The following is a 144,179-nucleotide window of genomic DNA, read 5'->3' on the forward strand; positions in this document are numbered from 1 at the left end:
TATAAGTTATATAGTTTTCAAACACCCATTAAAAGCATTGAGGTGGCGCAGTGGATAGAGCGTCGGACTGGGATGCGGAAGGACCCAGGTTCGAGACCCCGAGGTTGCCAGCTTGAGTGCAGACTCATGTGGTTTGAGCAAAGCTCACCATCTTGGACCCAAGGTCCCTGGCTCAAGCAAGGGGTTACTCGGTCTGCTGAAGGCCCACAGTCAAGGCACATATGAGAAAGCAATCAATGAACAACTAAGGTGTTGCAACGTGCAATGAAAAACTAATGATTGATGCTTCTCATCTCTCTCCATTTCTGTCTGTCTGTCCCTGTCTATCCCTCTCTCTGACTCACTGTCTGTAATAAATAAATAAATAAATAAATAAAATTTAAAAAAAGCATTAATGTGTTTTCCAACTTAGATTCAAAGTGGTCTAAATTGAGAAATACAATGTGATGTATACTGTGTGTGTGTAAATATATATTTTTCATACTTTCTTTTTTTATTATGAAAATTTTCAAACATGTTAAAGATTAGAATATAATGAACTTCCATGTATCTATCATGAATTCTAAAGTTTTCAACTCAGTATTTCATCTGCTCTCCTCCCTCCCCTTACTCCCTGTCCTCACTGTATTATTTTAGAGCGAATATAAAACATTATTTTTCCATCTGTAAATATTTCAGTATGGAGCTCCATGCTGAAATATGACTTTAAAAATAGAATAGCATCCTTAACAATTGAAAATACCTTCTGAGCATCAAATATCTAGTCCGTGTTCAAGTTTTTCCCTGGTTGTGTCACATTTTTTCCTTTTTTGGGGAGGGGCAGTTTGCTTGTTGGCATCAGGATTCAAATAAAGTTTATACATTGCAATTTGTTGCTATATTTTTGGTTTGTTTTAATCTGTAGGTTTCTTCTTCTTCTTCTTCTTTGTAACATTTTTGTTGAAGAAACTAGATCCTTTGCCTTGGGGGCGGGTTATATAGTCTAGATCAGGCATGGCCAACATACGGCCCGTATCTGGCCATGATTAAATTTTTAATATTCTCCGCTACTTTAAAATCTCAGCTACTCAGAAGTGGAAGCATCTTTGATTATTGGACATTGAGATATTTAAGAAGATAGTGATATGTGGAAAAGAGTTTCGCGTGAGACTAATCTACGGTTAACTTCCAATAATTGGTTGAATGGATTCGCGATACTTCTTTTTTTTAAAAAAAAAAAATTCCATTATAAAGATTTACAACTTTTGTACTCGATATGAACTGTTTGACGTTTAATGGTGATGTGAAACCCACATTCTTTTAGGTGGAGTTTGCCAAGGTCAAACAATTCGTTATTTTTGTGGTCAAGTGTGCTGAATCAAGTGGCACTGTAGCATAGACAATAGCTGCAGTTGATAACTGAAAACGTGTCCAGGCTGTTTGTAAAACAAAATAATTGTTTTATTTGCTATATAACCTCTTCAAGCTCATCCTATTAATTAAATATTGTTTTGATTGATTGCGATAGTTTGGATATTTATATAGTATGTAATTATATTTTTATTAAAATATATTTTTATTAAAATAATATTGTATATTAAAATTTTTTTCACTCACATTTATTCATCAACAAATTACATAATAAAATTTTGTTTACTTAAATGAATTGTTTTTGTATTTAACATTTTTTAATTTTAATATTTCGTCTGGCCCGTGAAAAAAGTTTTCTTTCTAATCTGGCCCAGGGACAAAAACTATTGGCCACGCCTGGTTTAGATTGTCCTAAGCTTGTGGTTGTCATGCTCCTTTTCCCCCTGTATTTCCTATGAACAGATCTAAAACTTAATTTGATTCAAATTTACATTAAAAATTTTTTTTTTCAAAACTACCTACTAGATAGGTTAGCTCCTTTCAAAGGAAGGTACAAGGTCCTTAGTTGTGTCTTGAAAATTATACTAGGTGCTCATGACTGTCTAGATCCATTACATCATTAGAAGTTGCAAAATGGGGATATTTTATCATTCTGTCTTCATTTACTAGCTAGAACCTAATTTTCTATAAAAAGAAATTTTCTCTCATTAGCTATTTGCTGTTGCCTTTGCTTTGAGATTTTTAAAAGAAAATTTTTTTTGCAAAAATGGAGAGGTGATTAAATTCAAAGCTTGCTTTTTGAACAGTTTCCAAGATTTCCAAATTCTGTTTCAATCTTATCTTTTTTTTGTTTGTACTTTAGTAATACAGTACAGCAATTCTCTTCAATTCCTATATCCCAAAAGCTCTGAAAAACCTTATTTTCAATAAAAAATTTTTTTTGAAAACTGAAGGGTTTTTGGGTAACATTTGATGGGCAAACTTGCCCTAAAGTAAACCAATTTGGCAGACAAACCTGACTGGGATTGATGTGAGGCTATTTTTATCTGAATTTATCCCCCTTGGAACAAATATTCATATATTTTACTGAAAAATATTTATCTATTGGATTACAGGGTGCTGTCCTAGATTCTGTTGAGAGTGTTATGCAATGTATATTTACCTTTCTAAATCCAAAATACCCTGAAGTTTTGTTAGCATAGGTAGCTAGATATTAATAAAAGGGAAAGGAGCAAAACTGGCTAGGCTGATTTAGGTCTGAAGCTCGACACATTCAAGGGAAGAGCCACATTGCCCTGCCAAGGGGGTTAACATCTCTCAGGACCGGGTTTCCAATGTCCCTAGGAAACCACTGTCCATCCAGCAGATTCCCTGGGGAAGGGATAGAACAATAAAGCGGAAGTTCCTCTCCTGGGTACATGGACTCTAGTCTGGAAAAGGACCATATTGCTTAGGGGGAGGCCCCAGCACAAGCCTCGAAGGACTCAGAAATTAATTGGCTAGTTTGAAAAGGAGCCAGCTCTTTCCCATGCCTGAGATAATATAATTAAAGCTGAACAAAGTCCTCTCTCTCTTGCAAATGCCCCTTAGTTCTGTGTTCCCTCTCCATAGCAGCCACGTGGGCCTAGGAGCTGAGCAGGCCCCAGCACGGGCTCAAAGTATAGGTCCGTGTGCAGGCCCAAGCGCGGGCCTGAGTATGGCAACGTGGCCCCTGCAGGAGTGCAGCTGGCAGCAGGGATTAAGCTAGCTGGATGGGGACAGAGACTGAAATGGACTAAGCTGTGGCATGCACTGAGCCAATGGCACAGAATTCCTGGACCCTGGCCCTTCTTCTGGGATTGACGGAGACAAGGCTGGACTTATTCCGCGGTGGGACAGAGCTAAACCACCTGCCGTGGATGAGAGAGTCTCTGGGCACCTGGGGACAATCCCTTGTATTTGCTCCAGCTTTAATAAATCTGACCACTATACTTCATCGTCCCAGGTGTGGTCCCTGAAATGCTTTTCTCATGACACCACAAGAACCCCAGTTCTACAAGCAACAGTTTGAATGTTCTTTATCTGCATTCTTAGTCCCAAGTATTTCAGATAAAGAACTGTGATGAACTGTAATGATAAGTAGTTAACATTCATTGAGTACTTGTACTTTACAATATACTATTCTAAATGTTTTACATTTAATTGACTTACTCAATGTGCACAACCCATCTATGAAGTAGGTTCAATTGCAATGCCCATTTCAGGAAACTGGGGCATGGCATGGCTAGATGGCTTGCTGAAGAATTGTGCCCAAGGGACAATAGAGTGGCCAAAGAGATTTTATTTGAAGCAAGAAGTCTGGGCTGCACTGTGACCTTGTTTCTGCTGCTTGTATTCTCATCTCACTGAATGGCACACGATTCTTCCAGTTTTCCATGCTCTGACTCAACTCTAACCTCTTTCTTCTATCATGATATCCTCCAAGAACCTCATGTTTCAGCTGAAGCAGATAACCCCTTATTTCTCCAAAACACAATTTCAAACATGTCTTTTTTGTTCATAGTTTTAAATGATATTTTTAAATTTTAGTTATTGATATTAGTGAGAGAGGAGAGGAGAGAGAGAGACAGAAACATCTGTCTGTTTCTGTATGTGCCCTGACTAGGGATCAAATGCACAATCTTTGCATATTGGGATGATGCTCTAACCAACTGAGCTATCTGGACAGGGCTAATGATATTTTAAAGGTAAAATTATGTATGGCCCTTGTATAAATATGAAGTGTACAGCTGTTAAAATTTATTTGTTTATTAATAAATGGGGGATGTTAGAACTAGTTAAAGAAAAATCCAAACAGAAAAGATAAATATGCAATAAGAAATGCTGTAATAAATTTGTTTAAAAGATGATGAAAACTGGTCAATACATACAAGGCAATAATCTCTTGCTTCTCCATTATACAGAATTTGCATTTCTATATACAAGAATCACCTGCAGCCTGACCAGGTGGTGGCACCATGGATAGAGCATTGACTGGGGATGCTGAGGACCTAGGTGCAAAACCCTGAGGTCACCAGCTTGAGCGTGGTCTCATCCGGCTTGAGTGTGGAGTTGCCAGTTTGGGCATGGGATCATAGACATGACCCCATGGTCGCTGGCTTGAGCCCAAAGGTTGCTGGCATGAAGCCCAAGGTCGCTGGCTTGAGCCCAAGGTCACTGGCTTGAGCCCCCTGGTCAAGGCAATCAATGAACAACTAAAGTGCCACAACTATGAGTTGATGCTTCTCATCTCTCTCACCTCACTTTCCTGTCTGTCTGTCTCTCTCAGTAGAAAAAAAAGAATCACCTGCATTGTTAACAGTTTTCTACAACTTAAAAAAGCTGTAAATAGTTTCAATTCAATGAAAAAGAATTCATTCAACAGGATGTCCTATAGCTTTTTGCAATTTTCCTTAACAATACTAATTCCTTTTCCTGGAGTGCAATTGATTGAAATTGTCTTCATTATACCAGTACTTACTGAATATCTACTATGTGCTAAGCACTCTGCTTAAGTGCTAGTGGTTCAATGGTGAGAAAAACAGACACCATTCCAGCTGTCATTGTCTTTTATAGATCAGCTCACCCACCCAATCACAGTTCTTTCCTTTAAACTCTCATGTCATATCAATTACATCTCTTAACATTTGCTAAATCTTTCCTTATACTATACTGAGCGATTTCTGTCCACACTGAGTTTTACAGTTGGGGGAGTGGGATACAAATCCCAAATTCTGAGTATCTTGTGAAAGATGATAAACTATCTATTCTTGAGGAGGTTAAAAACAACTTCAGTTCAACTAAAGAAATGTGTTTTTGACTCTGCCACATGTAAAATGCTATGCTATGTGTTACAGGAGATGATTAATTTAATAAAGTTTTTTCAAGCACCAATTGTGAATCATAGGGTACACACAGTCAAAACATGATGTTGTTGCCAGTGGAAATGGAGGTCTTTTATGGAGTTGCTGATAAGCATTCTACAGCAGTGGTCCCCAACTCCTGGTCCACGGACCGGTACCAGTCCACAGAGAAAGAATAAATAACTTATATTATTTCCGTTTTACTTATATTTAAGTCTGAACGATGTTTTATTTTTTAAAAAATGACCAGATTCCCTCTGTTACATCCGTCTAAGACTCACTCTTGATGCTTGTCTCGGTTACGTGATATATTTATTCGTCCCACCCTAAAGGTCGGTTCGTGAAAATATTTTTTGACATTAAACCAATCTGTGGCCCAAAAAAGGTTGGGGCCCACTGTTCTACAGAACTCACATACGGATGAAATGCAGCTTTCGTGGTAAGATTTGTGGTTAAAATAGAAGGCTGTCCACAGGTTCCCAGTGTCTTATCTCCACCTGCCCCTCCAAGGAAAAGTCCAATCTTGTCTTCATTAAGCCCAATATAAAGACCAAAGTCCAGATATTCTGTGCCATGGTTCAATTCAGTTTGTCACTGTCCTCATCTGAGCCTGTTTGGAGCCAGTGCTGCTGCCGGGCTCCAGGTGGCCATTAGAACTACATGGCTGCTTGGAGAACTCACAAGTGAAGGGGGTAAGCTGGCTTTCCCAAACAAGAAGAGAGAAGGGAAGGCCCACTTACGTGTTAGGCCTGTATATTTTTTGACTGGGAAGGACTAGCTTTTCTTTAATCAGTTTCTCAATCTTTCGTGGGTTTATATTGGTTTACCCTACTAACCAATCCGATCCTTATTCTAGGTTAGGCTGACAGGCCTCTATTGCTGCCATCTTGGTTTCCACTGTGAATGCTTCAAAGCGGAAGCACCGAGTCACCTCCCCCATAAGGAGATGAAGAAACTGGTTCTTCCTCCCTACACAGGGAAAGGAGGGCTGTGTTAATCCCCTAAACTGGGAGAGGCTTTGACCCCCTGCGGTGTCCAGAACTGCAACTTCCCAGTGAAGCAAACAGGATCCTCAATGTCTAATTCTCTTCCCTTATTAATATTTAGCTACCCACCCACATTAACAATGTTATCCAGGGTAACTTCATTCTAATGGAAAAAATGGACAAATAAGTTAACAACTTCAACATAGTATGATGAGTGCTACCTTAGAGGTGATTACTGAGTATTTTGAGAACATGGAAAAGGGGCAGCCACATCAGAGTAGCTAGCAGAGATGACATCAGGGAGAAGCTGATGCTTAATCTGAGTTTTGAAGGAAAAGTAGGAGTTAGCTAGGCACAAACAGGAATGGCATCACACCTGAGAATTTGGAAAATTATAAGCAGTGCAATCTTGCTGAGTGGTGGGACATGAAGCTATAAAGATAGGCGGGAACCAAATCATAAAGAGCTTCACATCCTTAGGTGAAGAGGCTCAGCTTTCTCCAGATAGCCATGGAAGGATTTTAAGTGATATGCTGTTAGGTTTTTATTTTACAAAGTTCATGTGCTAGATTGAAAAATGTCCCTCACCCCTCCAATGGTCCACATCTTAATCCCCGGATTCTGTGAATATGTTACCCTATATGGCAAAAAGGGACTTTGCAAATGTGACTAAGTATATTAAGATGAGGAGATTTTCCTGGTTTATCTGGGTGGGCCCAATGTAATCACAAGGGTCCTTATGAGAGAGAGGCAGTAGAGTTAGAGTCAGAGAGATGTGAGGAGAAGCAGAGGTCAGAGAAAAGATGCTATGCTGTGTTGACTTTGACATTGGAGGAAATGGCTAGGAGCCCAGGAATGGAGGCAGCCTTGAGAAGCTGGAAAAAGCAAGGAAAAAAATTCCTTCCCAGAGCCTCTAATGCAGTCCTGCAGACATGTTTCAGACTTCTGACCTCCAGAACTGTAAGATAATAAATCTGTGTTTTTTCAGGCCACTAAATTTGTGGCAATTTTTTACAATAGCATCAGGAAATTAATATGGATTCCCTTAGCAGCTGTACAGAAGATGAACTGATGAAGGCTGGTCAAGGACCCATGGACACTGATTAGTATTCTGCAGGAGGCAGGTTAGCATAGTGGTTAAATACGTGCGCTATGGTGAGATGGCTCTTCTTAGTTTTGTAATTTGGTGCAAAAATTTATTTTTAAAACTTCAGTTTTCATTTGTAAAAGGAGGATATGAATATTTTCCTCATAGAGTTTTCATGAAGATTAAATAAGAAATAGCACATTATGTATAGTGTCTGGTACAAGTGAGTGCTCAACAAGTTATTAAATCATTACAGTAAGTAAAAAGAAAAGAGAGAATAAAGGAGAGAGGAATAAAGTCTCCAGAGAAGGTAGAAATGTATTCCCCCTAAGCATATATAGGATTTAATTGAAGGCAACGTTTCTGCTGAGGGACAGAAAGAAGAAAAATGATGGGTACAGATGAGTGCTCAAAAGATGTGGGTTGAATGAGTGAATAGATAAAGAGAAAGTGGTATGACCCCCAAACTGGCAAGTTAGCTCCAGTTGAAGAATAGGTGTGTTGAGAATAGATGAGTTAGTGAGATAGCCCAGATCCCCTGCATCTTGAAGAGTGAATGGCACTTAGTAAGGGATCAAATTTTTTTTTGAAAGTTAGGAGATTGCCATTATAACAAAAGAATCTGATTGAAGTCATTACTGTCAGAAATTACAGATGTATGTAGCACAACCCAATGAGAGAGAGCAGCAGCTCTGGGCTTTATGCAGGAGGCAAGATGCTGGTGCCTCAGAGCATGCCAAGGAGACTTCTCTCAATGTGACTCTGACAAGCCACCAATTCCATATGCTGGGATCTCATCCTCAATAACAGGTTATGGCAGCTCTGCTGTAAGAAGTTTCCTTGGAATTAAAAAACAATAGTGGCAAATTTAATTTACAGATAATTAGAAAAATAAGATAGTACAATGCTAGAATTTATGATTTAAGAGGTGGATCAGATCTTCTTGACTCAAAATTTGGCCATGGGAGTAGGTAACTCAAATAGAGTAGAAGGTGAAGGTCTTTTGAGATAAAACCCAGAAACTGTAAGACTAAGGATATAAAAAAAATTGTCTTTTAAAGCAGTTTAGGTTCACAGAAAAACTAAGTGAAAGGTGCAGAGATTTCCCATAGGAAACACCACTGCTACCACATAAGCACAGCCTTTCCCTGCCACCAGAACATTATGTTATATCTGATGAACCCCCACTGACATATCATTATCACCCAAAGTCCATAGGTTACATTAGGGTTCACTCTTGGGGGTATATGCCCTCTAAGTTTGGAAAAATGTATAGTGATGTCTACCTATTATTATAGTATCATACAACATAGTTTCACTGCCCTAAAAATCCTCTGTGATCTGCCTAGTCACTCTCCCTCCCTTTATCCTCTGGCAATCACTAGCCTTTTTACTGTCTCCATAGTTTGTCTTTTCTAGAATGTTATATAATTGGAATCATTAAGTATTTAGCCTTTTCAGATTGGCTTCTTTCACTTAGTGACAGACATTTAAGATTCTTTCATGTCTTTTCATGGCTTGACAGCTCATTTGTTTTTAGTGTTGAATAATATCCCGTGGTCTGAATATGCCACAGTTTATTTATCCAAGGCTAGGGTTTTGAACCAGCCACACAGGTACTGGAATCATAGTAGATAGATACTAGGATACTAGGTATGAAGTTGAAAGGACGATGTGGAGAGTATAGCTGTGTTAGGCTTGCTCACTGGTTTACTGGCTGCAAGCACTTTGCATAATTCGTGTGTGAGCACGCAGCAGAAAGCCACGTGTGTGTCTCTATGAGAAGCTATGGGTGCTTTCTCTCAGGGTGATTCTCCCAGATCGCTCTTCCACCACTATGAGGTGTGGTTTCCTGATTCCCTCAGCCACCACAGTGAGGGGTGGTTTTCCTGATCCCTTAGTCTCTACTGTGAAAAGAAGGGTTTCCTTTGTTTATTTGCTGGCCTGCCTCTGCGAGCCTCCAATAAATGGGTATGGCCCAACGCTTTCTGACTCCTCTACCGTCTGCCTGAATCCAATGAGAAACTGCATGGTCTCAACCACCAGCATTATAGATGACTACTGTCACTTGGCAAATGAACAAATGAAGGATAGTGACCAAGAGGAAAAAGGAGAAGAAAGTGATAGAGCTGGTGGGTATAGACTTAAAATAAATTTCCTTTTCCTTCAAGTGATATATTATGATTTGGAGGGAGGAGTGGGATGAGGAAAAAGTGCTGATTCTCCCCCCACCATCTCCTATGGTATGTGAGAAGAGGAAGATGCAAAATGAGAGATGCTGTCCTTGGTAAGGCTTGGGTCTCAACTAAGGCAAAGAGGCAGAGATTGCTCAGCGTAGGGGTTGCGGATAAAGCTGAGTGGAAAAGTGTGGTATAGTGAACGACAATAGGGGGTGAATTCAGAGAGAAAGCAGAGACAAACACAAGAATACAACAGAAGTGTGATGACCAGAGAGGCGCAAATCTGACAATGGTTTTGAGAGAACTCTTGTATAAAGATGTTTCTGTGCTGACCCAGAGACTTTAAATGGTGCCAATTCTTGACCACACTCACTATTTGTGGTCCTGTTGGCATTGTGGCTTTTTGCCCAGGGTTCCAAATTGAATCTTGGTGATGAAGGTTTTTTGTTTGTTTTTATGCCTTATTATCTAACTTCAACTTCAAGAGGAATGATGGCATGTTTAAGCCTGGGTTAGCATGAAATGCCCTGAAGCGGTGGTTCTCAGAGCTGGTTGCTCATTATAATCATCTGGGAAGATTTTTTAAAGCCTGATCTCCACACCCTACTTAAATCAGAATTTATGGAGGTGGGACTCAGGCATTTGTGGTTTTTAAGCTCCTTAGGTGATACCAAAGTGCAGCCAACACTGAGAAGCACTACTTTTGAACAACTTATAAGTTATGAAACACAAAAAAGAGTAGATAAAAGACAGAAAATAAGGACACAGTGCTATGTAAATTCATAGAATAAAGATCAGATCTACTGGGAAGGCTTGGAAAAATTTTTATGAAAGTCATGCCATTTCAGAGAAAGGATTTTAAAATATTAAGATTAGGGTAAGGGGAAGGCAATCTATGACAAAACTATCAGGTTGAGCAAAAGTATGGAGTTTAGAAAGTCCTGGACCTGATATAGTCACTGGTTCCACTGCTACAGAAGGTGACTATTTGTAGAAGTAAAATAAAAGAAAAATTTGAGAATAGACTGAATTCTAGACAAAGGGGCCACTGAAAGTTTTGAGATACTAAGAAACCCACTTAGAGTTTTGGATAGAAAAGACACATCTAGAAGAAATGTACAAAGTGTAGTGGAGAGGAGAGAGCCTGAAAATAGAGGGGTGAATTATGAGATTTGAAGTGTTTTCAATATTTAGTTTTAAGGTGGAGTGGGAATGGGAAGCATTGAAAGAAAGGGAGAAAAGTGATAGTTTTAGAATCTAAAAGACTAGGCAACTTGGATATGGGGAATAAGAAAGAAGAGTCAAAGCTGATCAGAAAATTTTAACAACAGTGGTGTCATTAACAAAAATAGAGAAGTCAAGACTTAGACTGGTTTAATGGGTAGATAAATTTGATTTTTACTGTCGAAGTACAAAGTGCTTTTAAGACATCTAGATGTAGATATTTAATAAACAAGTAGGAATTGAAGGCTAGGAAATCAAAAGAGGGGTTGAAACTGGAGACAGATTTTAAATCTGCTTGGTGTTGATGAAAACTACCAAAACTGGAGAAATGATTAATTCTGCTTTGCTGATGGGTAGCAGTGCTCATTGAACATGTTTTATTGCTATTGTTGAAAAAAAAAAGCAGAATTGTCTAGGAAACCAACATTTAGGAGGAGATGAAGGATTGATAGAGAATTCAGAGAATGAGACAGAAAAAGAGACAGGAGGAAAACCAGGAATCTTCAGGGTCTTGATTACCTAAGGCTTCAAGTTAAGAAGGACAGGGCGGTCCACTGTGAGAAATGTTACAGGAAGGTTAAGAAACTGTGGACTCAAAAAACCTTTGGCTTTGGCCACTAGGCAATCCTGAACATGTAAGCTTCATGAGGGAAATACTTTTGTTTATTAAAAGATTGCCTGAAAAAAAAAGGAAGAAAAACAAAATGACTGTCACATCAGATTCAATAATTAAGTACTGAACCAATGAACTGGTGATATTTCAGAGAATATTTTCAGAAGATTGCTGGAAACAGAGGACAAAAAGGGGCAAATAGAGTTGCCATCTTCCTATTTATTTCTAGGTCATTTTCCATAGGTAGTCAGAGTGATCTTTTAAAAAATAAATCAGATCATGTTACTTTCCACTTAAAATGCTCCAATGGCTTCCCACTGAACATAGGATAAACTGCAACCAAACCACATTGCCTGAGATGATCAACCCTGCACAGCCTGGCCCACAGCTTCATCTGACCTGTGTAATACTTTCCCCCTTGGGCCGGAAGTTCCTTCCTGTTCCTTGTACGCCTTGACCATGCCAATCTTGTTCCTGCATTAGGGCATTTATTTGTATGTGACTCACATTGGCTAGAATATGCTATCCAGGCTTTTTATCTTGTTAATTCCCTTCTCATCCTTTAGGTCTCTGTTCATGTTACCAGAGATTATTCCTGAGTACCTGGTTGAACGTAATCTTTTCCTCAATCCCAGCTGTCCTCAGATGGCCTTGTTTTTTTTTTTTATTTTTTATTTATTTACTTTTTTAGATTTTATTTATTCATTTTTATTAGAGAGAGAGGGAGAGATAGAGAGAGAACAGGGGGAGGAGCAGGAAGCATCAACTCCCATATGTGCCTTGACCAGGCAAGCCCAGGGTTTTGAACCGGTGACCTCAGCATTCCAGGTCGATGCTTTATCCACTGCGCCACCACAGGTCAGGTCAGATGGCCTTGTTTTATTTCTTTTCTAGGACTTCTCATGGTCCAGAATTACCTTGTTTATTTATGTGTTTATTGTCTATCTCCTCCCATTAGAAAATAAGATACATAAAGAGAGAGAAAATGCGAAGGGAGATGGGAATGACTGCTGAATTAACAGTTCAAGCAAAGCAAAAGGAGATGGGATCAAGAGTTCTAAGGGAAGAATGAAGTGCTCTTTCTCTGTCTGAAACAAGAGCAGGGAAGGTAGAAGAGAACAGAAACATTAGGGAATCTGAGATGTAATGCATTATGCAATCTGAGGAGTTCTTTTCCAATCAGCTTTTTAGTTACATGGTTAAATTGGCTATGGGAATAGCAGCAAACAACTTGATTTCACCCTGTCATTTGGTTTTGTAAGATATGTTGTGTTCATGGGTTGAACATCCTTTTCTAGATTTGTTTCTCCTCAGCTCTACTAGGTTTAGCAAGAGATTCACTGGCCCATAACATGTATGTAAAAAGTACTTTGGAAACTGTTTAGGTCTTAACAGATGTTGTTGTTATTCTACTGTGCACCTGGTTTTTAGGGAGGCATACTCTGCCTGAAGTACCTGGAAGGAACATCTGGGTGAAGGCCCACTATGCCACCAATGGGGCTTCAGCCTTCTTCTTGAGAGACAGCAAGTTCAGATTTACAATGCATTTGTTTTTAACTATGGGCTTAGAAATGACTCGGCATTATATTCACATAACCCTGCTGTGAGAGATTACAATAATGTTATTATAACCGTATTTGCTGTTGAAAGGTGGAAATAAGATTTGCTCCAGACTAAACAGGAAGTGAGTAATAAAATTACAGCTACTGACTAATCCAGGCTTTCTGACTTGCATGCATGACATCTTTTATGTATTCTCAGGTTCAGGCTAAAAACTACTAGCAACAATATTGGCTTTCTCTTCAGTTACTCACCTCTCCTCTCACCCCTGTTCTAGTGTAAACAACCACAGCATGCATGTATTGTGTATCATGGTGTGTGAAAGACATGAGGAAAATATTAAATACTAGTACTCATAACTTCCTTTTTCTTGGTGTTTGGGATTGCAGGTTCCCTTCGTACTGCTGGGAAACTCGGGGACGGTCGTGGGAAGGGGGAGAGGTCGCAGTGGGGGAAGCTGCAAAGTGCAAATGAAGGACAGGCACATGATGCCCGATTCAGGGGTGGGGACGGCGACGGTGAAGTTCTGGCAGCTCCCACACAGTTACTGATTTGTAATAAGTGAGACTGGACAAGGCCCACAGAATACTGTCATAAGAGATAAACATTACCTGTCTCCAAATTTACATTGGCATTATGTCTTTTTCCTCTCTTGTATTTCACTTTCATTTTTCAATTTGTCATTTTGAAATCGAACTTGAGGTGAGGCAGAGTGGCTTGAGCTGGCTGAAGTATATTTCAGAAAAAGTCTATATTCTGTGAAAATCAAGGGATGGCCTGACTGGAGCACGGGAACTTCCACTTTCCCCACAATTAACCCTTTATTCTTGAGGCTTTAGATAAATTGGGAGCTAAAGAACTTTTCAAGAAAGGTAATGCTAGAGTGAGCAAACAATGGGTAGAAAGTATGAAGTGGTTACGTATGAGCTGCTGTAAGCAGGCACTTCTCTGCCCCACTCAGTTGTCTGGGCCAGTGTTTATTAGCTGCCGGTCTGTGACCAGTTCTTCAGAAATTTTGTGCTGGTTCAGAAAAGAGGTAACCACCCTGATGTTGTATGAAGATTATAGATCCAATGATCTTAGTTGAATTTGCTTATGCTCATGGTGATTTCTGCCTTAGCAGTCCCCGAAATAATTCTCCTATTTTCAGTGGTCACCAAGTGTAAAAAGTTTTAAAACTGCTGGTCTAGACTACCACTAGTTCAGGTACAAAACAGCCAAGTTTCCCATGGCGCCTTCTTTCTCCACTTCCTTCTTTCACAGCTTGGAGAGCCTAGTTTCTGACCAGAACACAGAGGCCCTTCTGGACTTCTCCCTGCCTCCCTCACCTTTTCTTTCTTTCTTTCTTTCTTTCTTTCTTTCTTTCTTTCTTTCTTTCTTTCTTTCTTTCTTTCTTTCTTTCTTTCTTTCTTTCTTTCTTTCTTTCTTTCTTTTAGAGGGAGACAGAGAGAGACAGGAAGGAAGAGAGAGGGAGGAGAGAGATGAGAAGCATCAACTCATAGTTGCTTCACTTTAGCTGTTCATTGATTGCTTCTCATACATGCCTTGACCAGGGGGCTAGAGCTGAACCAGTGACCCCTTGCTCAAGCCAGTGACCTTTGGCTTCAAGCTAGTGACCTTTGGGTTCAAGTGAGTGATGTGGGATCACATTGATGATCCTGCACTCAAGCCAGCGACGTTGGGGTTTCGAACTGGGGAGGGTCCTCAGCATCCCAGGTTGCCACTCTAGCCACTGTGCCATCACTGGTCAGGTCAGACTTTCCCCTTAAAAATTTTTTTTAAAATTATTTTTAGTGAGAGAAGAAGGGAGAGAAAGAGAGAGAGAAAGAGAGAGAGAGAGAGAGAGAGAGAGAGAGAGAAACACCCTTGCTCCACAACCAATGCATTCATTAGTTAATTGTTGTATGTGTCCTGACCAAGGATTGAACCTGCTACATTGGTGTATCAGGACGATACTCTAACCACCTGAGCAATTTGGCCAGGGATGGACCCAGCCCCTTTTTTAAAAATTGAATTTATTAGGGTGACACTGGTTAATATAATTATATTGGTTTCAGGTGTATAATTCTATAACATATCATCAGTATATTGTATTGTGTGTTCACCACCCCAAGTCAAGCTTTGCTTCATCACCAATTATCCCTCCTCTACCCTCCACCACCTGCCCACTCCCTTTCCCTCCTGCAATCTCCACACTGTTGTCTGTCTGTAAGTTTTTTCTTTGCTTAATCCCTTCACCTTTTGCACCAGTCCCCCAACCCCCACTGCCTCTGACAGCTCTCAATCTATTCTCTGTGAGTCTGTTTCTATTTTGTTCATTAGATTCCACATATAAATCAAATCATATGGTACTTGTCTTTCTCTGACTAGCTTATTTCAGTTACCATAATAATCTCCAGGTTCATCCATGCTGTTGCAAAAGGTAAAATTTCCTTCTTTTTTTTCTTTTTTTATGGCCAAGTAGTATTTTATTGTGTAAATGTACCACAGCTTTCTTATTCACTTACCTAATAGGCACTTGGGTTGCTTCCATATCTTGGCTATTGTAATAATGCTGCAATGAACATAGGGGTGCATATATTCTTTTGAATTAGTGCTTTGGGTTTCTTTGGATATATTCCCAGAAGTGGAATTGCTGTGTCATAAGGCAGTTCTATTTATAATTTTTTCAGGTAGCTCCATACAATATTGCTTTCCACAGTGACTGCTCCAGCCTGCATTCCCACCAACAGTGCATGAGGGTTACCTTTTCTCTACATCCTGGCTAACACTTGTTTGTTGATTTATTGATGATAGCCTTTCTGACAGTTGTGAGGTGATAACTCATTGTGGGTTTCATCTGCATTTCTCTGATGATTAGTGACATTGAGCATCTTTTCGTATATCTATTGGCCATCTGAATGTCTTTGGAGAAGTATCTATTCAGGTCCTTTGACAATTTAATTGCATTGCTTGTGTGTCTGGTGTTGAGTTTTATAAGTTCCTTATAAGTTTTGGATAGTAAGCCCTTATCAGTTGTATTGGTAAATATGTTCTCCCATTCAGTGGGTTGTCTTTTCATTTTTTTTTTTTTTTTGTATCTTTTGTATTTTTCTGAAGTGAGAAGAGGGGAGGCAGAGAGATATATTCCTGCATGTACCGACTAGGATCCATCTGGCATTCCCACTAGGGGGCGATGCTCTGCCCACCTGGGGTGTTGCTCTATTGCAACTGGAGCCATTCTAGCATCTGAGGTGGAGGCCATGGAGCCATCCTCAGCGCCCAGGCCAACTTTGCTCCAATGGAGCCTTGGCAGTGGGAGGGGAAGAGAGAGACAGAGAGGAAGGAGAGGGGGAAAGGTGGAGAAGCAGATGGGTACTTCTCCTGTGTACCCTGACCGGGAATCGTACCTGGGACTTCCACACGCTGGGCTGACATTCTTCCACTGAGTCAACCAGCCAGGGCGGTTGTCTTTTCATTTTGTTGAGAGTTTCTTTTGCTGTGCAAAAACATTTTAGCTTGATGTAGTCCCATTTATTTATTTTTTCTTTTGTTTCCCTTGCCCAAGGTGACATATCAGAAAACATATTGCTATAAGACATGTCCAAGATTTTACTGCATGTTTTCTTCTAGAATTGTTATGGTTTTGAGTCTGACATTTAAGTTTTTAATTCATTTTGAGTTTACTCTTGTGTATGGTGTAAGAGGTGGTCCAGTTTCATTTTTTTCCATGTGTCTGTCCAGTTATCCCAACACTATTTATTGAATAGATTATCTTTACCCCATTGTATGTTATTGTTTCCTTTGTCAAATGAAAACTGACTATAAATGAATGAGTTTATTTCTGGGTTCTCTATTGTGTTTTATTGATCTATATATCTATGTATTTTTATTCCAGTAACATGTTGTTTTTGATTACTATGGCCTTATAGTATAGTTTGTTATTAGGTAGTGTTATTCCTCTTAACTTTGTACTTCTTTCTCAAGATCTCTGTTGCTATTCAGGGTTTTTTGTGGTTCCTTATAAATTTTTGGAATATCTGTTCTAGTTCTGTGAAATACGCCATTGGTATCTTTTTATTTATTTATTTATTTTATTTTTTATTTTTTGTATTTTTCTGAAGCTGGAAATGGGGAGAGACAGTCAGACAGACTCCCGCATGCGCCCGACCGGGATCCGCCCGGCATGCCCACCAGGGGTGACGCTCTGCTCACCAGGGGGCGATGCTCTGCCCCTCCGGGGCATGGCTCTGCCGTGACCAGAGCCACTCTAGCGCCTGGGGCAGAGGCCAAGGAGCCATTCCCAGCGCCGGGCCATCTTTGCTCCAATGGAGCCTTGGCTACAGGAGGGGAAGAGAGAGACAGAGAGGAAGGAGGGGGGGTGGGGGGTGGAGAAGCAAATGGGCGCTTCTCCTGTGTGCCCTGGCCGGGAATTGAACCCGGGTCCCCCGCACGCCAGGCCAATGCTCTACCGCTGAGCCAACCGGCCAGGGCCTGCCATTGGTATCTTGATAGGAGTTGTGTTGAATCTATAGAATGCTTTGGATAGTATAAACATTTTAATGTTATTAATTCCTCCTATCCATGAATATGGTATATGCTTCCACTTATCTTTGTCTTCTTCAGTTTCTTTCTTCATTGTCTTATAATTTTCTAAGTAAATGTACCTACCCCTTTTTAGTAACAGTCCCTTCCCTATTTTAAAAGATTCCTGTGATACCTTCTCTCATCTCAAATTGAGGCTAGAGGGGAAAATAATCAAATAAGATGCAACCCCGGTCTCATTACAGCCCATTTAATGCAATTATGCATCAATTGCCTTGTAGTCTCACAAACATGCACAAATGAATGTCTGGAACATGTATAAATACGTTTATGTACTTAAATTTACATATCCCTTAATATTAAACCTACATTGTATATATAGTTGTTTTTGTCAACAATGCATACCCATATCTCTCTAGACTTGCACATGTTCTGTCACTATTCTACTTTTTTCTGCTTTGTTTTGGGATATGCTACCTGTTACGTATGGTAGAAAGTGTCCAAGAGTTGTAAATTCCTGGGTTTGAATCTTGTTTCTTTCATTATTATATGTTTTGTATAAAGGGGAACCACCTGAGGAGAAAACGTAGATAGACTTGGAGAATCAGTGGCCCCATAAAAACACCATAATTCTCACTGACAATATTAGGTGTTCTAAACTGCTTAGACTACTCTTCTTCTGGGACACTTCAAAGGTGCTTTCACATCAGCTCATGTCAAGCCTTGTCCAATGGCCTCACTTACCTTTTGAATATGTTGTTGGTCTGCGCAAGTTTGTTCTATGTTAAGAGTTCGGGCACAGTTTTAAGATGTGTAGAGAGAAATTCAAAGGTCTGACTCGTATATAACTAATATTACCTTGGGCCAAGAGACTGACAATTAGAGCACAACAAAAGCGACTTATGTACGGATGCACTGCGTGAGCCCCACCGAGGCTGAAGTTCGGCGACAGAAGCGACCACCTGGCCGCTCCTTCTCGCAACACTAACCTCTCCGCCTCCACAGCTCCCCGCAGTCCGTCACCGCGGGGCACCCCGCGCATGCGCACGTCGCCCCGCGAAGGGGGCCGGGCCCTGCCTGCCATCTTGCAGCGGGCGGGAGCCACCGCCGCCGTTCGCCCCATAGCCAGGGCTGGAGCAGAGGGTGTTTTACTCTCACAGCGCTCCTGTTCCATTGCCTGCCCCGCGCGAAGGCCCTGCCGCGGCTCCGCGCCCTCCAGCTCTAGGCCGATGAGCTGACCCATCGTCCGCACCCGGCAGCGCTTCGTCCCAGTGCCCATCACCTTGGGAGAGAGCGCCCAGGCGCCCAACCTCCCCGCCCGCAGCGATGCCCAGCGTGCAGCTGCCGCCGAAGGAGAGCAACCTCTTCAAACGCATCTTGGTGAGTGGCAGGAGGCCGCGCCTTCGCCCCCAGGAGCCCCGGCCCGGCGCGGGCGAGCGGGCCGGCCGGCCCCGGCTCGGTTCTTTGTTTACCGTTTACCTCCGAGTCCGCCAGTCGGCCCCCTCTCGGCCGCCCCCGACCCCGGCCGGCCGGCCCGCCGCGGCCCCCGGGCCTCCTCCTTCAGCCGCGGCTCGCCCGGGCCTCGCAGCGCTCCTTCCGGAAACTTCACGGCGCTCTCCGCTTGTCACTCCGGGCAAGGGCGCGGCGGCCAGGTAGTGGCACCCGTGCCCTCTGCGGAGCCTGCGGCGGACTCGCCACCCCGTCCTCCGGTCCTGCCAGGTGGCTTCTTTGGCAGCCTCGCTCGGCGGTGCCCGTTCCCTGCTCCGTGTTTAGTCTGGCGCCCGGCGCACCCGCACCTCACGGAACCCGAGCGCCCCTGTGCCGGGGTGGGGCTCGGATGTGCACCGCAGCCGGGAGACTCGGGGGGCGCTGGGGGGCCAGCTCTGTGGGCGAGACTTGCCTGTTGTAACGTCTTGACCCTCTTGGGGAAGTGAGAAGGTGACATGACCTGCGTTTTTAAATAGTGAAGTCGAACACGACTCTGCTTGCGTTTAACTCACGCAGAGCCTGCCTCGAGAAAGTGATGAAAGCCTTGCGGACTGGCAGGCTTTGCACTTGAGGGGAGCATTTACTCTGTTTCTGAGCAGAAACGGGAATCTTGGCCGCGTGGTGATGCCCGCGTAGTGCTGCGGGCTGGTGGGCCGAGGAGCGTGTTCCCTGTAGGGTGTGCCGGCGTTGGCGCCTGCACGCACGGCGTGCCCGGTGCCCGGTCTCCCGGAGGAGAGGCGGCGCAGCCTGCCGCTGCCTCTCTCCTGTGCGCTGGGCAGCGTGAGTTTTAAACTAACACTGTAAATAGCTGGGGTTTTTGTTTCCTAGTTTGTCTTTTTATTTAAATATAAGCGTTTAGATTTTGAGGATGATTTCTTTTTATTTAGAGATTGTGTTAGCTAATGCTCTAAATACCTGTACTCAGTCTATAATGTTTTAAATATAATCAGCGGCAGATAAAAACTCATAGTAGCTGTTCTGTTTCCAGCCAGTGGAAACTTCACACTTAGTCCTCAGAACGTTAAAAAGATAAGTGGTAGATGGGATAAAAATTTTGTCTTAATTTTAAATGGTCCTTAGTGTTGAGCAAATAATGAGCTTTTACAAGTGTAAAAAAAAATTGTAGTTAAAGCCTTGTGGCAAATTGCTTCACTTGGTTTTGTAGTATATATTAAAATTTTTTTTTTAAAATTTACTTTTGTTTTTCTCACGTTTATGTTTTTCACAGTGTGGAATTGGAGAAGTGAACTTTTTTTGTCCCTTTAGGTGGATTTATTTATTTATTTGTTTTTGGTCTAGGGAATCTGAAATATGTTAGTGAAAAAAAATCATCTCAAATTGTTAGATTTTACGAAATTCGACAGTATGCCTAAAACATGACAGAACACTTACTTTCTCTGTATATGGATACTTGTAGTTCAAATCATGTTATCAGCAGAATAGTGAAAAACAACTCCATGATTTATTATACTCTAATTACAAATATATCATATTAAAGCTGTTGCCGAGTGATCTTTGTCCCCAAATAAATTGGGAAATGCTGAACACTTTCTTACCTGCGTATGTAATGTTTATTATAAGGTTACATGGATTTAGGAGAGTGCTGCAAAAATGAATGACTTCATCACCTCACAACTGCAATAAATGTGGTTAAAATTTTGTTACAACAAATTCCATAGCAAATTGAAGTCTTAAAAATAAAATTTTTTTTAAGTTTGGTTGGTGGACCAAAGTGTTTGTGGCCAACAGTAAATTTTTATTAATTATCTGTGTACATAAACATCTCCATACAATTGCACCAGCCAGCTTAATGTGTGTACTACATGCCTGCCTGTCCTATTCCCCAAACTGGCTCTTAAATTACATTTTGTTGAATTTTGGAGCTCTACTCCATGCCTCTTTGACAGATGAGACAGTTAAGCCCAGGAATGGTAAATGGCTAAAGTGTCTAAGGTCTTCCGTCTGGTAAAGCAGCAGAGTTGAATGTAAAGTCTATACTACTAAGCATGTATTTCTTACTGAACTTAAGAGTGGAGATAGACTATCTTGAGTTGAATTGTGGCTCTGGCACTAGCTGTGAAAATTCAATGTACTGTGTGCCTCAGTTGCTTCATCTAAAATGAACTTAACTGACATGCATCTCATAGGCTTTCCTGGAACTGAAATAAAGATTAAATGAGAACAGTCCTAGTACATAGGAAATGATTCCAATAAGTGTTACCTATTTTTGTTACTGTTCATTCGGTAGTATGGTTATTATTAGTTTCAGATCACTTGGTAAGTCAGAAAAAAACAGTATTTCTCTTCCTCTTCCTAAGTAGTTTCTTCTGCTTCTTTTTGCTTCTTGTCATCTGTTAGGTGAACTCCTATAGTCAAACTCAGATTATTTTAAAAGTTTTACTGTAAAATATTTTTGGAATAGGTAATGTATTTGTGTCATTGAAAATCCAGGTTCTGTTTTTTGTTTTATTTTATTTCTCCCTATATTTTTCTGAAGTTGGAAACGGGGAGGCAGTCAGACAGACTCCTGCATGCGCCTGACCGGGATCCACCCGGCACGCCCACGATGCTCTACCCATCTGGGGCGTTGCTCTGTTGCAACCAGAGCCATTCTAGCACCTGAGGTAGAGGCCATAGAGCCATCCTCAGCACCTGGGCCAACTTTGCTCCAATGGAGCCTTGGCTGCAGGAGGGGAAGAGAGAGACAAAGAGGAAGGAGAGGGGGAGGGGCGGAGAAGCAGATGGGCGCTTCTCCTGTGTGCCCTGGCCGGGAATCGAACCCGGGACTCCTGCACGCCAGGCTGACGCTCTACCACTGAGCCAACCGACCAGGGCCCAGGTTCTGTTTTTTATTTCTACATTTTTTACAGAGACAGAGAGAGTCAGTGAGAGGGATAGATAGGGACAGACAGACAGGAACAGAGAGATGAGAAGCATCAATCATCAGATTTTTGTTGTGACACCTTAGTTGTTTATTGATTGCTTTCTCATAAGTGCCTTGACCGCGGGCCTTCAGCATACTGAGTAACCCCTTGCTCGAGCCAGCGACCTTGGGTCCAAGCTGGTGAGCTTTGCTCAAACTAGATGAGCCCGTGCTCAAGTTGGCGACCTCAGGGTCTCGAACCTGGGTCCTTTGCATCCCAGTCCGACGCTCTATTCACTGCGCCACCTCCTGGTCAGGCTCAGGTTCTGTTTTATCTTTGTCTCCCATCCACTAAGTTTCCTTACCCAGAGGCAATCAAGAAGCCTCAATATAAACATTTTCTTCTGAGGACACTTTCCTAATTTTCCCTTCTACATCACACTTCTGCTGCACAGCAATCACTTTCTCCTTCTTTGCTGGTACTGTTTTTCTTTAAACTTAATTGACTGTATTTATTGAGCAGTGCTTATTTATCTAGAACCTGAGGATGCAGAAGTGTTTAAAATAGGCGAAATTCCTGTTCTCAAGGAGCTTACATTATGGTGGGAAAGATACTATGTAAATAAGTAATCACATAAATAGGGATTTTAAAAAATGACAGTGCTGTGTAGAAAATAGAGTAATATGGTAAGGGAGTTATTTTGAGGTGTGGGTAGGAGTCTGGCAATATTAGATAGAGTGGTCAGGTAAGTGCTGTGTGACATTCAGGTCATAAGGAATTAGCCATAAGAAGACCTGGGTAAGGAACATCAAGTGCAGAGGTCCTTACTTGGGGATAAGCTGGGCATAACTACTAGAAAGAATAGCTATAACAACATCAGTGAGAATGTGAGTGAAAGGAGTTGAGCCTGACCAGGTGGTGGCGCAGTGGATAGAGCGTCGGACTGGGATGTGGAGGACTCAGGTTTGAGACCCTGAGGTCACCAGCTTGAGTGCGGGCTCATCGGGTTTGAGCAAAGCTCACTGGCTTGAGCCCAAGGTCGCTGGCTCTAGCAAGGGGTCACTTGGTCTGCTCGTAGCCCCCCCCCCCCAAGGCATATATGAGAAAACAATTAATGGACAACGAAGGAACCGCAATGAAGAATTGATATTTCTCATCTCTCTCCTTTCCTATTTGTCCCTATCTCTGTTCCTCTCTCTGACTCTCTCTGTCTCTGCCACAAAAAAAATAAAATTAAATAAAATAAAAGGAGTTGAGATGTTCTCATGATCAGTGGCTGTGGAGGACAGTCAGTGATTACTTAGCCAGGCTGGAGGCATTTAGGAGTCAAGAGGTTGCTTACACTTGTATTAGACTAAGATGGAAAGGCCATGATCTTTGGAGGCACAGCAGAGTTCACAACTAAGCTGAGTCACTTATGAACACGTTTTATGAACATTTTCCACATCAGTAAGGTGGAGGTAATGACACCTACATTAAGGGATTAATATGAGTTGTAACAAGTTCTGTAGAGACACATAATAGGTTGCTCAATAAATGGCAGAATTTTGTATGTGTATTCCTTTGTTCCATTCTTGAAGTAGCAAAGGCTTTTAATGCAGTTTCTAGTATTTTTCTGGGTTGTTGTTATCACATATATTGTTGCTTTTGAATTTTCAATTTAAAAAAGCACTAAGAGTATTGATTGACAATTCCCTGTTAATTGTTTTTTTTTCATGTTCTATAAAAGTGAAAATACTTAGACATTAGAACAATTTAGGAAGTAGATAACAGCTGTACACTTCATGTTATAAGTGATATAAATTAACATACAACCATTACATCACGTGTGTTTTTAGCTCTCATTGTGGATCTTGAATTTGGAATGTATATAATGCAATGAAAAATGATTCCATATATATTCATTTTATAAGATAATTTTTGTTCATGCTTTTTTACAGAAATGTTATGAACAGAAGCAATACAAAAATGGCCTCAAGTTTTGCAAGATGATTCTTTCAAATCCAAAATTTGCTGAACATGGAGGTATTATTTTACCTGTGAGAGATTGCTTTAGGGAAATCTAATTCGAAAATCAGTTAGGATTCCTAACAGTGAAAGAACACTTCCCAGATTTCACGGTCTTGTAGATCTCTAGTAGAATGTATAACTATTTAACAGTTTTAGTTATGTCTCCTATTAGTCTTATGCTAGGTTACTTTGCTTATATTATGTTTAAGTATATGTACAGTCTTTACTGTTAGATGAGAAGTGGTTGGTTGATCAATTGGGGAACAGTTGGAATATACACCAATATTTTTATAGACCTGATCTAATCTATTACTTTGACTAGAACTTAAGTTTAATTTTTGATTTTTCAGGTATAAAATTAGAACAATATTTGCAATACTGACTAATATGAAAATATAGTCAAATGCATTTTGTTCTTTGATGGGTGCCTTCTATATGTTTGTCAACCTATATAAATATGACACTTTATCATTAGATTGTTTATCTTGAGTTGTTTTTCTAGCACAGGTATTGTTTGTATTTACTTGTCTCATCCTTTTTCACTGGTAAACAGTATTTGTGAAAAGAATTGATCAGGTCAGATATGCAAGTTATAATCCTATTGCAAAACAAAACTGGGGTTTCAATATTAGATCTGGGTAATTCTTGAGACTATCTTATTGGAAAAACAGGCTGACCCAGCTCAGCTTTCTAATAATGCTTAAAATATTCTTCGAAGGAAATGGAAAGACTTCATTTCATAGAATTTTAGAAATTTAAAACTTGTTTTCAAGGTTTTTCACTATGGAACCACTATTTAAATGGAAGCCTGTGGGGAAGATCTTTATGTATAAACAGATGAAAGATGATGTTTTGTTATAGGGGCTTGGACTGCTGTATCACCATGTTCTGAAAACCAGAACCAAAAGAGATCAATTTGAACACAAGTGTTCCTGTCTAATTTCCTTGTGCATTATTTTTTGTGGATTATTCAGTTATTTTATTCTCAATCATCTTTCATTAACTACCTAAAACATATTTTTGGGTTGCCACTCTTATAGTCCTGTGCTATACCCTTGAAATGCAAACTGATGTTCTTTAGCCTAACTAGATTGGTTGGAATAAACTTGCCAAAAATGTAGTTTGTTTCAATATTGAGTAAGGTGATTTTAAAATTGTATTTGACTCTTTGTTAAGATAGATTGCTTTGTGGGGTGTAAATCAGATTTTTTTTTTAGGTGAGAGGAGGGGAGACAGTGAGGCAGACTCCTGCATGCACCCCGACCAGGATCCACCCTGGCAACCCCATCCTGGGCCAGTGCTCCAGTACCAAGCTATTTATAGTGCCTGAGGCTGATATGCTCCAACAGAGCTATCCTCAGTGCTTGGGGCCTGGCTCGAACCAATCAACTCACTGGCTGTGGGAGGCAAAGAGGGAGAGAAGAAGGAGAGGGATGGGTGGGGTGGGGTGGGCGAGGCGGAGGCGGGGTGGTGGGGTGGGGGAAGAGAAGCAGATGGCCACTTCTCCTGTGTGCCCTGACCAGGAATTAAACCTGGGGCATCCGTATACCAGGTTGATGCTCTATCCACTGAGTCACTGGCCAGGGCTGTCAGATTTGCTTCTTGATTAGAATTGATCTCAGGTGAAAGGTGTGGATTGCTGTAGTAGATTTAATTCAGCAGGATTCAGGTGCCTGCTGTGTTACCTTTTCTTAGGAGAATAATCTCTAAGGAATTTCAGAAGAGGACTGGGGCTAAATGTTAAGCAAATATATGTAGTTTTTTGAGAGAAGTTCTTCTAACTTTGGGATTAAAAGTAAATAATATATAAGCATGACAGATCTCAAAAGTTAAATAGTGCTAAATAATTTGAATCTTTCATGTGTACATAGAGGTTAAAATATTTTACAGAGACTTTGGCTATGAAAGGCTTAACGTTGAACTGTTTAGGAAAAAAAGAAGAAGCATATGAATTTGTTCGTAAAGGACTTCGTAATGATGTCAAGAGTCATGTCTGTATCCTTTTGCAGTGGATGAGTAGTTTAATTTCATGTATGAATTTTCCATTTACTTGTTTTTTTTCTAATCCAAATTTTAAAAACTTTACTATGAAATGATTCAGACCTATATAGAAGAGAACTTAATGAATTCTATGTACTGATTACTCAGCTTCAATAATTATTAACATTTTGTAGTAGTAGTTTAATCTGTTACCTGTACTTCATTTTTTATTTATTGGAGTATTTGAAAGAGAACTCCTACAGTCCCTGTTTACTTCAGCTGTGCTTAGTGTGAGAGAAGAGTAGCTTTGATAATTATATGTGACTTATAACCCATTGTTTTTCCTATATATCATCAAACTGAGTGATACTTTACCATCCTTCCAAATAGCTTATCTGCATAGTAAACCAAATAGTAAAATTTGTGTTCTTTAAACTTTTGTTTAGAAATTATAGAAGAAATGTTCAGAAGAAATATGTTTTAAAACATTTTATTTAGTATTAAGTATGATATTTGTTCTTCAGCTTGTTGCAGTTGCACAGGGACATAGCTATTTTCACTGATGCATAATTATATTTTTTGTCTTTAGTATCTGTTTATAAAAAAACAAAAATGCTTTTTAAGGCTGGATCATTAAAATTGACTTTCCTTTGTTTTGCTTATTGATAATAAGTTTATTCACAACCTTTACACATATTGCCCTGTTTCTTAATTTTTTTGCATTTAATTTATCTCTCTCTGGGCCAGTATTGAACATCAATAGTTTTAGTAGTGTTTTCACATATTTAGCTTAGGGTTCTCTCAAAATACTAAATACGTATTTCTTTATCCCAGTGCTTACTCCTGAGTGAAGAGAGGGCATGTAAGTATAGTTTTTTTGGTTCCAAGCTAAGAATTTAATTTATAATAAATAAAAACTTAATTTTTGTGGTTTGTAATATCACTTGTGAATTAACTGACAGTTACATGTTGTTTTAGGATTGATTGAATATGAACTTGTTTTAAAAGGTAATTCGGTTTCCTGTTTCAATACATAGTAGTAAGTGAACATTGAGATGCTGAGGTTGGAGAGTGAAGGAGAGTAGGGGGAGAGAAGGTAGGGAACATGAAGAATTTTACCAATAATTATCTGAGGTTACTTAAAAAATATGGAAAGTTTCAAACATGTCCACAGAATAGAATAGAATAATGAACCCTCAGATGCTCAGCACCCGGCTTCAATAATTAGCAGTTGTCAGTTATGGCTGACCTCATCTTTTACCTCTCGCTCACGATTCCCTTCCCTCTGACTCCAGGTCAGGAAAACCTCAGACAAAATACCATTTCATTAAAGTAAACTTTATATTAGATAGTTATGTAGCATAATATTTTCTAGAACCTGTGAATGTCTGTATTTCCTTAACTTAATAGGTTGGCATGTATATGGACTCTTGCAGCGTTCTGATAAGAAATATGATGAAGCTATTAAGTGTTACCGAAATGCCCTCAAATTAGATAAAGATAATCTGCAAATTTTGAGGGATCTCTCTCTGTTGCAGATCCAAATGAGAGACCTGGAAGGTTACCGAGTAAGTACTTTAGTCTTAAATATACACGTTATTACAATAGATATAACTTAAAAGCATGTTAATTCAGAATTAGGTGAGCATAAACCAGGATCATGTAGATTTGATTGTTCATTATAGTCTTAAAAAGGGAAAGTCACTTGAGACCTTCCTCCAGTAATAGTTGTATAACTGCATACTTTATCATCAAAAAAGGATAACTATTCATTTAAAAAACTTTTTAAAAAACTAGATAATTTTCTGTGTGCAAATACTGTACTAGATTCTTTGTGGGTTTGACATTTACAAATTTGGTAAACAGAATGTTTATAATTGAAATCTAAATGTAGAAGTTAATTAGCTTTCTTTATTATGGGTTAGTAAATATAAAATAATGTGAGAAGGATTGCCAAACATCAGTCTTTCTGTAGTCCAGACCTCTTCATACTGGCCTCTTCAGCTCTGCTGGGCATGTCCATGTGTATCCTAAATTCATTATGTCCTAAATGGAATTCTTTTGGCCCTGGCTGGGTAGCTCAGTTGGTTAGAGCATCGTCCCAATATACTAAGGTTGTGAGTACGACCCCTTGTCAGGGATATATAAGAATCAACCAATGAATGCATAAATAAGTGGAACAACAGCCCTGGCCAGATAGCCTGGATGGTTGAGCATCATTTCGAAGTGCAGAGGTTGCTGATTTGATCACTGGTTGGGGCACATAATCTGTTCCTGTCTCTCTCTCCTCCCTCCCTCTCTTCATCTCTCCCTTTCTCCTACTCTTGCTAAAATTAATTTTAAAAAAATTTAAAAAAAAGTGGAACAAACCGATGTTTCTTTCTCTCTCCTCTCTCTGTCTCTCCCTCTTTCTCTGTCCCTTTCTCTCTCCCCTCTTCCCTTCCCATCTCTCTCCCTCTCTCTCCTCCCCTCTATCCATCTTTCTCTCCTTTTCTCTCTCTCTCTCTCCTCCCCATCTCTTCCCTCTCTCCCTTTCTCCCTCCCCTTCTCTCTTTCCCTCCCATTTCCTCTCTCTTTAAAATCAATAAATAAAAATTAAAAACAAAAAAACAAAAATGTATTAATAACTGGCTGAGTTGGTCAGTTGATTAGAGTATAGCACTGTCTTGATACGCCAAGGTTGTGGGTTTGGTCCCTGGTTAGGGCACCTGTATAATTTGGTTAACCAAACAAACCACCCCATTAAATTCAATTAAAAAATAAAATGTGGCCCTGGCCGGTCAGCTTGGCGTGTGATTTCCGGTTGGGGCACACGAGAGAAGCGCCCATCTATTTCTCCACCCTTCCCCCTCTCATTTCTCTCTGTCTCTCTCTTCTCCCATGGCCAAGGCTCCATTGGAGCAGAGTTGGCCCGGGCGCTGAGGATGGCTCCATGGCTTCCACCTCAGGTGCTGGAATGGCTCCCATTGCAGCGTAGCAACACCCCAAAAGGGCCGAGCATCGCCCCCTGGGGGGCATACCGGGTGGACACCTGTCGGGTGCGTGTGGGAGTCTGTCTGCCTCCCCTTTGCTTCTCACTTCGGAAAAATACAAATATAAATAAATAAATAAATAAATAAATGTCTTAATCAGAAAGAAATTCTATTATCTAAAGGTCATTTTATAAGTCAGCCTAAACCATGGGCCTGAAGGACAGTTTTCAGTGACAGCCTTACAATGAGCATTGTGGGATATATTATAATTAAGTAATTTAGATAAGGAGCACAAAAAGTATTTCTGTTTTATTGTGGAACTTATGTTTGTTAATTGAATTCATAGTTAATTGAATTAAAGGTATTAAATTATTTTCTTAAAACTATGATCAAGTATAAGTTAAAAAGATAATTTTATTTATTTATAAGGAGACACGGTATCAGCTTCTTCAGTTGCGCCCAACACAGCGGGCTTCCTGGATTGGATATGCCATTGCATACCATTTGCTGAAAGATTATGACATGGCACTAAAACTATTGGAAGAATTTAGACAAACTCAGCAAGTAAGAAGTTCATTTTAACATTTTTTTCCTACCTTCACAAATGAAATAATTGACTTCTATATTGTCTCCACCCCTAAAGGTGAATTAAAGTGTGTATTTGAGACCTATGGAAAAACTTGAGAAGAATTTGATGAGTAAAAACAGAAATCCTTGGTGCAGCCACTGTCAAAGACAGGAGATTCCTCGAAGTATTAAAAATGGAGTGGCCTTATGACCCAGTGATTCCACTTCTGGGAATGTGTCTGAAGAAACCTGAAACACTAATTAAAAATAAAAAATTTGCACCCAGTGGTGAGATTCAGCTGGTTTGCACCTGTTCAGCAGAACCAATACATAATTTTTTGTTGAGTTCAGCAAACTGGTTGTTAAAATGCACTTGTAATCAGGGTTCTCTCTAAGGTGAGAACCAGGGAAGCTGCTCAATGTGGAAATCACAAATTGATATTCTTTACTCTTTTTTAACGTTCATCTGGACAATAGTGTATACTGAGCATGCATAGTAATGTTCATTCCATCCGTAGGTGAAAAAAATTGCAAGTGAGGATACCGATGAAGAAGCAATATGGAAATATCTTAAATAACAGTTTTATTGTTTTTGGTCAGGTATTATTTAATATTTTTAATTAATATTTTAAAACTCTAATAATCTAGTTTTGTGTACCTCTTTTATTGTTCTTAAGTATTAAATGCATGAAACAATAAACTGGCTTGAGCAAGGGGTCACTGGCTTGGCTTGAGCCCCCCCACCCCCATCAAGGCATGTATGAGAAGCAGTCAGTGAACAACTAAAGTGATACAACTATAAGTTGATGCTTCTTATCTCTTTCCCTTCCACTTTCTCTCTCTCTCTTTCTAAGAAACAGAAAGAAAAAGAAAAAAAATCTTTAATGTATTGTTGGCCTAGACTTACTTATCACTTCATCACTTCAGGCACTGTAAAAGTCAACACTTGTCTATAATTGTTTTTGACAAACACCTTTGGCCTTCTCCTTCTAAGGCAGGGGTAGTCAAACTTTTTATAAAAACCACCCACTTTGCCCTGGCCGATTGGCTCAGTGGTAGAGCGTCGGCCTGGCGTGCAGGAGTCCCGGGTTTGATTCTCGTCCAGGGCACACAGGAGAGGCGCCCATCTGCTTCTCCACCCCTCTCCTTCCTCTCTGCCTCTCTTCCCCTCCCACAGCCGAGGCTCCATTGGAGCAAAGTTGGCCCTGGTGCTGAGGATGGCTCCTTGGCCTCTGCCTCAGGTGCTAGAATGGCCCTGGTCGCAACAGAGCGAGGCCCCGGATGGGCAGAGTATCGCCCCCTGGTGGGCGTGCCAGGTGGATCCTGGTCGGGTGCATGCGGGAGTCTGTCTGACTGCCTCCCCGTTTCTGGCTTCGGAAAAATACAAAAAAAAAAAAAAACCCCAACCAACAAACAAAAACAACAACTGCCCACTTTTGCAGTTCTGGTCAACCTGGTCCCTACCACCCACTAGTGGGTGTTCTAGTTTCATGGTGTGCCAATTGCGGCACCATTTGGTTGCTCTACCCACCATGAAACCTGAAACGCCCACTAGTGGGCGGTAGGGACTAGGTTGACCAGCACTGCAAAAGTGGGCGGTTTTTATAAAAAGTTTGACGACCCCTGCTCTAAGGCTTTATGCTCTTGGCAAGCTCTGAGCTTTTGAGAAGGAGGCTTTGAAAGAGCTTCAGCTTTATCCTATTCTCTCTGGTGGTTGCTCTGGGAATACAAGCTTATTTTTCAAGTCTACTACTTAGCTAGCAAGCATGGGATAGGACCAGGGCAAGTTAAAACACCACAGAACTCACTGGTTTTACCAAGATCTAGCCATTTTTCTTTAATAAATGCTCCCCAGGTTGATGCAAGCCTTTGAGTAATTTCCAGAGTTCTGAAAAAGGTGATTCAGAGAGTCTTTTTTTGCTAACTTCTTTATTGCTTTTAAGAAGAGATGAGTTTTTGGAGGCCTTTATCATTGTTGCTGTCATCATCCTTTTCATATTTTCTTGGCACAAACTTTTTCTTTGACAGTTACTCTAAAAGCAGTGTATTGTTTTTTGGAATGGTAGCCGAACTGATTTTACTTGGTAGAGTGATAGATTTTTTTCTATTTATCAAGTAAGTCTCAATACAGAGTTTGTATGGTAAGTCCTCTGTTCTAGCTTTTACCCAGAGCCTAGTTCAGAGAAGACTTATAGAATAGCATAGTTCTCCATATGTATAAATAGTGCACGTGCAATAGTATAAAGGCGGTCATAATGTAGTGTAGTCTCTAGATTCTGTTATTTAGCGTGTTTTTGAGATTCATCTGTAGTAGAGCATATGTTAGTACTGTATTTTGTTCCTTTTTAAATACTGAAAACTTTCATTATGAATATAGTACACTTTGCTTATCCATTCATTAACCTGGTGCACATAAGATTGTTTTTAGTTTGCTATTACGAACAATGCTATGAACATTTGTTTACAAATTTTTGTGTGTGCATATGTTTTTGTTTTTCTCTAATATATGTCTAAGAATGAAATTACTTGATTTTTTGGTAAGTATATATTTAAACTTTTAATAAACTTTCTAGTTGTTTTCCTAAGTGGCTGAACCATTTTACATTCCCTCCAGCAATGTATGAGGGTTCCAATTTCCACCCATCTCTAGTACCAGTTACTGTCTTAATTTTTTGATGATAGTCATCTTAGTGAGTATCTGTTTTAATGATGTCGCTGCATTTTCCTAACTAATGATATTGACCATTTTATTATGTTCTTATTAGCCATTTATATTCATCTTTGATGAAATGTCTATTCAGATCTTGAGATCATTTTTTAATTGGGTTACTTGTCTTCTAGCTGACTTGTAAGAGTTTCTTATATAGTCTTAACACAAGTTCTTTATATGCACATATTTGTTCCCAGTCTGTAACTTGTATTTTCATGTTCTTAATGGTGTCTTTTATTGTGTGTGTGTGACAGAGACAGAGAGAGGGACAGATAGGGACAGACAGGCAGGAAGGGAGAGAGATGAGAAGCATCAGTTCTTCATTGTGTTGCTCATTGATTGCTTTTTCACATGTGCCTTGACCAGGGGGTGGAAGGGTAGGGGGGACTCCAGCAGAGCGATGGACCCCTTTCTCAAACCAGTGACCTTGGATTCAAGCCAGCAACCCTGTGCTCAAGCCGGTGAGCCTGCGCTCAGATGGTGACCTCCGGGTTTTGAACCTGGGTTCTCTCTGTCCCAGTCTGATGTTCCGTCCACTGCTCCACCGCCTGGTCAGGCTAGGGTCATTTTTTATATATGGATATTTAATTGTCTCCCCGTTATTTGTTGAGAAAACCAGCCTTTCCCCATTGAATTGCCTTGGCACCTTTGTAGAAAATCACTGACTAGAATACAGAAGCTTAGTTTTAGACTTTGTATTCTGTTCCATTGAACTATATGCTTGTCTTTATAACAGTGCCACAGTGTATTGATTACTGTAGCTTCATAGTAAGTTTGACATTTGAAACGCATGTCCTACTTTGTTCTTTTTCGGATTCTTTTGGCTACATAGGGTTTTTTTTTATTTCCATTTGAATTTTAGGATTAGCTTACAAATTTCTGCAAAAAGGCTTGCTGAGAGTTTGAAAGGGATTGCATTGAATTTGTAGGTCAATTTGGGGAGAATTGCCATCCAAGCAGTATTGCCTGTTCTGATCCATGAACATGGAATGCACTATCTCATCATTTATTTAGGTCTGTAATATCTCTCAGCATATTTTGTAGTCTTCAGTATGTAGATCTTGTTTCTTAAATTTGTTCCTAAATAATATGTTCTTTTTGAAGCTATTGTGAATAAAATTATTTTTATTTAATTTTCATATTGTTTGTTGCTATTATATAGAAATATAATTGATTTTGTGTTCTTTTACCTTGCCTAACTCCTTGATAAATTCTAGAAGGTTTTTTTTATAGTATATTCATGATTTTAAGCATTTTTGTACTTTTTGGGGGGAATAGGAATTGCTCACTGTGCTGTATTTTGAAGTGTCACCCCTTTATTTATTTTGAAGAATGTTTTAACCTTTGCTGTTAATCACTCGTCTACTTGTAATTGTTTGTGGGTTGCTTTTTTTTTTTTTTTTTTTTTTTTTTTTTTTTTTTTTTTATTGAGGCAGAGATAGACAGGGACAGACAGACAGGAACGGAGAGAGATGAGAAGCATCAATCATCAGTTTCTCGTTGCGCGTTGCGACTTCTTAGTTGTTCATTGATTGCTTTCTCACATGTGCCTTGACCGTGGGCCTTCAGCAGACCGAGTAACCCCCTGCTGGAGCCAGCGACCTTGGGTCCAAGCTGGTGAGCTCTTTACTCAAGCCAGATGAGCCCACGCTCAAGCTGGCGACCTCGGGGACCGAACCTGGGTCCTTCCGCATCCCAGTCCGACGCTCTATCCACTGTGCCACCACCTGGTCAGGCTGTGGGTTGCTTTTTTTAAGTCTGTGAATTACTTTCCCTAGAAAGCAATGAAATTAAAGATCTGAAACTGCTTTATATAATTATATAAATAAGATAATTTGGTTCTTTCTGTTCTTAGGTTCCCCTCAACAAAATAGACTATGAATACAGTGAACTGATACTATACCAGAATCAAGTGATGCGAGAAGCAGATCTGTTTCAGGAATCTTTGGAACATATAGAAACATATGAGAAACAAATATGTGATAAACTTTTGGTGGAAGAAATTAAAGGTTAGTTGACCTCCTTTTTCTTTATCATGGCCTTAATTAAAGAAAAGAACAAAAACTATATACTTATTCTGTCCTAACACTTAAATAAGACTTATTCTGTATCAGGTAATGTTCTAAACCCTTATTTTTTAAGCTATTAATTAATTTAATCCTCCTCATAACAACCTTATTATGTAGTTATTATATGCACTTTGGAGTCAGGGGACTGAGGAACAGAGAGGTTAAGTGTCTTGCCCAAAGTCACATAGCTAAGTAAGCTGGGTAGTGCTGGATTTGAATCCAGGAATTTTGACTCCAGATTCCATTTTCTTAAGCAGAATGTTATACTGCCTTTATACTCCACCCTCCATATATGTATATATCTATAGCACTGTGTATAGTAATATAATGAGAATAGTAAATGATACTGGGATCATCAAGAAAGCAAGATTCATTATGGGCTCATTGTGAAGGCAGAATCCTGATTAATAGTTTGTTAAAAACGTTCATCAGCAAAGGGTCAAGTACATTTTTTCTTAACAAAGCCTTTTTTCCTCAATTACCCATTTCATAAGCAATACTGTATTAAATGTCAAAATAAAATTATTAGTTTAAAACTAAAGTTGGTATAGTTGCAGGACTTCTAAAGCTTAATAAAAATAATAGCTAAAATTGCCCTGGCTGGGAGCTCACTTGCTTAGAGCATAGTCGCATCGTGTCAAGGTTGCAGGTTCGATCCCCAGTCAAGGTGCATACCAGAATCAACCAAGGACTGCATACATAAGTGGAACAACAAATTGATGTTTCTCTCTCCCTTTCTCCCTTCCTCTCTCTCTAGGTCAATTAAACAAAAATAGCTAACATTTAATTACTCTTCCTGTGTTTCACAGTATGGTAATTTTTTTAAACTGCTCTATTTAGTTTAAAATTTTACCACTTTTAACATGGGTACTATTTACTATCTCCATTTTATAGCTGAGGAAACTAAGGCTTAGAGATATTAAAAAATTGCCCAAAGTCATCCCACCATTTAGGTGGTAGAGTTAGTTTCTAAACACATCTTTCTGTCTTCAGAGCCTTCACTTAAAAAAAGAATTTTGAATAGACTTTTACAGTAGTTTTAGTTCCACAGCAAAATTAAGTTGAAGGTACAGAGATTTCCCATACACTGTGTGTCTCTACTCATACGGAGCCTCCTCCACTATCACCATCCCCCACCAGAGTGGTGCATTCATGACAGTCAGTGAACCTGCACTGACACAGCATTACCGCCCGAAGTCTATAGTTTACATTCCTGTTAGATCTTGGTGTTGTACACTCTCTCAGTTCTGACAAATAGATAACAACACGACACACATCTACCATTATAGTAAAATGCAGAGTACTATATAGTTTCACTCCCCTAAAAATCCTCTGTGACCTGCCCCAACCCTGGCAACCACTGATCCTTTTACTGTCTCCGTAGCTGTGCCTTTTTCAGAAGGTCGTGTATTTGGAATTATGTAGTATGTAGCCCTTTGAGATTGGCTTCTTTCACTTAGTAATGTGTATTTCAGTTTTCCCCATGTCTTTTCTTGAATACTTTTAACTACTATACTTCTACTTGTTAATGTATAGCAGCTGACTGACTTAGTTTTTTTTTTTTATTAAGTGGAAGTGAGGAGGCCGAGAGACACTCCCGCATGTGCCCCGACTGGGATCTATCCCACAAGCCCTCTACCAGGGTGATGCTCTACCCATCTGGGGCCAGTGCTCTGTTGCTCAGCAACTGAACTATTTTAGCACCTGAGGTGGAGGCCATGGAGCCGTCCTCAGCACCTGGGACCAACTGCCAACTTGCTGGAAGCATTACGAGCCATGGCTGCAGGAGGAGAGAGAGAGAGAGAAAAAAAAGGGGACGGGACGGGGTGGAGAAGCAGATGATCGGTTCTCCTGTGTGCCCTGACCGCAGAGTCGAACCTGGGACTTCCACACTCTGGGCTGATGCTCTATCACTGAAATGGCCAGGGCCGACTGGCTTAGTTTTTATTGTGAGCAGTATTTTTTTATACTTTTTTTTCTTTTTTCTTTTTTACAGGGACAGAGAGAGAGTCAGAGAGAGGGATAGATATGGACAGACAGACAGGAACAGAGAGACATGAGAAGCATCAATCATCAGTTTTTTGTTGCGACACCTTAGTTGTTCATTGATTGCTTTCTCATATGTGCCTTGACTGCGGGCCTTCAGCAGACTGAGTAACCCCTTGCTCGAACCAGCGACCTTGGGGCCAAGCTGGTGAGCTTTTTGTTCAAGCCAGATGAGCCCGTGCTCTCGAACCTGGGTCCTCCGCATCCCAGTCCGACGCTCTATCCATTGCGCCACCGCCTGGTCAGGCTGTGAGCAGTATTAATAACAATATTGACTACAACACTTTTTCAAACTATTGGCAAAATGTTGATAAATAATATTCTGGTTTCTTTTTTGTCCTATTATCTGTAATTGATGGAAGTAAAAAAAAGGCTAGTTAAATTTCAGGTTGCTTTTTCTGTTTGTCTTTGTCTCACAACATCAATAGAACGTGCAATGATTAAAAAGAAGATATGAGAACAGGACCAGGCTGGGGAAGTAGAGGAGCTGGTAAAATAAATAATAAATGAATAAAAAGTAGATACGATATAGTATGGTCAATTCTTGTTTACAGATTCTACAAGTTGCAGCATATAATGGTAATGAGGGTCATCAGTTTGAATATAAAGCCAATATTCCATATTGCACAGAGACAGGTTATGGTATTTTATTTTTTTAGTGAACTTTACAGATCCAGACTTTTATGTTTATATACATTTATGTCTTTTGTTGCCTTTAGCAAATTAAGATCCTTTTTATTTTTTCAGGTTAGAGAATAGGAGATAGACTCCCACATGAGCCCCAACCAGATCTATCTAGCAACCCTGTTTAGGGCTGATGTTCGAATCAACTGAGCTATTTTTAGCACTGGGGCTGGTGCTCTCAGACCAACTGGGTGCTGGGTGCTGACGCTTGAACGAATTGAGCCACTGGCTGAGAGAGGGGAAGAGAGAGAGAAGGGGAAGAGGGAGGGGAAGAGAAGCAGATGGTCACTTCTGTTGTGTGCCCTGACTGGGAAATGAACCTGGGACATCTATATACTGGGCCAATGCTCTATCCATTGAGCCAACTGGGCAGACCCTTAAGATACTTTTAAAAACTGTTAAAAATAAAGTTAGAGATTTTTACTTTATAAGTATGCAAGTATATTGCTTTGTCTTGTATATTCCCCTACTAATAACCCTTCCCTTGTGGTAGTTGCAGGACAAAATTTTTGGAATTAATAGGTTGTTGTCTATTATATCCAGTGTGAGCAGGCTAAAAACAAGAGAGCCTAGAAGGTAATCCTGGAGGAATGGGGTGTGTTTATAGTTTTAAGTAGTAAATATTTACGTGTATTCACTTGTGCCAAGCATTGTGCTAACCACTTTAATTATTTGATTATCACAGAAGTTGATTGAGGTAGTTGATATTTTAGAGGTAAAGAAATGGACATTGGAAGTTTGTAACTTGTTCAAGCTCACAAAGCTAGAAAGTAGTAAAATTAGTAATTACATTTAGTTAGTTTTACTCTAGAGTTTGAGTAATATATAAATTGTAAAACAATGACATATAATAACTCCTGTCATATGCTGTCTCCGCCATGGTGATGAAAGCTGAAATAGTATGACGAGGACATTTCAGAGGATTATTAGCTTGAAATACATTCTTTGGGGAATGGGAAGTTTTAGGGATAGGAAGTTGAGATATGTTCTTCTTGAGAATCTCTTTATCTTGGGTTAGATGTGTTTCCCACTATTTTTGAGAAATTTAGATCTTCATTTCCCGTATCTACTTTCCATTTGCGTGGCTTTGTAAGAACCACATAAAAATTGAACTTTGGAGGTGTCTCACATGTGAACATAGTTTGTGTGGTTTCTTGCTGTGAAGTGGTGTTTAGTGTTATTGTTTTACTGAGTTAACTCCAATTTTAGTGACCTGGAAAGGAAACTAAGAGGATTGAATGGAGAATTGTTGAATAAATGATTTTTTTTCTAATTTAATGAGAGGAGAGGAGGCAGAGACAGACTCCCTTATGCTCTCCAAATGGGATCCACCTGGCATGCCCACTAGGGGGTGATGCTCTGCTCATCTGTGGCCCTTACTCTGTTGCAACTGGAGCCAATTTTAAGTGCCTGAGGTGGAGGCCATGGAGCCATCCTCAGCGCCTGCGGCCAACTTGCTCCAATCGAGCCATGACTGCAGGAGGGGAAAAGAGAGAGAGAAAGAGAAGCAAGAGGAAGAGGGGTGGAGAAGCAGATGGGCACTTCTCCTGTGTGCCCTGACCAGGAATTGAACCTAGGACATCCACACGTTGGGCCAATGCTCTACCACTGAGCCAACCAGCCAGGGCCTGTTATTTTTAAAAAAGATTTTACTTACCGATTTTATATAGAGAGGAGGGATGGAGGCAGGACTTAGAAGTATTAACTTATAGTTGTTTCACTTCAGTTGTTCATTCGTTGCTTGTTGTATGTGGCTTGACTAGGCAAGCCCAGGGTTTCGAACCAGCTACCTCATCATTCCAGGGGGACGCTTTATCCACTGCACCATCACAGGTCAGGCTACGGTTTTGTCTTTCATAACATCTATTATACAAATAATGTTTAGTGAACTCTCTGAGATCAGAAAGATATTTAATCTTTAAGTTAAATAAATGTGACTTTATACTTCATTTTAGGAGAAATGCTGTTGAAATTGGGAAGATTAAAAGAAGCCAGTGAAGTATTCAAAAACTTGATTGATCGGAATGCAGAAAATTGGTGTTACTATGAAGGCTTGGAAAAAGCACTACAACTTAGTATGTAATGATTTTTCTCCTCTGCGTTCTTTTAACTAGCATTTGAAGTATAAAAAATGTAATGTAATAATATTTGAAGACAGATATTTTTAGCACTAGAATTCATTTTCCATGTAGGAAAATTATAGGTTAAATATCAGAGTGGAAATAAATTAAAATATTTATACATAGTGATAAATGTGTACAGATAATACTAGGTTCCTTGACCCATTATGATGTTACCAATTTAGAGTAGAGAGAGAGGAAGAAAATGAGTATTCTCTGTCTGGGAAATGTCATAATTATTTAATATTTTTAAAGAGTAGAGGTTTGTTATCCTCAATCTCTAAATATAAGAATTGGGCCAAAGAAATTTTGCCTAGAGTATATGGTGTATCTCATTGGCATAAAAACTATTCTCTTAATTTCAAACTAGGATAATTTGTGTGGAGTATAATGTTATACATCTTTTGAATATATAACCTTGATCCTTTTCAGAAATCTAGGGTAGCAGTCCAAGTTTTTCCCAATATTTTCATAATTAAATGTTAGCAGTTAATTTTGTAAAGTCATGTTACTTATGGATAAATATATGGCTGAAATAATTATGAAACTATGGTTCTGCTGTTTAAATTTAAACAGCATGTTAAATAGGTAGCTATAAATAGTATTCATTTATAGAAGTATGAAGCAGGAGAAAAGTGTATTTTTTCTATCCTAATCACTGTCATAAATTAATCCAGGTTTTCTGTTTGTATTTAAAATTTAATGTCATAATTATTGAAGTTTTCTTCTTAAATATGATGACAGTGTAAATGTTGGTTAGATCAATTTTTTTTAAATAAAAATAGGATAAAAGCCACACACCTAAGGTTGGAAATGGGAGATACCTATGATTTTTCTCTAAAATACCAGTTACTGACCTGTAGTTAATAATACAGATTGTTTACATGTTTTAGTAAAAAGAATAGCATTGCATATGTCAGGATCCATATTGAATCTAGAATGTATTGATTATGAAACTAATTGTATTACTTTATCTTTTTAGGTTCCTTAGGACCTCTTCTCCCCCCAGGGTAAGTTCTGGAGCTCCAACTTGTGACTTGAAATAGGGCATTGAAATGGTTTGGTTTTGTCTTACTGCTAATTTAACTACATTTATAAGATTTGTTATACGTGGGATAGTAGAAAAATTGTTTTATACTTGCAGCTTATAATTTTCTAACATCAGGCCTAACTATGAGAACTGCATTTTAAAATAATCCACAATAGCCTTCATGTGAATTTTAGTTGAAGGGTCCTTAATATTTGACAAAGTCTCTAAATTGTTTTCAGAATGTGAAAATTATTTTTCACATATCCTAGTTCTAAAAATCCAACCACAGTGGAGCTCCAAAACATATTATTGGGGGAAGAAAGGAGTCTTAAACCAAATCCAACAAGTACAGTGTTTTTATAATCATGATACTCAACACTACATTTAATATGGAAATACTTTGATTGCTAACACCAGGGGTTAATCTTAAAATAATTGTATTTTTGTTGTCTGAATTAAAATCCCTTAGATCTTATAGTTTAAAAACAAATTTGTTTGCCTTTTTTTTGCTGTAACTTGGCTTATTGCTTATGTGAAATAATTCGTACAGTTTATTTTTATAAATTATGCAGAATGTTGTTTTAGAATAATCAACCAGATCCAGATTATAATCTGCAAATTATTGTAGGGTATCATATAGTTAATGTAGAGCCTCTATTTAATACTATAAAATTAGGTCGGTTTTGGGAGGGAAGATAAAAGTTTCTGTTAGAAGTATATTTTATATCATTGTATTTGGGAGAAATGATTTCTACTTGAAACATAATCTGTACTAATGAGGTTCTTTATAATGGAGTTTCCTTGAAGATTTTAAGTGTCAAGACTACCTTAGGAAGTTAGTTCATCTTTTCACATAAAGCATTTGCATTCAAGATCTTAAAATTGCTGTTTCTTCTAACCTAATCAATGGGTGTTATAGACTAGGTTTATGTAAGATGTTATAAAGCAGCAATTTTCAACTTTTTTCATCTCATGGCACACATAAACCAATTACTAATATCTGCAGCATGCCAAAAAATATATATTTTGCTGATCTGACCAAAAAATAGGTATAAGTTTCATTCACACCAGATGGGTATTGTGTAGGCTGTTGTCATTTAAAAAATTTAAAAAAATTGTGTTAACATGGTTTCAAGTTTTCTGTTCAATACAACCCCCTCACTCCCCCCCCCCCCCCATAGTGCCTGCCATGTCCCTGCAGTCTCTTTCCATTCCCATTTCACTCCGTCTCCCCTTCCCTCTGGGACTTGCTGCCCTGTTTTCTCTATCTGTGTGTTAAGTATATATTATATAATTTTGCTAGTAGTTCCTTCACCTTCTTTGATCCTGTCTTCTCATCCCCCTTTCCTCTGACAACTGTGACTGTTGTCACTTTTTAAATGACTAACTAGTCAGGTATCCCATGGTTTAAAAGTTCTTGTGGCATCCCAGTGTGCCTTGCCTTTTGCACCACGCTGGTTGAAAATCGCTGTTATATAGTAACATTTTCTTTCTCATGGGTTGTGCACTAAGGATGTAAGACAAACGCAGTGTGTTTTGTGTTTTTGTGTCTTGTGTGTATGTAATTTGAGTTGGTTATAGAATCTGTTGTAATAAAAGAAGCTTTGGATTTCTTTAGAGGTTATGTTTAAATGGTTATTTACTAATTATATTATTTCACTACCACAGACTTTTTAATGTTATTCTTAAAAAACCGAGAACAGCTTAATATTGTTAATATTATTTTTCTTATGATTGTTAAAGTTTATTATATATAAAAATTTTGATGCTTTGAATCTCCATATTTACTGATAATAGGCACGTTAGAAGAGAGGCTTCAGATTTATGAAGAAATTAGTAAGCAGCACCCCAGAGCAATTTCACCTAGAAGATTACCTTTGAATCTTGTCCCAGGTAATATTAGGATTTCTTTTGTAATACTAATGATTATTTGTCAGAATTACTCAATACCATTTACATTTTAAAAACTTGTTCCTGGTATAGGGTTTACTTTACAGCTATACCATTCTTGGGGGTAGGGGTGGTCAGTTATGAATTTATTATGCATATGTTAAGAGTATTCAATGTAGCACTATATGTTGGCTTTATGTATCAGAAATTATATAAAATTGTTTTTCTTAAGTGACTTTAAAAATTAAATGCCATATTTAGAAGGTAAATTAAATTTCCTAGAGTTAATGACATATTTTATATGAGGTATTATGATTTAAGTGGTAGAAATTTTGAAATTTTAGATCTTTTAGAGTAAATTCAAAGAAAGAGTTGTGAGCTCCTTCTGCCCATAGTTTTCAAGATAAGGTCACCGTTTCTATTAAAGGCCCTCTCTCCTCAGTTGACCACTTTCCTGAAATTTACTTTTTATTATACCATTGTTTTAATAGAGCTCCTTATATTTTATTTATATCCCTAGAAACAAAAACCAAAAAATCTCTACTTTTGTACTTTTCTCAATTGTAGTACAATACTATGGTTTATTTTCTGTGATTGACTTTTATTGGATAATAGTATATTAATGACCTTTATCCACGTTGTTGCATATATAGCTGAACTTGTTCACTTTTGGGTGTATAGGAGGTAGAGAGTATATTACCTCTTCAGATAGTTGATAGCTTTGTTGATGATTTATAGAAAATTTTGCTTTTTTTAAAAGTCATCTTTATTTTTAGTTGGATGTGTTATATAGGTTATGAATTATTTATTAGGACTTCTGGCATGTCTTTTGATATAAGTCAGACCCTAGAAAGCTAATACAACTTAAAAAAAATCTCTGTTCTATGTAGGCATGGGGTAAAGAGGGAGTATATTTTCTAATGAATTTTCCTTTACAGTGGAAATATTTGTTTAAATAATTGGGCTATTATTTTCTTTTTATCAAAAGATTAAAGGAAATTAAAAGCATTTTAGTTGACTGACTTACAAAATATATGAAATACTTTTTTAGGATATATTTGTTTAGACAGTAGATATGAGTTTATAAAAAACATTTCTACTAGTACATTTCAGTTCCACAGATGATAAATAATTTTCCTCTGGTCCTCTTTTTTGTTTTGTGTTTGTGAAACACTGAGAGCAGATTTTCCTAATGTTGTCTGGGAAATATTAAGTCCAAGAGAATATTAATAGGCTTCATAGGGAGGGTGCCGGTATACTGAGATGTTCTTTTGGTCAAGTGAGTTTGGGAAACTATGGGTTAAACACAGCAATCAGGTTTCTGTACAACGTCCTAGAATTTTTAATATACAAGGTAGGGCAAAAGTAGGTTCACAGTAGTGAGTATGTGAAACAGAGTTTATTCTTGTTATACTATGTATTAATTATTGTATTATTTTCCATATGAACAACTCTAAACCTACTTTTGCCCCACCTGTATGCATTGTGAATCTCCAAGATGGAGTATACTGTGCAGGGGAGCATTTCCTAATAGAGGTGTTTTATGAAAGATGCTTGAGCTCACATTTCTGTATGTCCTTGAAAAAACCTCCAGCTTTTTGAAATACAATTCACATATCATAAAATTCACTTTTTAAAGTGTGTAATTCAGTGTTTTAGCATATTCATGAAATTGTGCAACCATCGCCACTATCCGGTTTAATAAAATTGTCTTCACTCCAGAAAGAAACACATGAACAGTCATTCTCCCCCACCCACCCCAAACCTAACCTTCAACTCTCCTCCATTCCCCCCCAGCACCAAGAAATCATACTTTCTCTATTTATGTGTTCACCTGTTTTGGCCATTTCATTTAAATGGAACTGTACCATAGGTGGCCAATTTTGTCTGCCTTTTTATTTTTAAATTACTTTCAGGGTGTCCCTTATATTTCACAATACACTGGTACATTTTCTTAGTTTGGAAATTTCAGATGCATTCATGCCTCTTAGGAAAAGAAAGAAAACTTACATAATTTTAGGATTACAACAAGAGTTCTTACTTAGCTCTGTTATTTCTCTGTGAAACATGAGGCTTTGGATTAATACTGCCTAGATTTATTTTTTTTTTCAAGATTTTATTTATTGATTTGTAGAGAGAGGAGAGTGAGGGAGAAAGAGAGAGAAGCTGGAAGCCTCAACTCATATTAGTTGCTTCCTGTATGTGCCTTGACCGGGCCAGCCCAGGGTTCCAGCGACCTCTGCATTCCAGGTCAATGGTTTTTATCCACTGCGCCACCAAAGGTCAGGCTAGATTTATTTTCATAGTCAACAAAGTTTGCTAAAAGCTCTCAGTACATGATTGGAAATGTATTTTTATTGAAAAATAGCCTGAAACCAACTTTAATTATGAAGTGCTATTTAGGTTAAAGTGGAATCATCCTGTATCCCCTGAGACATTCTGTCTTTGAAAAGCTAAAAGATCTGTTTTCAAGAGAGGTCTGAGTTGAGGGGTCTGATGGCATGGGCTTCAAAGATCATCATTACTATAAGGTTATAACATATGTATTTAGAAAGCTCCAGTGAACATATATAGAATTGTTCAAATACTTAGTTGTACCTGTGCAAAAGCTAAATACTTGATTATTTTTTTGCCTCTCTAGAAAAAATTTTATGTGTGATAAGAAAGGCATCTCACCTATCAAAAGCAAATAAGAGCTTTTCAAAAAAACATGATGGGCCCTGGCCGGTTGGCTCAGCGGTAGAGCATTGGCCTGGCGTGCGGGGGACCCGGGTTTGATTCCCGGCCAGGGCACATAGGAGAAGCGCCCATTTGCTTCTCCACCCCCCCTCCCCTCCCTCCTCTCTGTCTCTCTCTTGTCCTCCCGCAGCCAAGGCTCCATTGGAGCAAAGATGGCCCTGGCGCTGGGGATGGCTCCTTGGCCTCTGCCCCAGGCGCTAGAGTGGCTCTAGTCGCGGCAGAGCTACGCCCCTGGTGGGCGTGCCAGGTGGATCCCAGTGGGGCGCATGCGGGAGTCTGTCTGACTGTCTCTCCCCGTTTCTAGCTTCAGAAAAATACAAAAAAAAACCCCCAAAAAACCAAAAAAACATGATGGGACTTAAGAATGCAAGGAAGAACTTTTGAAAAAGGCTTTCCAGTTTTTAATATAAAGATTTAGTTAGTATAGAGTAGGGAACACAACAGAATTCCTGGGGCGATCCTCTAGTAACCTGAAATTTTGAGTGCTATGAAAATAATGCAAGGATATACATAGCTTCTTTTCAACATAATTTGTTTAGTTCATCATTTTCTATTAGCCTTCACTGACCAAGGGGGAGAGAGAGGGAAGGAGAAAACAGAGTATTAAACTTAGAATGTTAATCAAATTTTGCTTTATTAGCCCTGGCCAGTTGGCTCAGCAGTAGAATGTTGGCCTGGTGTGTGGAAGTCCCAGGTTTGATTCTCAGTCAGGGCACACAGGAGAAGTGACCATCTGCTTCTCCACCCCTCTCCCTTCTCTCTCTCTCTCTCTCTCTCTCTCTCTCTCTCTCTCTCCCCCTCTCCTGCAACCATGGCTTCAATGGCTTGATCAAGTTTGCTCTGGGTGCTGATGATGGCTCCATGGCTTCGCCTCAGGTGCTGAAATAACTTGGGTTGCTAATCAACAGAGGAGTGGTCCCAGATGGGCAGAGCATTGCCTTTTATAGGGGGCTTGCCAGGTGGATCCTGGTTGGGGCGTATGCGAGAATCGATCTCAGTTTCCCTGCCTGTCACTTAATAAAAAACATTTTTTTGCTTTATTATATATTTTTCTGATATTTATTTATTTATTTAAAGATATAATTGACATATAATATTGTGGAAGTTTAAAATGTAAAATTATTGATTTGATACATTTGTATATTACAGTGTTACCACCGTACTGTTAGCTAACACCATCTGGTCACATAATTATCACTTCTGTTTTGTAGTGAGAAATAGAATAAATTTTCAGTGAATCAGATACAATCTGATCTTAATGCTTATGTTTATTTTAGCAGCGGTTTTGGATACATAAATTTTTATGTGAATCAGTGTTGCACATCTAGAGAGAATTAGCATAGTGTCTAGGTAGTCAGATAACCTGTTTGTAGGCTGTGATGCTAAATAGACACATAATAATTGATGGGTTTTCCCCCCATCTGGGGGTTCTAAAAAGTTTACAATAACTAGGAAGAAAGGAGATTATTTGTTGTTTTTTTTTAAGGGTTTTACTTACACCTAAAGAAAAAAATTGTGAGATGGGTAAATAGTCATTTTTGGATGTAGTGTGTGATTGAGTAGTTGAATAGCTGTATGTAGGCTTCTTGTTTAGATAATACATTCATACAATTTCAAGTACAAAGGAACAGAACTTTTTCTTTTTTCTTTTTTTTAATTTTTTAAAAATTTATTCATTTTTAGAGAGGAGAGAGAGAGACAGAGAGGGAGAGAGAGGAGAGAGAGACAGAGAGAGAGAAGGGGGGAGGAGCTGGAAGCATCAACTCCCATATGTGCCTTGACCAGGCAAGCCCAGGGTTTTGAACCTCAGCATTTCCAGGTCAATGTTTTATCCACTGTGCCACCACAAGTCAGGCAGAACAGAACTTTTTCAAGTGAAAAGTCTTCTATGTGTCTCTGACCCGGGCCACCAAGCTGACTTCCCTAGAGACAGCCATTGTTACCAGTAAATGATGTGTGTTCTTCCAGAAGTACAATGTGCATAATGAGTGGCGAATTTGTTTATAGCTTTCTTTTTTTTTCTCCCCCTTTCTACCAAAATGGTAGCAAACATAGATTGCTCTGTACCTGCCCTCCCCCCCTTAACTCTGAATCTGGAGTTTATAGTTCTATTTGAGCACAGAAGAGCTTCCTCATTTTTTTCTCATAGCTGCATAGGTAAATAATAGTTTAAGGGGAAAAAAGGCTTTCAATATTGTGGATAATTGAAAGTTGAGTACAGATAGTTTTTTAAATCAAATCTGCCAGTATGATCTGCATAGACTGAGAAATTGGACCAAGAAGTGGAGGTTAAGAATGGCCTCTGATATGTAGGTTAAATACTTGTTTTTTCAGTGGATGATAGCAAATAAAGAAGTTTTTTATTTTTTATTTATTTTTTTATGTTTTTTTAGAAAGAAAGGGAGAGGGCTACACAGTCAGGAGGGGAGAGAGATGAGAAACATCAACTCATAGTTGTGGCACCTTAGTTGTTCATTGATTGCTTTCTCATATGTTCCTTGTCTGGGGGACTCCAGCCAAGCCAGTGACCCCTTCCTCAAGCCTGTGACCTTTGGGCTCAAGACAGTGACCATGGTGTCATGTCTATGATCCTACGCTCAAGCTGGTGACCCTGTGCTCAAACTGGATGAGCCTGTGTCCAGGCTGACGCTCTATCAACTGCGCCACTGCTTAGTCAGGCTAGAAGATTCTTAACCATAGAAATATAGTAGTTGTCAGATATTAAGGCATACAGTGATAGACAACATTTATTGTGTGATTATTGTGTGCCATACACACTGCTTACTGCTATACAGTTATCTTTGTTTGAACCACTCAAGAGTACTCTTCAGGCTAGTGGTGGTGTTACCCTCATCTTATAGTGGAGAAAGTGAGGTTTTTAGTAGACAAGTTATTTGCGCAGGTCATACAAAGTAAGGAAAGGTTTTTGCTTTCCTGTAAGCAACAACATCTCTTACTGTCTACCATAATGTTAACATTTGCTTTATATCAGAGGAAGTGCTGGAAACATTTGATCTCTGAAATTACTTTTGATTTTTAAGGAAATAAGGTTGTATGTTTAAGCCAGAGAAAAATTTTGTGTTGTCTTGGTAATCTGTAATTTTCAAAAGACCTATACTTTGTATATGATCTAATAAAAGATTAGTAGGAGGCCCTGGTTTGCTCAGTGGATAGACATTGGCCCAGCGTGTGAATGTCCCGGGTTCAATCCCTGGTCAGAGCACATGAGAAACCACCATATGCTTCTCTTCCCTTCCCTCTCCTGCTTCTCATACCCTCTCACAGCCAGTGGCTTGATTGGTTCAAGCCTTAGCCCTGGGCGCTGAGGATAGGTCAGTTGATTCGAGCATCAGCCCCAGATGGAGGTTGCTGGGTGAATCCCAGTCGGGGCTCATGCAGAAATCTGTCTCTTTATCTGTCCTCCTGTCACTTAAAAAATAAATAAATAAAATATTAGTGGTAATCTGAAAACAGTCTTCATAGTAAATTGAATTAACAAATGTTGTAGCTGTTTTTGTTGTTACTTTTTTAGGAAGAGAGAGGGAGACAGAGACAGACCGGTAGGGAGAGAGATGAGAACCATCAGTTGTAGTTGTGTCACTTTAATTGTTCATTGATTGCTTTCTCATCTATGCCTTGACCAGGGGGCTACAGCTGAGCCAGTGACCCCTGGGCTCAAGCCAGCAACCTTGTGCTTCAGGGATCATGTTTATGATCCCTCGCTCAAGCCAGATGAGCCCACGCTCATGCTGGTGACCTCGGGGTTTCAACCTGGGTCCTCCTCAGCACCCCAGGTCGATGCTCTATTCACTGTGCCACCGCCTGGTCAGGCTTGTGGCTGTTTTTATATTTTATAAATTTTCCACTCAATAAAATTTAAATTTCTCTTTTAAATTTTATATCTAATTGTATTGAGTATACATATTTTGTTTAGCACGATTGGTCAAAACAAATATATATAAGGTCTACTGGAAAGTTCTGTCCGTTTTTGGAATAAAACAAAATACAAATTTTTCTTACCATCAATAAACTTTATTAAATAATATAATTTCCATTATTATTAATGATTTCTTGCCAGCATGAGGGCAATTTGTATTCATTTTAGAGAGGAGAGAGAGTGAGAGAAGTGTGGGGAGGAGCAGGAAGCGTCAACTCCCATATGTGCCTTGACCAGGCAAGCCCAGGGTTTTGAACTGGCAACCTCAGCATTCCAGGTCGACGTTTTATCCACTGCACCACCACAGGTCAAGCCAACATGAGGGCAATTTGTATATCCCATTTTTGAAAAATGTTTTATCTTTTGATGTGAAAAATTGAACCAGTGCTTGTTTGATATCTTCTTCATTTTTGAATTTTTTGCCCTTCAAAAAATTTTGTAAGGACAAAAACAAATGATAGTCAGAGGGTGCTAAGCCTGGGGAATATGGTGGATGCAACAGACATGCTTCTGTAGCATTTCTTCCTTGTTGAAATTCGTAAAAATTACAGTGGCATAAATGAACTTTATCAGTAGCCCTGGGTACACTATCGCTTCACACATAAGACTAACGTGAATCAACTTTGTTTTAGTTAATTTGCTATATCAGTATGTATACATTAAGTGATAAAAATAGAGAGGTACACATGCGCCAAATAAACATGTGCTTACGTGTCGAAACTTGTTGTGATAGAAACGGACAGAACTTTCCGGTAGACCTTATATAACCTCTTTGGGCAGATGGGTTTTTTAATATAGTGCTGTGATTCATAAACCTTAAGAGTTCATTTTCTTAATCTTACTTTAGGTTAATCCAGTGGTAGTCAACCTGGTCTCTACCACCCACTAGTGGGCGTTCCAGCTTTCATGGTGGGTGGTAGCGGAGCAACCAAAGTATAAATAAAAAGATAGATTTAACTATAGTAAGTTGTTTTATAAAGATTTATTCTGCCAAACTTAGCGAAAATCTGACATAAAGTACTTGGTAAGTAATTATTATATGCTTTAACTTGCTGTAACTCTGCTTTATAAATTTTATAAAGTAAAGTTACTTCCCTACTTTATAAATCACCATTACTGTGGAACTGGTGGGCAGTTAGAAAATTTTACTACTAACAGAGATACAAAAGTAGATGGTAGGTATAAAAAGGTTGACTACCCCTGGGTTAAACCATTCATGGCATACATGTATCTTTTTCTTTTTAAAAAGTGGACAAATCCATGTCCTTATAACCCTTGTCCCTTATAATGTCCTTTAACTCTTACTGTTACAAAAGTTCTATATCTGAGTTAGAGCCTTTTTTATTAAAAGTTTTTCTTTTTTTTTTCTGCTTTGAAAAAGTGGTGCCAAAATTTTTTGATAAGGGTTTAACAATAATAGAATGATTTACTTGATGTTGCAAATAAGATATTTATTTTAATTCTAGTGTTAGAATGCCCCAAGGCTCAGTCTAATGTCTAACATATGTTCTTTTACTTATTGTTTTTCTTACTTCTGAAATGTTAAGTTCCATATTTAAAAATTTTTAATTACTATATATCCCCAGTACTGGGAACAGTGCCTGACACATAGTAGGTGCTTGGTAGATGTTTATGGAAATGATTGAATGTTGAAGTAAAGCACTTAGTTGATTTGGAAAACATTTGCAAATGCTACTTTAGTTTTAAAATATATTTTGGCTTCTACTTGAATATAGTGCTGGTTAAAGTAGAATTTGTAGTCTTCAGAGAGCTTTGTAAGTTTTTTGCTGATAGTAGGACTGAGTCTGTGCTGGTCATTGAGATTAGAAAAGATATTTGCAATGGGGACTACATTTAGAATGCATAGAGTGGCTTACTTTTACTCAGAGTTGCACAGTTGTTTTGTTTATCTATCTTAGGAAGTATTTCTTGAAGATATTTTGGACCTAGATCTAGGGAAAACTACAGCTGCCAGCTGAGATATTTCGTGTTAGGCTTTTTGGTGGTAGGTAACAAATAAGAAATCAAACTGATTGACTTGATGTTTAAAAATTGGAGAGGGGGATAATTGTTTCTTAATTGATTTTTATTTTAAAATCATTTTGAGAACTGTTTGCATTAATCAGAGTATAACAAAGTACACTTTTGTTTCTAGGTGAAAAATTTAGAGAACTAATGGATAAGTTCCTGAGGGTTAACTTCAGTAAAGGCTGCCCACCCTTGTTTACTACTTTGAAATCTTTATATTACAATACAGAAAAGGTAAAATTTGGTCTTCATTCAGTTTTGCTATGGTCTTTTCACTAAATTATTTTAGAAACATTTACATGTAAATAATATGCTATGATTTAATCCTTTTTCTGTTCTGATAATGTTATTCACTTAAGCTGAAATGATATGCATGTAGTGTAAGTACTATCAAGGGGATGTCGATCTGTGAAATTTACAGAGTAAAGAGTTAAGAATGACACTGAGATGATTCAAAGTTATTGTTTTTAATGGGTATACTTTTCTATAAATGTGATATATTGTCATCAGAAGTCTATATTTAACTATTTCATGATTATTTCATAGTATGATTATTTCATAGTATGACTTTTTGTTATTCATACTTTTAAAGTTAGTGCATGGATAATTGTGTTAGTCCAACAGTAAGATGTCATTTGGTACTATTAGTTTTAACTCAAAAGGCTACATTTTAATAAATATAATTTAGCTAGTTCTTGAATAAAGAGAATAATACTTTTCTGTTTTTTAAATTTAGAAAAGAGGTACTTGGTCTTCAATTAGAAAGATAATTAGAAAATTAAAGGTAATAGAAGACAAGTTATAATTCTGTTTTCAAGCATTGCTTTTTAATTAGTAAGTTCTAAAATTTTCTTTTCTATAGTCAGAGTTTTAGAAAGTTACTAGTGAAAAAAGAAAAGAGTATATGAGAAATTTCAAAATATTTTTAGTTAAACCTGTATCTCTTTGTTTATTTTGTTTTGACCCATAATTATTTATGCATAGTAAACTTGAAAACAAGGTCAATAATAGGTATAACTGATTGACACTTTCTTCCTTGTGGCAGCAAGTTTCATAAACTAAAAAGGACAACTGATTGTATCTAGAACCTGGTTAGTAGAAACTGTTATTTACATTTTAAAAAATTAAGCCCTAACCGGTTGGTTCAGTGGTAGAGCGTCGGCCCAGGGTGTAAATGTCCTGAGTTCGATTCCCAGTCAGGGCACACAGGAGAAGCAGCCATTAGCTTCTCCACCCCTCCCTCTTCTCTTTCTGCTCCCCAAGCCATGGCTCAATTGGCATTAGCGACTTGGCCTTGGGCACTGAGGATGGTTCCATGGTCTCCGCCTACGGTGCTAAAAAAAAAGTGGCTCTAGTTGCAGTGGAGCAAGGGCCCAAGATGGCTAGAGCATCATGCCCTAGTGGGCTTGCCAGATGGATCTTGGCCAGAGTGCATAAGGGAGTCTGTTTCTCTGCCTCCCTTCCTCTCACTAAAATAAATTAAAAAAAATTAATTTCTTTAATCTTTGTAGTATGAGTTACTTGACTGTAATGGTATTGCTCTCAATTTTTTTAAAAGTGATTGATTCTTATGAAAATGTAGCAGCGCCTACCAAAAATTTTGATGGGTTATTTAAATTGACATTTGCCAAAATTTTTTTGGGGGGGGCAAAGGTTCCAGAAGAAAGGTGAAATGGAAAGTCAGAAACAATAAAGAACTTACCTATGTGAATTAGAATACTGCTTTTGTAACGAACACACTCTTGCAGCAACTATTGAATACAGGGGTCATTAAATAATCCGTTCCCTAATCTTAGGCTTTCATTGACTTCCTCAGTTGTTACAAGGGGCATAGGCTTTTTTCCCCAAAATACCTCCAATATTGATCCAAAGTTACTATTATGAGGGTGTTAAGCATTTATTGGTATTTTATAAAGCATGAAATTTGCATTTTAAAGGAGGCACTGAGAATGCATTAATTTGTATAGGAACCTTTGATATTTCTTCAGTGTTAATTTTTAAGCACGTAACATTATTAATTTTATTAAGTGCTTTTGAGAATTGAATGAAGCTGCTAAAAATCGAGTTCAAGTTATCAGAACAGTATAGTGAGGAAAAGTTTAAAAGTATGGAAATGCTTCTCAAATAATTTTTGCTACATATATTGTCATTACTTATAAAGGCATTTTAAAATTTGCATATTTTAACCTGCAGTGAGTCCTGTTTTTAGCAAAGGGCTGCATTTTATCTCTTGGGGAAGGATTTCAAAGAGATTAACTTTGATAAACAATTATGGTTTTGTATCCTTCCAAGTCTAAAGAATAATCCATGTAGGTAGTGTGAAAATAAAAGTCTTTTAAAGTTAGTTCAGAATACAGTACAATTTTAAAGAAAGAAAAAGTATTTTAAAAATGCCTCCAGCATTTTAAATTGTGACAATTTAAGAATATTGAGAGCATTTTTTTTCTTTCTTTTTTTATTCAGTGAGAGGAGGGGAGGCAGAGAGAGACAGATTCCCACATGTGCCCCAACCAGGATCCACCTGGCAAGCCCACTAGGGGGTGATGCTCTGCCCATCTTGTTACTCATTGTTCGGCACTTTTTAGTGCCTGAGGTGGAGGCCATGGAGCCATCCTCAGCACCTGGGGTCAACTCGCTCCATTCGAGCCATGGATGCAGGAGGGGAAGAGAGAGAGAGAGAGAGAGAGAAGTGAGAAGGGGAGGAGTGGAGCAGATGGGCACTTTCCTGTGTGCCCTGACCAAGAATTGAACCAGAACACTGACCAACACTCTACCACTGAGACTGGCCAGGGCTGAGAACATTTTTCATGTAATTTCTTTTAAGGTTTTTTCCTCTGCATTTATTTGTGGTGTATGGATGTAGCTAGTATTTTGACCATAAAATATATTTTTTCTTTTCCCCCTGGCAATTTTGTAAGCATTTAATATGTTATAGTAGAGTCTTCATTGTTTTTCTTCTTATGACTGCTTAGTCTTTTATCAAAATTATACCTCTATTGCTGAACTTTGGTTTTCTAAGTTATCACTGTAAAAAAATGTTGCAGCCCTGGCCAGTTGGCTCAGTGGTAGAGCATCTGCCCAGCATGTGGACATCCCAGGTTTGATTCCTGGTCAGAGCACACAGGAGAAGCAACCATCTGCTTCTCCACCCCTCCCCCTCTCCTTCCTCTCTGTCTCTCTCTTCCCCTCCCACAGCCAAGGCTCCATTGGAGCAAGTTGGCCCAGGGTGCTGAGGATGGTTCCATGGCCTCGCCTCAGGTGCTCAGTTGTCAAGCAGTGGAGCAATGGCCCCAGATGGGCAGAGCATTGCCCCCCTAGTGGGCTTGCCAGGTGGATCCTGGTTGGGATGCATGCAGGGGTCTGTCACTTTGCATCACCACTTCTCACTTAAGAAAAAAAAAAGTTAAAAAAAAATGTTGCAAGTGTCTTTTTACATATACCTTTATTTAGGATTGTCTCATAATTCTCAATAAATTTATGGGTAAAAAGTATGAATATTTTGTGGTTCTTGATAAATACTGATATATTGGTTTCTATAAGGTTGTAAACACCAGTTGGTGTTGCCACTAACAATGTGTGTAGAGAGGTTCACTGTACCCTTGTCAACATTAGGTACTGTTAACATTTTATGTGTGTGTTTGCTTTTCTATGGTAGTTTTTTTTTACATAAAGAAGTTAAAACAAGCTATGTTTGTTGATCTTTATTTCTATTATAGAAGTTCATCTACTGCTTTAGAAACAGTTTGGAAAGTCCTCTTCTAGAGAAGTGCTCCTTGAGATGGGATGAGGAGATTTTGTTCCCCAGGGGACATTTTGCACAATCTGGAGACATTTTTTGTCACTGTTGTGGGACTGTGCTACTGACATCTCATAGATGGTGGCCAGAGATGCTGCTGAACGTCTGCAATGCACAGCACATCCCCCACAACGGAGAACTCCATTATTGACATGTTGGGCCAGATAATTGTTATTGGGGGCTATCCTGTGCATTATGTGATATTTAGCACTGTACTTGGCATCCACTAACTGGATGTCAGTAGCTTCCCCCCAGTCACTTCTTTGTTAACAGCTTTATTGAGATATAATTCACACACCATAAAAATGACCTATTTGACATGTACAATTCAGTGATTTTTATTATATTCAGAGGTTTGCAACTCTCATTACAGTGTAATTTTAGAAAATTTCATCACTCCAACAAGAACAATCATCTCCTCAGCATTAAGCAACTACTAGTCTACCTTCTAACTGTGGATTTGCCTGTTCTCACATTTCATATGAATAGAATTGTACAATATGTGGCCTTGTTTTCTTTAGCGTCTTTTACTTAGCACAATATTTTCATCCATGTAGTAGCATGAGTGAGTACTTCATTTGTTTTGATAGCTGAACAATATCACATTGTATGGGTATACCACATTTTATCTGTCAATTGATGGACATTTTGGTTGTTTCTACCTTTTAGTTATTATCAATAATGCTACTATGAACATTTTTATATCAGTTTTTGCATGCACATATTTTCATTTCTTTTGGGTGTATATACTTAGGAGTATAATTTCTAGGTCAAATAATAACTTTTTTTACATTTTTAAAGGACTGGCAGGTTGTCTTCCAGAGTGCCTCTACCATTTTACATTTCCACAAGCAGTGTAGAGGATTTTGATTTCTACACATCCTTTCCATCACTCCATTGTTATTTTCTTTACTTGATTATAGCCATCCAAGTGTGTGCGAAGTGATAGCTCCCTGTGGTTTTGGTTTGCATTTCCTTGCTGACTGATGATGCTGAGCATCTTTTCTTTCTTCTTAAAAAATTTATTTACTGATTTGGGAGAGAGAACATCGATTTGTTGTTCCACTTATTTATGTATTCCTCGGTTGATTCTTGTATGTGCTCTGACAGTGGATCAAAACTGCAACCTTGGCGTATTGGGACTATGCCCTAACCGGCTGAGCTACCCAGCCAGGGCGAGCATCTTTTCATGTACTTATTTGTATATCCTCTTTGGAGAAATGTCAATTTGGATTCTTTTCCCAGTTTCAATTGAGTTATTTGTCTTTTTTATTATCTAGGTGTAAGAGTTCTTTATACAGGGGGTCCTCAGGTTGCAACACAGTTCCGTTCCTACGACAGTGATATAACCCAAATTTTGGTGTAAGTCGAAACACACCCTAGCTTAAGTCACTTACCTATCCTAACACAGTTGCAAAATCATAATCTAGAACATAAAAACACAACTAAGCCACAGAAAAAGAAAAAGGACATAAATAAATATACTGTACTGTATTAACAGACAAAATGGCAAAAAATATGAGTGTAAAAGAATTCCTTACCTTTATTTCTGTCGTTGGCTTGCACACTGGATGACATTGCAAGGTGGGAGAGAGCGACCTGTTGGGAGGAGGGAGCTGGAGAGGCAGGAGAACCTGCAGAAGGTGCTGGAGGTACTGGGTCAGGTGAGTCAGGATTGCCGAAGGAACGTGCAGGAGACGCTGGAGATGATTCTTCCTGTACTACAGGTGTTTCATCTCGAGAAGAGCTGATAAAGAGGGTACAGGATCTGTTGCAGCCTCTCTACCTTCTTAAAGAATTGTTTGAGGCTAGTCTGGAAGGTTGATGACTTCTCTTTCAAAATCTGCCTATAGCATTGCAAGGCATCCATAACAGCTCTGTAGACCTTACTGACTCCGTCATTGGTATGTGATGCTAATGGCGTAAGCTGAAACATTCATGTCTCAATTTTTTTAAGTTTTAATGGGAGTGAGCGTCATAAACTCAAAATGTCGTATATCGAGACTGTCATAACTCAAGGACCTTTGTATAATGTGAAAAATGGTGTATCAGATGTGGTGTTGTAGGACTTTGTCTTTAAGGTTAATAAAAAAAAATTCTCTTAACTTGTACATTAAAAAAGCTGATGAAGGGCCATAGTTTAGGAAATCATCTATGGTAGTCACAATATGTGCCCAGGTTAGATTTTGTTAGCAAAAACGAAGCTTCTTTAATCCTGATCAACTGTAACTATCATAAGAAAATATTTAAATCAAGAGAAGGTAGTTGAACTTGGAAATAATTTCAGTTCATGGAAAATTTTGGCCATAGAATTTTTTAAATTGAATTTCCTAGCGGTGACATTGATTAATAAAATTACATATGTGTCAGATATACAGTTTTATAATACATCATTTTGTTTTGCAAGAGAAAGAGACATACAGGAAAGGAGAGAGATGAGAAGCATTTATATTTATAGAAATTAAATTTTTTAGATTCAATAAATATATCTAATGAACTGGGGAGGCCAGTGTTCTTTGTAGTTTTTTTTAAATTTATTTTTATTTTTTACAGAGACAGAGAGAGAGAGTCAGAGAGAGGGATAGACAGGGACAGACAGACAGGAATGGAGAGATGAGAAGCATCAATCATTAGTTTTTTGTTGCGCATTACGACACCTTAATTGTTCATTGATCGCTTTCTCATATGTGCCTTGACCGTGGGCCTTCAGCAGACTGAGTAACCCCTTGCTGGAGCCAGTGACCTTGGGTCCAAGCTGGTGAATTTTTGCTCAAACCAGATGAGCCCGTGCTCAAGCTGGCGACCTCAGGGTCTCGAACCTGGGTCTTCCGCATCCCAGTCCAACGTTCTATCCACTGCGCCACCACCCGGTCAGGCTGTAGTTTTTTTTAAAGGAGATTTCATGTGAAACCATTATCATGATTTTTCTCAGTCATACCTTGCTTTGAAGTTCTGAAGCTAAAAATATGTTTATTCATTAGTGTTTATACTCCTTTGTTTTATTATTGAACTGACTTTAAAAATATTTTACCTTATAGTCAAAGGTATATATTGATATATCCTTATTTAAAACTTGCTGTAGCTGCAGTTTTTGCAACTGCCAGTAGATGGCATTGTAAGTTCATGAAAAAAAAATAATATTTGACTAAAATAAACAAATTTAGTACTGAATTTCTAAGCCTGGGAAGTTTTTTAAGTTACAGATATTTTAAATGAGACTGAAGGGTTGGTATTGGCCATAGTGGGTTAACATTGTCTATTATCTTTAATTTTCCTTTATGATAATAGTCTTTTTGCAATGTTTTTATCTCTTCTCAAACTCGAGTGTGTTTTAGAATAACCAGAGGGCTTCCTAAAAACTGATTGCTGCTGGATCCAGTTTCTGATTCTGTAAAGCTGGGGTCTAATCCCAAAGTTTGCATCCCTAACAGATTACCATGTGATGCCAATGTGGATGACATTAATGATCTGAAAATCACACTTTAAGAACCACTATCTTTTTAAGAAATGTAGTTAAAAACTGCATAAAATTTACTATTTTACTCATTTTTAAGTGTATGGTTCAGTGGTATTAAATATACTTATGTTTTTGTGCAGTCATCACCATCATCCATCCCTATAACTCTTCATCTTGTAGAACTGACATTCAGTCCTTATTAAATAGTAACTTTCTGTTTTCCCCTTCTTCCAGTCCCTGACAACCATCATTACACTTTCTGTCTTTATGATTTTGGCTAGTTTAGGTACTTCATATAAGTGGAATCATATAGTGACTGGCTTATTTCACTTAGTATAATGTTCTCAGGGTTCATTCATGTTTTAGCATTTTGCAATGTTTCTTTCCTTTATAAGGCTGAAAATATTCCATTTTATGTGTATAGCATATTTTGTTTATCTGTTCATTCATTGATAGACACTTGGGTTACTCTCACATTTTGGTTATTATAAATAATTCTGTTATGATGCCTGACCTGTGGTGGCGCAGTGGATAAAGTGTCGACCTGGAAATGCTGAGGTCGTCGGTTCGAAACCCTGGGCTTGCCTGGTCAAGGCACATATGGGAGTTGATGCTTCCAGCTCCTCCCTACCTTCTTTCTCTCTCTCTCTCCCTCTCTGTCTCTCTCTCTCCTCTCTAAAATGAATAAATAAAAAATAAATAAAAATAAAAAAGAGTGTAAAACCAGCTCTTTTATTAATTCTGTTATGAACATGGTTGTACAGATATATCTTTTTAAGACTCTGCTTCCAGTTTGGGGGCATATACACAGAAGTGGAATTGCTGGGTCATTTAATAATTCTCTTTTTAATATTGTGAGGAACTGCCATGTTTTCCACAGCAGTTTTACCATTTTATATTTCTACCGACAGTGCACAGGTTTACAGCCTCGTCAACAGTTTTCTTCTGTTTTTTTTTTCCCTTAGTCATCCTCTTAGGTGTAAGGTTGTATCTCATTATAGTTTTGATTTGCATTTCCTTAATGATCAGTGATTTGCATCTTTTCATGTGCTTATTGGTTACTATTCATATATCTTTTTTGGAAGAATGTCTATTTAAGTACTTGGCCCATTTTGAATTGTATTTTTTTTGTTTTTGTGTTTAAAAATTCTCTATATATTCTGAATATTAATCTCTGATTAATGATTTGCAAATATTTTCTTTCTCTGGGTTGCTTTTTTACTTTGTGGGTAGAGATTTAATGCACAATTTTTTAAAATTTTCATGAAGTTAATTTGTCTATTTTGTTGTTACTGGGGTCTTTGGTGTGATATACAAGAAAGCATTGCCAAATCCAGTATTGTAAAGCTTTAGTCCTATTTTTTTCTAAGAGTTTTATTGTTGTAGATTTTACAGTCTTATGTTTAGTTCCTTGATGCATTTTGAGTTCATTTTTATATATGGTATTAGGTAAGGGTCTAACTTCATTCTTCTTTTTCTTTTTTAGATTTTATTTATTGATTTTATTGGGGGGGTGGAGCGAGAAGTTTCAACACATAGTTAGTTCACTTCAGTAGTTCATTGAATGCTTCTTGTATGTGCCTTGACCAGGCAAACCTAGGGTTCTAAACTGGCAACCTGACCATTCTAGGTTGAAGCTTTAACCATTGCGCCACCACGGGCCAGGTGAATCTAGCTTCATTCTTTTGCATGTGAGTATCTAGTTTTCCCAGCACCTTTTGTTGAAAAGAATGTTCTTTCCCCATTGAATGGTCTTGGTGCCCTTGTCAAAAATCATTTGTCTATAAAGGCAAGAGTTTATTTCTGAGTGTAAGGGCAGGGACCACCGCAGTCGTGCCATTCACATCCAAGTTCCCATTAGATTCGGGCAGATGGTGAAGAAACAGTAGAGCCAAATAATGGTGGGCCATTCCTTTATTCTAGCCTTGCACCCAGCCAGCGAGTAAAACACACACAGAGGGAAAACAAACACTTCCCTTCCACGCATTCAGAGCTCACAAAGTTACTGACACATCCGGCTTTTCTTAGAATCAAAGGCCCCCCACCAGCTCAGTCACCTCTGGTTCCCCATCTGCACACCTTCTCCCTTCTCCTCTCTGCACCAACTGGCTTCTCCTTCAGCACCCTGCCATCTTGGTTTCCTTCTTCCTTCTCCTTCTCTCTCTTCTTCAGACTTTTTGGTGTGAAACCCCTCCTCCAGCAACATTAGCATAATAATTTCTCTTCCCAAGCAATAGTGAAGGGGATTGTTTTCTTAATTTCTCTTTCAGACAGTTCATTGTTGATGTATGAAAATGCCTCTGATTTCTGGATATTAATTTTATATCCTGCCACCTTGCTGAATGCATTTATCAGGTCCAGTAGTTTTTTGACTGAGACTTTAGGGTTTTCTATATATAGTATATCATCAGCAAATAATGATAGTTTTACATCTTTTCCAATTTGGATGCCTTTTATTTCTTCTTCTTGTCTGATTGCTGTGGCTAGGACTTCCAGAACTGTGTTGAATAAGAGTGGTGAAACGGGGCAACCCTGCCTTGTTCCTGATCTTAAGGGAATTGCTTTTAATTTTTGCCCATTGATTATGATGTTGGCTGTGGGTTTGTCATAGATGGCCTTTATCATGTTGACGTATGTTACCTATATTTCACTTTGCTGAGAGTTTTGATCATAAATGGGTACTGGATTTTATCAAATGCTTTTTGTACATCTATTGATATTATCATGTGATTTTTCTCCTTCCTTTTGTTTATATGATGAATCACATTGATTGATTTGCAATATTGTACCAGCCTTGCCTACCCAGAATAAATCTCACTTGATCATGATGTATGATTTTTTTCATGTATTGTTGGATCTGGTTTGCTAATATTTTGTTGAGAATTTTAGCATCTAAATTCATCAGGGATATTGGCCTATAGTTTTCTTTCTTTGTATTGTTTTTGCCTGGTTTTGGATTGAGGATTATGCTCGCCTCATAAAAGGAGCTAGGAAGGCTTCCCTCCTCTTGAATTTTTTGAAATAGCTTGAGAAGGATAGGAATTACTTCTTCTTTGAATATTTGGTAGAATTTGCCTATGAAGCCATCTGGCCCAGGGCTTTTGTGTTTTGGGAGTTTTTTGATAACTGTTTCAATCTCATTTGTTGTAATCGGTCTGTTTGGGTTTCCTGATTCTTCCAGATTGATTTTTGAAAGATATTTTTCAAGAAATTCGTCCATTTTGACTAGGTTATTTAATTTTTTGGCATACAGTTCTTCATAATATTTTCTTACAATCCTTTGTATTTCTACTGTGTTAGTTGTTACTTCTCCACTCTCATTTCTAATTGTATTTATTTGAGTCCTCTCTCTGTTTCTCTTGGTGAGTCTGGTTAAAGGTTCATCGATCTTATTTACCTTTTCAAAGAACCAGCTGTTGGTTTCATTGATTTTCTGTATTGTTTTTTTTAGCTTCTATATTATTTATTTCTTCTCTGAACTTTAATATTTCCTCCTTTCTACTTCCTCTGGGCTTTACTTGCTGTTCTTTTTCTAGTTCTTTTAGATGCAGGGTTAAATAGTTTATTTGAGCTTTTTCTTGCTTAAGGTATGCTTGTAATGCTATGAACTTTCCTCTCAGGACTGTTTTTGCTGTGTCCCATAAATTCTGAGTTGTTGTATGTTCATTTTCATTTGTTTCAGGAAATTTTTGATTTCTTCCTTGATCTCATTGTTAACCCATTCGTTATTTAATAACATGCTATTTAGTTTCCAAGTGTTTGAATGTTTTCACTTTTTCTATTGTAGTTGATTTCTAATATGCCATTGTGATCAGAGAAGATGCTTGATATGATTTCAATCTTTTTAAATTTATTGAGACTCATTTTGTGTCCTAGCATGTGTTCTATCCTAGAGGATGTACCATGAGCACTTGAAAGAATGTATATTCTGCTGCTTTAATGTGAATGGTTCTGAAGATGTCTATTAAATCCAGTTGATCTAGTGTGTCCTTTGAGGCTGCTGTTTCTTTGTTAATTTTCTTTCTTGAGGATCTATCCAGTGATGTTGGTGGGGTATTGAAATGCCCTACTATTTTAGTATTGTGGTTGATTTTGCCCTTTATGTCCATCAAAATCTGCTTTATATATTTAGATGCTCTCATATTAGGTGCATAGATATTTATAATGGTTGTATCTTCCTGTTTAATTGTTCTCTTTATCATTATGTAGTGACCTTCTTTATCCCTTACTATCGCCTTTGTTTTAAAGTTTATTTTGTCAGATATAAGTATTGCTATCCCAGCTTTTTATAAATTTCCATTTGCATGAAATATATTTTTTTTATATCTCTTTACTTTCAGTCTATGTGTATCTTTTGTTTTAAGGTGGGTCTCTTGTAGACAGCTTATGTACGGGTCCTGTTTTCTTATCTACGCAGCTCCCCTGGATCTTTTGATGGGAGCATTTAATCTATTTACACTTAAGGTTATTATTGATATGTAGTTGTTTATTGCCTTTTTATTCTTTAATTCTACATTCCTCTGTTACTAGATTTTTCCCCCTTTGCTCTGTTTACAGCAGGCCCCTTAACATTTCTTGCAGCATTGGTTTGGTTGTAAAGAATTCCTTTAGTTTTTTTTTTGTTTTTTTTTTAGTCTGGGAAGCCTTTTATTTCTTCTTCAGTTTTAAATAATAGGCTTGCTGGATAAAGAAGTCTTGGTTGTAGGCTCTTGTTTTGCATTACTTTGAATATTTTTGGCCATTCCCTTCTGGCCTCAAGTGTTTCTGTTGAAAAGTCTGATGTCATCCTTATGGGGGCTCCTTTGTAGGTGATTGACTGCTTTTCTTTTTCAGCTTTTAGTATTTTTTCTTTATATCTTAGCTGTGGTATTTTAATTATGATGTGTCTTGGTGTAAGTCTGTTTGGGTTGCTCTTCAATGGGATTCTCTGTGCTTCTTGAACTGTGTGACTTTTTCCTGCATCAATTTAGGGAAGTTTTCAGCTATGATTTCTTCATCAAGTTCTCTATCCCTTGTATTTTCTCTTCTCCTTCAGGAATTCCTATTATGCAGATGCTGTTTCTCTTCATGTTTTCACAGAGCTCTCTTACAGTTTGCTTAAAGTTTTTGATCCTCTTTTCATTTTGTTGTTCTGCTTTCATGCTTTCACTTACCTTGTCCTCTAAATCGCTGATTCGATCCTCTGCTTCATCCAGCCTGCTTTTAATTCCTTCTAGTGTAGTCTTCATTTATGATACTGTTTGTCATTTCTGTCTGACTCTTTTTTATGATTTCAGTGTCCTTTTTGATTCTTGCTATCTCTTTGTTTAGGTGTTCATTATGTCTATCTATTGTTGCTCTAAGATCCTTTAGCATCCTAACAATCATTAATCTAAACTCTGCATCCAGTATCTTGGTTATTTCCATCTCATTCAGTTCTTTTTCTGGGGATTTCTCTTGTTGATTCATTTGAATTGCATTTTTCTGTCTTCCCAATTTGTTTCTGTATAGACTGCTTCTTTGGATGTGCTGTTTGTGTAGCTAGCTGAGTATAGGGTTGCTGTTGTCTGCCTCCAGCTTTTGGTTTTGTTGTTTCTAAATCTTATTGGATTTGCCTCAGCTGTTGTTTGTAATCCGCTGTCTGGGCTACTTGTCTGCTGCTACTTCTCTTTTTGCTATTTGTGTCAGCATTTTCTATGTGTTAGCTGGGTCTTGTGTGAGGACCCTTTCCTTATGATACTACTCTTACTAGAGTTGTTAGATCCTGAGCTGATGCCACTGGATGTACCAGCCCTGGACCTCCCTGGCTGGAACCTGACACAGACCAGTGGGGGTCACTGCTTATGACTGGCCCTTAGCAATCTTCTTGGAGCTACAGGCAATCTAGAATTTGTGGCTGCCTCTGCTGAGCCCTGATGCCGTTGTAAATATCAATTGCACTCCTAGGCTGGCTTTTATCTACTCTTGGCCAGTGTGTGTGGGCTGTCTATTCCTGAGGTATTCCTGAGGTGTGGTCTTTCTGCTGCCCCCCCATCTCCTCGGATACTTGGGTACTGGCAATGCCGGGTGCGCTGGCTTACAGGCCGCAGCTCGGGCTGCCCAGCTGGTGTGCGGGATGCTTCGCCGGGCTCCACCCCCCAGCTGGCTCTGGGGACTCCTTGCCTTGCCGGGCTCCTTCCCTCACCGTTGCATGGGAGGCCTCTCCAGGCTCTGCCCCTCACTGCCGTGTGGGCCGCCAGGCTCCGCCCTCTGCAGGTACGCAAGACTCCTCTCCCTGATGGGCTCCTCCCCTAACTGGCATGCGAGAGGGCCCTCCAGGCTCTGCCCCTTTTTCTGCTGTGCTGGCTGCTGGGCTGCACACCTCACTGCCTCCTACGCCAAGCGTCATGGCTGCTGCAGCCTGTCCCTCCCGCCCTTCAGAGGGTACTCTGCAGTTTGAGGGGGCTATGTAGCCCAGACCTCATCACTCAAAACCTGTGTTCCTGATGCACCCCCTTCTTCTGAGCGTCTCTTTGCACTGACTGGAGCAAGAGAGCCTCTGATGGGCGAGGTAACTGCTTCCCTTTGCTGGCTTGGTTCTCCCAGGAAAAATGACCACTTTATTTAGGGGAGTGACTCAGTTTAGGGGTCATGATGGCTTTCCCCCATAGTCTCTTCCTGTGCTCCCGAGACTACACTCTCCTCTCACAACTCCAGCAACTCCAGTCCTCTTGGTGTTCCCTGCTCCTGGAGCCCCGGATAAGTGGCTGTAGAGTTGTGGATCCTCAGCCCCAGGATCAGGACCCTAGCCTGGAGACCCAGAGACTAGAGGAGGTGTATGGACAGTATTTAGCTGAAAGAAGAGCCAGGTTACTGTTTGCGAGAGGGGACAGAACTCTCAGACCCAGGCTTTGTATCTGGCCACTGGATGTACCAGCCTTGGACCGCCCTGGCTGGAACCTGACGCAGACCAGTGGGGGTCACTGCTCCTGGGAGCGGGGCAGCCTTTTCCATGTCACCGCCCTTCCTACCAGCTCAGTGTGGTTTCTTTGGTGATGCTTGGTTATAGATTCCTGTTAGTTTAGTCCAAAGTTGGTTTTTCAAGATGATTGTTCCTAAGTTAAGTTGTAATCCACTTTGGTTCTGGGAGGTGGGAGTTGTAACGTCCACCTACTCCATCGCCATTTTCTCTCTCCTATTTATTTTTGAAAAATTTGGTATTCTTTAAATGGTTGTTAGAACTCACCAGTGAAGCTACTAGTCCAGAGCATTTCTTTGTTCATAGATTTTCAATTACTGATCAATCTCCTTACTAGTTGTAGGTCTAATCAGGGTTTAGAAATCATTGTTTTTAAACAATCATTGTTTTAAAAGTCTTAATATTAAAACAATACAGCATTTCCTGGCCTGTGGTAAAGCGTCAGCCTGGAATGCTGACATTGCTGGTTCAAAACCCTGGGCTTGCCTGGTCATCAAAGCACATACAAAAAGCAACTACTATGAGTTGATGTTTCCCTCTCCTCCACCCCTCTCTCCTCTCTCTCTCTCTCTCCACCCTCTGAAACTCAATAAATAAAATCTAACCCCCCCAAAACAATACAGCATTATTATTCTAGTACCCTAATACATTTGGTTATATTTTCATTGAGAATATATCCATACATACATGTTTTAGTGAAGTCATAATATGTGTAAATTCTTTTCATTTTTTAAATATGTTACTCGCATATTTTTGCCACTGTTAATGTATAGTCCCTCCTATTTCCCTATTCCATTTGTATCATAGAAAACTATGCCATATTATACAACATTATATCAGAAAGATATCACGTAGGTCTGAGCAGTGTTTTAGTTTGGTCGTTTTTTGTTTTTTGTTTTTGACTGGTATCAATGGGATGGATGGTCAGTGGCTTTCTGGATACTGTATGTATACTATGAGACTTTGTGGGATGGAGTTCTAATTTGAATCCAAAATTAAGCTAATTAAATCATACCATTTTACATTCTATGGAAAGTGAAAAGGTTTCTTTTGTAGTCATATATATCTATTCATATATATGTGTATCAGAATCTGTTTAGGAATTTGTGATACATGGTCTGCTCTTCTGTGGCATAGAACTAGAATAAATTTTGGTTAGTTTGTAAAGAAGCCCAGGTAAAGAACAGAAACAATTGTTTCTCTGAAAATAAATGTGTTTGAATTTCAATTTTCACAAAATAGTAGGCAATGTGTCAGACCTTATTTTAGTTAATAGCTAGATCAGTGAATTTGGGTAGGAAAACCCGTAATTGAATAGTACAGATTTGTACTTTCTGTCTTTTACCAGGATTGGTGACAATAAAAAGACACTCAGAGTCATTTTACATTTTACTTATCAAAATTTTTTCCCTTTTTGTAGTCATGCTGTCAATGATTCATAAATGGGACAAGTCTTTGTTAACTTTACATTTTCTTACTTTTAGATTGTTGTAATGTTTATAAACTTAAAAAAGGATACAGTCTATATAATGATATAATTAATATTATATAATTAAATATAATAATGCATACTGAGCCCTGAGACATAGGTAGTTAGGACTTCCTGAAGAGAAACTGATTGATGGGCCAGTTTGTCCCTCTGAAACACAACTCAAATCACCTGTACCCCCAGATCAAACAGCACAGAGCAAAACTTTAAAATTTCAAGAACTCTTTAAGATTCTTTGGGTACTCAATTTGGAAATATGTATTTATAAATATGTTGCTCAATACCACATAAGGTTGTAATAAATCTGTCCCTCCTAAAACTTCCTTTACTTTTTCCTTTCTCACATACTTGCTTTCACTGGTGTCCCCCCAATACACGTGCATGTTTAATGCTTACCCTTTCCAAATTTTGGTGCACTTAGTATATTTTTAATGGTCTAGCTGATTTAATGTGTACCACTTGGAGTTCTGTGCATTAAAAATGATAGGGGAAAGGTTACTGTCCTGCTGTTTTTTTCTAGTGTTAATGTAAACCTATGAGTCAGTAAAAATTACCCCTCAGTAATAAGAATTGCCCTTTAGTTCTATATACTGATGACCAATGTAGCCGGAGTAGTTAAAAGCTAAACTCTGTGGAGCTTTGTTGTTTGGGTTACATTCTGATTCTGCCATTATGTACTTTCAGTATATTTTTATTTTCCCTTTGCATGCATAAAACACTTGTGAAACTTAAAGGCTTATTGCTGCTGTTGTTAACATGTCTGGTATATATACTTTTTCCTCTGGTGGTATTATTAGCATTCCAATTTATAAAAACTAGAAAACTTTTAAATTCTCACTATTAAGAAAATACCATATTGGTCAGACACTTTTAAAATTTTTAATAGTTTTCCTTCACTTTTGACATTTTTTTTTGAAGTTCACAAAAAAAACACACCAGTTATATTTTTTAACTTATTCTGAACAGTTAACATCAATAGGCATGTATTTAATACCAACAGTACTTATAAGCTGTTTCGTTTTCTGCCACTTCTAATTCAGGTCACTTTTCATTTGGTACTTGTAGAGCATTGCACATTTTATAGTGCATTTTATATTTTTGTTCTACTTGAATGTATAGTAGCATTGAAATTCAAATCTTTTTATCAAAGTGATCACTAAAAACAATGGTAGTTTAAACATTTACTTATTTCTTTTAATTAAGCTAGAGCAGGAGAGGCAGAGAGACAGACTCCTGCATGTGCCCCAATTAGGATCCACTGGGCAAGCTCCCTATGGGGCAATGCTCTGCCCATCTGGGGCATTGCTCTGTTGCTTGGCAACTGAGGGAGCCATCTTCAGAGTCCAGGGACAACTCGCTCGAACCAATCTAGCCATGGCTGCAAAAGGAGAGAGAGAAAGAGAGAGTGAGAGAGAGGAAGGGCGAGGGGTGGGGAAGCAGATGACTGCCTCTCCTGTGTGCCCTGACTGGGAATGGAACCTAGAACATCCACACGCCGGGCCGACGCTCTGCCACTGAGCCAATGGTCAGGGCCAGTTTAAACGTTTAGTTAGGAGTTTACTTAACCTATTCTTTCATCAACTCACTGTATAGTTTGGATCAATTTTATTTCATTTTATGATGAGTGACACTTTAGAGAATTTGAATATATAATGGTTTCCAACTTCACAGTATAACAGTGGGAACAAAAAGCAGATTAACTGTTAATAATAAATTGTACAGATATGTTTATTGGCAAAAAGAAAAAAGATTTAGTAGTATCTAGTGGTAATTTGTCCTTCAAAACCTGAAACTGCTTATTGGGATGAGAAATTAATGAAATTCTGTTTCATTATTAATAAAGAGATCAGTGTACTTTCTGTGTTTTTTCCCTTTACTTTTCTCCCACATAGGGAGGGGGGAAGAGCAGACACCCTAGTAGTTAATTTATAATTTTGAAATAAGCTGTTTATTGTTTACAAATCTAATTTAATCCTCAATAAATATACCTTTAGTAAAATATTTAAAATTGTGTGTGTTTTTTTAAAACAGATTTCTGTAATCCAGGAGCTTGTTACTAATTATGAAGCCTCTCTTAAAATGTGTGACTTTTATAGTCCTTATGGTAAGTTTAAATTAGATTCAGTTGGAATTTGATTACTCATTTTAATCTATTTTTAATTCAATTTCAGTACTGTAAAACTATCTTATTTTTATCACGTACATGCTACATGATAGCTATTTACTGAGTAGATTTGAATTAATGAATGAACTAAGAAGAGCCCTTTATTTAACTTAAATTTCCCATAATATTGTGAGGTGGCAGTTAACTCTATTTTAAAATGTGAGTAAGCAGACTTGAGAGACTGAGTAGCTTGCCAAAGATGATGCAGTTAGTTTATATTGAAATGTATTTTTACTGAATTCACTTTTTTTTTTTTTTTTTTAATTTAAGTACTGTATAATTTGGCCCTGGCTGGTGGCACAGTGGATAGAGTGTTATCCCAAAGTACCAAGATTGCTGGTTTGATCCCAGGGTCACTGGCTCAAGCCAAGGGTTGCCAGCTAGATCCCCAGATCGCTGATCTGGAGGTTTCCTACTTGATCCCGGAGTTGCTGGCTCAATTCTAAGGTTGCTAGTTCAAGTCTGGGCCAGGGCTTGACCCCAAGGGTGCTTGTTGACACCTGAGGTCACTGATTGGAGCCCTAGTCAGGGAACATAAGAGGTTATGACTGGCACAATTAAGTGGAACAATGAGTTCTCTCTCTCTCTCTCTCCTTTCTCTTCTTTCTCTCAAAAAAATAAAAATCCTTGCCTGACCAGGTGGTGGTGCAGTGGATAGAGTGTTGACCTGGGATGCTGAGGTTCCAAACCCCAAGGTTGCTGGCTTGAGTGTGGGATCGGAAATAGTCCCATGGTTGCTGGCTTGAAGCCCATGGTCACTGGTTTAAACCCAAAAGTTGCTGGCTTGAGCAAGGGGTCCCTGGCTCAGCATAGCCCCCTCTATCCTCCCTCGCCCTTCAAGGCACATAGAGAAGCAATCAATGAACAACTAAAGTGCTGCAATTTCAAGTTGATTCTTCTCCTCTCTCTCCCTTCCTGTCTGTCTGTCTCTCTCTCTCAAAAAACAAAAACAAACAAAAAGCTGTATAATTTGGTTCTTTGTTTCTCTGTTTGTAGGAGCATATGTAAATCAAGGCAACTTAGGAAACATTCTAGCCCTGGCCAGTTGGCTTAGTGGTAGAGCGTCAGCTTGATGTGTGGAAGTCCCAGGTTCGATTCTCTGTCAGGGCACACAGGAGAAGCGCCCATCTGCTTTTCCACCCTTCTCCCTCTCCTTTCTATCTCTCTCTTCCCCTCCTGCAGCCAAGACTCCATTGGAGCAAAATTGGCCCGCTGCTAAGGACAGCTCCATGGCCTCTGCCTCAGGCTCTAGAATGGCTCTGGCTGCAATGGAGCAGTGCCCCAGATGGGCAGAGCATCGCCCCTGGTGGGCATGCCAGGTGGATTCCAGTCAAGTGCATGCGGGAGTCTGTCTGACTACCTCCCTGCTTCTAACTTCGGAAAAAATACAAAAAAAAAAAAAAAAGCCTAGGGCATGCCGGGTGGATTCCAGTCAGACTCATGCAGGAGTCTGTCTGTCTGCCCCCCCCCCCCCCCCCCCCCGCTTCTAACTTCAGAAAACAAACAAAGAAAGCCTAAAAGAAAACATTCTAGGTTGCTTTCAGTCATGCAGATGGTAACTTTAGTCTGGTTTCTTCATGTGTCTTCTGCATGTCATTATTACTCTTATTTCTGTTAGTTTGAAACAGATTCCGTATTAACAGACACAGAAGTAAGTAGAATAACAAACCCTTGTGTCCCTATAACCCAGCTTCTGTTATAACCATTCTGCCAGTCTTATTTGAAGTACCTCTGTCTATTCTTTTTCTAGAATATTTTAATTCTTTTTTTTTTTTTTGTATTTTTCTGAAGCTGGAAACGGGGAGAGACAGTCAGACAGACTCCCGCATGCGCCTGACTGGGATCCACCCGGCACACCCACCAGGGGGCGATGCTCTGCCCCTCCGGGGCATCACTCTGTTGCGATCAGAGCCACTCTAGCGCCTGGGGCAGAGGCCAAGGAGCCATCCCCAGCGCCCGGGCCATCTTTGCTCCAATGGAGCCTCAGCTGCAGGAGGGGAAGAGAGAGACAGAGAGGAAGGAGAGGGGGAGGGGTGGAGAAGTAGATGGGCGCTTCTCCTGTGTGCCCTGGCCGGGAATCGAACCCGGGACTTCTGCATGCCAGGCCGACGCTCTACCACTGAGCCAACCGGCCAGGGCCTTTAATTCATTTTTTAAATTTATTTTTTCCATTGATTTGAGAGAGAGTGAGGTTGGGGAAGAGAGAGAGAGAGAAGCATCAACTCATTGTTTCACTTAGTTCCATTCAGTTGTGCACTCATTCATTGTCTCTTGTTCATGTCCTGATGGAAGATTGGATCTGGAACCTCTGTGTGCTGGGACGCTTTATTCACTGAGCCACCTAGCCAGGGCCTGGAGTATTTTTAAAGCAGACATGACTGTAGTATGCAGTTCTGTTTAAACACTTACAGATGATGTAACCATAATACTATCTCACACAAAATTAATTCTCATACCATGATATCTGACAACTACTGTGCATGCAAATTTCCCTGATTATCTTTAAAAATGTCTTTGTATAATTTTTTTATTTGAATCTGGATCCAGCTAAAGTTCACACTTGATTTTTATGTCTCTGATATTTTTAATCTTGTGTAGTGTCTTCCCGTCCCTTAAAAAAATGTTCTTTGCTGAAAGGTTTTTGTCTTATGAAATGTCCCATATTCTGGATTTGGCTGATTTGTTGTCTCATGGTATCATTTAATATATTAACCATATTTCTTGTAAACTTATAGTTTATTTAACATCCTGATTAGATTCAGATTCTATGTTAATGCTTCATACATGCTGCATAATACTTTCTGTTGTATCACAACTGGAGGCAAAAGACATTGTTTCTCTCTTTGTGATGTTAAGTTGAAGTGGTTCAACAGTAACAGCCTGATCCGCCTATTATAGTAGAGTTTCTTCTCATCAGCCTCTCACCTAAGGATTTTAGCAGCTACTGAAAATCATTGTTTCAATCTCTTATGTTATTCAAATCATCGTTTCTTTCATATTAGTTGGAAATCTTACAAAAAAGTTCCCTCATCAAATATTCAGTTCCCTTGAAGTTTATGGAAGAGGAGCAAAATAAATGCTGGGCTCCTTGCCTTTATTTATTACTTGTTTTTAAATTTATACAGATTTGTTTATTTGCATGTTGTCATTTTATTTGGTCAGCTAGCCTAGGAGACCTATGTTTTTCTGATGTACTATGAGTAAATTCTCTTTTTGATTCTTCCTCATTTTACACCTTTAGGTCTTTTTTCTGAAATCTATTTTGAGAGCTTGTATCTACTCTGTAGTAGCTTGAGGGCACAGAGTGGGGAGCAGTAGAGTTCAGCTGCTTATATGTGACTGCTTTGGTCACAAAGGGTACTTCTGTCTTGTCAGGAATGTGCCTTCTTCATAACCTTCAACTTTGGGTTTCCCTGAGTTAATGTCAATGCCTCGACACTGCTAAGCCCTGTCAGTTCTTGCTTTCGTAGAAATCCTGCAATGGTAGTTAGGTGCATCTTTTCTCCAAGCTATTTCCTTTGACTTTTTTCATGGGTCTGCTGCCCTACATTCGCAGCCTTGAGAATTCAGTTAGATTAATTTACCTTCTTTCCCAGCACTGTTTCTTTGGAGTGAGGGTAGGGGCTAGAAGCCTGTGAAACTATATTGTTTCTCTACTTGACTGCCACTTTTTGAACTTGATGGCATGAAGTTATTCTTCTTTCTGTTGAATTGGTCATTTTGGCTGGGTTTTTACTGTTTATTATTGTAACAATTATTATTAATTTCATTATGCTTTTGGGGGGAGTATGTGATATATCCTTTACTTTGCCTTCTTCCCAATGATTAATATTTGTTTGATTGCAGAGAATGGGGAGAAGGAACCCCCAACAACACTACTCTGGGTTCAGTATTTCCTGGCACAGCACTTTGATAAACTGGGGCAGTATTCTTTGGCTTTGGATTATATTAATGCTGCAATTGCTAGTACTCCAACTCTAATAGAATTATTCTATATGAAAGCAAAAATTTACAAGGTAAAATCCTATACATGGTTTTATGAATAATTGAAGAATTTAACCACTTAAGAGCCCTCAGAGTTATTTCTGTGTAGACATAACTTTTGTGGCATCCTGATAATCTTCTAATGCTCTAATAATCCTAAATAGTTTTAGGTTGCATAGTTGTGTATTTAGTATTAATCATTTGATTCAGCTCTTAGTACATGTGAATTTTCATTTATCTGAAGATTTCTAGATAAATTTTACAGAAGTGGTACCAGTTTTCTAATTTGTTTTTATAAACTGTTGCTATTTGTATTGCACCCATATTCTCTTCATCACAAACTATAAGTTCTTTAATACTTTTATCTCTTAAAGCATATAGGTAATCTCAAAGAAGCGGCAAAGTGGATGGATGAAGCACAGTCTTTAGACACGGCTGATAGATTCATCAATTCCAAGTGTGCAAAATATATGCTTCGAGCAAATATGATAAAAGAAGCAGAGGAAATGTGCTCCAAGTTCACAAGGGTAGGAAATAGCATGTAATTGTCTGAGTCCGTGAAATTAAACTTAAGTTCTATGGTGATTTCTGAAGTTTGCCACCAGTTCTTTAGAGTTCATCTTTGATTTTTCTTTAAAATCCCATTTAGCTCATATCCTAAGTATGGTTTCTTACTGAGGTTGAGTGTGTGTGTTTACAAATGCTTCTGGTAGGGGGTGGCTAAAAAGCAATAGCAGAAGCAAAATACCTTTATATAAAAATAAGCAGTATACCATACTTTAGTGAATGTATATAATATTTGATTTACAGTTCTTTGTCTCTAGGAATTTGTGACTGCTCTTCAATTTCTCTTTTACAGTGTCTTATTTCATACTTGCTCATAGAATTTTATGTAGGAGTAAGGTTCATGGACTACTAGTCTGTGTGTCATTTGAGAATTTAAGTTCTCTGAAATTGTTGGGCTAAATGTTTATTCCTTTCCTTTCTGTCCTTCACAATTCTTTCAATCCTTTTAACATAGACTTTCTGTTATAGCATGCTAATAATACATTTATGGTTAAAATTATAAGTAGACTAATGGAATAGAATAGAAAGTGGAAAAACACACTCAAATGTATTTGGAAACTTGGTATACAACCAGAGGTGCTTTAAAAACCAGAGATGAAATGATAGTGCTGGGACAATTAGTTATTTGGATTGGAAAAAATAAAATGACATCCTTATGCTGCACATAGATTAGTCCAAGATGGATTAAGGATCTAAGTATGGAAAGCAAATTTTTCAAACTTTTGTAAGAAAATGTAGAAGTTTATCTTTAAGGTTTGAGGTAGTAAACATTTCTTAAGACACCAGAAGCATAAAGTGCAAGAGTAATTGACACACTTGACAATATTAAAATTCAAGATAATGTATAACAGAATAACCATAAGCAAAATGAGAAGATTAAACCATGGAATTGGAGAAGGTATATCCAACCCATATAATGATAAAAGAATTTATAGTGAACTCTGAATAATTCACTGAAATAGTTATATAACATATATTGAATGTAACATTGAGGCATAATGAGGAAACCATTGTTGCAAATTTTGATTTCCAAGTTTTAATTAAGATTCTTTGAAATAAATGATTTACATTTTCAAGTACAGTACATACAGAGTAGATGGCTTTAGTGCTGGTATTTACAGGTAAGTTATTTAGGATGAACATAAGTTACCACTGAGTTCTGTAATGCTAATTCATTGCTACTGCAGCATCAGTGTGCCACCTTCCTTAAAAATTAATTAGAAGGATACCAAGATGGCAGCGGAGTAGGCAGACGCACAGACTTCCAGCTCACACCACCAAACTGGATTACAAATTAATTTAGGAACAATCAGTGTGAAAGCCAACTTTGGACTATGAAACAGGTCTCAAAAACCATGGAGCAAAGAAGAAGACACACCAAGACTGGTAGGGAATACGGGATATGGTGGGAGCTTCCCTGCTTCCAGGAACAAAAGGGGGGGGGAGGTGAGGCTGAGACCCAGAAGGCCTCTAATTACAAGGAGAAGAGCAGAAAATATTGCTCATAGCTACCTGCCTGGGGAACTGGGAACAAGCTGTGCTGAGAGGGCTGGCTTGTCTTCCAAAAGGAAAGTGGGGAGAGACAGATAGTTAGGGGCAGAAGAATACATGGGATGACCTGAGAAGCTGACTTATCCAGTGCAGAGGCGGCCATAACTGGGGAGGGGTTGGTCCCTCCACACAGCACAAGCCTAAAGTGGTTCCGGGTGACCCACCTCCAGAAAGCTCTCCAGCTCCAATCAGCGCAACACGACACAGCTGAAAACAGGAAGTGAGGAGGAGAGACAGTAACTCAAGTCTCCATGGATATCTGAGATACACTCCCCACTACTGAAGCAGAGAAAGCACCCTGCCCTGGGAGAGAAACTGGCAGATCAAGCCTTCAGAGTCTCAGGTTACACCCACCGTATTTCTGGATACAGTTTCAAATAAGCCCTTTGCTGAGACCGGTAAACAAGATTACCACCGAGTTAATAAAACTGAGAAGAAAACAAACAAATCAAGACTTCAAAGCAGCACTACTAGGTAAGGAGATCACAACTGGAAGAAGCCTATAAGTCATACAGAAAATAATGGGTAGGCAGAGAAGCATAAGTCATATGCTTCAATGAGATAAGTCCACAGGAACAGTCCTGGATGAATCAGATGTAATCAAATTACCAATGCAGAGTATAAAATGATGATTTTTAGGATGCTTAACGTTTTCAAAGCTACAATGGATGGACTTAATGAACACTTCAATAAAGAAATTGTAAGCATCAAAAAGGACATGGATATCATAAAGAAGAACCAGACAGAAATGACAAACACAATATCTGAAATGAAAACTACACTAGAAAGAATTAAAAGCAGGCTGGATGAAGCAGAGGATTGAATCAGCGACTTAGAGGACAAGATAAATGAAAACACAGAAGCAGAAAAGCAAAAAGAAAAGAGAATCAAAAAGTTCAAGGAATCCCTAAGAGAGCTCGGTGACAACATGAAGAGAAACCATATCCACATAATAGGGGTTCCTGAAGAAGAAGAGAAAGAACAAGGACTTGAGAAGCTCTTTGAAGAAATTATAGATGAAAATCTCCCAAAATTGATGCAGGAAAGAGTCACAAAAGTTCAAGAAGCAGTGAGAACCCCATTGAAAAAGAATCCAAAGACTCACACCAAGACATATCAATCAAAATACCAAAGCTAAGAGATAAAGAAAGAATATTAATAGCTGTAAGAGAAAATCAGTCAATCAACTACAAAGGAACACCCATAAGGATGACATCTGATTTCTCAACAGAAACACTTGAGGCCAGAAGGGATTGGCAAGAAATAGTCAAAGTAATGCAGAACAAGAACCTACAACTAAGACTTCTTTATCCAGCAAGACTAGTTTAAAATTGAAGGAGAAATAAAAAACTTCCCAGACAAAAAAAAAAAAAAAAACTCAAGGAGTTTATCACAACCAAACCAATGCTGCCAGAAATGTTAAGGGGCCTGCTGTGGACAGAACAAAGCAGGAAAAAATATATATACATAGTAAAAGAGAAATATAGATTTAAAGAAAAAAAATGGCAATAAACAACTACATATCAATAATAACCTTAAATGTAAATGGAATAAATGCTCCAATCAAAAGACATAGGGTAGCTGAATGGATAAGAAACAGGACCTGTACATATGATGTGTACAGGAGACCCACCTCAAAACAAAAGATACACATAGACTGAAAGTAAAGAGATGGAAAAAAATATTTCATGCAAATGGAAATGAAAAAAAAGGTGGAGTAGCAATACTTATATCTGACAAAATAGACTTTAAAACAAAGACTATAGTAAGAGATAAAGAAGATCATCACTACATAATGATAAAGAGAGCAATTAAACAGGAAGATATAACTGTTATAAATATCTATGTGCCTAATATAGGAGCACCTAAATATATAAATCAGATTTTGATGGACATAAAAGGTGAAATCAACCACAATACTAAAATAGGGCATTTTAATACCCCACTAACATCAATGGATACATCCTCAAGAAAGAAAATTAAGAAAAAAACAGCAGAATTAAGGGACACACTAGATCAACTGGATTTAATAGATATCTTCAGAACCTTTCACCCTAAAGCAGCAGAATATACATTCTTCTCAAGTATGCATGGTACATTCTCTAGGATAGACCACATATTAGGGCATAAAACGAGTCTCCACAAATTTAAGATTGAAACCATATCAAGTATCTTCTCTGACCATAATGGCATGAAACTAGAAATCAACTATAATAGGAAAACTGAAAAACACTCAAACACTTGGAAACTAAACAGCATGTTATTAAACAACAAATGGGTCAACAATGAGATCAAGGAAGAAATAAAAAATTTTCTTGAAACAAATGAAAGTGAGCATACAACTCAAAATCTGTGGGACACAGCAAAAGTAGTCCTGAGAGGGAAGTTCATAGCTCTACAGGCATACCTTAATAAGCTAGAAAAATCTCAAATAAACAACTTAATCCTGCAACTAAAAGAATTAGAAAAAGAACAGCAAGTAAAGCCTAGAGGAAGTAGAAGGAACGAAATAATAAAAATCAGAACAGAAATAAATGACATAGAAACTAAAAAAACAATACAGAGGGTCAATGAAACTAATAGCCGGTTCTTTGAAAAAGTAAACAAGATTGATGAACCCTTAGCCAGACTCACCAGGAAAAAAAGAGAAAGGACTCAAATAAATAAAATTAGAAACGAGGGTGGAGAAGTAACAACAGACATAGCAGAAATATAAAGGATTGTAAGAAAATACTATGAAGAACTGTATGCCAAAAAATTAGATAACCTAGGTGAAATGGAAAAATTCCTTGAAAAATACAATCTTTCAAAAATCAATCTGGGAGGTCGGACGCCAGTGAAATGGCGCCGTGAGGAGTGCAACCGACAAATCTTCCCAAAATTTCAACAAGTTCATCAACCAGAGACAGAAAAATCTATCCTTGGAGTGTCCGGGAGTTCCACACACTGAAGGCGAAGGTAGGGTCCAGCAAAAAATTGACTAAATATATAATCAACCCTGAAGGAAATAAGTCGGACAGAAAAACACTCTGCCTTCCTCACTAACCTGAGCAAAGGCTGCTTTCACTTGGAACTGAGAGTTGGGAGTGGCTAAGGGTGTGGAGGAGGCTAGGCTGCGGCACAGACATTCGTTCAAGCCGAGGAAAGAGTGTGCCTGTGGTGAATCAGCCCATGTGAGCAAACGTGCCCGCTGCGAGCAATCGCCCACTCACTGCGAGCAATCACCCGCTCACTGCGAGCATCCCAGCCACCCACACGCCACAAGCATCCCAGACGCCCGCACGCAACCGGCCGTGTGGAGCAGCCGCTGGTGCCATGGGCAGCAGCTGCTAGCGGCGTGCGGCGACTGTGCCAAAGTGAACTTCCCTACGCCCTAGCTTCTCCGGGCGGGTGAGGCACCTCACCCAGCCATTCAAGCTAACAATCAAGCATTGGGGGAGGGGTGCGTGGGCAGCTTGCAGTCCTTTCTGAAGCAGATGAGCGGATCCAATTGCTGAAATTAGCTTAACCCACAGTCTGCTCACCTCCCAACTGACCTACGCGGCTCTAACTGACAAGATCTCTCTCAGTTCAGCGATCTAAGACAAGAGGCATGATATTTTTTAGTGCCTCTTGCTAAAGGGGTGGGGGCAACTTCTGATTGGCAGAGCTTTCATACTCAGGGATATATGCTAAAAAGAGGGAGTTGGCAGATGTTAAGACCTCCTGTATTGCAGGCAGCGCCTAATGCATCTTCTTCCCAGCCAAAACAGGCTGCAAATGCAGAAAGCCTGGGGAGAGTGCTCCCACAGAGTGCTAGGCTGCTGAATAGGCCTGCAGGCTCATAGAAAGTCACCTTGAGAGCAATTGGCTCCCAGCCCCACCTGATTACGCTGGCGGCTCTGACTACCAGAGCCTTATCCAGAGCCCTGCGTTGAGTAGGGATAAAGTGGGGATTTGCCAGCTCTTTGAGCCTCTTACTCCCCAGGCAGAGGCAATGGCAGCCTCATAGCTGGATCATCAGGCTGCTAATTCAAAAAGGAGAGACTAGCAGAGAGTCTCCGGGAAAACAGACTCTCTCATTGTTGGAGCCTGCAAACGCTAACAAGCCTTGACTACCAGTGAGAGTGAAGCCTAATATATGACATCGCTATAGAGTCTAATCAACTGCTAATCTCTACCTAAGCATGCCACGGGGGCAGAGCCTGGGGTACAGAGTCACCAACCAGGAAGAGGGAGAGGAAAGAAAAAGGAAGAAGTTAACCTCTCAAAATCAAGAAAAATCCACAGACTTTATAACTTGTTCCACTATTTTTTTGTTTCTTTCATCTTCTTGCCTTTATTATTATTATTATTTCTATTTCCTCCACCTTGGTCCTTTTATTCTCTGCCCGTCTTATTCTGTCCTCTTCTTGAACTACACTACCGATAAGTGTTACATTTTATTTCTTTTCTTCTTCCTTAGGCTCCATGAGGGTTACACTCCAAAACCCTTAACTCTCTCTCTCTCTCTCTCTCCCTCTTTTTGTTTTTTTTTCTTTTATTTTTCCCCTTTTTCTTATTTCTCCCTCTCTCTTAGTTTCTTCTTTTCTCCTTTTACTTTTCCTCTCATTCAGTCCTCAATCACAAACAAAGTATTTAATTTGGGACTCAAGTTTTTTTCTTTTGTGGCATTTTGGGTGCTTTTTACCTCGCTTTTTAACTCATTAGCATTCCTCCCAACCCAGGATCTCCATTCTATTTAGTTTTTGCTCTACTTAATACAATAGTTTTTTTCCCCTTTTTCCTGTTTCCCTCTTATCCCTCTCATTATATCTCTTAGTCGAACATCACTTACAAGCAAATCATTTTATACTTGACCCAAATTTTTTCCTTTTTTGCATTTTGTGGGTCCCTACTTCCTTTTTTGCCCCTTGAACACTTCCCCCCAACTCAGGCCCTCCATTATAGGCAGTTTTTGTTCCATTTAGCATAATATAATTCACAGTTCATCACAATATTTTCCTAAGGAGGAGGGAAGAGGAGGGGAAGAGAAGAAAAAAAAAGGGGGGGGAATAATAAATTATTATTTTTGTGTGTGTGTGTGTGTTTTTTCTCCAAATTTTTTCCATTTTTTTACTTTTTTTTATAACTTTTTATTCTTTATTAATTTTTATTAGTGCTATTAACAAGACCACCCTCAGATGCCATTAAGACAAAGGAAATCGAATATCATGGATACAAAAGATAGACAAGTAGCAAAGATAGATGTGGAAAAATCTATGGAGAAAAAATTTAATATATTGGAAACCTTGGAGCTAAATGACAGAGAATTTAAAATAGAAATCCTAAAAATACTTAGAGATATACAAGAAAACACAGAAAGGCAATTTAGAGAGCTCAGAAAACAACTCAACGAACACAAAGAATATATTACCAAGAAAATTGAAACTATAAAAACAAATCAAACAGAGATGAAAAACTCAATTCATGAACTGAAAAACGAGGTAACAAGCTTAGCTAATAGAACAGGCCAGATAGAAGGTAGAATTAGTGACATAGAAGACAAGCAACTTCAGGCACAACAGAGTGAAGAAGAGAGAGACTCAAAAATGAAAAAAAATGAAAAAGCCCTATAGGAATTGTCTGACTCCATCAAAAAGAATAACATAAGAATAATAGGTATATCAGAGGGAGAAGAGATAGAAAATGGAATGGAGAATATATTCAAACAAATAATAGACGAGAACTTCCCAAGCCTGTGGAAAGAATTAAAGCCTCAAATTCAAGAAGCAAACAGAACACCGAGTTTTCTTAACCCCAACAAACCTACTCCAAGGCACATCATAATGAAAATGGCACAAACCAACGACAAAGAAAAAATTCTCAAGGCAGCCAGGGAAAAGACGAATACAACATATAAAGGAAAGCTTATTAGATTATCATCAGATTTCTCAGCAGAAACTCTACAAGCTAGAAGAGAGTGGACCCCAATATTTAAAGCCCTGAAAGAGAGGAACTTTCAGCCAAGCATACTATACCTATCAAAGCTATCCTTTAAGTATGAAGGAGAAATAAAAACATTCACAAATACAGAAAAGATGAGGGAATTTATCATTAGAAAACCCCCACTCCAGGAAATACTAAAGAGGATTTTCCAACCAGATTCAAATAACAAAACAAAACCACAAGTAAAAGCTCCACCAAGAACACAATAAAACCAAACTTAAACTGTGACAACAAAAGCAAAAAAAAAGGGGTAGAGGATGGAGATTAACAGTAGCAAAGGACGATGAAGTGCAGAAACACTCATAATACAGGGTACTACAATGAATATGGTAGGTACCCTTTTCATTACTTAATGGTAACAGACCTTGAAAAAACCACCACCAAAGCACATGGCTTAAAAAAGGTAGGAACAGAGGAAAGAAGTATGGAATACAAACAAACAAAAACAAATGATAGAAAAACAAAAGAGAAGAATCAAACAAGATACAAAACTAACAGAAAGCAATTTATAAAATGGCAATAGGGAACCGACAAGTGTCAATAATTACACTAAATGTAAATGGATTAAACTCACCAATAAAAAGACACAGAGTAGCAGAATGGATTAAAAAAGAAAATTCAACTGTATGCTGCCTACAAGAAACACATCTAAGCAACAAGGATAAAAAGAAATTCAAAGTGAAAGGCTGGAAAACAATACTCCAAGCAGATAACATCCAAAAATAAGCAGGTATAGCAATACTCATATCTAATAATGCTGAATACAAGACAGAAAAAGTACTCAGAGACAAAAATGATCATTTCATAATGATTAAGGGGATACTGAATCAAGAATACATAACAATTCTTAATATATATGCACCAAACCAAAGAGCACCAAAATATATAAGACAGCTACTTATTGACCTAAAAGAAAAACTGACAAAAATACAAACATAATTGGAGACCTCAATTCACCACTGATGGCTCTAGATCAGAGGTCTCAAACTCAACTCAGCATGTGGGCCGCAGAGCAAGATCACAGCCGTTTGGCGGGCCACACTAGGTCTACAAAAGGCAACTGTTACGCAACACTTTTCTCACTGCAGTTGAAAACAGTCTGCGGGCCACACAAAATTGTTTGGTGGGCCGCATGCGGCCCGTGGGCTGCGAGTTTGAGACCCCTGCTCTAGATCGTTCATCCAAACAGAAAATTAATAAAGATACTAAACGAAACACTAGAGCACCTGGATATGATAGACATCTACAGGACACTTCATCCCAAAGCGACAGAGTATACATTTTTTTCTAGTGTACATGGAACATTCTCAAGAATTGACCATATGTTGGGCCACAAAAATAACATCAGCAAATTCAGAAAAATTGAAGTTGTACCAAGCATATTTTCTGATCATAAAGCCTTGAAACTAGAATTCAACTGCAAAAAAGAGAAAAAAAATCCCACAAAAATGTGGAAACTAAACAACATACTTTTAAAAAATGAATGGGTCAAAGAAGAAATAAGAGCAGAGATCAAAAGATATATACAGACAAATGAAAATGATAGTACGACATATCAGAATCTCTTTGATGCAGCAAAAGCAGTAATAAGAGGGAAGTTCATATTACTTCAGGCCTATATGAACAAACAAGAGAGAGCCCAAGTGAACCACTTAACTTTACACCTTAAGGAACTATAAAAAGAAGAACAAAGACAATCCAAAACCAGCCGAAGAAAGGAAATAATAAAAATCAGAGCAGAAATAAATGAAATAGAGAACAGAAAAACTATAGAAAAAATTAATAAAACAAGGAGCTGGTTCTTTGAAAAGATCAACAAAATTGACAAACCTTGGCAAGATTCACCAAGGAAATAAGAGAAAGGACTCATATAAACAAAATCCAAAATGAAAGAGGAGAAATCCCCACAGACATCATAGATATACAAAGAATTATTGTAGAATACTATGAAAAACTATATGCCACCAAATTCAACAATCTAGAAGAAATGGATAAATTCCTACAACAATACAACCTTCCTAGACTGATTCATGAAGAAGCAGAAAGCCAAAACAGACCAATTAGCAGGAAGAAAATAGAAGAAACTATTAAAAACCTTTCCAAAATAAAAGTCCAGGCCCAGACGGTTATACTAGTGAATTCTATCAAACATTCAAAGAAGACTTGGTTTCTATTCTACTCAAAGTCTTCCAAAAAATAAAAGAAGAGGCCCTAGCCGGTTGGCTCAGCGGTAGAGCATCGGCCTGGCGTGCGGGGGACGCGGGTTCGATTCCCGGCCAGGGCACATAGGAGAAGTGCCCATTTGCTTCTCCACCCCCACCCCCTCCTTCCTTTCTGTCTCTCTTTTCCCCTCCCACAGCCAAGGCTCCATTGGAGCAAAGATGGCCCGGGCGCTGGGGATGGCTCCTTGGCCTCTGCCCCAGGCGCTAGAGTGGTTCTGGTTGCAGCAGAGTGACGCGCTGGAGGGGCAGAGCATCACCCCATGGTGGGCAGAGCGTCATCCCTGGTGGTCATGCCGGGTGGATCCTGGTCGGGCGCATGCGGGAGTCTGACTGTCTCTCCCTGTTTCCAGCTTTAGAAAAAAAAAAATTGAAGAAGAAGCAATACTTCCAAACATATTTTATGAGGCCACCATAACCCTCATACCGAAACCTGGCAAGGACGGCACAAAAAAAGAAAATTACAGACCAATATCTCTAATGAATACAGATGCTAAAATACTAAACAAAATACTGGCAAATTGAATACAACAACATATTAAAAAAAATACATCATGATCAAGTGGGATTCATCCCAGAATCTCAGGGATGGTTTAACATACATAAAACGGTAACATAATACACCATATCAACAAAACAAAGAACAAAAACCACATGATCTTATCAATAGATGCAGAAAAGGCATTCAATAAAATACAACACAACTTTATGTTTAAGACTCAACAAAATGGGTATAGAAGGAAAATATTTCAACATGATAAAGGCCATATATGATAAACCATCAGCCAACATCATATTAAATGGCATAAAACTGAGGACTTTCCACCTTAAATCAGGAACAAGACAGGGTTGTCCTCTCTCTCCACTTTTATTTAACATGGTGCTAGAAGTTCTGGCCAGAGCAATCAGATAAGAGAAAGAAATAAAAGGCATCCATATCGGAAAAGAAGAAGTAAAAGTATCACTTTTTGCAGATGATATGATCCTATACATTGAAAACCCCAAAGACTCCACAAAAAGATGACTAGAAACAATAAACCAATACAGTAAGGTCGCAGGATACAAAATTAACATACAAAAGTTCATAGCTTTTCTATATGCCAACAATGAAATATTAGAAAACAAACTCAAAAAAACAATCCCCTTCACGATTGCAACAACAACAAAAATACCTAGGAATAAACATAACAAAGAATGTAAAGGACCTATATAACGAAAATTACAAAGCATTGTTAAAGGAAATCGAAAAAGATACAATAAGATGGAAAAATATTCCTTGTTCTTGGATAGGAAGAATAAATATAATCAAAATGGCCATATTACCCAAAGCAATTTATAAATTTAATGCAATTCCCATCAAAATTCCTATGACATTTTTTAAAGAAATGGAACAAAAAATCATCAGATTTATATGGAATTATAAAAAACCCCGAGGAGCCAAAGCAATCCTAAGGAAAAAGAATGAAGCTGGAGGCATTACAATACCTGACTTCAAACTATATTATAGGGCCACGACAATCAAAACAGCATGGTATTGGCAGAAAAATAGACACTCAGACCAATGGAACAGAATAGAAGGTCCAGAAATAAAACCACATATAAATGGTCAAATAATTTTTGATAAAGGGGCTAACAACACACAATGGAGAAAAGAAGGCCTCTTCAACAAATGGTGCTGGGAAAACTGGAAAGCCACATGCAAAAGAATGAAACTCGACTACAACTTCTCTCCTTGTACGAATATTAATTCAAAATGGATCAAAGACCTACATATAAGACCTGAAACAATAAAGTACATAGAAGACATAGGTACTAAACTCATGGACCTGGGTTTTAAAGAGCATTTTATGAATTTGACTCCAAAGGCAAGAGAAGTGAAGGCAAAGATAAATGAATGGGACTACATCAGACTAAGAAGTTTTTGCTCAGCAAGAGAAACTGACAACAACATAAACAGACAGCCAACTAAATGGGAAATGATATTTTCAAACAACAGCTCAGATAAGGGCCTAATATCCAAAATATACAAAGAACTCATAAAACTCAACAACAAATAATCCAATAAAAAAAATGGGAAGAGGACATGAACAGATACTTTTCCCAGGAAGAAATAGAAATGGCCAACAGATATATGAAAAGATGCTCATCTTCATTAGTTATTAGAGAAATGCAAATCAAAACTACAATGAGATACCACCTCACCCCTGTTAGATTAGCTATTATCAACAAGACAGGTAATAGCAAATGTTGGAGAGGCTGTGGAGAAAAAGGAACCCTCATTCACTGTTGGTGGGAATGTAAAGTAGTACAGCCATTATGGAAGAAAGTATGGTGGTTCCTCACAAAACTGAAAATAGAACTACTTTATGACCCAGCAATCCCTCTACTGGGTATATACCCCCAAAACTCAGAAACATTGATATGTAAAGACACATGTAGCCCCATGTTCATTACAGCATTGTTCACAGTGGCCAAGACATGGAAACAACCAAAAGGTCCTTCAATAGAAGACTGGATAAAGAAGATGTGGCACATATACACTATGGAATACTACTCAGCCATAAGAAATGATGACATTGGATCATTTACAACAAAATGGTGGGATCTTGATAACATTATACGGAGTGAAATAAGTAAATCAGAAAAAACCAAGAACTTCATGATTTCATACATTGGTGGGACATGAAAACAAGACTAAGAGACATGGACAAGAGTGTGGTGGTTACCGGGGGTGGGGGGAGGGGGGCGCAGGAGGGGAGGAGGGAGAGGGGAAGGGGTAGGGGCACAAAGAAAACTAGATAGAGGGTGATGGAGGACAATCTGACTTTAGGTGATGGGTATGCAACATAATTGAATGACAAGATGACCGGACATGTTTTCTTTGAATATATGTACCCTGATTTATTGATGTCACCCCATTAACATTAATAAAAATTTATTTATAAAAAGAAACAACAACAAAACAACAAAAAATCCCAAAAATCAATCTGGAAGAATCAGAAAACCTAAATAGACCAATTACAACAAATGAGATTGAAACAGTTATCAAAAAACTCCCAACAAACAAAAGCCCTTGGCCAGATGGCTTCACAGATGAATTCTGCCAAACATTCAAAGAAGAACTAACGCCTATCCTTCTCAAGCTATTTCAAAAAATTCAAGAAGAGGGAAAACTTAAAACAAGCTCCTTTTATGAGGTGAGCATAATTCTGATTACAAAGCCAGGCAGACACTAGAAAGAAAGAAAACTATAGGCCAATATTCCTGATGAATTTAGATGTTAAAATTCTCAACAAAATATTAGCAAACTGGATCTGGCAATACATGAAAAAAATTATACATCATGATCAAGTGGGATTTATTTTGGGGAGGCAAGGCTGGTACAGTATTCTCAAATTAATCAATGTGATTCATCACATAAACAAAAGGAAGGAGAAAAACCACATGATAATATCAATAGATGCAGAAAAAGCATTTGATAAAATCCAGTACCCATTTATAATCAAAACTCTCAGCAAAGTGGGAATACAGGGAACATACCTCAACATGATAAAGGCCATCTATGACAGGCCCACAGCCAACATCATACTCAATGGGTAAGAGTTAAACGCCATCCTCTTAAGATCAGGAACAAGGCAGGAGTGCCCCTTTCACCACTCTTATTCAATATAGTTCTGGAAGTCCTAGCCACAGCAATCAGACAGGAAAAAGAAATAAAAGGCACCCAAATTGGAAAAGAAGTAAAACTATCATTATTTGCTGATTGTATAACAATGTACATAGAAAACCGTAATGTCTCAGTCAAAAAACTACTCAACCTGATAAAGGAATTCAGCAAGTTATCAGGATATAAAATTAATACTCAGAAATCAGAGGCATTTTTATACATCAACAATGATCTGTCTGAAAGAGAAATTAAGAAAACAATCCCTTTCACTATTGCAACAACAACAACAACAAAAAATACCTAGGAGTAAATTTAACCAAGGAGGTTAAAGATTTGTACTGGGAAAATGATAAAACATTGATAAAAGAAATCAAGGAAGATACAAACAAGTGGAAGCATATATGGTGTTCATGGCTAGGAAGAATACACATCATTAAAATGCCCATATTACCCAAAGCAATTTGTAAATTCAATGCAATTCCTATTAAAATACCAAGGACATACTTCAAAGATATAGAACACATATTCCTAAAATTCATATGGAACCAAAAAAGAACACGAATAGCCTCAGCAATCCTGAAAAAGAAGAATAAAGTGGGAGGTATCATACTTCCTGATATCAAGTTATACTACAAGACCATTGTACTCAAAACAACTTGGTACTGGCATAAGAACAGGTATATAGATCAATGGAACAGAACAGAGAACCCAGAAATAAACCTGCACATTTATGAACAATTGATATTTGACAAGGGTGCTAATAGCATACAATGTAGTAAATACAGCCTCTTTAACAAATGGTGTTGGGAAAATTGGACAGCAAAAAATGAAACTAGACCACCAGCATACACCATTCATAAAAATAACCTCAAAATGGATAAAAGACGTAAATGTAAGTCATGAAACCATAAGCATCCTAGAGGAAAACATAGGCAATAAGCTCTCCGACATCACTCACAGCAATATATTTGCTGATGTATCTCCACATGCAAGTGAAATAAAGGACAGGATAAATAAATGGGACCACATCAAACTAAAAAGCTTTTGCACAGGTAAAGACAATATGAACAAAATAAAAAGACAACCACACAATGGGAGAACATATTTGACAATATGTCTGATAAGGGGTTAATAACTAAAATTTATAAAGAACTTGTAAAACTCAACACCAGGAAGACAAACAATTCAATAAAAAAATGGGCAAAAGAAATGAATAGATTCTTCTCCAAAGAGGACATACAGATGGCCAATAGGCATATGAAAAAATGATCAACATCACTAATCATTAGAGAAATGCAAATTAAAACCACAATGAGATATCACCTCACACCAGTCAGAATGGCGCCCATCAACAAATCTACACATGATAGGTGCTGGCGAGGATGTGGAGAAAAGGGAACCCTCCTGCACTGCTGGTGGGAATGCAGACTGGTGCAGCCACTGTGGAAAACAGTATGGAGATTCCTCAAAAAATTAAAAATCAAACTGCCTTTTGACTCGGCCATCCCACTTTTGGGAATATATCCCAAGAACACCATATCACTGATTCAAAAGGAGAAATGCACCTCCATGTTTATGGCAGCATTGTTTACAATAGCGAAGATCTGGAAACAGCCCAAGTGTCTGTCAGTGGACGAGTGGATTAAAAAGCGGTGGGACGTATACATAATGGAATACTTTGGGGCCATGAAAAAGAAGGAAATCTTACCTTTTGCGACAACATGGATGGACATGGAAACTATTGAGTTAAGTGAAATAAGCCAGGCAGAGAAAGAAAAATATCATATGACCTCACTCATCTGAGAAATCTGACGAACAATATGAACTGAGGTGCAGAATAGAGACAGAGGCGGGATCAAAGGATTCAGAAGGAAAGCGGACAGAGGGAAAGGGGATGATAGGCTGATAGGATGGGATGAGAGCAGAAAAGCAAACCCTGGAGGGAGGGAGGGAGGGTGTTACAGGGGAGTGGATGGGGGGGAGAGGGAATGTACTGGGAACACGGAAGAGGGGAGGATGTATTTGGGGGGACACTAGAATCTATGTAGACACAATAATAATAATAATAATAATAATAAGTTAATTAGATTCTAGTTGTGACTGATTGTTAATGGAAACCCCTTGTAGTTTAGGAGCCACAGAGTAGCTGGAATTTTTATCATGAAAATTTAACTGCTTTTAAGAATGATGTCATAGAAACATAAATACATTCACCCACAACTGAATAAGACAAGACAATACAAGTATGAGCAAAGGATATGAGTAGCTCAGAGAAGTGGAAAATCGAATGGCTGATAAAGATGTCAATGAAGACATCTTTAATTACTAGGTATATGACAAATACAAATAATATATGTACATATATATGAGCTATATGACTATGAAATATATAGCATATGTATTTTTATTTTTTAATTTTTAATTTTTTAAGTGAGAAGCAAGGAGGCAGAGAGACAGACTCCTGCACGTGCCTGACCAAGATTCATGTGGCAAGCCCCCTACCGGGCGATGCTCTGTCTATCTGGGGCCACTGCTCCAATGCTCAGCAACCAAGCTATTTTAGTGCCTGATGCGAGGCCATGGAGCCATCCCCAGTGTCTGGGGCCAACTTTCTCCAACCAAGCCATGGCTGTGGTAGGGGAAGAGAAAGATAAAGAGAGAGAAAGAAAAGAGTGAGGAGCAGATGGTCGCTTCTCCTGTATACCCTGACTGGGAATTGAACCCGGGACATCCACACACAGAGTGGACTCTATCGCTGAGCCCACCGGCCAGGGCCACATGTATATTTTTATGATGAGAAATAACAGATGGTCTATAGGTAGTGGCCTTTAATGAAAATTAAATGTGTGTTATCTATTTATTTAATTTTTCACTAGGGACACTACTTATAGACTATTTTTTGTTTCTCATCATAGAAAGGATTTTTTCATCTGAATCTGTCTACTTTTACTTTCTGATATTTAGAAAACGCTAATCATTTGTATACTATTTGTAAAAAGAAACAGGAAAATGGCTTTAACAACTATTAAGCACTGAGCTAAGTACTTTATATATGTAAAATGTCATTTAGTTGTGACAGTATTATGACGTCATTGTCCTCATTATACTTACGAAAATGTTGAGGTCACATTCTTTCCATCTGGAGGTCACCAGTTAGTCATTTACTTGGAGCCAGGATTCCAGTTGAGTTGTCTCTGACTCTAAAAACTAGGTGTTAGTATTGGGTTGTAGGAGCAGAAACTACAGTGATTATTGTTTCTAAAACTCAGAAGCCATAGGATCAATGGCAGATGCAAAGTGGCAGATAAAAGTGTTAGGGAAAAGTATTAGCAAAAATAATGAGTATTAGGAGAAAAAAATTAGGAAAATAGTAATACTGTTTATGTTCATGCAGCACTTTATTATGTGTTTGACATTTTACAGCAATGTGATTGGGCCTCTGAATAGGTTACTTGAATCATCTTTGGTCACATAAGTAAATATTGCTGGGGCTCAAACTTTTTTTTTTTTTGTATTTTTCCGAAGCAGGGTGGGGGGAGGGGGCGGCAGACAGACTCCTGCATGTGCCCAACTGGGATCCACCTGTCATGCCCACCAGGGGGCGATGCTCCACTGCAACCGAGCCATTCTAGTGCCTGAGGCGGAGACCATGGAGCCATCCTCAGTGCCCAGGCCAACTTTGCTCCAATGGAGCCTTGGCTGAGGGAGGGGAAGAGAGAAGTAGAGAGGAAGGAGAGGAGGAAAGGTGGAGAAGCAGATGGGCGTTTCTCCTGTGTACCCTGCCTGGGAATCGAACTCGGGACTTCCACACACTGGGCCGATGCTGTACTGCTGAGCCAACTGGCCAGGGCTGGCTCAAACTTTTTAATATCCTTCCCACTGTATCACAGTTTTGAAGGTTAGAAGAGAGTACAAGTGTAAATATAAAAGCGGTGATGTTTGTACTACCTCGAAAGCTAAGGTAGAGATTAAAAATAAAGTGCAATTAAAAATGAATACACAAAACTTAAGCAAGTCAAATCTGACACACACACATATACACACCACAGACAACTAGGATGTGTCTGAAAAAGCACAGGGTAATGAGAAAGAAGGGAAAAGTTTGGCTGTTCGAGAGTAGTCACTAAAATCTAGCTTGCTTGTCATGCTTGCTTCATTAATCCACTCTTGACAAGTTCCCATGCTGTACGGAGAGCTTGTTCAGTTTATCCAAACTGGGTCGTTGGCCAGACATGTCTGTAACATGTGGTAGATAGTGAGCCAGAGGAGGGAAACTGCTGACAACCTTGAAGAGTCACGTTTGTATCTGCTTGCTGTTAAGTGAGGGAAGTGCTCATATTTCCTTCTTGCAGATTTTTCACAGTTCAGAATTTTTATAGAGAGCTGTTACTGCAAGCTGTGTAATTCTAGTTGGTAAAGTTTTGAAATGCGTAGATTTCTTATAAACATAGGTAGTCATCAAAAATTGGGAAATTTATGTAACCATAAAGATGAAAAAAATGCACTTATACTTTAATTTACCTAAAGTTAACCAGTTTTTTACACTTTTAATGGGAATTCTGAAAATTGAAATAACACAAAATAAGTGTGACAAAGAACTGCAGATTGAAATTACTTGTGTAAGTATATCATTGCTATTTTTCCTGAGGTCACCTAAAATATATTTGAAATAACTTCAAAAACATGACAATAGGCCCTGGCCGGTTGGCTCAGTGGTAGAGCGTCGGCCTGGCGTGCAAGGGGTCATGGGATCGATTCCCGGCCAGGGCACACAGGAGAAGAGCCCATCTGCTTCTCCACCCCTCTCCCCCTTTCCTTCCTCTCTGTCTCTCTCTTCCCCTCCCGCAGCGAGGCTCCATTGGAGCAAAGATGGCCCGGGCGCTGGGGATGGCTCCTTGGCCTCTGCCCCAGGCATTAGAGTGGCTCTGGTCGCAACAGAGCAACGCCCCGGAGGGGCAGAGCATCGCCCCCTGGTGGGCAGAGCGTCGCCCCCTGGTGGGCGTGCCAGGTGGATCCCGGTCAGGTGCATGCGGGAGTCTGTCTGACTGTCTCTCCCCGTTTCCAGCTTCAGAAAAATACAGGAAAAAACAAACAAACAAACAAAAAACATGACAATACTTCAGTGCCTCTGCACTGAAACTAGGTGCTTTTCTCAGAATTCACATTGAGCCTGACTTAACAAATATTTTTTAACAGATTCTGTTATTTGGTTTGTAACCTCAAAGGAAAAAATTGATATAGAACAGGAGATGCTGTTAGAAGCAGACACATGGGCACAAAGAAGTGACAACTGATGTTGTAAGCCTAACGTGGAGGGAGGAGATCGGGATACTGAAGAGCAGGCTTAGACCTTTTACTGATGGATTTGACAATCATGATGTACTAATGGTAACCCTGAGCCAGCAAAGAAAGGTTATGTAGCTTTTGCTTAAGAGGCGAAAGACAGGCAATGTTTCGTAGGATTGCTATCTAAAGTAGTTGTAATAAAAGCTTTAGTTCTTAAAAACTTAGCTTTAGTAATCTGGGGTCTTGTATGTAGAGTGTTGAATAACCCCAGCAGAGCTGGATAAATAAGATATTATTAATTTATTAATTTTAAATTGATAGGCTTTGGCAGTACATTGATATATTTGTTAATTATTGCCATATTTGTAGCTATAGGTACCAAAGAAAGTGAGATCATTTTTATTATTTGCTTCTTATATTGATGAATGCTTCCATTTCAGGAAGGAACATCTGCCATGGAAAATCTAAATGAGATGCAGTGTATGTGGTTTCAAACAGAGTGCATTTCCGCTTATCAGCGTTTGGGAAGATATGGGGATGCCCTAAAGAAATGCCATGAAATAGAAAGGGTAAGTTGGTAGGATATTGACTTGATTTTCCTCCCATAAGGTGAAAAAAAGCAGGTATTTTTCTACATGGGATCATCTACCTCTTTTATCTACTTTGGAAACTGGTAAAAAAATTCTTGATCTTTAGCCTTTCAAACATTCAGAGGTTGTGAATAAAGGATTGCTTTCATTTGGTCCTCAAATGGTTATGATTTCAACATGTCTTCGTATTTTTGTTTGAAGGAAGAAGTAAGAGATTAATTTAGTAAGCCATTATTGCTGTTAGTAACATACATTCAGAATTTCAGTTCCCTAGTCAGGCTACTATTTGATTTTTATCACCAGCCTAGAAGGATGCACAAGCTGACGGCCACCTCTTTCCCCTTTCTGTCAGGATCTGCTCAGTAGTCAGCCTCTCTCCAGTTTGTCTTCCCAGGATAAGTGCTCTCACGTTCGTACTTTGTACAGCAGTCTGTGACTGTGACTGGTCTGCAGGCTTGTTTTATTGCTGTTAGGATGATGTGTGATGTGCCTTAGTAAAAGGGCCTTTTCTTTTTCTTTGTGTGAATTTTTGTTTTCCTGTTCTTTGTCATCTCTGAAGCACTCTCCTTCCAAATGGACAACAGGAGGAAAAGAGCCACAATGCACCCCTGAGGCAGTCCTCAGCAGCCCTCAGTTGGGGTCAATCGGCACCACTGTTCCCATGCGGACGCAGTATAAACCCACAGGCATCGTAGTCAGGTGAGCCTGCTGTCTGCTCTCTGGCAGTCACTTTGGCCTTTTTCCCATGTGCAGCTTCAGAGGTTACCCAAGAGAAAGGCTGAACGAAGGGGGTGGCTTTTGATGGGAACTGAAACTAGGATGATACCTGAGCCCATTTATGAATAACCGAGAGTTTGCTTTGTTTTTTGCTTTTTAAGCCTGGGCTTAATGGTTGTATCTCTGGGGAAAAATTCTCATTTTCTCCTTAGAAATATAAAGCCCTTGGATAAGAAGTGAACTGTCAATATCCAAGCACCGTAGTGTAAATCAGGCTCTTCTGATAAAACATAGACCTCCAGCTTGATGATATCACTTTAAAAACATCGTTCATTGTTAGAAAAGATGCATTTTTATTAACCAGGACATTCACAGATTGTTCATTTATGGGTTAGTAATTCTAGCAGGACCATACCTGGAAATTTGTCAGATTCTCTGTGAAGTGAGATTTAAATACCCTTATGATCATCATAATTATAAACTTCTCCAGCTTCAATTCCATTCATCTTAACATCAACAACTATGTTACTGATTTCTTTTTAATGTTTTTTGAAGATTGCTAGACTGTGATTAATAGCCATTCCATTACTAAGTTTTGTTTAGATTGTACTTTCCCTTAAATTTTAGTGATTTTGGCTGAGTAATATGAAGTAGAGTTCTGTAATGTCAGATAGAGTTCAGTTGCCCCTTGAACAGTGAGGGGCTGAGCGCTGACCCCGCGCAGCCGGCAGCCCTCGTGTAACTGCAGTCTGCCCTTCGCTAGAGTTCAGTTGCCCCTTGAACAGTGAGGGGCTGAGCGCTGACCCCGTGCAGCCGGCAGTCCTCGTGTAACTGCAGTCTGCCCTTCGCTAGAGTTCAGTTGCCCCTTGAACAGTAGGGGCTGAGCGCTGACCCCGTGCAGCCGGCAGTCCTCCTGTAACTGCAGTCTGCCCTTCGCGTTTGCGTTTGGATTTTCAACCATGATCAAAAGTAGAGTTGACCTTTGAACAATGCGACTTTGAACTGCACAGGTCCACTTTATATGCATTTAAAAATGACAAAAACCCATGTTGTTCAAGATTCGACTCTACTTCTAGTTCAAAAAACATGATTTAACTGGTACAAAGCATTTTTGAAGGAAAAATGTATAGGAAATCAGTGATTATCACAGATTAAAACAGGGCAGAAATCATCACCCTCTGGTCATTGTATATAATTACTACTGCTAAAGTCTTTGCTATCTTTACTTAGGGTTTGCTATTGCTGCTTGGGCATAGAAAAAACTAGAAACAGATAAACAAGAGCTTATTATGTGACCTGTAAGTCAGTCTTATTATAGTGAATTTATACTAAAAGTGAGACTTAAGTTGTCAATGGTTCTACGTAAAAGCTTGAGTGCTTAGTACAAATAGGGTGATCAAATATTTGCTGACTGAAAATACTTCTAATATGTAATTTCTAACAAAATTCATGTAATCTAAAAGAAAAATATTGATATAACTTTAAGGACTTAGGAGTAATTATTGTATTAAAAGATTTATTATGATAGGTATCTGAATGTTAATGTAGTTTAGTAAAGAAATGAGCACCTTTCAAAAATAAAACTTTGCAGTTTACTTCTAAATGGAAGGTCAGTGAATGGAGAGATAAGTCCAAGTAAGGGTTACATCTTCTGCCTTCAAGAACTCCCTCCAGAATTCCTTCATTGAAGGCAGTTGTATTGAGGACACATACTGCTGTGAGCTCTTAGTAACTGGATTTGAAATGTTGGAATTCTAGAATGGCCAGTGGGGTACTTTTTCTTTTTCTTTTCCCCCTAATAGGACTTGAGGATTATATGTACAGGTTATATATTTACAGTCTAACCTAATCTAATGTTTAGAACTTGAGTTTTATTCAAAGCAAAGCAAAGTAACTGTCATTAAAATAAACTGTGTTCAGAATAAAATTTTAAACTATTTTATCGTTCAAGAACTGATTTTTCTTTCCCCCCTTTTCAGCTAGTTTATTTCTTACCATTTTAGTGTGCTGATTTGTGTATGAAACAGCAACAATACATATTTCTAAAATTTTTGGATAAAATGTATGATTTCTGATACCTCAAAACCATAAGAAATTTATAACTTTATCTTCTAGTGCATCTTAACCTTTATCAAATTGACACATGCTTTATTAATGGCAGATTCTCTATAAAAGAACTAGAGTTGCTTATTACCCTCTTTGGTCTAGTTATTACAATTTTGTAAGTACAGAGGCTTTTGTTATATTTCTGTGTATGAGCTCTTATTAGTCTACTCCAATAACTTTGAGAAGGAGTAGGGGTGAGTCTGGCTTAGGGGAGAATTCCTAGTAGGAAAGTCCAAAAGGAAAGACCACTCTAAAGCTGTGAATAGCATTTCTTAATTCTGTGATGACTTGTCTTACTTTGATTCAAGCCTAATTTTAAGCATTACTTGTGTTGAGGGGAACATTGAGTTAAGGGCATGAGCAGTATGCTAAAGTTTAGATATCTAGAGTCTGCAGTGAGCTGAGTGACCTTATCACGTTCATGTTTGGCCGAAGTGCAGAGAAACTAACTTTACTTGTTTGTGTTATCTAGTATATTTTTATGTTTTATAAATTTGAAGACCTACAGCTCACCCCAGGGTGGTACAAGGGAGATATTTATGGTAATGGGACAGGTCTGTATCTTGATTGTGGTATTGGTTACTCAAATCTACACATGATAGTCAGAGCTGTAGAAACAAGTTGTACGAATGTCAGTCTTTCAGTTTTGATGTTGTGTTGTAGTTAATATAGGTAGGATGTAGCCTTTTGGCCGAAACCAAGGGAAGAGTGTAAGGAACATCTCTGTACTACCTTGCAACTTCTTCTGTAGCTATAATTATTCCAAATAAAAAGTTAAAAAATAGAAAAATCAACCTAATATTATTTAGTTGTTTTTAAGTAGGATTCTCTTATTTTGTAGTACTTTGTTTTTTAATTTAATCTAGTCATATCTGATCCACCACCATTAGCTTATTTTAGAGTGGTCAACATCCAAGTTTGTTGAGGTCAGCAGGTTCCTGAGACACAGGTGTTCAGTGGAAACATGGAAGGCCTGGGGAAGAGTGGGACGAGTTGGTTACCCTGTTTATGGAAGACGAAAACTGGAGAGAGGCGGCCTGTGGGCTGTTCCTGAGAAAGAGGAGGCTTAAAGGTGTGGCTCCAAAGGCCTCCTCTGAGATTTGACTTGAAATCTGTGTTCACTAATGCTGCTAGGACTATCTCTGGAAACTGTGTCATCTTTTTACATGTAAATGTCTCTCAGCCTAAGAAGGTCCTATAATCTCTTAAAGTTTTCATCTCCATGGTTTTTGGCACCGCCATTTTTCTTAGTCAGTGGTATTGGATTTTAAGATATTCTCACGATGCCAGACATATAACAAACAACCTTGACTGATATTAAGGAAGACCATGAACAACTTTATGAAGTATGTAATCCTCTTTTTAAAAAATATAAGCTTGTTAATATTTATGAATTGATTTGTCTTGTTAATAGGAGGAATGCAGTTTCCAAATATTACATCATTAAAGCATGATTCTTGAAGTAGTAAATGTAAACTAATGTGTTCATTCTTTTCTATTTCTTTCCCTCCATACTGCATACTGTGTACTTTTCATCTTAAAATTCTTCTTTTAAAGTCCCAGGTACTTAATGTCATTCTGTGTATGGTGTATTTCTAAGTACCAAGACAGTTAAAATGATCAAGTGATCTGGACGCTTACTAATGTGTCCTTTGCTCAGTGGTTACTGGGCCCAGGACAGAGGGAAGATGAGGTGGTAGAAGCACTTGTTCGGCATTAGTGTGTTGAATCATTCGTTTTCTATATGTTTTTGGAGAAGCTAAAGCAGGAGAAAAGAAAGAACAGGCAGAGTACATGTAGGGAAGAAAATAAAAGTACAAATTGTTTTGTAGGGAGTTGAACTTCTCCTTTCTATTTAAGGGATTGGCTCTTAAACTTTTGGGAGCCCCTGGACCCTTTGAGAATTTGATGAAAGTCTTAATCTCTCTCTTTAGGAAAATGTTACTGTGTTTATACATGGACTTCAGACTAAGAACCTTTGCTAAAATGGGACGAATGTAGATTTGTAGTAGTTTACTGAGTGAGAGAAAACCAGAATGCTGTGCATTTATGTGGCAGTTTATAGTTTAAAATGAACATTAAAATATTATTTGATTTTTAACAACCTTATGGAATTGGCTGTATAGATTTCTTTATTCCTAACAAGTAATCAGAGCTCAAGATAATTGAGGTCATGTCCCTGATAAGCAACTGAGCTCTTGAATTGATTAATACTGTGCCTATTGAGTGTCTGCTGTGCTGTGTCAGGCCCTGTGCAGGCAGTTGATGATAGAGGTGACAAGGCTTGCCCTTGAAGAGCTCATAGTTGAGCAGAGATGTCTGACTTGTAAACATGTTGTATGAACCTAAGTGAATATTTAGTCTTCAGTCAGAGCTGTTTAACTCTGTCATGCTGATTTTGGGGGAATACTAAGGAGAAATATTTCATTAAAACTAAAATACTAATATGTACTAATTTGCAGGCTTGAAAATCTGACTTACTCCATAGAAACTGAGTATCATCACAAAACATGGTAATTAGTGAATGACCATTGATTGATTGTACAAAGAGAAACTTGCAAAGAAGGACTTAATGTTCTTTACAGAGTGAAACACTAGAGAAGCTGACTTAGTGAAATTGTGACTTAAAGATATTTTGGGGGGATTTAAAATTTTTCCCCCCAAAGCAGGCATTCTTGATAAAATGTAAGAGATAATTTTGTGGTTTTGTTTTTAAGCATTTTTTTGAGATAACCGATGATCAATTTGACTTCCATACATACTGCATGAGAAAGATGACCCTTCGTGCCTATGTTGACCTTCTGAGATTAGAAGATATACTCAGAAGACATGCCTTCTATTTCAAAGCTGCTAGATCAGCGATTGAAATATACTTGAAATTGTATGATAATCCCTTAACCAATGAAAGCAAACAACAAGAAATAAATTCAGGTACTGTAACAAGGAACTATTTTAAAAATTTGAAAAGAACACTACATTTCAGACACACTAACATAAACAGTTCATAAAAAAGTATTGTCAAATAGATGTGAACACAATATACTTTTGTGTGTGTGAAAAAAAAGTGGGGGAAAACTTAAAAATACTGGCAGGATGATGTTCTGTAGCTGATGCTTCTAAATCACCCTAATGACCTGCTATCTTTTTACTTTTTATCTTCAGTAAAGCCAGTTCAGGAAAATAGAAATGTCTATGAGCCAGGTTCTTTATTAGTAACTAAAAATAGCTTTGAGCCCCTTAGGCAAAAATAATCATTCTTACAACTTCTAATATCTACTTTATTGAAAATAATAATAATGCTAATGAGAATTTCTATGTGGCTTTTATTCACTAAAATGTTAATATCTAGGAATATTTGAGAAATAGCATAAAGGCAAATTTCTGATCTTTCATTCCTAATATTTATGTAGTGTTTAGAGATCATAAGTGTGTTTATATGCACTGTATTATCCTTGAAATACTCTATAAGAGAATAGTTGGTATTATCAGTCCCACTTCACACAATATGAAATTTGATACTGAGAGAGTTGATTTGCCCAAAGTCATCTGTTGTGAAGGAGGCAGAACTGGACTAGAATTGGTTATTTTAGTCAATGCAGAATTTGCCTTTTGTATGCATGTTTAGTGTTAGTCATTAGAAATACACTTTCTAAAAAATTTTATATTGTTGCCTTTCCCCCAAAAGAGCTACACTAATAGTATGTATTGCACAATAATGTGAGGAAAAATGGAAACATTTACTAAGAATGTACATTTGGATATTTGTAGAAAACCTGTCAGCCAAAGAATTGAAGAAAATGCTTAGCAAGCAGAGAAGAGCTCAGAAAAAGGCTAAACTAGAAGAAGAGAGAAAGCATGCGGAAAGGGAGCGTCAACAAAAACATCAAAAGAAAAAAAGAGATGAAGAAGAAGAAGAATCCAGTGGTCTCCGAGAAGAACTGATTCCTGAAAAATTAGAAAGGGTGAGATGAATTTACTATGTTAATTTGGTAAAATTTATGTTATTCATTTCTGTTCTGGCCATAAACATATTTTATTTAAGTTTCTGTATCAGAAACCATTTGTAAATTTCAAAGTCATTATGTTGTCATTAACAAATTTTGAGTGATAATATGCAAATTTGGCTAATGCATATTATACATAGAATTGTAGTACGGCAGGCAGAAAATCATGACGCTCCAGAGGCATCCACATTCTAAACCCTGCAACATGTGAACATGCTATATTACATGGCAAAAGGGGATGAAGATGGCAGGTGGAATCTAAGGTTGTAATTAGCTGGTCTTAAAATGGGGAGATCAGCCTGGATTATCCAGATGGGCCCAATATAATCACAAGGGGGTCTTAAAAGTGTAAGAGGAAAAGAGGTAAGAGTGGTATGAGAAGGCCTCTGCCCCCTGTTGCTGGTCTTGAAGATGGAGGGCAGCAGGGAGGGAAGGAAGCAGCTACAAGCCAAGGGATGTAAGCAGCCTTGAGAAGCTGAAAAGTCATGGAAACATTCTTCCTAAGAGCCTCTGAAAGAGGATGCAGTCTGGCTGACATTGAAGTCCAGCAAGACCCATGTTGAACTTTTAATCTACAGAACTGTAAGATACTAAATTTGTGTTGTCTTTAGACATTAAAATTTTGGTAGTTTGTTACAGCAGCAGTACAGTTGTCTTAGATATGGAAGCATTTTATATATCTTGCTAGATATGTTTTAGCTATGAAGAATTAGCACCTCCTCTCCAGGATTTAGTTATTTAGGGACGAGATTTAGGGAATTTTTTTCCTGGTTTATTCATTGTGAATCTAGTATAAGTATTTTAAATTTGTCATTACCTTTTTTCAGTACTTGTAACAATTATATCTGTCTCCTTACTTTAGATATTTATAGTATAAGGGTCTGACTGACAGTGCTTGGTGTACCATCTCCTTCAGTTGTTTATATAAAAAATACTGTTGTAGGCGTTCAGAACAAGTCACCCCAAGATGTGCCTAACGGCAGCCAAGACCTTGTAGACTTAAGAGAAACTTCTGCCTCCCTTAACTATCTAGAAGAATTTGAATAAGAGGCCTTTTAATTAGAGATTGTCAGAGATAATCTTTTTGACGTGGCTATATGGCAGGGCAAACCACTAGCTATTGAATATCTGATCTTTTTACCTACCTACCTCCCCTTTGAAACCCATGGGTGATCCTTAACTTAGAATGTCTGTATATAAATACCTCATTTTTCCTTTCTGTCTTTGAACCTCTCATGTAGGTGGAATCTCTAAATGTTTCATGCATGCAAGGTTCCCATATGTATGTATATATGTAATTAAATTTGATCATTATCTCTAGTTAATCTGTCCTGTGTTTGAGCATTACACCAACTGAGAAACCTTGAGGGTAGAGGAAAGTTTCTTTTCCCCCACTACGGAAATTATTTCAGACATGAATTAGTATAAAATTAGGGGAGAAATTTGACTCGTGTACCTGTTTTTTGTTTGTTTTTGTTTTGCTGTTTTTTAAAAATATAATTTTTCTTTCTGTTTCAAAATAGATAGAAAATCCATTGGAAGAAGCTATCAAGTTCCTTACACCTCTTAAGAACCTTGTTGCTGATAACATCGACACTCATCTATTAGCATTTGAAGTATATTTTAGAAAAGGTAGCAGTTGGAATTTAGTTTTTATTTATTTCATTGGTTACAATATTCAGTATAATCTTGTCAGTTAGATTTAGTTTGCTTTTTTAGTATTCCATTTCAACCTTCCACAAAGGCTCTTAGTCCTTTTGTCTCTTGCTACTCAAAACTTGACTGGGTAATAAATTAGAATATTATGATCAAATCCATTTTAAGATAGTGTGAACAATGAAACAAATTGGTTACCTGAAGCAGCTTCGTTATTTTTTTTAAGCTTTTTTGTAGAAAATAAAAGTTGTCTTTGGTAACCAAAATCATGTTTGAATTTTGTTTATTAATCTTATAGGAAAGATAATGTTTAGTTATTGGATTTTAAGTGGGCTAAAATAAAGTGAATAAAATATCATACACAAATATTGATCCTGTTACTTTTATTTTGTTACCGACATAGGAAAGTTTCTGTTAATGCTGCAATCTGTCAAACGAGCCTTTGCAATCAACAGTAATAACCCATGGTTACATGAATGTTTGATTAAATTTTCTAAATCTGGTAAGTATGAACAAGGAAATGTTTATGTGAAAGTAAATGTGACAGTTGACTATCTGCCATTAGCTACATATTAAGAGAGTTTGTAAAATGTAAAGCAAAAAAGATAATGTTTACATGTAGTATGTATGTATGTATGTATTGGGACAGAGACAGAGACAAACAGAGAGGAGAGGGACGGGTAGGGACAGACAGACAGGAAGGGAGAGAGCTTCTTTGCAGCTCCTTCGTTGTTCATTGATTGCTTTCTCATGTGTGCCTTGACTGGGGGTGGGGGGTGGCTACAGCAGACTGAGTGACCCCTCTCTCAAGCCAGCAACCATGGGGTCATGTCTATGATCCCACACTCAAGCCAGTAAGCCCGCGCTCAAGCTGGTGAGCCCGCGCTTGAGCTGGTGACCTCGGGGTTTCGAACCTGAGTCCTCTGTGTCCCAGTCCAATGCTCTATCCACTGTCCACTGTGCCATCGCCTGGTCAGGCTGTCTACATGTAATATTTAAATGAAGATCTGTTTATAACTTAAACATACTAGCAAGATATGCTGGAAATTAGTACATTTGTAAGCTAGCATGTATTTATATTCCAAAGGAGTAATAACATTTTTACTATGTAAAATATAGTATATAGAGGTTCTTTTTAGTTGTTGTTTTTTTTTTTTTTTAGTTGTTGTTTTTTTTTTTAATTTTTAATTTTATTTTTTTTTACAGAGACAGGGAGTGAGTCAGAGAGAGGGATAGACAGGGACAGACAGACAGGAATGGAGAGAGATGAGAAGCATCAATCATCAGTTTTCCATTGCGCATTGCAACACCTTAGTTGTTCATTGATTGCTTTCTCATATGTGCCTTGACCGTGGGCCTTCAGCAGACCAAGTAATCCCTTGCTGGAGCCAGCGACATTGGGTTCAAGCTGGTGGGCTTTTGCTCAAACCAGATGAGCCCGCGCTCAAGCTGGCGACCTCGGGGTCTCGAACCTGGGTCCTCTGCATCCCAGTCCGACGCTCTATCCACTGCGCCACCGCCTGGTCAGGCTAGAGGTTCTTTTTAATCGAGACTTATCAGTGTATTTCAGTTGATTTTGTTTCAAAGGACAGACCTAAATTTTTTAAAATTCTGAATACTTTGTTTTTGTAGTGTCTAATCATAACAATCTTCCAAACATTGTGAGCAAAGTTTTATCTCAAGAAATGCAGAAAATATTTTTCAACAAGGACTTGGAAAGTTTTAATGAGGATTTTCTCAAACACAATGCTACCTCTCTCCAGCATCTGCTTTCAGGTTGGTATTCTGCTCCCAGGGTTAAAATTTTTATGGAAAAATGTTAGAATGTGATTTTAAAAAAGGTTTGGAAAGATGTTCAACCTCACTAATTATCATAGAAAATATACACAATACAATTTTTGACCTTTCAAATGAAGAAAGTTTTGTTTGTTCGGAAAAGATTAAAGTTTAGTAACGATGTGATTAACAAGCACTCTTGTATTTTGCGGCTGCAGTGTAACTTGGCCCAGCCATTTAAGAAAGTAACTTACCATTCTTACCAAGAGACTCACATTACCTGCATTTTTTTTGCTATAGTCATACTTTTGTATGTAATTTTAAAGAGTTATTCCAAAGCAGGGAAAGAGCTTTAGTGCAGATATTAACTGAAATGTAGGTACTGGGGGAAAGCATGGAAACAAATAATGTATGTCCAGTAATAGGGAGAAGTAGTAGATTTGTAGAATATTTTTAAAATTAATTTTAATGGGGTGACATTGATAAATCAGGGTACCTATTATGTTCAGAGAAAACATCTCTAGATTATTTTGACATTTGATTATGCTGCATTCCCATCACCCCAAGTCCAATTGTCTTCTGTCACCTTCTAACTGGTTTTCTTTGTGCCCTTTCCTTCCCCCAACCTCCTCTCTCTCCTCCCCCCCACCCCGTAACCCCCACACTCTTGTCCATGTCTCTGAGTCTCATTTTTATGTCCCACCTATGTATGGAATCATATAGTTCTTAGTTTTTTCTGATTTACTTATTTCGCTCAGTATAATGTTATCAAGGTCCATCCATGTTGTTGTAAATGATCTGATGTCATCATTTCTTATGGCTGAGTAGTATTCCATAGTATATATGTACCAAAGCTTTTTAATTCACTCATCCACTGACGGACACTTGGGCTCCTATATTAGGTGCATAGATATTTATAACGGTTATATCTTCCTGTTGGATTGCTCCCTTTATCATTATGTAGTGACCTTCTTTATCTCTTAATATAGTCTTTGTTTTAAAGTCCATTTTGTCTGATATAAGTATTGCTACCCCAGCTTTTTTTTCATTTCTATTTGAGTGAAATATTTTTTTTTCCATCCTTTTATCTTCAGTCCATGTGCATCTTTTGTTTTAAGGTGTGTCTCTTGTAGACAGCATATGTATGGGTCCTGTTTTTTTATCCATGCAGCTAACCTATGTCTTTTGATCAGATCATTTAATCCATTTACATTTAAGATTATTATTGATACGTAATTGTTTATTGCCATTTTATTCTTTAAAACTGTATTCCTCTTTTACTATATTCTTTTTCTCCTTTGATGTGTTTACAACAGGCCCCTTAGCATTTCTTGCAGCCTTGGTTTGGTTGTAGTGAATTCCTTGAGTTTTTTTTTGTCTGGAAAGCTTTTTATTTTCCCTTCAATTTTAAACGATAGTCTTGCTGGATAAAGTAGTCTCGGTTGTAGGCTCTTGTTCTGCATTACTTTGAATATTTCTTGCCATTCCCTTCTGGCCTCAAGTGTTTCTGCTGAGAAGTCGGAAGTCATCCTTATGGGGGCTCCTTTGTAGGTGATAGTCTTTTTTTCTCTAGCAGCTTTTAATATTTTCTCTTTATCACTTAGCTTTGGTATTTTAATTATGATGTGTCTTGGTGTAGATTTCTTTGGGTTTCTCTTTAATGGAGTTCTCTGTGCTTCTTGAACTTGTGAGGTGTTTTCCTGCCTTAATTGAGGGAAGTTTTCAGCTATAATATGTTTGAACAAAGTCTCTATCCCTTGTTCTTTCTCTTCTTCTTCAGGAACCCCTATGATGCGAATGTTATTTTTTTTCATGTTGTCACAGAGCTCTCTTAGAGTTTCCTCAGACTTTTTGAGTCTCTTTTTTCTGCTCTGCTTCTGTGCCTTTATTTATCTTGTCCTCTAAACTCGCTGATTCGATTCTCAGCTTCATCCATCCTGCTTTTAATTCCTTCCATTATGTTCTTCATTTCTGATATTGTATTTGTCATTTCTGACTGATTCTTTTTTATTATTTCAATGTCCTTTTTTATATTTGCTATCTCTTTATTTAGGTGTTTGTAATGACCATCTATTGTTGTTCTAATATCTTTGAGCATCCTAACAATTGTTATTTTAAACTCTGCATCTGGTAATTTGGTTATATCTGACTCATTCAGGTCCTTTTTTGGGGATTTCTCTTGATTTGTGTCGCATTTCTCTGCTTTCTCATTTTGTCTGTGTTTTGGCCACTGGAGCCCACTGGGTGTGGCCGCTGTGTTCCCTAGGTGTGGTCTGTCTGCAGGCCTGCCACCCCCTCTGCTGTTGCTGCCTAGGGTGTTCGAGTATAGGCGTTGCCGGTGCCTGTCCACTGTTGCTGTGGTTTCCGCCTCTCCTTCACGGGAGTGGCTGTGATCACCTGCTCGGGTGTACAAGCCTCGGTGGCCTTGGCCTTTGTCCTACCCCCGTGGGTGGCATTATGCTTGGCCCTGAGTGCAGGGGTGAGCACCTTTACTCCGCTGCGGGTCTCCGCCTGATTCCGGGCTTTTGCCCTGCCCTTGCAGGAGGAGCACGCTCGTGGGAGGGCTGCAAGCCTTGGCTCTGCAGGCTGGGCAGGACTGCGTGCCCACGCTCAGTAGCGGGACTCCACCTGTTCTGGGCTTTTGGCTCCACTCCTGCGGGAAGAGCCGGCTCCCAAGTCAGGCCACAGGCCTCGTTTCCTCAGGCAGGGCAAGGCTGTGCTCCTGCGCCCTTGCTCAAGGGTGCGTCTCCACTCCTTTCAAGGTTTCTGCCTTTCCCCCTCAGGCTGGATTGCAGGCGGCCCACAGCTGGGCTTGACCACTTTTGCATGTCTTCTCCTCCCCAGCCAGGCAAGACTGAGCTCACACCTGGGCCTCAGTGGTGGCCAGCCGGCTTCCGCCCTTGCTGACAGAACCGCGCTTCCACTTCCCACCACCGCCTGCCCTCGGGGGAGCCCTCAGCCATGTGGGTGGGGGTGCTGCAGCTCAGACCCTAACACTCACTACTGTAGCCCTGAAAGCTCCCTCCTTCTAAGCGACTCTGCTCTGAGTGCCGCGGGAGAGCTTGTTTGGCTGGTGTCCTGCTTCCCTTGACTGGTATTGCTGTTTCCAGGGGAAATAATCGCTTCAGATTTGGTGAGTGACTCATCTCAGAGGTTAGGGTGGCTGTCTCTCAAAATGTTTCTCCCTGTACCTCTTAGATTACACTCTCTTCCTGCTACTCTGGTCCTCTTCTCTCTCCCTGTCCTCCTGAGCCCCGGGTGAGTGGTTGTGAGAGAGATGTTCTGCCCGGTCCCTTTAAGAAGAATCCTGGGTCTGAGAAAACAGTCTCTTTCTCACAAACAGTATCCTGACTTGTTTCCAGCTAAATACTGTCCATATGCCTCTTCTAGGCTCTGGGGCTGCAGGCTGGGGCCTTGTTCCTGGGGTTCAGGACCCTCCCCTCTCTGCTAAACTCACTTCCTGCCACGCGAGTCTCTCCCGGCTGTCGTTTGCTCCGGGGAGCTGGGCAACCCTCTCCGCGTTTCCGCTTTTCCTACCAGTCTCAATGTGGCTTCTTCAGTGTTCCTTGGTTGAAGAGTCCTCTTAGTTTAGTCCAAAGTTGGTTTTTCCAGATGATGGTTCTTAAAATTAATTTGTAATCACTTTGGTTCTGGGAGGTGGAAGTTGGTATGTCCGCCTACTCCATCACCATCTTGTCTCCCCCCTGTAGCATTTTATAATCATATAAAGCAGGGGTCCCCAAACTTTTTACACAGGGGGCCAGTTCACTGTTCCTCAGACTGTTGGAGGGCTGGACTATAAAAAAAGCTATGAACAAATCCCTGTACACACTGCACATATCTTATTTTAAAGTAAAAAAAAACAAAACGGGAACAAATACAATATTTAAAATAAAGAACAAGTAAATTTAAATAAAAAAACTGACCAGTATTTCTTTTTTTTTTTTTTTTTTTTTTGTATTTTTCTGAAGCTGGAAACGGGGAGAGACAGTCAGACTGACTCCCGCATGCGCCCGACCGGGATCCACCCGGCACGCCCACCAGGGGTGACGCTCTGCCCACCAGGGGGCGATGCTCTGCCCCTCCGGGGCGTCGCTCTGCTGCGACCAGAGCCACTCCAGCGCCTGGGGCAGAGGCCAAGGAGCCATCCCCAGCGCCCGGGCCATCCTTGCTCCAATGGAGCCTTGGCTGTGGGAGGGAAAGAGAGAGACAGAGAGGAAGGAGGGGGTGGGGGTGGAGAAGCAAATGGGCGCTTCTCCTATGTGCCCTGGCCGGGAATCGAACCTGGGTCCCCCGCACGCCAGGCCAACGCTCTACCACTGAGCCAACTGGCCAGGGCTTGACCAGTATTTCAATGGGAACTATGCTTCTCTCACTGACCACCAGTGAAAGAGGTGCCCCTTCCAGAAGTGCAGTGGGGGCTGGGTAAATGGCTTCAGGGGGCCGCATGTGGCCCGCGGGCCGTAGTTTGGGGACCCCTAATATAAAGTGATGTTTATTCCAAAGAAGCGTACTAACAGGAGTAAATACTTTTTAATATGTATGCAGAATTAACATAAAACACACTGCTCATAAAAATTAGGGAATCAGGGAATGTGCAGATACTCCAGTACTTTCAGCCTTTTGTATAGTGCATTTTCACCAATGAAATAAAAGTTGGTTTTGCATCTCATTTGCATAATTGAACAACTAACTTTGACTTGTTTACTTTTCTGATGTTCTTGTTTAATAAAAAAAAAATCAAATGTTTCTCTTTTTTATCTCTTCATATTAATTTTGAAATATCCCCTATTTGTGAGCAGTATATATAATCTCAACTATGTTAAAACGTACATGAGATAAAGGCTAAAAAGAAGTGTATACACACCAAAGTTTTAATGGTTGGGTGCCTTTGGGTATTGTGGTTATGAGTGATATATTTGTTCTTGTATTTTTATTACTTTGTCTATTTTATACTTTGAGAATTTATTTATATCCTGCCCTGTTACAGGAAGGAATTCAGACAGTTTATATAAATTTATAAAATGACAAGATGGCATAAATGCAAACTGAAAGAAGATTGTGAAAAGGGAATTGGGGACAAATGAAGTATAAAACTAACTGCTCTGACTTTAAGCATATACTATAAATATTTAACCTAACCTCTTTTGTTTAAAGGGAAACTTCTTGGTTATGATACTTGTGGAAAAAGTTAATTCATGTCAGGAATTACACTTCTTGGTAGTGAGGGCAGATAGGAATTTTTCTTCCAGACACAGAGTAATGGAAGACAGTATTTATTATAATTATGGGAAACGCCTTTCCAAACATTATATGAAATTCTAAAGAATAATTACTTTTGCTACAAAAAGGTAAAAATACCATAAAGTCAAGAGACCAATTGGGAAAAAATATTCACAGATATATAACTGGTACAAAGCTAATTATATACACGAAGCTCTTATAAATTCACAACTACAAAATCCCAATCATAAAATTAGCATAGAATATGAACCATGTAGTTTATTGGAGAGTTATAAACTGGGTTTTATTTTTAGAAAGCTTTAAAATTAAAATTACTTACATACATTTTTGTGAATATGCAAACATTTTCCTATTGTCCCACTAGTACACTCCTCTGATGATAATTTGTTTCTTGTATGTTTTATTTTAGGATATCATTTAGAAAAATGATTGATTGGTGCCACAGGGTACCCTGTGTTAACATTTTGCGTTATATTATTAATAACGCATTATTTGCGTTATTAAATCTGGTCGCCTAGTAGATGTTTAACAACTATCTCTTTGTAACAGAAAAACTCCTGATTTGTAGTGTTTGACATAGCATACTTTCATTGTAGCTCTAAGCTCTCTACCTGAATGGGGAGTGGGAAGAGATGTCATAATTGCCTACTTAGAACTGGTGGGAGCCAGCTTCAGCCCACCGTTGATTAAACACTTGGAACCAGCCCCATCTGGGTAGTTCAGTTGCTTAGAATGTCGTCCCAATATGCCAAGGTTGCAGGTTTGATCCCCGGTCAGGGCACATATAAGAATCAGTGAATGAATGCATGACATAAAAGTGGTAAAATAAATCCATATTTATTTATTTACTAAAATCAATAAGTAAAAATATAAAAAATACACTAGTCAATGTAAATCAAATCAGATGTTAGCTGTAGGAGTTCATTCATTTTGAAATGTCTTGCTTGGTATTTCAGGTGCTAAAATGATGTACTTTCTGGACAAATCAAGGCAAGAGAAAGCAATTGCCATTGCCACTCGGCTGGATGAAACTATACAAGATAAAAATGTAAAGGTAGTATTTTTCACAAATTAATTTCTGTAAATTTATGAATACTGAGTGATAACAAAAGATCTTAACAACATAATTCTTTAGTGGGCCTTCTGAATTATGCCTTCATTTGAATCTCAGTTGCACTAATTATGAGCTATGTCACATTAGGCAAGTTCCCTCTGGTAACCTCCTTTTTCTCGTTTATGAGACGGGATGAAAACACTGTGTCATGGAGTTGGTGTAACGGCTAACTGAAATAACCAACTGAAGGGCTTACTGCCTGCCTGCATGTGGTGAGCACTCAGCGTATGGGAGCTGTTGTGGTTAATAACGGACACTTCTTTTAGGGATCACAGTTTCAGGGATTCACCTTTTCAAGTATTAGAATTTTAGTGCTTTTTAAGGGCTTTGCAGAATTGATTTTTAAAATGTTCCTTTTTTGAGGTTATCGCTTACTTTAGATGGCAAGAAGTTTACTTTAGAGTAAGGCTTGTTGGCCTTTTCTTGTTTAATTAACAGATTGCTTCTTTGGATTAAAGTGATTATTAAGCAAACTTTTTTAAAAACGAGTTTTCTTTCCCTTTGTTTCAATAGACTTTAATAAAGGTCTGTGAGGCCCTACTTGACGGCAGCTTTGGGAGCTGTAACTCCCAGTATGAAGAGTACAGGATGGCCTGTCATAGCCTGCTTCCTTTCACGTCTGCCTTCCTGCCTGCTGTGAGTGAGGTCGGCGGCCACGGCACGGCACTGAACCACACGGCTCACTGCGATGTCCTGGCAAATGATTTTTGAAATCCCATAGAGAATCAACTCCTATAGATTCAAAGCTGACTTTAGATCAGGGTTTCTTTTCCAGGGTGTATTTTAATATAAATATGAAATAAAGTAATTGGATAGAAATTTTCAGTGGAGTATTCTGTAAGCTTATTTTATTTTTTATCTGTCGATATACATAAACATCTATTAAAATGACCTGTTTATACTTGTACCATTTTCTTAAACTTTAGAATTATTAGCATTGTGATGGGTGCTGTCACTTCTAGATCATAAACAGGATAATTTCTTGTTAAGCTGAGTTGTATACAGCCTCGCTGTTATTTTTTTTAGATCTTGGTCTCTTAGAATCTATGTTTTGATCTCATATTGGTTTTACCATTGTTTATTTGCTTCCTTTTTAATTAAAACACATTAGTTTTAAAGTGTTAACTATATGTAGATTAAAAGCAATATGGAACTCCTTTTGGAAGATTTTAAAATTTACTTCAGTTTGCCCTTTTTTCCTACCTTATTTTTTTTTCTGATTTATCATTTCCTTTTTTTTTTTTTTTTTTTTGTATTTTTCTGAAGCTGGAAACGGGGAGAGACAGACAGACTCCCCACATGCGCCCGACCGGGATCCACCCGGCACGCCCACCAGGGGCGACGCTCTGCCCACCAGGGGGCGATGCTCTGCCCCTCCGGGGCGTCGCTCTGCCGCGACCAGAGCCACTCCAGCGCCTGGGGCAGAGGCCAAGGAGCCATCCCCAGCGCCCGGGCCATCCTTGCTCCAATGGAGCCTCGGCTGTGGGAGGGGAAGAGAGAGAGAGGAAGGGGGGGTGGAGAAGCAAATGGGCGCTTCTCCTATGTGCCCTGGCCGGGAATTCGAACCCTGGTCCCCCGCACACCAGGCCGACGCTCTACCGCTGAGCCAACCGGCCAGGGCCCATTTCCTTTTTAATATACATGAAAATGATAATTTTGTTGATTAAGAGTGTGGGGATTGGTTTGCTGCTTTGTCACTGATATTCACTGGCATATTTGTTCTCTATCTCTAGATCAGTCTTAAAGACCCACAGGCAAGAATTATGCTTTCTTGGCTAAATTGCTTTGCATGTTAATAAGTAGTTTAACCCTAGCCAGTGGTGCAGTAGACAGTGTTGTTCTAGAGTGTTAAGGCTGCCGGGTCTGGCTTGATCCCAAGGGCACGGATGAAAATCCATCAATGGGTGCACAACTAAGTGGAACAACAACTTGATGCTTTTTTCCCTCTCCTTCTCCCTCTCCCTCCCTCTCTCCCCCCTCCCTGCATCTCCCTCCCCCTCTCTTTGCCTTCTTCTTTCTCTCAAAAAAAGCAATAAGAAGTTTATATTTGAGTGATATATGTTTTACAGGAGTATAATAGCACAGAATACAAATCATAATGAAGCATCCTTACTCTTACAGTCATAATAAATATGTTTTATATCAGCAGAATGAGAATTTACACTGATTTAATCATTAAAACAGTAGTGTTGGACAATTTTGGGGGGAGGATAGCTTTTTCTATCTTGTATAGACAACAGTAATGGAGTCATTCAATATGTTTCTTTCAGAATATGTAAATATATCTGTTATATTAATACTTTCCTTTCAAGCAAATACAAATTCTAAAAGGGAGATTTTATTTAGAGAAACAGTTCTAGTTAAAATGGTTTTCTTTTACTTTAAGCTATTTTAGAGTCATAAGTATTGAGAGAAAAACATCCACTGTAAAGTAATGTCAGCCTATATAATGCTGTAATAAATTATTTTGTACACAGTTGCTTACTTGTGTTATTGCTTCACACTATGAAAATATTTTTGCAAAATTTTTTTGAGGGAATAAAAAAATCATCTTGTTACATTCATAAAAAAAAATCACCTACCCATAGATCCTAGTGTCACAGCAGCTTGCTTTTTAGAGTTTTAAAAATTTTAGAAGTAGGCAGTCTTTGTCACTAAATATCCTGGCAAATGCATAATTTGTCATGTTACTTTGAGCAAGATGTCATTAGCATAAAAGATGCCGGTGCATAATTAATGTGGAAATTGTGCTTTTAGCTATAGTTTTTTCAAAAACTCCTTGGGATCACTTGGAGTGTCTGAGAGTTCCAGGTGGATACAGTAGAGATGTGAGGACCTGGGATATGGCCAGGGATCAATTTTAGATGAGGAAAGGGGGGTGGATTATTCTCTTCCCCTCCTGGCACCCTATCCCCAACCTTGCCAGAGGCCCTTTAAATTTTGTAAAGCTAAAGAATAAACAGAAAGGGGAGGAGAGGATAGGGTCAGAGAAGGAAAAGAGATTGGTGAAATTATATACACATAACACAGCGTTATAGAGAGCAGAAAAGCAAATCCTTGGAGGGAAGGGGGGAGGGCGTTGGGGAGAGGGAGGCAAGGGGGGTGTGGAGAGGAACATGGGGTGGGGGATGCATTTGGTGGGACACTTGAATCTATGTAAGCACAATAAATTTAAATCAATAAAAAGAATAAACAGAAGCCTAAAGGAGAGACGTCTTTAAACCAAGTACGGAAAGAAGTCTCAAGAGAAAAAGTAAAAGGTTCTTTGCCCTGTTAGATCCTGCCAAGTTTATCAGAACAGATGGGTAAAAGCACAAAGATTCACGGCACAGTGTGATCATTTCAGAATTTGTGATTTTCTTGACGAATGAGTTTAATGGGCAAAGCCTAGCGAATAGAGAACCATAATTCAATCTGTATTCACTGAGCACCTGTTGTTTCAGTGTTCAAGATCAGAGGTTACAACAGTGAACAAAAATAGGTCCTATTATCATGGAGTTTATATTCTAGTGTGTGTGTGGGGTGAAAAACAATGTATAATAGTAGGTAGTGATACTTACTGTTTAGAAAACTCAAGCACAGTATGAATATAGAGAGTAGTGTTGGTTACTGTGAAATTTAAAAATTTCAAAGATAGGAGTCATCTAAAAATTTATAGAGAAAAAGTAGATTATTCTCAAAGGAACAAATTGGATTGACATCAGGTTTTTCAAAAACATTATTGAATATAAATATCAAAGAAAAAAGATTAATTGTATATCCAGCCAAATTACCATTAGTTTGTGACAGCATTTAAAAATACTTTTATACAAACCTCAGAAGATTTACCTCACAGAAGTCCTCAAGAACGTACTTCTGGAGCAATATTAAGAGAAAAAACCTGGAAGAGGCTACAAGAGATATGGAAAGAAGGGTGATTAGATGTTTTTGAATGTTTACTACTATCTTTTTATTGAATTTATTGGGATGACTGGTTAATATTTCATACATTTTAAGTGTGCAGTTCTGTAATGCATCATCTCTATATTGTATTGTGTGTTCATCACCCCAAGTCTCCCACCACCATTTATCACCCTTTTACCTTCTACCATCTGCTGTCCCCCGGTGTACTGTTCCCTTAAAGAGAAACTTCATTACAGCAATGAAAACTCTAGGCATTAGCATTAAGATTTGTCAAGGTAAGAAACAACCAAACCTGTAAAGAATTTTTATGTCTGTATTTGAGCCAATCTGATGACATGTGCTGGGGAGCAAGATCTCAAATGCTCTGGAGAATGACAGCTTTGCAGCTTTTATATACTTGAAATTGAGAAGAGAAGACTGCATGGAAGTGGGGGCAAGCAGGGTAGGATCAGATTATGGGATAGTAATGGTTAAATGTTCTCTTGAGGGTTAGTATCCCCTAAGAGTGCCAATACTTCTGGTATTTTAAAGGTGTGTTCACCTAGACCAGGGGTAGTCAACCTTTCTATACCTACCACCCACTTTTGTATCTCTGTTAGTAGTAAAATTTTCTAACTGCCCACTGGTTCCACAGTAATGGTGATTTATAAAGTAGGGAAGTAACTTTACTTTTATAAAAGTTATAAAGCAGAGTTACATACAGCAAGTTAAAGCATATAATAATTACTTACCAGGTACTTTATGTCAGATTTTCACTAAGTTTGGCAGAAGAAATCTTTATAAAACAACTTACTATAGTTAAATCTATCTATTTATACTTTGGTTGCTCCGCTACCGCCCACCATGAAAGCTGGAACGCCCACTAGTGGGCGGTAGGGACCAGGTTGACTACCACGGACCTAGATGCACAAGAACAGTGGACAGGACTGGCTTAAAACATTTCAATAAAGTTGTGGGTCTGGGTCATCACTACCCACCGTGACCTACCCAGCAAGGAATTGATGATCAGATCGCCCTGTGAGGTTACTTTCCATAGGCCCCTTGTTTTCATCCATAGGTTGGAGTTGGAGATATTATGACATATGAGAAGGGCTAAAGTACCTCTCTGGTTAAGAGGAGATTACAGAGATTGAACAAACATGAATATATACTGCTCACAAAACTTAGGGGATATTTTGTCACTTCATAGTCCCCTAATTTTTGTAAACAGTTTAGTTATAAAAACCACCACCATAGGAGAGAAAGAAAATGAAAAAGTCAGATATAAACTCAGTTTATCTAGCGAAAAGCAGAAAAAAAAAGAACAAGGATTACAGTAAATGTAAAATAAGATGGAAGAAATTCTGATGTAATACGGATTACAAAAAAATGTAAGTGGATTAAGTAAACCAGAGTCTCAGATTTTTGGATTATATTAAAGATTGTTTACAAGAAACATAATTAGAACAAGAAAGTTGAAATAAGAGGATGGGAATAGATACAGCAGGCTAATATGAACCAGAATCAGGATCTGTACACTCCATTTATTTAGCTTGTTTGTAATATTGATGATGAATGCTTACAGTCATAGGGTCCTGTCACTGGTCTCATTTGACGCTCACAGTTGCCCTGTGGGCGAGGCATTCTCATCCTCCTCCTTTTATATGACATTAAGCTAATAGGGACACAAGCTTTTCTCAGGGCTACAGAGATTTTCAGTAGCAGAGCAGAATCCACACCTAGTCCTTTCAACTTTGCACAGTGTTTCTCTCTGTCATCATGCTCATGTAGTGTCATATACATGGGGCTGACCTTGTATGTGTCTAGTCTTGTTGCAACAAGAGTCAGTTCCCTGAGGGCATAGCCCAGGCTAAGCCCACCACCAGTACCCAGATTCCTTTATGGCATATTTATTTCCTAGTTAGCGCACTTACATGTGGTTCAGGGCATAATGATTTTTCTGAGACTTTGAAGTATGTGGTTAGTTCATTGTTTCTCCACTGGGGGCAACTTTTCAACTTAATTTTATTTACTCTTCTGATTTCTTAATAAATCAGAAAACTATATCTAAACCAATTTTATACATACACACACACACACACACACACACACACACACACACACACACACACACACATATATAAACAACCTGAGCTGTTTTCTGTGTCTTAATTGTTTCAGGGAAATGAGACTGTTTCCACACGGTGAAAGATTGTCAAATATAAATTTTTTATCAATATTCAATATGTCCCAATAGTCGCCTTCCATAGAGATAAAAAAACCCAGCTGCAGCTTTTGTTAAGTGTAAAGCCCTTTGTTCAGTAGTTTGTCAAAGTGGGGTTTGGAGAGGCAGGCGGCCCCCAGCTGGGAGTGGAAGAGTGGGCACTGGTCTCCGGCAGACCACCCTCTCCTGGGGCCCCTTGTGTGTAGAATGAGGAAGATTATCCAGGTGACCAGTTTCCTGTGATCTGTATTCTCAAGTGGGAAAGTCCCTAAGAGTCAAGGGTTATGTTATACTGTTTGGATTACTTCACAGTTACTTTTCCTGGCAGAAAATAAAGCCCCAGGAGCAGGGAGCACATCTATCTCAGCAGCCTTCTAACTAAAGGGTTGGAAGCAGTCACAGTTTTGTGCACCATTTGGTCAAATCCACCTTCTTCCTGGGCTCAAAAGTCCAGACAATGGGAGTTTTAAGTGTGGGACAAAAGTGAACCAAGCTTTTTCATGCATTAGTCCAGCTTGTTCTAAATACTGTATAGAATAATCCCGGGACTCTATCTATACATGAATCTAGCTGACTCCCTGTTCCCTCCTTGCGCCCACAATCTTCCTTTAAATTTTGCTGCAACATGTCACAGCACAGTTGCACTTCTCCCATGGTCCCCAGGGGATCTGAGGGTCGTGTGAGCCTCTTCTAAACGAGGTGTTCATCAGTTACTATCACCACGGTGACTAACTTAGGTTCTTAGGTGCTGTCTTCTCCTCTTCATTATTTTTGCTGATGGGGGTGGGGGGTGGGGGAGGTTGCTCTGCATTAGTAGAGGTTCTCACCTAAGTCATGGGAGGCACCTGGAGTCAGAGAAAACTCTGAGAGCATCATAAGATTCTGGTCTAATTAATTCTACACTTACAAGGGGAATCATTTCATTAGCAGAGTGATAACTGTCTTACGTATATAATATGAAGTGGCAACCATTGACAACAAACAAAACAAATGGAGAACTAGGCGGGATTGATGTGACTTCCATTAATATTCATGTGTTACATATTCCTTTTCCTCCCCTCTTCTCCTTTATGAGCATGCACATGTTAGCAGGCATTAAAGTTTTAGGAAAATTTGTGACAGAAAAACTTGAAAGAAAGGAAAAAGACACCATTAGTTGTTGAATTTTTCTACCAATGGAATTAGGCTGCTGGTGCTCCGTTTTAGTGGCAAAACACTCGTTCTAGCTGAAGACACATCCAGCTCTCGTAGGAGCAGAGATCGAGGACCTCTGCCCAAACCTTTCATTACTCTGCTCTGGTACCATCACCTTCCTGAAAGCTTCCCTGGATCCTCTGATGAAGTTAATCTGCCCCAAATACACAGCACTTATCTGAACAGCACATTTATCACATTCTGCCTCGCTGGGGAATTAGTAGGATGCCTGTCTCATCACACTACCGGACTGTAAGCTCCTTGAGCCCAGGGGTGAACATCACTGCCTGGGTTCTAATTCCTACTCTGCCGCTCAGCAAACGGTGTGATCTTTGGCAAGTTAGTTATTCTCTCAGTTTCCTCATCAATAAAAAGAGCTAAGGGTAACATCTTCATAGCTCTGCGGCTAGTTTTAAATGAGTGCATGAGCAAAGCACCTAGAACAATGCCTGAACAAGTGAGTGGCAATCAGTGTTTGCAGTTGTTGTTAACATCTTTGTATCTCCCTCAGCACCTGGCCAGGGCTTCCTACCGGACTTGGGCTCCTGGTGGATTCCACAGAATAAGGCGACTTTCCATTGTGTCTTGAGGAATTCCTTTTGAGACAATAGGAGCCTTGTGGCCAACACCTCTCTTGGGACCTCTGACCTCTCTGTGCTCTATGACTCTGAAGGAGACAGCCTGGCACTCAGTGGCTCCGTATCTGGTTCTCATGGCTCATGGCCATCATGTGGGGAGCTTAAGAAAGTCATACTAGGCCCCTCACAGAGATTTTTTTTCTTAATTCTCAGTGTATAAGTCGTCTAAATATATCCTACAAGTCAACTCATGAAACAGATGTACAAAGTAGAGCAATTCTACATTAAACTGTAGAGCGGTGTAGTGTGAAAGACTGTTCTCAGAGATTTGGATTTGGCTGGCTTGGGATAGAAGCTGGGGGATATTTCTTTTAAAAATCTGTGCAGCCCGGGCAGAGAGCTGTGTGTTTGGCTCTGGGACAATGGTTCCCCACCTTAGCTGTATGTTAAAGTTACTGGAGGAGAGTTTTAAGAAAAACCACCATGCTCAGAACCTCTCTCCAGATATTCAGACTCAATTCATCTGAGTGGGACCTGGGCTTTGGCATTTTTTAAAAAGCTCTCTTAAAAAAAAATGAAACCTGGTCTGACCTGTGGTGGCGCAGTGGATAAAGCGTCGACCTGGAAATGCTGAGGTCGCCGGTTTGAAGCCCTGGGCTTGCCTGGTCAAGGCACATATGGGAGTTGATGCTTCCAGCTCCTCCCCCCTTCTCTCTCTCTATCTCTCCTCTCTCTCTCTCTCTCTCTCTCCCTCTCCTCTCTAAAATGAATAAAAAAAAAAAAAATGAAACCTAATTTTTGCGTGGAGATGCTGTGCCCTGGCGGAAGTTTCATGCTGAGGCCCTGTCCTCCGGGAGGAGGTAAGCAAAGAGATGGAGGGCTTGCAAGAGGGGGCTGCCCGCGATGGGGGGCGGCAGCAAGAGGCTCCGGAGGTCATTTACTGCTCCACTTGAGAACATCCTCCTAGTTCTTGCCGAATTTCTTCCCAGCACGTGTTTTGCGGCTAGCACACTGAGGAGAAAAGACAGGGTTTGCAGTAAGAAGGGCTTGGTGACACCCTTCAGGCTGGGTGACTTTGGGCAAGTTGTCCACTGTGCCTCATTGGTGTTGCTGTGAGATCCACGTCTGATTTTAACCTGCTTAGCAGGGAGGTTATTGTCCTTAGTTTAGTAAACTTTTGAGTCTTGTCTTTTTTATTTCTCTGTCAGGTAACTGGTGAAACTTTATGAGCCCAAAGAGGCATTTGCTTCTTCAAAGGGCTTTCCACAGGAGGTCAGGCTGCAATCGGAGCCTCCAGCTGGCTCCTCCCACTGCCCGACGTGCCCTGGATCAGGACTGTCCCTGATACAAAGAGCCAGACTAAACCTCATAAAACATATAAAAATTGTGAGTGTTTATACTAAAGGATTATAAAAGAAAAATTTGATGACTTTAGGTAATATTTTATAATTTTATTGCAAGAATGTGCAGATTTTGTTTTTATACAATATGTGATTATTTTGAAATAGAGGCAGCCTTGAAAATTCAAGTCAGGGGTTCTCACCCTGCGTCTGTGTATTTCTCACAGCAGCCAGGTGCTCAGGAAGTGAGAGGAAGAAAGGAAAACAACAAACTTAGAGATCTGTGGAGCCAGATCAAGATCGCACGGCTCTGAGCTTCTGGTCTGTTGCTCTCTCTTATCTACAGTTTCTATTATTGTTTGAAATATAAATGACCTAAATGATCTTTGCTAATAGTTTTATATTTCTAATTTTCTGCTTGTCTTTAGAGTTGCCATTTCATTGCCCAAATCCATCCTTGTCAATACATATTCTGAAATCCTGCAAACTAGTTTGTGAGGGTCCTAATTAATAACAGAGCCATTACCAGTGCTGTTCTGCAGATTGTATGCTATAGCCTGAGGGCAGGGCTGTGTGTGTGTGTGTGTGTGTGTGTGTGTGTGTGTGTGTGTGTGTGTGCGTGTGCGAGCGCGCGCCCGCGCCCACGCATGTATAACAGGCACTGGGTTTTGTTTCTGGCTGGCCGTCTCCAAGATGGACAGAACTTGGTTTACTCTCTTTCAGTAATGGGGTGCCCTCCCACCAATTATTTTACTCTTCACAATTCTAAAATGATCTTGTAATATAAAAACTCATGAGTTCTACACCTGGGAATTGATCACATAAATAAGCAGAAGCAAAGAGAGCTGTATAAATTTACTTTTATAAACTTAAAAAAAGAGAAAGTCTAAATATCTATTAATAAGAAATTGGTAAGGTAATTATGGTGTGTGCAAGGGAAGATTATGGATTGATTTAAATGATGATGGAAAATTATACAGTGATGTAAGAGTTCCATGGCAAATTGCTGAATGAGATAAGCCAGTTACATAATAGCATATATAACATCCCATGTATATTATATTGCATATATTTATACAGCTTTGTGTTCATATATACATATATACATGTGTTAGCATCGAATAATGTTTACTTTCTTTGTATTTTGTGTATTGTTTTATTTACAACAAACATGATTATTACAAAATAAAATTATTTTATAAAAATTATATCCATGAAGATATTTACTGTAATATTCTTTATAAGACAAACATTTTCTATAATAGAAAAAATTTATAGAGCTCTGTATTAGTCAGGGTTCCCCAGAGAAACAGAACCAATAGGAAATATCTGTCTATCTATCTACCTATCTCCTTGTATATATTTTTTAAAAATAGGAATTGGCTCACATAGTTACAGAAGCTGAGATGTCCATCTGTAAGCTGGAGAACCAGGAAAGCCAGTGGCATAATTCAGTCTGAGGACGGAGGCTTGAAAACTGGGAGGCTGCTGGTGTCAGTCCTAGAGTCTAAAGGCCTGAGAACCAGAAGCTCTGATGTCCCAGGACAGAGAAAGATGGGTCACCCAAGTTGACACATAAAGTTAACTATCACATGCACTATATGCTGGGCACTGTGCTAAGTGTTTTTTATACATCATCTCTATAATAATCAAGCAACAAGAGGAACAAAACCAAATCTGAAGACAACCTGAAATAATTGGTAGTAGAAGCATTGTTTAAAAAGTAATGGTAACCTACCTAACCAGGTGGTGGCACAATGAATAGAATATCAAACTTGGATGCTGAGGACCCAGATTCAAAACCCCAAGGTTGAGATGACGTCAGAGTAATGGCGCGATAGGAAGCGATACTGATAAATCTCCCCCAAAACTCAACAAGATCTTCAACCAGAAACAGAAAAACCTATCCTTGGAGCCTCCAGATGTTTCGCAATACACCCGAATGTATGGTCGAGTGAAAAATTGGCTAAATATATAATCAAACCCCGAAGGAAATAGGGAGTAAGAAATGCTCTGCCTTCCTCACTAACCTAAACAGGGCGGCTTTCACTGGGAACTGAGAATATAGAAACTGAGGCGGGCAAAGGGGGTGAATAGATCCAGGCCGTGGCACAAACGGCTGAACCAGGCTGTGGCATGGAGATCCAGGCCGAGGAAAAACTGTCCCTGTGGCAACCCGGGCAATACAAGCTAACACTCGCGCCAAACCCAGACAAAGAAAGACAAGTGGGGCAGCCATTTTCCCCGATCTCCGGGTCGGCGCATGCAGATAGTGGGCGAGAGATTCCTTCCAAAGCCCTGAGAGTGTGCACCCGTGTTGTCCCACAGAGAGGCAGAGTCAGAGGCCTTTGTGTGGGCCGAAAGTGGAATCTCTGGGCCGCCCCAGCGCCCTGGGAAAGCCGCGCACAGGGACGGAGCGAGAGCCAATTCCAACACTGGAACTTTTCCGTGCGGGTGGGGGTTTCACTCAGGTGAGACTGCTGGCCTGATATCCTGGTCTGTGCGCACAGATAGTGAGTGAGAGATTCCTCCGTGTGCCTCGGCAGTGCTCACCCGTGTTATCCCACAGAGGGGCAGAGTCAGGGGCCTTTGTGTGGGCCAAAAAGCGGAATCTCGGGCCGCCCCAGCGCCTTGAAAAAGCCGCGCCCGGGGACAGAGCGAAAGCCAATTCCAACGCTGGAACTTTTCCGTGCGGGTGGGGGTTTCACTCAGAGTGTGAGACTACCGGCCTGATATCCTGGTCTGTGTGCACAGATAGTGGGTGAGAGATTCCTCCAAGTGCCTCGGCAGTGCGCGCCCATGTTATCCCACAGAGTGGCAGAGCCAGAGGTCTTTGAGTGGGCGGAAGCCCCGCCTGATTATGCTAGCAGTTCTGACTGACTGAGCCTTACCCAGAGCCCTGTGCTGAGTGGGAATAGAGTGGGGAGTTGCCAGCTCTTTGAGCCTCTTACTATCCAGGCAGAGGCAGCAGCAACCCCATAGCTGGATTATCAGGCTACTAATTGAGGAAGGAAAGACTAGGAGAAAGGCTCCAGGAACACGGACTCTCTCACTGGCAGAGCCTATAAATGCTAATGAGCCTCGACTGCCAACGAGACTGAAGCACAATACACGACATCGCCATAGAGACTTATCAACAGCAAACCTCTACCTGAGCGTGCCAAAGGGGCAGAACCCGAGGTACAGAGTCACCGACCAGGAAGAGGGAGAGAAAAGAAAAAGCAAGAAGATAACCTCTCAAAATCAAGAATAATACGCAGACTTTATAGCCTATCCCATTTTATTATATTTGTTCGTTTGTTTCTCTTATCTTCGTTCTTGATATTTTTTATTCCTCCTCCAATTTGGTCATTTAACTCTCTGCTGGTCTTACTCTTTCCTCTCCTTGAACTACACTACCCATAAGTGTTACATCTCCCATTATCTTTTCTTTCCTCTTCCTTTCTCTCTATGAGGGTTGCACTCCAAAACCCTTAACTCTCTCTCTCTCTCTCTCTTTCTTTTCTCCTTCTATATTAGTTTCTTCCTTTCTCCTTTATGTCTCCTCTCATTCAAACCTCAATAACGAACAATATCTTATCCGGGACTCAAAATTATGTTTGTGGCATTTTGGGGGGTTTTTACTTCACCTTTTTAACACACTAGCAGTGCTCCCATCTCTGGCTCTCCATTTTATCTAGTTCTTGTTCCACTAAATACAATAGTAACTTTTTAATTTGTCCCCCCATTTTCCTGTTTCCTTCTTATTCCTCTCATCATAACTCTTAGTCAACCAACACCTAAAAGCAAATCATTTTATTCTTGACCCAATTTTTTTTCTTATTTGCTTTTTGTGGGTTCATACACCCCCCTTTTTTTCTTTTTTTCCCCCCTGTTATTACTTCTCCCCAATTCAGGCCCTCCATTACAGATATTGTTTGTTCTATTTAGTACAATATAATTCACAGTTCACCACAAGATTTTCTCAAGAAAGAGGGGAGAGGAGAGGAGAGAAAAAAAAGGAGTGGGGGAAATAATTTCCTTTTTTTTTTTAATTTGTATTTTATCTTTCTTTATTTCATTATTAATTTAAAAAAAACTCTTTTATTTTTTTAAACTTTTTATTCTTTATTAAATCTCATTAATACTATCAACAAAACCACCCTCAGATGCCATTAAGGAAGAGAAAATCAAATATCATGGATACAAAAGAAAGAGAGGTAACACAGCTAGATGAGGAAAAATCTATGGAGAAAAAATTTAATATATTGGAAACCTTGGAGCTAAATGACAGAGAATTTAAGATAGAAATTCTAAAAATCCTCCGAGATATACAAGAAAACACAGAAAGGCAATTTAGGGAGCTCAGAAAACAACTCAACGCACACAAAGAATATATTTCCAAGGAAATTGAAACTATAAAAACAAATCAAACAGAGATGAAAAACTCAATTCACGAGCTGAAAAATGAGGTAACAAGCTTAGCTAATAGAACAGGCCAGATAGAAGAGAGGGTTAGTGAAATAGAAGACAAGCAACTTGAGGCACAACAGAGAGAAGAAGAAAGAGACTCAAAAATAAAAAAAAATGAGATAGCCCTACAAGAATTATCTGACTCCATCAAAAAGAATAATATAAGAATAATAGGTATATCAGAGGGAGAAGAGAGAGAAAATGGAATGGAGAACATACTCAAACAAATAATAGATGAGAACTTCCCAAGCCTGTGGAAAGAACTAAAGCCTCAAATTCAAGAAGCAAACAGAACACCGAGTTTTCTTAACCCCAACAAACCTACTCCAAGGCATATCATAATGAAATTGGCACAAACCAACGGCAAAGAAAAAATTCTCAAGGCAGCCAGGGAAAAGAAGAATACAACATATAAAGAAAGGCCCATTAGATTATCATCAGATTTCTCAGTAGAAACTACACAAACTAAAAGAGAGTGGACCCCAATATTTAAAGTCCTGAAAGAGAGGAACTTCCAGCCACGAATACTATACCCATCAAAGCTATCCTTTAAATATGAAGGAGAAATAAAAACATTCACAGATACAGAAAAGATGAGGGAATTTATCATCAAAAAAACCCCACATCAGGAATTACTAAAGGGGGTTCTCCAATCAGATATAAAGAACAAAAAAAAGACAAAGCCACAAGTAAAAGCTCCAAGAAGAACACAATAAAACCAAATTTAAACTGTGACAACAACAAAAAGAAAGGGGGGGGGAGGGGAGAGGATGGAGATTAACAGTAGCAAAGGACGATGGAGTGCAAAACTACTCACAAAATAGTGTGCTACAATGAACAGGGTAGGAACCCTTTTCATTACTTAAAGGTAACCACCATTGAAAAAACCACCACAGAAGCACATGAGATAAAAAAGATAGCAACAGAGGAAAGATGTATGGAATGCAACCAAATAAAAACAAAAGATAGAAAAACGAAAGAGAAGGATCAAACAAGACCTAAAACTAACAGAAAGCAATCTATAAAATGGCAATAGGGAACTCACAAGTGTCAATAATTACACTAAATGTAAATGGATTAAACTCACCAATAAAAAGACACAGAGTAGCAGAATGGATTAAAAAAGAAAATTCAATTGTATGCTGCCTACAGGAAACTCATCTAAGTAACAAGGATAAAAACAAATTCAAAGTGAAAGGCTGGAAAACAATACTCCAAGCAAATAACATCCAAAAAAAAGCAGGTGTAGCAATACTCATATCTGATAATGCTGACTACAAGACAGCAAAAGTACTCAGAGACAAAAATGGCCATTTCATAATGGCTAAGGGGACACTGAATCAAGAAGACATAACAATTCTTAATATATATGCACCAAACCAAGGAGCACCAAAATATATAAGACAGCTACTTATTGACCTTAAAACAAAAACTGACAAAAATACAATCATACTTGGAGACCTCAATATACCGCTGACGGCTCTAGATCGGTCATCCAAACAGAGAATCAACAAAGATATAGCGGCCTTAAACAAAGCACCTGGATATGATAGACATCTACAGGACATTTCATCCCAAAGTGACTGAGTATACACTTTTCTCCAATGTACATGGATCATTCTCAAGAATTTACCATATGTTGGGCCACAAAAACAATATCAGCAAATTCAGAAAAATTAAAGTTGTACCAAGCATATTTTCTGATCATAAAGCCTTGAAACTAGAATTCAACTGCAAAAAAGAGGGAAAAAATCCCACAAAAATGTGGAAACTAAACAACATACTTCTAAAAAATGAATGGGTCAAAGAAGTAATAAGTGCAGAGATCAAAAGATATATACAGACTAATGAAAATGACAATACGACATATCAGAATCTATGGGATGCAGCAAAAGCAGTGATAAGAGGGAAGTTCATATCACTTCAGGCATATATGAACAAACAAGAGAGAGCCCAAGTGAACCACTTAACTTCACACCTTAAGGAACTAGAAAAAGAAGAACAAAGACAACCCAAAACCAGCCGAAGAAAGGAGATAATAAAAATCAGAGCAGAAATAAATGAAATAGAGAACAGAAAAACTATAGAAAAAATTAATAGAACAAGGAGCTGGTTCTTTGAAAAGATCAACAAAATTGACAAACCCTTGGCAAGACTTACCAAGGAAAAAAGAGAAAGAACTCATATAAACAAAATCTAAAATGAAAGAGGAGAAATCACCACAGACACAGTAGATATACAAAGAATTATTGTAGAATACTATGAAAAACTTTATGCCACTAAATTCAACAACCTAGAAGAAATGGATAAATTCCTAGAACAATACAACCTTCCTAGACTGAGTCAAGAAGAAGCAGAAAGCCTAAACAGGCCTATTAGTAGAGAAGAAATAGAAAAAACCATTAAAGACCTCCCCAAAAATAAAAGTCCAGGCCCTGATGGCTATACCAGCGAATTTTATCAAACATTCAAAGAAGACTTGGTTCCTATTCTACTCAAAGTCTTCCAAAAAATTGAAGAAGCAATACTTCCAAACACATTTTATGAGGCCAACATAACCCTCATACCAAAACCAGGCAAGGACTGCACAAAAAAGAAAACTACAGACCAATATCTCTAATGAATACAGATGCTAAAATACTAAACAAAATACTAGCAAATCGAATACAACAACATATTAAAAAGATAATACATCATGATCAAGTGGGATTCATCCCAGAATCTCAAGGATGGTTCAACATACGTAAAACGGTTAACGTAATACACCATATCAACAAAACAAAGAATAAAAACCACGTGATCTTATCAATAGACGCAGAAAAGGCTTTCAATAAAATACAACACAATTTTATGTTTAAGACTCTCAACAAAATGGGTATAGAAGGAAAATATCTCAACATGATAAAGGCCATATATGATAAACCATCAGCTAACATCATATTAAATGGCACTAAACTGAAGGCTTTCCCCCTTAAATCAGGAACAAGACAGGGTTGTCCACTCTCTCCACTCTTATTTAATGTGGTACTAGAGGTTCTAGCCACAGCAATCAGACAAGACAAAGAAATAAAAGGCATCCATATCGGAAAAGAAGAAGTAAAGTATCACTTTTTGCAGATGATATGATCCTATACATCGAAAATCCCAAAGAATCCACAAAAAGACTACTAGAAACAATAAGCCAATACAGTAAGGTCGCAGGATACAAAATTAACATACATAAGTCAATAGCCTTTCTATATGCCAACAATGAAACATTTGAGAACGAACTCAAAAGAACAATCCCCTTCACAATTGCAACAACAAAAAAAACAAACAAAATACTTAGGAATAAACATAACAAAGAATGTAAAGGACTTATATAATGAAAACTATAAACCATTGTTAAGGGAAATCAAAAAAGATATAATGAGATGGAAGAATATACCTTGTTCTTGGTTAGGAAGAATAAATATAATCAAGATGGCCATATTACCCAAAGCAATATACAAATTTAATGCAATTCCCATCAAAATTCCAATGACATTTTTTAAAGAAATGGAGCAAAAAATCATCAGATTTATATGGAACTATAAAAAACCCCGAATAGCCAAAGCTATCCTATAGAAAAAGAATGAAGCTGGGGGCATTACAATACCTGACTTCAAACTCTATTATAGGGCCACGACAATCAAAACAGCATGGTATTGGCAGAAAAATAGACACTCAGACCAATGGAACAGAATAGAAAACCCAGACATAAAACCACATATATATAGTCAAATAATTTTTGATAAAGGGGCCAACACACAATGGAGAAAAGAAAGCCTCTTCAATAAATGGTGCTGGGAAAACTGGAAAGCCACAAGCAAAAGAATGAAACTGGACTACAGTCTGTCCCCCTGTACTAAAATTAATTCAAAATGGATCAAAGATCTAAACATAAGACCTGATACAATTAAGTGCATAGAAGAAGACATAGGTACTAAACTCATGGACCTGGGTTTTAAAGAGCATTTTATGAATTTGACTCCAATGGCAAGAGAAGTGAAGGCAAAAATTAATGAATGGGACTACATCAGACTAAGAAGCTTTTGCTCAGCAAGAGAAACTGATAACAAAATAAACAGAAAGCCAACTAAATGGGAAATGATATTTTCAAACAATAGCTCAGATAAGGGCCTAATATCCAAAATAAACAAAGAACTCATAAAACTCAACAACAAACAAACAAACAATCCAATAAAAAAATGGGAAGAGGACATGAACAGACACTTCTCCCAGGAAGAAATACAAATGGCCAACAGATATATGAAAACATGCTCATCTTCGTTAGTTATTAGAGAAATGCAAATCAAAACTGCAATGAGATACCACCTCACACCTGTTAGATTAGCTATTATTAACAAGACAGGTAATAACAAATGTTGGAGAGGCTGTGGAGAAAAAGGAACCCTCATCCACTGTTCGTGGGAATGTAAAGTAGTACAACCATTATGGAAGAACGTATGGTGGTTCCTCAAAAAACTGAAAATAGAATTACCTTATGACCCAGCAATCCCTCTACTGGGTATATACCCTAAAAACTCAGAAACATTGATACGTAAAGACACATGCAGCCCAATGTTCATTGCAGCATTGTTCACAGTGGCCAGGACATGGAAACAACCAAAAAGCCCATCAATAGAAGACTGGATAAAGAAGATGTGGCACATATACACTATGGAATATTACTCAGTCATAAGAAATGATGACATCAGATCATTTACAGCAAAATGGTGGGATCTTGATAACATTATACGAAGTGAAATAAGTAAATCAGAAAAAACCAGGAACTGCATTATTCCATATGTAGGTGGGACTTAAAAGTGAAACTAAGAGACATTGATAAGAGTGTGGTGGGGGGAGGGGGAAGAGGGAGAGGGAAAGGGGGAGGGGGAGGGGCACAAAGAAAACTAGATAGAAGGTGACAGAGGACAATCTGACTTTGGGTGATGGGTATGCAACATAAGTGAACGGCAAGATAACCTGGAGTTGTTATCTTTGAATATATGTATCCTGATTTATTGATGTCGCCCCATTAAAAATAAAATTATTAAAAAATATAAATAAATGAAAAATAAAATATTTCCAGTGACAGCTTGTCACCTCAAAAAAAACCAAAAAAACAAAACAACAACAACAACAAAAAAACCCAAGGTTGCTAGCTTGAGCATGGGCTCATTTGGCTAGAGTGTGGGCTCACCAGCTTGAGCGCAGAGTCACCAGCTTGAATGTGGTATCATACATGACCCCAAGGTTGCTGGCTTGAGCAAGGGGTCACTGGTTCAGCTGGACACCCCTGGTCAACGCACATATGAGAAAGCAAAATGAAGAACTAAAGTGATGCAACTATGATTTGATGCTTCTCATCTCTTCCCCTTCTTGTCTGTCTGTCCCTGTCTGTCCCTCTCTCTCAATAATAAAATAGAAGTAATGGTATATTTATATAATTAAATTGTGTTTTCTCATTCAAATTTTAATTATGAAAGCTGTATAGAATCATTGGAGTACATTTATCATAATGTTGAGAAGACAAAGATACTGATACGGTTGTATGAGTTATGTTTGCATGTGGACAAAGTCTGGAAGATGTCAATAGAAAGTTAGTGGTGGTATAATATGGGTAACTTTTTTTTCCTTCTCAAAAGTGTTAGCTCAGGCTCATTGGCTCAGTGGTAGAACATTGGCCTGGCATGTGGATGTCCGGGTTTGATTCCTGGTTAATGTACACAGGAGAAGTGCCCATCTGCTTCTCCACACCTCCCCCTCTTGCTTCTCTGTCTCTGTCTCTGTCTCTTTCTCTCTCTTCCTTCCTGCAGCCATGGCTCAATTGGAGTTGGCCCCAAGTGTTGAGGGTGGCTCCATGGCCTCCACCTCAAGCATTAAGAAGAGCTTGGTTGCTGAGCAATGGAGCAATACACCAGAAGGGCAGAGCATCGCCCCTAGTGGACTTTTCAGGTGGATCCTGGTAGGGACACATACACAGTCTCTCTGCCTCCCCTCCTCTCACTGAATAAAAAACAAAACAAAACAAAACTATTAATGTTGTTATATTATCTTTTAATTTAAACTATAAATTTATTCTTGTCAACTAGGAAACTTCAAACAGCTCAGCCCAACCTCCACATTCTGCACCAAACCTTCTTCCCTGCCTCACCTTTCCTTGCTCCACTCTGCACTTTTCTGCTCAAGGATGTCACAGTCAAAATAAAAACTTTCAATTCATTGCTTTGAATAAAGAATTTTTTTTTCTTTTTTTTTTCTGAAGCTGGAAATGGGGAGAGACAGTCAGACAGACTCCCCGCATGCGCCCCACCGGGATCCACCCGGCACGCCCACCAGGGGCAACGCTCTGCCCACCAGGGGGGGGATGCTCTGTCCCTCCGGGGCGTCGCTCTGCCACGACCAGAGCCACTCTAGCGCCTGGGGCAGAGGCCAAGGAGCCATCCCAGCACCCGGGCCATCTTTGCTCCAATGGAGCCTCGGCTGCGGGAGGGGAAGAGAGAGACAGAGAGGAAGGAGGGGGCGGAGAAGCAAATGGGCGCTTCTCCTATGTGCCCCGGCTGGGAATCGAACCCGGGTCTCCCGCACGCCAGGCCAACGCTCCACCGCTGAGCCAACCGGCCAGGGCCTGAATAAAGAATTTACCAGAGTAATCAATTTATTAATTTTTCTTTGGCTGGGAGGAGGAGATGAAGATAAAGTTTTAAAAGTCTTCTGTTGAACAAAATACTTTAGACTTGAAATACTTTAGGAGTAACAAATGTTATTTGAGTACATTTTATTTTATAAAAAAAGTTATTGATTGATTTTAGAAAGAGAGAGGAAGGTAGAGAAAAAAAAACACATTTGTTGTTCCACTTATTTGTGCATTCATTGGTTGATTCCTAAATGTGTCCTCACTGGGGATCTAACTCGCAACCTTGGTATATTGGGAAGATGCTCTAACCCAGTTGGTTTCCAACTGCCGGTCCATGGACCAGTGCCTATCTGCCAGAAATTTCATGCCAGTCTGTGAAAGAGTTAACTATCCTGATGTTGTATGAAGATTATAGATCCAATGATTATAGACTCTATAGACTCTGTGGATTGGCAGTTGAAAAAACACAGCCCCAACAAATTGAGTCATCGGACCGGGGTACTGAGTACATTTTAAGTACAATTTGGTACCTCTGGTTACATGATAATCAATTAGGGAATTAATTTTTTTTTTTTTGGAATATTTCAAATATATGCAATAGTAGAGAGAACAGGAAAGCAAACCACCATGTACCACCTATCACCCAGCTTCAGCTGAGTGAGTCGACTTGGGAAGGAGCTGAGAAACGGGTCCATGTCTATCAAATTTGGCCCCAGTGGCTGCCAATTGGCTGTCGCCTGTTCCCTATCTTCCCCTATCCCTTTCTTATGGAACATTACAAAGGACATTTCAGGTCCCCTGGCCTTTCACTTGGTTTTTCTCTCCTCTATAACTACCACATCATTGTCACCCCACATGTAAGGCTTTGAGGTTAAAGCTTGTACAACACAGGAAAGAACAGTAGACTTTGAGAGGCTACATGCTCCCGGGGTGTTTGTCAAGGCAACCTTGTCAGGATACCTTCATGGATGCAAACCGCACAAGATGGTTACAAGCATACATTTTCTAGGCAAGCCGCTATCAAGCAGATAGGAGTTCTTCTTTCTTCTGAATATTTTCCACCACCAGATTTATCTCACCAGTTTTAAACAGCTCTAGTCAGCATTTTTCTATTCCTTGCACCCCTATCAACAGTAGTTGTCTTAATTAACAACTACCAACTAGGAGGGCAAGCAGGCTCAAGGCTACATTCCAGATTCCACCTGCCAACCGAAATCAGAAACATAGGATGTGAAGGGGGAAAGTGAATTAGTTGATTGTGGTACAGAAAGAACACCAAGTTTATAATCTGCTGCGTCCCTTCTCTTGTCCACCTTCCATCGCACCGTGTGCCCCAGCTCCCAGCTCCCCGCCCTGGCCTGTCTGCCCCTCTCCTCCTCTGCTGGTGCATCAGCCTCTACTTCTCTCCCCTGAACTCAGGTTAGTGGTCATACCTCGGTTGCCCGCCTGTATAGACATTTAATGTGACCTCATCTCCCTGTCCTGGAAAGTGAGGTCCTCGGTGCGGGCTCCTGGATCCCCTCACACATCTGTACCCCACAGTGCCTGGCCTAGCCTCGGGATGTGAGTGAGCTTGTGGTTTTTCAGGAACTGATTATTCCCGTTGGGATTTCCCAGCCCCTTCTTTCTGCAGCTCGTTGGTGGCCTTGGCACCTGGTTTCTGCTTCTAAGTATCTGCGGTCAGACGTTGGCAGGAGAAGAGGGCAGGACAGACCACGGACACCAGTGCTGCTTTTAGGAAGGTTGAACATTTGGCAGTGTGTTTCGATTCTCTGATTTTTAGCTTTTTCCTTCTGTCATTCATAAAACCAAATTTCCCGAGCCTCAAGAACATCTTGGCAGTGGTTGTCAGAGATTGTAGCTTCAGGAATGGAATGGATTCAGATTCAGCTGGAAAAACTTGTCAACTCCAGTCTGGCAAAACAGAAGTGAAAGAAACCATAGAGAGCCAAGCCAGGTCTGTGGGAGCGCTTCCCAAACTGTGTGCAGTGGAGTCATCCAGTTGCGGGTGGTCCTCTCGAGGGCGTTCTGACGTTGCTGGGTCTGCAGCCACGTTTTGGAAAACACAGCTTGGTTATCAGATTCTCTGTTTTTCTCAAAGTGGCAAGAATGCCAGGAGGGCACTCACTTTTCTATATGCCTACTCTGTGTTGGGCTGTCTTCCATAGACCATAGTGTTGCATCCTCACACCACCCATTAGGGAGAGGTTTTCTACAGCTGCGCAAACAAGGCTCATGAAGGCCAGGCCACAGGTGATGAACCTAGGACCAAACTCACAGTGAGCTCCCTCACCAGCCCAGGCCCTTTCCAATACTGCTGTAGCTAGTGATGAAGAGAAACTCCCCACACACTGAGGGGGCATGGGAAATTCCTATATACCTATTCATTCAGAATAAAAGCCCTGAATCTTTTCAAATCACTCAGTGAGACAAGTGTTTCCTTTTTAATGCTCTTTTAATCTTTCTCACTGGGGACATCTCAGTTTGGTGCTAGTATTGATAACAAGCCTAATAAAGCCTAAGCTAAAATTGATACCTTCCTGACACTCTCTGATCAACCTTTTTAACAAAAAAGGAGGTCTTCAGCACTCCTCTGTAACTCTAAAATTTTATAGTGTTGTTTTGTTTTTCTAGTATTTATACTTAGGTTGTCTTCTTTTTTTTAAATTTTCTTTATTTATTCATTTTAGAGAGTAAGAGTGAAAGGGGGAGAGAGAGAGAGAGAGAGAGAGAGAGAGAGAGAGAGAGAGAGAGAGAAAGGGGGGAGGAGCAGGAAGCATCAACTCCCACATGTGCCTTAATCAGACAAGTGCAGGGTTTCGAACCGGCGACTTCAGCGATCCAGGTCGACGCTTTATCCACCTGCGCCACCACAGGTCAGGCTGTTGTCTTCTTTATATGGCAAATTATATCTGCTATACATTAATGGAAGTGCTATAACATTTTATCTTAAAGTAACTTGCATAGAAAAGATTAGTTTAACTCAGAACAAATTTGGTAAATAAAAGTATAAGCTCAAATGCTGGTTCTACTAGATAGCCGCATGCAAAAGGACGAAATAGGATTCCTTCTTCACACCGCACACAAATGAACTCAAAATTATACACAAATATATGAGCTATAATATAAAACTCTTAAAAGAAAACATAGAAGTAGATTTTTGGACCTGGGTCCGAAAATGTTTCTTAAATATAAAGGCAATGTTTTCTTAAATATAAAGCCGAAGCATAAGCAACAAAACCAAAAAGTGAATGAGCTGGACTTCATCAATAGTAAAAACTTTTGTGCTACAAATGATATCATCAAGAAAATGAAAAGAGCCTGACCTGTGGTGGCGCAGTGGATAAAGCGTTGACCTGGAATGCTGAGGTCGCTGGTTCAAAACCCTGGGATTACCTGGTCAAGGCACATACGGGAGTTGATGCTTCCTGCTCCTCCCCTCTTCTCTCTCTCTCCTCCTTCTCTCCTCTCTAAAATGAATAAATAAAGTCTTAAAAAATAATAAATAAATAAAAATATTAAGAAAATGAAACGATAGTCCACAGAGTGGGAGAAAATATTTGCAAATTGCATATTGGATATGGGACCTGTATTCTAAATATATAAAGAACTCTACAACTTAATAATAAAAAAGAAATAACCCAATTAACAAATGGACAAAGAGTCTGAACAGGTGTTTCTCCAAAGAAGATATAGCAGTGGTCCCCAAGCCCCGGGCTGTGGACCGGTACTGGTCCGCCCAGGGGTTGGGGACCACTGGGTTAGAGCACTGTCTGCAAGCGCAGAGGTTGCTGGTGTTGCTGGTGGGATCCCCGTTTGGGGTACATATGGGAACAGATCAATGTTCCAGTCCCCCCTCTCTCTCCCTCCCTCCCTCTTTCTCTAATATCAATAAAATAAACATTTAAAAAATATAACAAGTGATAGCAAAGTTGTGGAGAAATTGGAACCCCTCCACACGGCTAGTAAGAATGTGAAATGCGGCAGCTGTTTGGGGAAACGGTGTTGGCAGTTCCCCAAAATGTTAAACACGGAGTTGCCATTTAACCCAGTAATGTCACTCCTGAATAAATAAAAACATATGTTCACACAAAAAGGTGCACATGAATGTTCACGGCAGCTTATAATAACTGAAAAGTGGGAACAACACAAATTTCCATCACCTGATGCATTGATAAGTAAAATGTTGTGATGGTTAATTTGATGTGTCAACACGTCAAACATTATTCTGGATGTTTCTGTGTAAGTATTTTTCTGGATAATTTAACATATAAATCGGCGAACTGTGAGTAAATCAGTTTACCATAGTGTGGGTGGGCATCATCCAATCAGCTGAGGGCCTGAATAGGCCAAAAGATTGACCTCCCCCAGGAAGAAGGAATTCTGCCTGCAGACTGCCTTTGGATTTGAACTGGAACTCTTCCCCGGGTCTATAGCCTGCCAGTCTATTCACCAATTTTGGACTTGCCTCCACAATCACATGAACTAATTCCTTCAAAATAAATAATTCTCCCTCCTCTCTCCTCCCTTCCCACTCCTTCCCCTCCTCTCTCTACTCTTATCTCTTTCTACACACCACACACACACACACACACACACACACACACACACACACACACACACCCCTGTTGGGCCTGTTTGTCTGGGGCACCCTGACTAACTAATACAGTGATAAATGTGTATAACAGAATATTACATATTTAGTAATAAAGAGAAATGAAGTACTAATTCATACTACAACATGGATGAACCTTGAATCCAGTCACAAATTTTAGGATTTTATGCATATGGAAAGTCCAGAATAGGCAATCCATAGGGACATAAAGTAGGTTCATGGCTCCTCAGGCCTGGGGTAGGTGAGTGACTGATAACAGGTATGGACTGGGGGGGGGGGGGGGATAAAAATGTTCTAAAATGAGGTCATGTGATGGTTACACAACTCTGTGAATATACTAACAACATTGAATTGTACATTTTAAACGGGCAAATTATATCTTAATACAGCTGTTTTTAGAAAAAGTGCTAGTTGTAACTGGATGTAATAAAGTTCATGGTGTGAGCACGGACATGTCTGAAGTAGGGAAACCGGAACCGGAGACTGACGCCCCTCAGAGAATGCAGTGCACCTCTCTGTGGACACACTGTCTTTACATGTTACCTGTGAATTCCCCCTTGTGTGATTCAGACTCACAAGCAAATCAACCTGATGTTGGCCTGATAGTTGTATTACTCAACCTTATTAAAAATATAAAAGCAGCCCTGGCCGGTTGGTTCAGCGGTAGAGCGTCCGGCCTGGCGTGCGGGGGACCCAGGTTCAATTCCCGGCCAGGGCACAAAGGAGAAGCGCCCATTTGCTTCTCCCCCCCCCCCCCCTTCCTCTCTGTCTCTCTCTTCCCCTCCCGCAGCCAAGGCTCCATTGGAGCAAAGATGGACCGGGCGCTGGGGATGGCTCCTTGGCCTCTGCCCCAGGCGCTAGAGTGGCTCTGGTTGCGGCAGAGCGACGCCTCAGAGGGGCAAAGCATCGCCCCCTGGTGGGCAGAGCGTCGCCCCTGGTGGGCGTGCCGGGTGGATCCCGGTCGGGCGCATGCAGGAGTCTGTCTGACTGACAAAAAAAATATATAAAAGCAATATATAAGGTTGGCTTGTGAAATAAGAGGTAGAGGCGCTGACGGATGCTGGAGAAGGAATGTGAAGTACACACTGTCCCACTGCCTGGGAGGAGGAAGGAAGCAGAAGCCCGGAGGGAGGTGCCTGTGATACATCAAGGTCCCAGTGTTTCCGCTGCTGAACAACCCAGGTGGGGGGCTGACCGCGCGGCCAGCACCCTCCCGGGTCTTGGAAAGTCAGTGTGCCTCAGAGGGTTTTGCAATAATAGTTGCCAATATATTCCCGAGTGACCACAGTTCATTTCCTCAAAAAACCCCACAACAACCCCCCCCCTCCCAAACAAGTTTTTAGAAGAGTGGATAAAGCATAAAAATAAGTTCACGGGGGATGCATACAGCGTATGGATGACAGGTTGTGGAATTGGGCACCTGAACCCTGTATCATTTTGTTAACCAGTGTCACCCCAAAAAGTCAATAATAAGAAAAAAAACAAAATATAAGTTTTTAAAAGTTCACTGGGGTTCTATATATAAGAAACACTTGCATATTAAATAAAAACATTCATTAGTAGTCAAGCTTTCTTGGGTGCTACCCCTTTCTCTGAGAACTACTGATCTTGCCTTACCCAACTCTGTGTGGCTTATGCTGAGAGGACAGCAAGGCTTGTGGCCCCACCTCACGGGCTACAACGGATTCTACTAGGGGCAGACATCTGATCCACATTGGGCCAAGCAGACCCTCGTATCTGGAATTCTGGGATTTGAATTTAGAGATTAGTTCATATGCTTCCTAGAAGAATTTGAATGACTTCTAAAGTTTTTCAGAATTGCAAAGTATGTCATTTTCTGCGTTCCATAAATTCTTACATTTTAAAATAATTATATGACTCTTTTACCCTTATCTAGTAGAATCTAAATCCAATCACCCATCATTCATTTTAAAAAAATACTTTATTAACCGCTGGATATTTTCCATCATTACTTTTCTCTTTAAAGTTATGTTCACATTCCAAATTTTCCATTTTTTATTTATCACATTGTCTTAATTTTTGTGTGTGTGTGTGTGATAGAGACAGAAAGAGAGACAGAGAGAGGGACAGATAGGGACAGGCAGGAAAGAAGAGAGATGAGAAGCATCAGTTCTTTGTTGTGGCACCTTAGTTGTTCATTGATTGCTTTCTCATATGTGCCTTGTCCGGGGGGCTACAGCAGAGTAAGTGACCCCTTGCTCAAGCCAGCAACCTTGAGCTCAAACTAGTGACCTTGGGCTCAAGCCAGCGACCATGAAGTCATGTCTATGATCCCCCACTCAAGCCAGCAACCCTGTGCTCAAGCTGGGGAGCCCGCACTCAAGCCAGATGAGCCCGTGATCAAGCCAGTGACCTTGGGGTTCCAAACCTGGGTCCTCTGTGTCCCAGTCTGATGCTCTATTCACTGTGCCACCGCTTGGTCAGGCTTACTTATTTATTTATTTGTTTGTTTGTTTGTTTTAAAGGAGGATAGGGCAGATAGTGAGACAGACTCCTGTATGTGCCTGACCGTGATCCACCCAGCAACCCTCATCTGGGGCCGATGCTCAATCAACTGAGCTATTCTCAGTGCCTGAGGCTGATGCTTGGACCAATTGAGCCATTGGTTATGGGAGGAGAAGAAGGAGGAGAAGGAAGAGAAGAGAAGCAAATATGATCACTTCTCATGTGTACCCTGACCAAGGATCGAACTCAGAAAGTCTGCACACCAGGCCACCACTCTGTGTACTGAGCCAACTGGCCAGGACTGTCTTAATTTCCTCTGTAAACTGAAATGAAAAATTTAAAATTTACAGTGACCATAAAGTTTTAAGTGTGCTTAAATCAAGTTAAATATGCTACATATTTTCATAAGCATTCATGTGAAGTAAAATTTTATTGGCCTTTTAAACTCTTGGTTCATGTACATAATAATAAATATTGATGAATATGACATATCCCCATTTTTATGAGATATATATTATGTATAGCTACTCTGCTCACAAAAATTAGGGGATCAGGGAATGTAGATACTCCAGTACTTTCGCCTTTTGTATAGTGCATTTTCACCAATAAAATAAAAGTTGGTTTTGCATCTATTTGCATAATTGAACAACTTCTTTTGACTTGTCATTTGTTTTTCTGATGTTCTTGTTTAATAAAAATAATCAAAGGCTTCTTTTATTGCTTCATAGTCATTTTGAAATGTCCCCTAGCTTTTATGAGCAGTATATTATCAATATATATAGTGATTAACTTGTTCAAATGAATGTGCAAAAGAGACTGGAGGTAATTTGTATGTTGTTACTCAACTTTTGAAATTCTCTGTTCTATGCCAAAAAATCACTTAATAATCTTTCATCAAATATTACTTTAGTGACTTATCAGTGGACAACTCTAGTGACTCCTTTTTAAAGCAAACAAATTATTTTTGTTTTATTTTATATTAATAGGGTCTTGTTTTGAAGCATCATCGTTTCACTCCATAGGAAAACTCATTTCTCAAAGTTTGCTAACTTTCTCTCCGAGTTTATTTTCAGTGGACCTTAGGTGGACCTGTTTGACCTCGTTACCCTTGGTTTACCTCCCACTCTCATCAGTGGTCCACAGTTGAGCTTCTTTAATTTTATCTACTTTTGTGTTTAAAATATAATGAACACTGGGAAGTCACTACCCAGTTAGGGAACTAGCACACTGATAATAACTTACATCTACTACGTGCTCCTGCCCTCGCCTGTTTTCTTCCTGTTTCCTTCCTCTTATGTAGCCACAATTCTGAATTGTTATGTTTTTATTTATTCTTGATTAAAAGTATTTTTATCACACGTAAAAAAATACAATACACGTAAAAAGATACAATAAAATGGAAAAATATTTCTTGTTCTAGGAAGAATAAATATAGTCAAAATGACCATATTACCCAAAATGATATATAAATTTAATGCAATTCCCATCAAAATTCCAATGTAATTTTTTAAAGAAATGGAACAAAAAATCATCAGGTTTATATGGAACTATAAAAAACCCCGAATAGCCAGAGCAATCCTAAAGGAAAAGAACAAAGCTGGGGGCATTACAATACCTGACTTCAAACTATATTATAGGGCCATGATAATCAAAACAGCATGGTATTGGCAGAAAAATAGACACTCAGACTAATGAAAAAGAATAGAGAGCCTAGAAATAAAACCACATATATATGGTCAAATAATCTTTGGTAAAGTGGCCAACAACACACAATGGAAAAAAGAAAGCCTCTTCAATGAATAGTGTTTAGAAAATTGGAAAGCCACCTGCAAAAGAATGAAACTTGACTACAGTTTGTCCCCTTGTACTAAAATTAATTCAAAATGGATCAAAGACCTAAATATAAGACCTGAAACAATAAATTACATAGAAGAAAACAGGTACTACACTCATGGACCTTGGTCATAAAGAGCACTTTATGAATTTAACTCCAAATTCAAGGGAAGTGAAGGCAAAGATAAATGAATGGGACTACATCAGACTAAGAAGCTTCTGCACAGCAAGAGAAACTGACAACAAAACAGACAGCCAACTAAATGAGAGATGATATTTTCAAACAAAAGCACAGATAAGGGCCTAATATCCAAAATATACAAAGAACTCATAAAACTCAACAACAAACAAGCAAACAATCCAATATAAAAATGGGAAGAGGACATGAACAGACACTTCTCCCAGGAAGAAATACAAATGGCCAACAGATATATGAAAAGATGCTCATCTTTATTAGCTATTAGAGAAATGCAAATCAAAACTACAGTGAGATACCACTTCACACCTGTTAGATTAGCTATTATCAACAAGACAGGTAATAACAAGTGTTGGGGAGGCTGTGGAGAAAAAGGAACCTTCATTCACTGTTGGTGGGACTGTAAGTAGTGCAACCATTATGGAAGAATTTATTGTGGTTCCTCAAAAAATTAAAAATAGAACTACCATATGACCCAGCAATCCCTCTACTGGGTATATCCCCCCAAAACTCATAAACACTGGTACGTAAAGACACATGCAGCCCCATGTTTATTGCAGCATTGTTCACAGTGGCCAAGACATGGAAACAACCAAAAAGCCCTTCAATAGATGATTGGATAAAGAATATGTGATGCATATATATTATGAAATGCTACTCAGGCATAAGAAGTGATGACATTGGATCATTTATGACAACATGGAAGGACCTTGATAACATTATACTGAGTGAAATAAGTAAATCAGAAAAAGCTAAGAACTGTATGATTCCATACATAGGTGGGACACAAAAGTGAGACTCTCATGGACGTGGACAAGAGTCTGGTGGTTACCAGGGGGAGGGGACGGAAAGAGAAGGAGGGGATGGGGGAGGGGAGGGGCACAAAGAAAACCAGATAGAAGGTGACGGAAGACAATTTGACTTTGGGTGATGGGTACACAACATAATCAAATGTCAAAATGAGCTGGAGATATTTTCTCTGAATCTATGTACCCTAATTAATCAATGTCTCCCTGTTAAAATTAATTGTCTAAATAAAAAAAGAATGTTAATTTAAAAAAAAGAGTAGTTAGTTATTTTGCTTCAGATTGTTAAAACATGAGCTCAGATTATTTTATTTACAATTTTATTTTCAGGAAAACAGCTCAAAATATTACTATTTCTGAAGATTGGTCTGTAGGAGAGAATCTAAAGGAAATGAACTGGTGTGATAATATTGCCTTATGTTTTCTGCAGAAAGTCATACCCTAATTAGTATAATTGTTGTGTTATAATGTGCAAATACATACTAAAAGACTTAACATTTTATATATATATTTTTTTAGCCGGAAAATTTATTCTATCAGTAAACTTACGACTTTATTCCGTGAATATATCTATGAATTTATTCTAAGGAAACAATCATAGATATGACTAAAAATGTGGCTACTAGACTATTCATCAAAGTATTATCTATAAATGTGAAAAAGTGAATACAATCTAAATGTTAAAAGTGGAGAATTGATTAAATTGCAATTCACCCACATACCCATTAAAACAACATTTGGAAGATATGAAAAAAAAATCAAATAGTTACAGGTTATAAACAGCTCCATAAAATTTAAAATATAAACACTACTGTATAAAGTATAAAGTATATACACCATAGGATATATACAATATTTAAAATACATACATGATTGGCCCTGGATCAAGGCCCCCAGTTTGCTGAAGCTGCTGGTTTCAAACAGGAGCCTGAAGAAATGTCTTTCGATGGTCTGTTGGCCATTTCAGAACTTAAGAAATGTAATGGTCAATTCATTAGAAAGAAACATCTGAGAGAGAGAGAGAGAGAGAGAAAATATATATACACACATCAATAAATGCTTCAAGAAAACAGATTGAAAAGATATGACTGAAAACAGATCAAACAGGCCCTGGCTGGTTGCGTCAGTGGTAGAGTGTTGGACCTGTGTGTGGAAGTCCCAGGTTCAATGCCTGGTCAGGGCACACAGGAGAAGTGACCATCTGCTTCTCTACCCCTACCCCTTTTTTTTCTCTCTCTCACTCTCTCTCTCTTCCTTCCTGCAGCCATGGTTCAAATGGTTTGAGTAAGTTGGCCCCATGTAGTCCTCCAGACCACTGGGAACTATCGGTGTCATGTGGAAAAACTGCTCAAGACACAAACTGTTGTCAAGAGAAGAGGGAGAGGCAGTCAAGAGAGACTAATCTCCTGAGTCATCTTCTCCCAGAACTTTTACTGATCAGAAGCAGAACAAAGGTAACAGGATTGCAGGGGAGGGAGATCAGATGATAAGGGGAAAGAATGTCTAATGTACTTCTTGTTGATATGGAAAAAGGGCTAGTTTCTGTCAGTATATTCTTTTTCTTTTGCTAATTAACAAGCACAAAGGGTGGGGCAATCTATAAATCTCTAGGCTAATTCCTAAAGCCTGTTCGCACACATTCCTCTGTGCTTGCACGAAATCACTCACTTACAGTTTCTTGGTGTTTGCATCCAAAAAACCTGCTTCCCTGTGTTTGTAGCAGGGGATTACATTCACATCACTATTCATATTCAGGGCATTTTAACTAAAGTTTCTTAATCCAAGTTTTAGAGGGTCTAAAATCAGATAGGTGATTCCTTACAACCCCAGGCACTGAGGATGGCTCCATGGCCTTGCTTTAGGTGCTGAAATAGCTCGGTTGCTGAGCAATGGAACAGCAGCCTCAGGTGGGCAGAGTATTGCCCTCTAGGGCAGGGGTCCCCAAACTATGGCCCGCGGGCCACATGCGGCCCCCTGAGGCCATTTATCCAGCCCCCGCTGCACTTCCAGAAGGGGCACCTCTTTCATTGGTGGTCAATGAAAGGAGCACATTGACCATCTCATTAGCCAAAAGCAGGCCCATAGTTCCCATTGAAATACTGGTCAGTTTCTTGATTTAAATTTACTTGTTTTTTTATTTTAAATATTGTATTTGTTCCCGTTTTGTTTTTTTACTTTAAAATAAGATATGTGCAGTGTGCATAGGGATTTGTTCATAGTTTTTTTTATAGTCCGGCCCTCCAACGGTCTGAGGGACAGTGAACTGGCCCCCTGTGTAAAAAGTTTGGGGACCCCTGCTCTAGGGGGCTTGCCAGGTGTATCCCAGTTGGGGCACATGCAGGAGAAAACAGAAAAAGAAAAAGAAAACAGACCAAACAAAAGGCAGCACAAATGATTGGAGAACCACAGGAAGGCGTGGATTGCATACAGATAGGATAGCAGACATCGAAAGCTTAGGAGTAAAAACACAAACAAAACAACTTAAGAAAACATTAGTTTCAAAAAATGAAAGATTCTAAGGTAAATATAAAACAAGACAAAATTGGACCTTCTGCATTGTCAGCTGATGGGTTCTTGGTTGAGACCTCAATTTGGTTTCCTAGGCCAGGTCAATGCAAACCTGAGTCATTAGCTAAGTGCCTTTTATATTTAAGTTGCACCTTGTTTCATCCATGGGAATTTCTATTTTTCATAGGTTTTAGTTTATTAAAATTGATGTCTTCCTCAGAAATGAAATGGGTTTAGGTTCACATGGCCAGCATCCCAAAACAAATTGTCCACCATTATGATATATTAACCTCATTTGCCATTTTAATTGAAACAATATTGCTATCTTATGAACATCTAATTATAATGAAGCATTTAGAGGTTTTCTTTTCTAGGATATGAAGGGTTGAGTTAATTCTCTTCTTTGGGCCAGCTGGCTAGTTCATCACCTTGGAACGGAAGATTTTGCTTAGTCACTGTGCATAACTGGTGCTGATTGAGGACTGGACCCTTTTCTACCATGTTGTTAAGTTTTCTTTGCTATTGGTACAGTTTCTACTTTTCCAGGAACTGTGTCATTAACTTATGGATTTTCATTTATTGCTTAATCAGATTTTAATAAAAGAACTATGTTTTATAAACCAACATGTATTTAAAAGAAGATACAAACATCTATGAATATTAGTAAATGTAATTTTTCACAACTGCTTTTCTGTACATTTTAATTAAATTTTTTATTTAGTATCATAATACATTCACAAATGCTCACAGACTCACTGCTCACAGACTCACCCAGTCAATGGAGATCATTCATACCAGCGTTTCTCAAAGTATGGTCACTGGACCAGCGGTAGCCGCTTCTACCTGGGAACCTGTAAGAAATTCATATTCTTGGGCCCTATGCTAGACCTACTAAATCAGAAACTCTGAGAGTGGGCCCAGCACTGTGTGTTTTAACATCTCCAGGTGATTCTGATGCTCTCTCAAGTGTGAGAAGGACAACATTTACACTGCACATGAAGATAATGATACTTGTGTTGTCATTAAATGGCCAGTGGGAGCCCACTCAAATTACTTGACCGCAAATATTTTTCAAAAGTATCTCTGGGCCTTGGGCAGTTGGCTCAGTGGTAGAACATCGACCCAGTGTGTGGAAGTCTCGGGTTCAATTTCTAGTCAGGGCAAACAGGAGAAGCAACCATTTGCTTCTCTTCTTTTCCCCCTCCTCCTTCTCTCTCTCTCTCTTCCTCTCCTGCAGCCATGACTCCAGAGTCAAAGTGATTTTCCCCCTTCCCTAAGACAGTCAATCATCAACTCTCCAAAGAGTCCTTTTTCCATTTATTAAAATTAGAGAACAAAATCCTAGTGTTAGCAATTTTCATGTGTATTGGGGATGATCCAAAGAACAGCTGCTGGGTTGGGCTATATCTAATGAAAGAGCTTAAAGATTCTGTACTCACCTTGATCCTTTTTTCCCACTTAACATAAGTTACTATATTCTATTTTTATTACAGTATGAGGTTTTATTGAACATTAAAATTTTCTACTATGTTGACAGCATAGAACTTATTTTCATTGTTTCTTTTTCAAGCAAAATAACCCAAACTCTTTAATTTTTTTTAAAAGATATTTAAAATTTTATTTTAGAGAGAGGAGAAAAAGAAAGAAGGGAGAGAGAGAAGATTAGTTTTATCTCTTCTAGTAATATTGGACTGTGTATTTGAACTAGGTGGTCTTTATCTGAGAAGATTTAACTAACACCACATATAAAATAATCAAGCACAGGAGTTAATCATCCTCCATGGTGCACAGGAGGAATTAGCATGCATTTTCCAAGTGGACTTACCAAGCCAATCGCCACACTTAAGAGCATCAGAGTTGTACAACAGTGCAGAGAAACGCTGCTGAAAATGTGCAGACAAAGATGAAATGAACTTGACCTCAGAAAAAAAAACTTGCTTCAAATTTGCCTGAAAAATGATTCAGTGTGTGAAGTTCAACGAGCCTCATTGTCTTGGTTTACTAAGGTTGGCAAAAATTTGCTCTCCCTTAACTCACTAACAATGTCGAGCTAAGTATACAAGACAGATCTAAATTTTCAGAAGACAGTGTAAAAAAAGTCATATAGTATAATTGTTTTTATTTGCTACTACCTTTTTAAGTAAATTTGTAAATGCAGGCATTTTACGTTTGTGGCATATTGACAGTTTATAAAGGATTTTTGCATGTGTCATCTTATTTAAATGCTAAAAAAGCCAGGTTGTTTTTCTTACATATAGGAAGTGGAGGCTCAGAAAGGTTTCATGGTATACAGCTAGTTTAACAGCAAGGCAAGTACCAGGGTTCGGGTCTTTTGGCTGCTGTGAACCAACTGCATCTTTACTGTTACTGTGACTAATTTGAGAAATATGTATCGTATTCACTCATTTACTCATTCACTCATTCAAATGTAAATTAAGTATGTACATTCCATGTGCCAGGCACCGGAGAAAAAACACCTCTGACATATTTCACAACTTGCCAAGCTAATCTGGGTTGTAAACAGAGTGCTAGCTCATTTCTAGCATTTGAAGGTCTTCTGTGATATTAGTATGTTACATCCGGCTAGAAAGTAG

At 39.0% G+C, this 144,179-nt stretch overlaps 1 protein-coding gene and 1 non-coding gene across 5 annotated transcripts; both read left to right on the forward strand.

Annotated features, from left to right (window-relative positions):
- Nucleotides 1-18,477: 18,477 nt before the first annotated feature.
- NAA16 (N-alpha-acetyltransferase 16, NatA auxiliary subunit) lies at nucleotides 18,478-110,069 on the forward strand. 4 transcript variants are annotated; one of them, XM_066380825.1, is made up of 20 exons: nucleotides 18,478-18,785; nucleotides 23,698-23,782; nucleotides 25,658-25,762; nucleotides 27,158-27,315; nucleotides 29,149-29,283; nucleotides 33,852-34,005; nucleotides 38,751-38,870; nucleotides 41,743-41,838; nucleotides 50,667-50,773; nucleotides 68,250-68,322; nucleotides 72,229-72,398; nucleotides 72,741-72,893; nucleotides 92,064-92,192; nucleotides 97,754-97,967; nucleotides 98,805-98,998; nucleotides 100,564-100,672; nucleotides 101,100-101,198; nucleotides 102,329-102,472; nucleotides 108,673-108,770; nucleotides 109,344-110,069. In XM_066380825.1, exons 1-20 carry the CDS (start codon nucleotides 18,732-18,734, stop codon nucleotides 109,539-109,541), a joined length of 2,595 nt encoding a protein of 864 aa, XP_066236922.1. In that variant the 5' UTR covers nucleotides 18,478-18,731; the 3' UTR covers nucleotides 109,542-110,069. The 4 variants fall into 4 exon arrangements, with proteins under 4 accessions (XP_066236922.1, XP_066236926.1, XP_066236925.1 ...); XM_066380827.1 differs by lacking the exons at nucleotides 18,478-18,785; nucleotides 25,658-25,762 and adding an exon at nucleotides 26,582-26,609 and having other exon boundaries at nucleotides 23,751-23,782; nucleotides 27,286-27,315; XM_066380828.1 differs by lacking the exons at nucleotides 18,478-18,785; nucleotides 25,658-25,762; nucleotides 27,158-27,315 and having other exon boundaries at nucleotides 23,697-23,782.
- A 29,881-nt stretch (nucleotides 110,070-139,950) lies between these two features.
- Nucleotides 139,951-140,087, forward strand: LOC136404711 (small nucleolar RNA SNORA2/SNORA34 family). The gene has a single exon (XR_010751417.1). It is a non-coding gene; the product is annotated as a small nucleolar RNA SNORA2/SNORA34 family (small nucleolar RNA).
- The last annotated feature ends 4,092 nt before the right edge of the window (nucleotides 140,088-144,179 follow it).

This window comes from Saccopteryx leptura, chromosome 4 (genome assembly GCF_036850995.1).
Source record: "Saccopteryx leptura isolate mSacLep1 chromosome 4, mSacLep1_pri_phased_curated, whole genome shotgun sequence".
NCBI lineage: Eukaryota > Metazoa > Chordata > Mammalia > Chiroptera > Emballonuridae > Saccopteryx > Saccopteryx leptura.

Bases quoted from the DNA above. Each gene is read 5' to 3' on its own strand.
- NAA16 (XM_066380825.1), top strand. From the start codon at position 18,732: ATGCCCAGCGTGCAGCTGCCGCCGAAGGAGAGCAACCTCTTCAAACGC. The intron at 29,284-33,851 runs GTAAGAAGTTCA...TTCTGTTCTTAG, and splicing joins AATTTAGACAAACTCAGCAA to GTTCCCCTCAACAAAATAGA. The intron at 97,968-98,804 runs GTACTGTAACAA...GGATATTTGTAG, and splicing joins ACAACAAGAAATAAATTCAG to AAAACCTGTCAGCCAAAGAA.